At 43.0% G+C, this 144,179-nt stretch overlaps 1 protein-coding gene across 12 annotated transcripts; it reads left to right on the forward strand.

Moving 5' to 3' along the window:
• The first annotated feature begins 19,479 nt into the window (after positions 1-19,479).
• On the forward strand, positions 19,480-81,351 carry ephb3b (eph receptor B3b). Of its 12 annotated transcripts, none has more exons than XM_074634546.1 (16): positions 19,480-20,286; positions 51,122-51,186; positions 56,287-56,959; positions 61,108-61,263; positions 62,234-62,569; positions 64,936-65,072; positions 65,703-65,865; positions 66,819-66,927; positions 68,457-68,509; positions 68,753-68,971; positions 70,755-71,002; positions 71,550-71,765; positions 72,990-73,175; positions 73,618-73,817; positions 77,094-77,249; positions 79,496-81,351. In XM_074634546.1, exons 1-16 carry the CDS (start codon positions 20,223-20,225, stop codon positions 79,602-79,604), a joined length of 3,090 nt encoding a protein of 1,029 aa, XP_074490647.1. In that variant the 5' UTR covers positions 19,480-20,222; the 3' UTR covers positions 79,605-81,351. The 12 variants fall into 12 exon arrangements, with proteins under 12 accessions (XP_074490647.1, XP_074490650.1, XP_074490652.1 ...); XM_074634549.1 differs by having other exon boundaries at positions 73,026-73,175; XM_074634551.1 differs by having other exon boundaries at positions 68,753-68,887.
• Positions 81,352-144,179: the final 62,828 nt, after the last annotated feature.

Below are 144,179 nucleotides of genomic sequence, written 5' to 3' on the forward strand. Positions count from 1 at the left end.
ATCGCTGTAATTTCCAAGTTGATGTAATGTGAGGAAACACATCCTTCGATGAAAAGAGGAAGGGGATAATGGAGTCAGCTGTCATCTGAAATGCACAGCTGTCAGCGCAATATGGCTTCAAAGCAGCCGGAATACTTTACATATTGCCACCATAATAACAAAGAAATGAAAATGTAAGACAAAAGAGAACAACAGAGCTAGAGTCTCTGCTCCTCTGAGCGTGAATGACACAAAAGTTAACACAGAGAAAACTATGAAACTTAGGTCGGGAACTTTCATTAGGTTAAGAAATGACCCGTTTCCATGTTATTAGCAGGGACCTCGACCTTTATTGGACTGGGGTCGCGCCGCTCCACATCACCTCACCTCAAACTCTGTGACACATTTCTCCAATAACAGCCCATTAATTAGTTGAGCGCATTACGCCGTTCAGAGGTGGGACAGTTCTTAGCCTGGAGCTGGCCACCCCGTCTCAGGCGGATAGACACATGCAAATCTGTTTGTTTCATCAAGTGTGAATTCAATTTGCGAAGTTCTTTTTTAATCTAGAGCACCTTTGCCCCCAGCGCATAGGAGGAGGCCACAGAGCTGCAGAAGTTTTGATGAAAAAGAGTAAAAGGAAGGGCAAAAGGAGGAGAGGAAGACGAAAAGAAGGTGATGAGTAAAACTCAATATGAAATGTTGCCATGCCAGGATCTCTTTTTTTTTTCCCCATCAGCACCCGAGGGAAACTTCTGCACATTCACACAGAACAGCAGGAAAATGCCCAAGACAAAATGACAAACAATGACAGATACAGTAGTACCACCGGATGGAGACAGGGGAAAAGAGATGAAAAAAAAGAAGACTGACGTTATCAGCATTTCTGTAGCCGTGCTGGCTGTTTGTAGTCCATTTTGTCAGGGCGTTTCTCATGCTTGTCTGTGTTCTGCTTTCCCCCAGCGGACGCAGCCGGTTGAGAAAACAGGGATTCGCTACAAAGGCAGAGCACCACTTTTGTGCTGGAGTGGGTATAGAGGAGGGTATCGCGGTCCCTCGTGAAAAGTTTCCTGAAAGCATGAGAGGAGAAGTGGGCCTGATTTGTTCACCGAGTCGTGAAAGAATACTCTCACACACACACATACAGACTTAAAAACATACTTTGATCGCATACACCAAACACTTGTCCCACAAAACAGACTGTTACACACCCACTCAAGCCCAAATTCTCATTCATGCAGTCAAGTAAACACAAACTGCTCTCACCACATATGCATACACACATAAATAAGGCTCTCATATATTCCAACCTGGTGATTAAGTGCCGTGGAATGTTTTCAGGAGTCCAAAAGGGGACACCTTAACCTTCTACCCACGGTGCGTCATCCTCCAGGTCTGATTGGGTGCAGGCCAGGATGTGTCAGAGTGTGACGATGACAGACAGCCAACGTTTGGCCCTACACCGTCAGTGTCGAGGCATGCAGTGGCATGACACAGTCTGTTATCACATGCATGTGAATCAGAACCAAAAGCAACAGGCCACAAATCACAATCAGTGACAAGCAACAAGAAAACATTTTCCTTTTTAGGAAGAAGTTAAGAAGGGGGATGAGTTAAAGGCTCCCCGGGGCCAAATGGCGATGTAGTCTGCAGTTTTGTCATAAGAATGATTACGTTGTGTGAGGCATTGTGGGTGTTCAAGAATGATATCATAGCTTCCCACTTCCTTATATCATGATATGGACATTATAGTCACTCTCATTTGCAGTCTTCTGTTAGTTTTGGCAAAAAGAACAAGAATAACTTTTCAGACTTGTTTCAAAATAAAATCTGGCCAAGAGTCGGCTTGGCGAGTGTCGCCATAAACAACACAATGAGCAATTACACCTCAGAGGACTGCATTCTCCTTTATAGTCCAGGGAACGGAGCCCCCCCTCCAAAATTATAAAGCAACTTCACATATTTAATCTGCTCTCGATATAAAAAGGCAGTAGAGAAAGTAGGAGGTGTAAATATGCCTGTTAGCAAATATTAGAACAGCAGGGGGGGGGGGCTCACTGGACAGGAAATATGCTGCTTCATCAATAATGATGTGAACCATCACAAGTGAAATATGAAAAACAGATTCATCCTCAAAAATAATCCAATTTAACGAGGACAACTTTCAAGATAGTGTTGGCAAATTAATTAATTGTCAAATTTCTGTTTTTCCCTCTTTTCTCATTATAGGATTACTTTGAATTTTGTTGTGGATATAAATGTTTCCATCCAAATCCATCCAAGATTATCAACTAATCAAATGTAATTTCATCTTTAAATTTAGTCCACTGTAGTTCTGGTATCCATGGTTACAGTCCCAATGAAGCCCTGTGTGCCAAAATGTGTTTGGTAGGACTACAAGTTTTGCTGAACAATTTAGTTAGATTCTGGGGCGAATGCACAAAAGGATTGCGTGGCTTTTGCGGCCACTAAACCTGCACAAATAAGACAAAAAGAAAACGTGTAATTCTCAAAGCACCCGCAAAGAGAGTGAAATTCACCCCTGTAAGCATCTCGGTGCTCCTGCGCTATTTGCACGTATGTAAAATAGGTAATATGCATGCAGTTAGTGCAAAATTGTAACCTTGCACGGCAGCTGCATTCTTGCAATGTCATGCAAGAATCGCCAGATCAAATGTCATATGAAAATCCATCTCGTCAGGCTTCAAGTAATGAGTTTGTGTCATTGTGTCACCAATCAGCGTTCTGTGAGGAGCTACTGGCAGCTAGGGGTGTGTGGCTTCTGGTGTGTGAGACGACACGGAGCAACGGTTTGTTTTAAACAACTATACTAGAGCAAGGAATGGCACTGAAGGTTTCACTTTCGTTACTTTTGGTGCCTTCAAATGGGATCTTGTTTACTGTGTTCATGAGAAGAGTCCATATGAACGCCCCCCTCTTGTCGTATTCACGACCTCGTAAGTGGAAAGTTTCTGAAAGTTTTGAGCTCACGACTTGTGACGTGTTTGTTGACGTTGTCAGAAATGGCGGAGGCCGTGGAAGTTAATTTTTCGGTACATAATAAGTAAATATACTGTAATTTTAGTCGTATATTGTTTTTCTTTGTATAAAGAGAAATATGTCTGTGGAAAATGTTGATATTCCCAACGGCCTCATCCTTTTCCTCTGTCATTATGCCATTATGTCATTATGTCCTGCATTATGTCACCCACTTGCTAGCTTGCTAAATTAACCTCTGTGGCTTCTAGACGCCGAAAGTAACGTTAATTTTGTCGTCGCTTAGCAGCGCTGTTCTCACGACTTAACCACTTGAACACCAAGCATATTGTGCACACGACTTCCCATGTTGGAAATACGAGCACACGAGTTTCATGTGAAGGAACCATTTGATTGACAGGTTTTTAAAAAAAAAAGTATTTTTTGAAAGTGCCTGTCCTTTTCAAACAGTTTCCAATGATGTCTTCTCAGATGGTTGTGTAAAACAAACCATCTGACGGGTCAGGCCAGCAAAATTGCCCCCTTTCTATGCTAGTGAGCTTCATTGCAACAGCCACACGCAGTTACAGTGAGATATTTAGCGCCTTCAGAGAGTTGGTGGTGACTGAAGCGTATTCATAAGAGGAGTCCACTCAGACTCATTTGTTTTGGGGATGCAGTGACAGGATGCAATGTCGTGAAAAATGAATGAATAAAGCTCCACTACATGTCATTTTTGAAACTACATAAGAAAATGAATGAAAAATAAGGTTATAATAAAAAACAAATAAACAAATTATTTCTTCCCTCTCCCTCCATTCCCAAATCCTGGGCTTATACGTGTGCCTCTCGTCGATCTTAATTGCCTTCGAGAGGTTTGGATGTTAGTGGCACTCTGGCGAGCCCCTCCTGACAACACCTTTGGCTCCGGCTGACTCTCACCGCCTGTTTATACTTTGCCACATGGGTAATGGCAATCATATTTTTTTATTTTTACAATGAATATTTGGTGTGATGACCCCATTTATTTGTCTCAGATTAACAGTGAAGGTTTGGGATCTGGCTTAGCTCCGCGTGGCTAACTGTTCAGATGACAAGTTGCAGCAGCCCGCGGGGACGAGGACAGACAGTCTTGACACACTCCACACCGCCGCGCTGCAGCACCTCAGAGGCTCGCAGTAATCCTACCGTATACCATTACACTTTGTATAGACTAAACACAAGGCCAGGTGAGGGGATGACGGAGTGTGTGGAGTATGTGTGTGCGCATGTACCGTTTTTTTTTTTTTCACTTAAAGTAGTTGTGTCAAAGTGTGTACGTGTGCGTGTGTGGGCCTGCTGGCCTGTCTCACCCCGAGCCTCCACTACTACCCCGCTATACATTTGTGGCGAACAACAGCGAGTGTGCGTGCGAGCGCGCTCGTGTGTACGTCTGCGTAATGCAGAACAGCCTTGCCTCCCACCCCAAGTTGGAAAAAAAAAAAAAAAAAAGTCACACAGCCAGGAGGCCACTTTGAAATACCAGGTGCTCATTTGGCAAATCCAGGCAACTGGGGTGTTTACATTTCAGCGACTGAGAAGGGAAAAAGACCAGATGCCCCCTTGAGCTGCTCGGCAGCGTCCATACAGAGATCACTCACATCGCCATGGGTGACAGACCTGTGTGTGTGGGTGGGGGTGTTGGGTCGCGGGACGGGTGGAGGTATATTATAGACAGCACTGTGCAAAGTCACTAAACACCCCGTGATGACTTGCAGCAGGGAGACATGATATAATGCAACAATGCTGAAAATTAGCCACTTTGGTGAGGTTTGTTTGTTTGAATGGCACCCATTCTCTGTCACCACAAACCACATACACACACACACACACACACATGCTCTCCTCTCTGTTTCTCTTTCCCTCTTATTACCCCTTCTCTCTGGAGCTTTTTGAATAGCTCTATTGTCCTCCCCCATTGTCGACTCACTGTTTGCAAACAGCTCAAGTACTTCCTTATCAGTTAAGAAAACAATGAGGCATGAATGGAAGCATGTAACGTGTGTGTGTGTGTGTGTGTGTGGGGGGGGGGGGGCGGGGGGGGGGGGGGGGGGGTGAATTGCAAGGCAATGGATCTCCTCTGACACACACATACACGCACACATCATATGCACAACCACAGAGCACCTTGTCCCGGTCGGCGCTGCAGACGTTTTTATTGTTTCATTATGTCTACTATCAATTTACCGACAGTAAATCCACTCTGTCTTGATAAAACGCTGCCTGTCAATTTTCTTCACAGCACCTGCTCATAACAAATCACCGAGGCGCTCTTTCTGACTGATTGCTTCTTGGCAGAGCGTTTTGTGTTTGTGTCTGTTTGTATCAGCGGCGGGCACGAGGCAACTGACTGGCGGTTACGTTTGGGCGGAGTGTGGGAAGGTGCTGGCAGTGCGACTGTTTCCTGTGTGCGGTGGTGGAATGTAACCAAGTACATGTACTCAAGTACTGTACTTTAGTACAATTATAGGGTACTTGTACTTTATTTGAGTTTTTACATTTTATGTTACTTTATACTTTTACTCCACTACATTTTTTTAAGCAAATAATGTACTTTTTATTCCACTACATTTATTTGGCAGCTTTAGTAACTAGTTACTTTGCATATTAAGATTATTAATGGAAAATAATAATAACAAAAAATCCATCAATCACAGGTTAAGTTACCCAGTATAAAGTACTTTAAACTTAGCTCCACTTTTACCAGCAACATAAGGTGATCAATACATGCGTCACTAATTATAATTCAATAATACAATAATAATAATAATAACTTTTACTTGTAAAAAAGTTTTACATTGTAGTATTGCTACTTTTGCTTAAGTTAAAGGTCTTAATACTTCTACCACTACATTACATTCTACTTTTTTACTCCCTACATGTATTTATTAGCTTTAGTAACTTTGCATATTTAGATTATTAATGGAATCAGCTAATACATTATGATGTATTATCACAGGTGAAGTAACCCAGCAGTATATAAAGTACTTAAACTTAGCTCCACTTTTACCAACAACATTTAAGTCATGAACACGTATCACTAATTACAATTCAATAATATAATATAGATTATGCCGAAAAGGGCCAATCTGCAAAATGAGTACTTATAAATGTTGATACTTTAAGTATATTTTGATGCTAATACCTTTATACATTTAAAAAAAATGAATGCAGGACTTTTATTTGTAACAAAGTATTTTAACACTGTAATATTGCTACTTTTACTTAAGTAAAAGGTCTTAATACTTCCTCCACCACTGCCTGTGTGTATCTGTGTCATAAAGATGGGTGTGTCTGCTTAAGAGGGGGAAAACAAGTCTGCAAATCCATAACCTGTCAATGTGTCTGTGCGTACGCGAGCATGCACACTTGGCAAACGCTGAATATATCTTTAAATGAGGGACTGCACCCATGTAAATATAGCACCAAAGTTATTATGATGTTTTTTCCTTTCGTGCTTGCTAACTTCAGAAACTAAATACCATTATGATATCAGCTGCAAACGTTTCCCAACGTCGCTTTAATGTTTTCTCATTGAGTCAACCCGTGTGTCATGTAAATGTCACTGCGAATTGGAAAGTGGTTTAACTTGGCCACCTCCTGCGTGCTGCTGTCTGTCAAACGCTTGTTGTTGGGTACAGTCGTGTGTTTGTGTGCGCCTGCACAACTGCATGAATTCATCCCCTTCTGCCATGTGCAAAATACTGCACAGGCCTGTCTGTGCATGGGTGCATATTCTTGAGTTACATACCAAATAACCTTCTCTGCCAGGGATCTTGCCCTTCTCTTGGTCGCTCTGCCAGTCGGCTGTCACGACACGCATGAGTAGAGAAAGTGAGACGTCCTGTGCCATTATTCCAAACCTCATGTTTAAACCCGCACGACCAGCTGCAGTCGTCATTCAGCTTTTAGCTTAGACGGAATAGGACATTTGACAGTTATAAAAAACATATTTAAAAGTATATAAAATTACACAGTCTAAAGAATAGATCATCCCAATGTCAACGGATTTAAGTTGAGTCAACATTAGTCACAACACAAGTTTGCTGAAAGTCGGTAAAAGTGGCTGGTTCCTCCGATACCAGACGATAATAAGATAGTAAATCATGTGTCAATCATTCCTCCCGTACCTATAGCAGCATAGCTTGTTATGACTCATAAGCAGGTGAAATATTATGAGTTGCAGCCTAGCAGCACAAGTTTCTCTTGTTGCCTCAAATACCGATGATGTAATTATGTGTAAGTGCACGGACAAGTCAGAGCCCCGAGGCACAACAATAACGCTGCCCCGCTTCGTCTGCCTCGTCTGGTGGAGGCCGAGACAACTGTGAAACTGTGAGGTGATTGTGAGTGTTTTGTTTCGTCCACGGCTAGACTTTTATGTGTTTATGGGGTACTCATCTAGGTCATATTTACGTAAAAGCAGAAAAAAAAGGAAGTACAGTCATAAGAACATGGAACTGCATCTGCACAGACGTGAAAGATGAAAGTTTAACTGCTGCAGTTGTTTGCAGAAGTGAGAAAGGAGACGGGGTTTGAACTTCTGCTCTTAAGCTATGTGCTTTCATACTTGACACAACTGTGTCTGTCACTTTTCACCAGAACAAGTGAGTGCAACGCTATGCGTGTCTTCCAGTCTGAAAAGGTTTGCCGTCATTCCCATATTTAGATGATAATCAGGTATCCCACTATCTATTCGTCTTCTCCCCCCCTCCTTCAGGCGTGGCCGTTCAGGTATAAACTCTTTTGATTTCCGACGGGATTGGACGACACTTTGTACTCACTAGTACTGTGATACCACTAAAGACATCCCATACAACTACATTGTTTTGGGACAGAATTCTAAAAATCTGGTCAAATAAAACCAAAACTATCCACATTTAATTTGTACATTATTTAAGTGAACCAACCCTTTAAAGCTGCAGTTGGTAGAAATGGAGCAGATATATAATAAAAAAAAGTTATTTTTATAAAACGGTCACTATATCCTGACAGTAGTGCATGAGACAGGTAATCTGAAAAGAAAAACATGTCTCCGGTGTCCTCCGGTGCTCCTTATGGCATCTGCAAGATTTCACAGACCGGAGGAAAACAACCAATCAGAGCTGAGCTGGAGCCTTGCCGTCTCTGAGCAGCTGTCAATCACTCGTGAACTCCGATCAAACGGTCAAACTAGGCAGCGCTGATCAAATATGAATCAATATTCTGTTACTGTAATGCCTATTTCTCACCTCAAATGTTTTCAGAATCATCTTGTAGTGTACTGTTTAGCTGTAAAATGAGAAAGTTTGTGACCCGGCAGCCATGTTGAGATCAGTTGAGGAAATACAAAGCCTCCTAGATTTTTTATAGCCTGAAAACAGAGCCATGAGGAGGTACATAAGTCTAGTTATCTCTCAGAACACTTGAATTACAAAATGCTGAAAGGTTATTATGGAGTTTTTGCCCAATGATGCCAAAAACCTTCTACCTACTGCCGCTTTAATAGTAGATGTGATGTAACTTTGTTATTTAGGTAGCTGGAACTATAAGTAGGAAAAAGCAACCTGAGCAATGTGGCTTCTTACTTTTATTTAACTATTAAAGGATTAAAATTCCAATCTCTTTTGTCCATGTGGGTACCGTGACAGTTACTGACCTGTAGATGAGGTAATGTTTGTGGCATGGTGCCGCTGTGTTTTGCTGCTTTACATGCTAACTAGTGCTCAGGGAGTCTCATCTGGTACGGAGGAGGAAGCTAAAAGGGAAACACACACACACACGCAATTCCATGCCATGCCATGCCATGCCAGGGTAATAAGTACTTTGGTTACATTATGCATACGCTAAGGTAATAAAGGCATAGCACGCACACACATACACATGCACAGACCACCTCACACCCACCCACACTGAGGTAATAAGGGCTTGGCTTACACATAACCACACTCACAGACATACACGCTGAATGACTACAGTCTTGCACCATCTTGCCAGGTGTCTGTGCTCCCTCAAAACATGCCCAGTAGTCAGCGTGCCACGCAAAAGACCAGCTGACACCCTGTACTGTACCTCTACCGCCTCCGCAAAACTCTCATTAAGATGCATTTGTTTCAGATGATTCAGCAGTGCTCTCTTACAGGCAGAGTCATTAGAAATATCACAAGCATTTACCCAAATATGTGAGTGACATTTCCTATTGGGTGTCCAGATTTGAGGGTGGTGGTGATGCTGGTGGTTAAGGCTCTCTGCTTCCCATTACACAGCTTTTGGGTCATGGTGTGTCGTATACGGGTGGTGTGATCATGCAGAGAAAGAGAGAGAGAGAGAGAGACCGGATGGGAGCCATGTTGAATGGTAGCGGGTGCTAAACTGAAACCATGTGCTTTTGTGGTTAGAAACGTTGTCATGACTAACTACCTCTGGGAGAGCCGCAGTCGAGCTGGACACTGAGGGGGGAAGAAAATCCCTTTTCACCTGGCTGACAGTAACTAGACAGGGACGATTTGTTGCGATTTGATGCCCATAAAAAGTAGACGCCAAAGCTATTGACCTCCGCTTCAGACGATGGCCTCAAGTAAGTCTCCTGTATGAGATATGAGAGTAGCGGTAACGACACCATCACAGATTTTGATGCTCTTTCCAATCCCTCCAGTCCTGTTTAATAAGTTAATATCATGGCTTGTTTTTCAGGGATGTTTATAATGACCTCCAGTAACCTACAGTAAGGAGCATCTGCCACCATTTGCCACTGTTGGAACCCTCAGACTGCATGGGAGATTACATTTTGCAGCTGGACATGCTGAAAGGTCAAGGGTCAACAGAGGGTTCCTAGGTATGGAGGAAGAACGTTGCCCACGAGGGAGACACTGTGTTGACATTGTGTTTGGACACTTTGAACACTGTTATCTCAGACAGCGTGGGGCTTTGGGCCAATCAATCATTCTGTTATTGGACCAGCACCGGTGATTATTCATCCTGGACCTTTGATATTGGCTGACGTCATATGAGCCTCTTCCTTCGCTGTCCGTCTGGACTTTGTCCTTGGGAATTTGTCACGGGGTGTATTTTCTTCAAAACATTTCGTTATTAAAGTGAATTGAGTGCTCTTATCTCAGTCCAACGTGAAAGTAATCCACCGCCGCGTTGGAACCGTCCAGAATATTTATGAATCCAAAGCCATTTTGTTGGCACGAGTTAAATTTGAGATATTTCGAGCTCCACCATGGTTGTAAAGAGACAGCATATAAATCTGGAATGTGCAGGCAGGCGGACCTCGGAGAGCAGAGAGGTAGCAGGTCGCACATTTGGAAGTCCATGCATTTACAATGGCAACGATAGTAGCAACACACAGGGTTTTTCCATTGTGCTAATGGGAAAAGCTGTGAAGCGTACAGTAGTGTTTTTTTCTGCTGGCCAGTATACCTGCCCTGACCTTCCCCCCACATACTCTGCCACTCAGGCCAGACAAAATACTGTGATACAGAGAACAGAGGCATGGTGGCAAAAGAGCAGCCAGAGAAAAAACAGGTTTGAGAAATTGAGGGTTGAGAGAGAGAGAGAGAGAGAGAGAGAGGTGTATGGACTGATGTATATTTGCTTTATGACTTTTAGCAAGTGCTTTTGAAGTGAGACCATATCCATTTTGGAAACACGGTTAAATATGATGATTAACAGTCCCCTCCAGACATGTTTTAAAGGGTAAGTTCGGTATTTTTCAACCTGGACTCTATATTCCCATGTTTTGATCTATGTAAGTAATAGGGACAACAATTTCTGAAATTGATCGAGTATTGAGGGAGAACGTTGTAACAGGCAACCGCAAAACGAGCTGTGAGGGCAAGTGAGCAGCATCAATGTAACATTAAGTTCACTAAAAGTGCTTGTTTCTGCCACTGACAGGCTCAGATTGTTATTATCAGTGTCCGACAACATTATGGAAAGGAACCTACAGAGAAATAAAATGTTTTCCTTTCACTCGATCCGGTCTGTTTGTTATTGTGTCCAAGTCTCACGCAAAGGGAAGTCTCGTTGTGAAATCTGTGAAATCTCTGGCTCAAATAAATAGGGGCAGCCGTCGAATTTGAAGACTTCATCCACTTTGTCGAAATCATCTAAATATTCAACCATGACATTGAAAATCTTTTTAGATAACACTAAGCTACGCTTTCTGTACTCCAACACAACAAACTCTGCCCGGCTGGCACTCGCGTTTCCACCATGGATGTATTCCTCTATTCCACCGTTGTCTTACGGCAACACATCACCTTGCCAGATTTCAGAACGAGGCTTCTCCTTGAGGGAGACTCTTTCCATAATGTTGTCAGACACTTATAATAACAATCAGAGCATGTTAGTGACAAAAACAAGCACTTTTAGTGGACGTAAGTGCCAGCTTGCCCCATTAGCACCATGTTGCAGCCGTCTACAGCGCTCTCCCTCAATACTGAACCAATTTCAGAAATTGTTAGTCAGTTAGACATAAAAACATGGCAAAATAGGGTCTACCCTTTAAAACCCCCAAAATATGCTGCTTGGAATAATAATTTGTGTCTCATGTAGTTTTTACGCAACAGTAAAAGTTCAGTTGCTGAGTTAAAAAAATCTTGAAATGACATCTACCCCTTTGGCCTCTTTCAAGGTCAAACATTCAAGTGAAGCAACAATGGAGGGGGACTTTAAATGTCAATCTTTCTATATTTTCTTTTACAGGTTACAATTATGGTACACCCTATACCAGTCTTTGTATACGCTAGACATTGTTTGGTTTGAAACTGTCTGTCACACAAGTGATGTTTAACAGCAACAGAAAGGGTTTTGAAAGAGGAGATTATATTATGACAAAGTAGTGACACTTGTGGTTTTGGAAGAGATTTGTGAGAGAATGTGTCATCCAACACAACATATTTATTCCAGCACAATTTGCACTCTAAATGCAATTGTTGCTGTAGTCAAATTCCTTTTATGTGTACACACATAATGCTTGTTCAATTATGATTCCGATTATGAATGTGGACACAAATGTTGTGACAGCAATATGTGACAAACTGGACGTGTTAATTTCAAGTCATGACGACATATCGGCAAATTGAGTTTAAGCAAGTTGAGCAACAGTTAAAGAGTATCTATGCCCATTTTCAAAATGCAGACATGTTGTTTCGATGGGATAGTCAAAAATATGAGTAAGCATGAACAACTCTCTCAAAAATCCAAAAACTAGAGTGCTAAAACTCAAATATGTGATGTCATAGGGTATAAAGTGTGGAGCTGCTTCATAGACAGTGAATAGGGAGAGATGTTATAGATGACACTGAGAGCACCGAGGGGAATATTCTCAGTATATGGGTACATTTTCACTTTCATAAATGACAACACTACCGTAGAAAAAAGGAGGGCTAGTAGGCAAAGTTAACATGTTGGCGCAAATTTGTTTTAATCCCACCAATTTCTTAAAAGTATTAACACAACTTGCAATCAGAGGTTGTAGTGGGCTCAGTTTTAAAGCTAGAGTTAAGATACTATATCATATGAAACTAGAAAATCTAAGGAATCCATTGTCCATGTCATAGTATCTTCAAATTTTCGCTAAATTTTGGCAAGGAAAAATTGGCATTGCCATTTTCAAAGGGGTCCCTTGACCTCTGACCTCAAGATATGTGAATGTAAATGGGTTCTATGGGTACCCACGAGTCTCCCCTTTACAGACATGCCTACTTTATGATCACGAGCAGTTTGGGGCAAGTCATAGTCAAGTCAGCACACTGACACACTGACAGCTGTTGCTGCCTGTTGGGTTTCAGTTTTCCATGTTATGATTTGAGCATATTTCTTTATGCTAAATGCAGTACCTGTGAGGGTTTCTGAACAATAGCTGTCATTGTTTTGTGTTGTTAATTGATTTCTAATAATAAATATATACATATATTTGCATAAAGCAGCATATTTGCCCACTCCCATGATGATAAGAGGATTAAATACTTGACAATCTCCCTTTAAGGTTCATTTTGAATGGATACAAAATGTGTGATAAATTTGTGATTAATCGCGATTAAATGTTTTAAGCAATTGACAGCCATAGAATAAAGCTCATTTGGGTATAAAAAGAAAACAAACATCTCCCATTCATTTTCTATGGAGCAGCTCCAGACTTTATATGCAATGACATCACAAGTTTGAGACTTACTTCTCTGGTTTCTGCCTTTGACAGAGAGTAGCTCATGTTCACAAATATTGATTGAACTTTCCTCGTCCATAGAAATAACATATTGGAATTCTTAATTTGGGTGGTGTTCCCCTTTAAGGTTGTGGAATTGAAACCCTGGTTGAGGTTAGGATGAGGCTTGTCTTGTGGTTTTACAATCCTCATTTATAGTTACAAGCTTCCCCTGAAGTAAGGAACTGAACCTCAAGAGTTTGTCAGAGCTGGAGGCAAATGTGATCACTTTTACACCAAGTCAACCTCAATACCTGATTTCCCACCATGTGCGCGCCCTGTCATACTACTGTCTGTTCCTGTCCACGTTCTCTGTGTATCCTGTCATCGTGCTGAAAGGTGATTTCTCTCACTTTTTTCACCACACAGCGTGTAATTTGCTGTTTGTCAGCATGTGTGTACGCACACCGTGACACCGCGATCCTCACGTGTGTATGACTGCGTCTATCTATGACTGCCCGTCTGCCTAAATGCCTGTCTGTCTGTACTGTCGGCACAAAGACAGCAGGGTCGGGGTGATGGGAGGTTGAGTCATAAATCTGCAGTCGCCTCACAGACAGCGAGGTATATCTTTTCTGTTAAGGTGCTGAAAGGTGATAGATACTCACCAGAGACAGACAGTAGCGGGTTGTGGCAGAGTGTTGGTGGTGGTAAGGAGGGTGGGGGGGGGGGTCAGCAAGGAGGTGCTGATTTACAGCTGGAGGCGAGACAGTGGATTTGGTGTTGGGAGTGTAGACGGGGGGTGGGTGGATGATGGTGGTCTTGAGGGGGTTCAGTTGAGGCTGCGTTTGTGATCCTGTGTTAAGTGCTCGGTCAGTGGTGAAGGCCTTTAGGATTAAACCCCCCATCCCTCCCCACCCCCCAAAACTCTTGTAAACAGCCCCCCTCTCTCACACGCACACACACACACACACCAATCTCTGCCTGGATTCCAGCTTTGAGCCGTTGTGAGATTCTCCAGAGCCTCCCACCACCAACTCCTCCTCCACCAGTACTACCAGTACTCTTTGCCTGGTCACACACACACACACACACACAAAAGACACTCACCATTCCCCTAATATCGCCAGAGTAAAGCGATCCCCTCACACTCACATCACATTAGTGCTGCTATTAGACCGTACCCAGACATAAGGGCTACAGGGTGTGTGTGTGTGTGTGTGTGTGTGTGTGAGACGTCTGCCAGAGTTTTATGCATGCTAGAGGGTGTGTGTGTGTGTTTGTGTTTGCGTCCGGGCATGTGATTTGTGAGGGAGGAAGGGAAAGAGAAGTTTAGTGTGTGTCAGGAAAGGTCTCGGGCTTATGTGTGTGTGTGTGTGTGTGTGTGCGTGTGTGTGTGCGTGTGTGTGTGCGTGTGTGTGTGTGTGTGTGTGTGTACGTGTTGCGTTTTAAGAGAGAAAGTAGAGACACTGATATCCTGGCACGAGATGAGTGGGAGGAAGGATGGATGAGGTTAGCGAGGTTCTGGCGAGGGCGCAGTAGGTGTAAGCTTGAGAAATTTCCATATGGCAGTAAAATGTCTGCCACTTTACTTATTGAGTTTCTAATGTGTGCCAGGTGCTTCTCACGAACACTTAGCGGACCGTTCCTCCGTGTCTGTGTACTGTATAATGTGTGTTTGTTTTAAAGTCACATTTGGACACACAAATTGTGGACTCCGAACAAGATCCGCCGCTGCTTCGGGACAAAATTGGCATCCACAATTTCAAAGCATTGAGAAACTAAACTAAAATATCCTCTTGTCCTCATTGGGGAGATTATAGGGTAAAGGTAAGGGCAATGGTTAGGCATGTTTTGGTTATGGGTAATGGTTACGGTACGCCTCCAGGAAAAAGAAATATCAATGTATCGTCTCCAGAAATAGGCGATCTGTGTGTGTGTGTGTCGGTGGGTGTTTTCAGCACTCATCTTGACCCGCTACAGTATAACACGGCTGTATATACAGTTTTACTACTGCCATTCATAGACAAGAAAACTCTCAACCGTCAAACCGGACCCACACTATAAAACATAGAAAAATAAACCCGCTCCAAAAGTTTTGTAAAAACCAAAGCGTAGTTACGAAGCACAGAACCGTTGATTTATTAATGTGGACGTTCCAGTCATTGGAAAAAGTCCCCCACCACCCCCCAGCGTGTTGGTTTATACCAAGCCCATAGTTATGGGTTGACACACTTATCTTTTACATTGGCAAACAGTCGGGGGTTCAACAATTCTCTGAGACTTAACCCTGGTAATCTTTTGTTTATCATAGACCAAGACTTTTGCTTTCTGATCTTCTGGAAGAAACCTTTAAAGGTGAAACGGACCCCCGACAAAAATTGATGTTTTTCTTTTCTTAGCAAAGTTGCTCTAAAGTCTTTCTACCTCATTTCCTTTTAAGAGCAGCCATAAGCGTCTAGAAGTAACGGGGGTGGCAGTCGTGAACTCCGTGTGCTTCTGGTTGCCCTTTAATGGCGACCAGGCAGGAGAGCCGGGGCTTCGGTGGTTTTGGCAACAAACGGGACAGTCCTCTTTGAAGCCCCCGCAGATCCTCTTACCCACGTCGCTTCACTTATAAAATCATTTTCCTTTCAAACGGACTATGTCGCTGTGAGTTAGACAGGAATTCATGTGGGAATCTGACAAATTTGGTGTCAGCGAGACCTACCCCGAAAATACCTTGACTAAGTCTAAGGGAGCTGTTCATAACTTTTTCTCTACTGCTAGTTTCTGAATATCTCATCAAGACCAAAACGCGAAAATATTCATCATAGAAAATACAATAAAAAGCAACAAGAATTAGGATTTTATTCACATTGATTTTTTTTGGATAATTACACTATATATTAGCGTTGTCACAATATCAGATTTATTTTCTGCGTGATTATTATTGTTGCAATATCTATAGAAAATAATAATAATACAAATAATGCTATCAATCAAATTTATCTTTAAACTTTGTTAATTGTGAGTTTTGTGTCTTTTTTGGCAAATTAATTACACTCAAATCCAAGTGTAGGGAGGTGGAGAGAGAGTCTGTAACCTTAACTGCATATATAACATTATTTAAACAATATTATCATATGTGCACTATTAACATGATATCAATATTTCATTATTAATATCATGGTTATCATGCTATATTGCAACACCTCTACTATTAGACCTCTACTACATTTTATATAAATACATACACACACACACACACACACATATATATATATATACGTATATGCATCTAATATTTCATTGTAAAAATGCTAACAGTGAAAGTTACTGTAAAATGAATCCGTCATTTACCACAGAAAACAAAAACGTCCTCTGAATATTATATTTGTAGTATTTCTTAAAGTATATATTTACAGTAACAACCTGTATACAACAGCAACAGCAAAGCACTGTTAATAACACAGTACTGCTGTTGTTATTAAATTATAGTAAATAGTACAGTACAGTAAAATAAAGTACAATAATATTCTGTATGTAGCCCCAACATCTAATAATACAATAAAATTATTGTTAAGACGACATGAGTACAATTTCTATCAGTGTGTTATCCTACATGCTGGGCTGCTATGTCATCAAACAACAGCATTAATAATCACAGGAGCAAAAACAGACTGTTGAAAGGGAATGTTGCAAATGCATTGTTAATAACTATAATACAAGCAGAGGTTATTGATTCATGTATTTATTTTCATTTAGTATTTTGGTTAATTTTTGGTCTCTTAGCTGATCTCTGTTCACAATAACAACAGTTCATCTCGTAAAATGTTCTTCTTTTCATCCTAATAGTCATTCTATGGGATATAGTTCTCAGACACGAGGGAACACAACATGAAAACATCCCTTTGACAAGCTGGCCTGTAGAGAGTTATAGAGTTTCTCATTCACATTCAGGAGTCCAATCGTTTTCCTCTGTGGGCGCTCCAAAATCCAGAATAAAAAAGAAAGTTAAGTAAGGGATTGGATTTAGGGCACTTGTAAAAGTGTTGCAACATTTCAGCCAACTGAATCCATAACACTCTGAAAGCAGAATTACAACATATTAACAACTCTTTAAAAGTAACTTTTAAGTTTTAATCATGCTGCAATATTTTGACAGTCTAATCTGTATGTCTGTTTTTGATCAAAATAAAATCAAAGTACTGGAAATATTTCTTCTGAATATTAAATAGCTTAAAGGTAATAGAAAAAAAAAGTTTTAACATCATTTTAAAATATAAATCTTGAGATGGAATAGGAGTTTTGACGATGACAAACTTTGCTGATCACTCTAATACTGAAAATAATTCACACAAATCAGCCAAAATGGCACAAGGTGGTCTTTTTTAAAACTATTTATTACCAGCCAAACATCTGACACATAAAACAGAGACACACAGCAGAGCACATCTGTCTGCTTGCACCACTCAGGAAATGGCATCCAATCACCTTTTTAACTTTACACTAACACACCAGTCATTTGGCTCCACTCTGACATTTCACAGGTCCAGTTTCCTCACAACACCCAAACACATTTTATTCATATATGTGCAGAACAGGCGACAAATTCCATTTTATCAACATAATTGTTATTCCTTGCACACAGAATAAAGTGGGACCATATACTGCAAATCCCTTTACATTAACTTTAGCAATAATAACTTTATGTGAACTTCTTTCTTATCTCCAAATACACCAGTGAACACATCAATATTCAACATGATTAATAATGGAGTCCACTCCTTGCTATGTATTAGCCTGGTATTAATGCTGACTGTGCCAAGTTCAGCCTGTCAACTCTGGCTCTATTATATATATATATATATATATATATGTCTGACTTAATGAAGTGCAGCAGTTGGTTATTACTAAATTAAACTAAACAAATTGGACACAATATTAAAGTAATATTATTGAAATATTCCCAATACATCAGGGTGCCTATAAAACTTTTGTTTTATCAGCAGCCTTGTGATTCCTCCCACACATCTCAGGGTTTTATTTGAGTGACCAAATGGTTATTTCCGTCCATTTAAAGCACCATAATGAGCCCTAAAACTGAGAAAATAAGCATGAAGGAAAAAGCAAAAAGTTATATTATGAATGGTTGCCATCTGGACTGAAATGCAAAATTCTTGACAGATTTGTTTAACTTTGTTTACTGCAGTTTTAAGAAGACCGAAGTGCTACAATAAAGTAGCTGTAAAGGCAGAGATTGAGGATTCCTGCTGTAAAAGCCGGTCTGGAGTCGTGACAGACAGAAAACCCCTTCCTCAACATATTTATACTCCAAAGGAACAGGAAAAGTAAATTGCAGGTCTGTAATCCTGCAGGAAAAAAAACACTGCCTGCTCCTTTTTTTCCTCGACCAATTGAGTTAAATGTCTCAAACACAAAGGAGCGATTTAAATAACTGTAGTTCTCCAGTATGTTCCGCGTCGCGTCCAGGAAAGTTGCGCAGCTTTTGTTAGAACAGAAAACTTCACAAATCGAAATGAATGGAAACCTTTGATATTTCTCACAAGCATATCATTGAAGTTTTAATCTTAAATTGCACATTTTATTCATCCATATATTTTTTTCGAAACGAAGTTTACAATATAAACGCACTGGATGCGATGATGTCACCGTCATACTTACAGAACATCTCCAAATAACCGATGCGCATTTTTCTTTTTTTTAAATCTGGAGTCTCCATAGTGTCCACCGGAGCTTTTTGTTTTTTCCGAAATGCTTTCATATTTTTTTTAGTTTGAAGAGAAATAGTTATAATGAAAGCAGAAACTTCCTTTTCTTCTCCTCTGCATCGAAACGGAGCGACCCGCAGGGAGGCGCTGTGTGTCCATGTCTGCACACTACAGTACTACATGGAGCTGCTGGGAGGGAGTCCCAGGAAGGCACAGTGACACGCTGCATTTAAATATATAAATAATAATAATAATAGAAAAAAAAAATCACAATTAAGACATTAATTTAAAGCTTGGTTTCCAATATTCAAATGAAGATATAATTCAAAATGTTGCGTAAAAGTATTCCACATATATTCTATTTTTGGTCACAGAAATGTTATAAATCAAATGTCTTGAGAAAAAGAAGATGCTGTCTGAAACAAAGAACTGATCTGATAAAGAAATAAACATGTTGTGAATGCACCCCTTGTTTTAAACAGACAGTGATTTTTGATTTTTGATAATAAATGTGAGACTAAATGATTGTCAAGGTAGACATTTTTTCAATGCAGCTGCTCCAACAGTAACCCCTCCTCCTCCTCTTCCTCCTGGTGCCCCCCTGCCTCTCTCTCTCGCTCTCTCTCTCTCTCTCTCTCTCTCTCTCTGCCTTTATTCCTCCAACCAGCTCACGCTCTTCATTCCAGTGCACGAGCCGAGCGAAGCAGACGGTCCAATCCAGCAAAAAAGCAGCAGCCAAAGCTGATAAATTCGCTCTCAGGGAATAAATAATATCTGATCCATTAACCGCGCGGCTGTTTCTTCTTCACTGCAGGAATACCACTTCTTCTTCTTCTTGATCATCGTGGACGCATGTGAGCGCGCACATGCCCGGCTCTGGACTGTATAATAGGACACCATGGCTCTCTGACACAAGTGCGGCTCTTCTGACAGAGAAACAGAGAAAGTCTTTTGGGGATCTCCTCGCTGTTATTTCGCCTCTTATTGACTAACAACGAATATATTGCTGGGAATTATTCTCCCTGGATGGTGCCCGCGCGGACTGGACTACCTGTTTTCAGCTGAATGCGAGAGGAAGGGACTGCTGGAAGACTTGCTGCCTTTTCTCTGGTTTAATAAGAATAATAAGGTTGGAGATCACTGAAAATCGAGAAGGAGCTGCTGCTATATTCGCACGTTTCGCAGGGTGTTATTTCCTCCCAAACGCTCACCTTTACGCGTTTTGGTGAATGGGGGTAACTCTGGTCCTGGAGGCTTGACACCACTGGGACTATTGGGACTGGGTCTGGGACTGGGACTACTGGGTCTGGGTGCGTGGAGCGTCGGATCACCCTTGTGTTCCCTCTCTCTGGGTCTATTTACATGTCCGACCTGACTGCTTTATGACAATGGATTACTTTCTGCTTTTATGCAGCCTCTTGCTGCCCATGGTGTTTGCCGTTGAAGGTAAGAAATCTCATTTTTCATTTGGTGTTTTTTTGCGTTGCAGGATGCCTAAAGATGATTTTTATTCCGAGCCAGCATACCCCTCTCTCTCAGAGTTTGGGCACCGCAGCGGGTGAGGCTCCTGTATAGTAGTAGTAATAGTCCATACCCAAATTCTTCTTCTTTTTTTTCTTTTCTTTTTTTACCATCACCGAATTAAAAGTAACGTTTCATTTTCTAAGTGGCCATCTGGCTTGTTTTAAGAGATCACTAATGGCATTATTGGCTTTACGCAGCTGAGCGCTGTGTGGTGGCCGGTGCAGCTTTTTCAATACACACAATGTATTGTAATGCGCGTCAAAGGAAAGCTCATCCATTTCAATGGTATAGTTGTGGATTGTGTTTTTTTTTTTGTTAACACCATCTATTGCTGACTGCTGGTGCTTTTCTTCGTCACTTAAAGGAAATTAGCTCCTCACTGTATCTCACCAGGGAGTCAAACCCCCCCACCTCTCTCTCTCCAGACACTTTCCCTCAGGTCGCCTGCGTGTATTTTAGGGCTGTGTGTGTGAGTGTGTGGCCTTTTGACATGTGGACTGGCAGTTTGAGGTCAAAGTATACACTAAAAAAAACATTAATTGTCTATTTGGTTATATGATATATGATCTTTCAAATTAAAAAAAAAACCGCTCCGAAACGCAAAAATGCTATTTAGTAAATAAAGTCAAATTAATTTATCTCTGTATCATTTTTCGTTTCATGTTTTTTTCCTATAAAGTGGAATCGATTGTTTATTTACAGTCGTATTTTTCTAAACAGTTGCTTCCAATAACAAAGCCATCTGTTTTAAGCTGAGTGTTGATGTTTTGCCGTGCGTAAAATCGATGGGAAATTCTAGCTGTCTTGTTTTTTCCTCCCCAGCGAGGTATAGAGCTATAATAGTGCCCCACTCTTCTTCTACTATTCCTTTCTCTATTCCTACATTATGGAATGTCTCACTCTGCTCAGTTTATGGGGGGGGAAACAAGAATAAGGAAGAGTGGAAATAAGGTTGAAAGGGGCCTAAAGCTTGAACTGTGAATGCTGGAGAACAGGCAGGCTGCTGGTGCCAGTAGGAAAGTAGGACAGTGGGCCACACTGGCTCAGTGAACGTCTCTCTCTCTTTCTCTCTCTCGGCTTGTTTCTCGACCTGTCCGCACTATATGTCTTAACATTATTGTCTTCCTTAAAACAAGTCTGTCATGGCTTTAGAAGGACTAGTTATTTCTCAAGGAAACTTTTACTTTTCTTGACAATTTTCTACTTGACGTAAATGCTTAGAAATAAAACGCAGCTATACAGTGCAAAGGCTGCATATATATAAATATATATAACTATATATATATATATGTCCTCCTAAGACCCAGCCCATTGACATTGTCCTCTGTAGTGGACATTTTGTCCACATGCATATCATCTTCTTACTCTTTTGATCTATACTCTATCAACTCCTGGTGTATTGTAAAGAGGACATCATGGGCTTTCCAGTGATATGGCATGTGTGTGTGTGTGTGTTGTTTTTTTAATCAATTTGAATGTATTCTTGGTTTAATATCACTCTACAGCCATAATCTGTTCATTTGTTTAGTCTTTTCACACTGAAAGAGTCCAGTAGTCCACTATACAGTGGACAATACAAATACAGTTTAACAAGCCTAATTTGTTAAGATTTTCTTTTAAAGGAAGGAAATCACAAAAAAAAGTGTGATTAAAAAGTAATTGGAAGACACTTTTTTTAACTCGGTTCCCAGGAGGATATATATATATATATATATATATATACTCATATATATATATATATATATATATATATATATATATATATATATATATAAATAAATATATATATATATATATATACTCATATATATACATATATATATATATATATATATATATATATATAAATAAATATATATATATATAGGAGTTACATATGGAGTGAAACGACTAAAGTGTATACAGACAGCATTGCGCTGAAAGGAAACGTTAATTTATTTCACCCGAAGGTCGAGTTACTTATTCAACATCCACAAAACTAAATAATTAAAAAATTAAGATTATGTTTGCGCACTCTGTCTGCGTTTGATTCAAGTCGATTTCTCAACTTTACTTTTTGAGAACATTTGAAAAAAAACACGATGGTCTGTTACAGTTGGTGCTGAGAAAAGATTACACTTCTTACTTATTGAACTCTTTATACATGCAATGACCATTCTGGCTAAGTAGCTTTTCACGGTGCTGCTTCTTCTGTCAGGACCAGACGTAAAAAGAAAAAAACACACACATGGGTGAAAACAGTGTTAAAAGCTTATCTGATAAGGTTTGTTATTTTATTGGTAGGCTATACCACTAAATAACAGAGCTGACCTGAGGCAGCCTGTGATAAGAGTCCATAAAGATCTTCCATTTGAACCACCAATCACACTTTAATGCTAAATAAAGTACTCGATTAATTACTTTCCCAGGTGGATGTATGGCTTTCATTACAATTTTCCAAAACACCAGCTTCTCTTGAACCAAAAATTATTTTGAAATTGTAGTTCTTTATTTTGCCATGCAGGGACCCCCCCTGGACCGTCCTCTGTGACCCCTGTAGGTCACCACAGGACCTCAGTTGGGAACTTAAAACACATGGCTTGAATGGATGAGTGGATTCTTGTTGTGCACAAGTTGGAGCGATACAGAGGTAGATACAGAGAGAGAGAGAGAGAGAGAGAGAGGAGAAACTGAGAAAGAGAGAGAGAGGTAGAAGTGTTTTCCTGACAATGGTAGCGAGTTGGCTGTGCACAGGCTTGAAGTTGATGTATTTCGTTAGGACAATATATTCCCTGCGTAAGTGATTCCATAAATTGTACCCGACTGACCTGGCTGGGGGTTTACCAAAGCTTTTAATACAGCCGGCTGATTTATGGCCGCTGCTGGGACTTCTTTTTCTGGGATATCTGGCGATTTAGAGAGAAGCAAGAGTCCTGGTGGGGAAAGTTTCCCCCGGCCCAGCCGTGCGTCTCTCTGGGTCCCATCCAGAGATGCATACAGACAAACTCAGAGAAATACTCCTTATAATGAATTCATTTTCTTCTTTTTTCTCCCTCTTTTGTTTGCCCACATCTGCTCCTTAAATCGACATATAATGATTAAACCAAACGCTTTTTAATCTTGTAAATATAGTTTGCTTTTAATTATTTAATTATGAGGCCCATTAAACCCTGAGCACTCAGTGGCTGCAAACACATCAATGCTTAAAAATACAAAATCTGATAGAAATTCAAATGTATATTTAATGTGTTAATTGTCTGAGGATCACGACCTCTTCTTAATTCCACTTCAGTTATTTTCATTAGAAAGTGAAATTATTTATGTTTTGTTTTTTTTGCATGGATCGATGCGACGCTGTATGTGAGGTCAGTTTATTCAGAGGAACCTCAGTGGGTGGAAAAGGCCTTGGCTGTTGAAGTGCAGCTATCAGTGAGCTGAGGAGACAAATTGCGTCGATGACAGTCCTGTGTAGCTCACAGGCGGTGTGGTTACTCCTCGGTGTAAATGACTTGTGATGGAGGGAGGAAAAACGCATAGAAACAGGCACCATAATGATATTCAGGAGGCTACACCCACTTCGATGCTGTTTTATCTGAGTTTATTGTCTTTATACATCCCTGTTGTTGACAGAAGATATATCACTGTGTCTTATTCTATAGACTCTAGCAGCTTGGAGGGAGTTTCAGGTGAACAAACGTCCTCCGGGTCCCAGTTTAAGTGCCACAACTGAATAGGCTTGGAAAAAAAGTTTTTGCGCGTATTTATTATGACAAGAACTTCAGCCCCTTTGTGCCAAAAAACCCAAACCTCTTACGACGACTTCCAGTTGAACAACTCTCCACCTGGAATAATTTTGCAGTCTAAACTAAAGACAAATGGTCTTTTTATGGTGGCAGCTCAGGGTTCCCCCACCATGTGTGTGTGTGTGTGTGTGTTTTCTATTCATGGCGGTGCATTTCGTGGAGTGATTACGCACAAGCAGGACCTTTTGAAGCGCACATGTTTATGTTTTTATGTGGGTGAGATCACACCTCCACAGGAGCTTTCCTGTGCCTGTTTTGCAGTTGGCACATTTTCTCATCAAAACTCTCTCTCCATGATTTATTCTCTTCCTGATCTTTTTTCATTAGCAGAGGACGTCCCATCACCATATCATTATTTTATTATCAATATTATCAGACATTCATTGGCAGTGAAGCAGTGGCAAATCCTAAAAAGTGGTTGTAAAGTATTATTTCCACTTGGAGATCATCAGGAAAAAAATGCCTTTACCAAAAATATGTTAATTTAAGAATAAAAATACAAATAAAAAATAGTCTTGGACGCAGAGAGGGAATGTTTCGTCAGAAAAAATATGCGTAAATTACATTCCCACAAATATAAACGTGCGTAAAATAAAATGTAAGTGAGGTGATTTTACCTTATTTTAAAGGGAATACTAGTAAATGCTCAAATGATGTGTTTTTTCACCTCTAATGACTTTCAAAGAAATATTCTTTGTTTGATATTTGTTCTTTTATATATTTATAAAAAAGCACACAATCTAATGTGGCTCGTTTTATAGGTTTGGGACGAGCTGCGTCTCGCTGAAACTCAATGAACATGACTGATGACGGGAGTAATGGGGCCATTTTGTCCGAAGGCCTTCCTTCATTCACCATGCAGAGGCTTTATTTATAAGAGCGCAGCAGCATCAGTCATGTGTGGCCTGCCTGCACCCGAGCAGGACCCACAGTGAAGCTGCCATGTTACACTTTACTCCTCTACACAACATTCAAAAGCAAATTGACTGAACAAATGTATTTAGGGTCACAATTGAAGTGACAAAGGGAACTGTTAGTGGCTCTGTCATTCAAGGGCCGAGTGGAAACGTGCTGAAGAGGCGTGAAAGGGAATTTGCAAAATAAAAGCAAAGTCATTCTGGCAATTCTACTAATGGATCTATCTATCTATCTATCTATCTATCTATCTATCTATCTATCTATCTATCTTATTTTTTTAAAATAAAAACTGACTAAGATATTATAAGATAAGATATATTCTGGTAGAGATGTAAACAGATTCGTGCGCTTAGACGCACTCACACAACACAGCAGGAGTGTTTAAAGTAGTGTGAATTGATGCGGACTTATTGATCGAGAGGATCAGAGCTGCTCAGCCTTTTAAAACCGCAGAATCAGGTGTGAGGCGGGAGACTGACTAGCTGTCTTCCTGCTGGGAGCAATTACCAATTCATAAGGTTATTTATCAATGCGTCCTCAATCAATTGGCTGGGTGAAGGATGATCTCGCTTCTCATGCAATAGTCACTAATGCACATTGGGCACACAGGGTTTCCAACAATTTTATTATTATTTTATTTTAATAATTTAATAATAAGAATAAGAATAAGAATACTAATAATGATGATTATTATTAGTATTATTACTATTATTATTATTATTATTATTATGACTAAATGCACGTTTATATTATATTTATAATTAATAATAATACCCTATTGTATTATTATTAAAATTGCCTGTAACTAAGAATTTAGACTTAAAAAAATAAAATCAAGTAATTCAATTTATTAGTGGGGGGAATTGTAAATTATTCACACAAATAATACAAAAATAAAATTAAAATCAATATAAATAATAATAATAATAATAATAATGTAAATTATTCCACCGTATTATTATTATTATTATTATTATTGTACAACCTACTATAAAGTGTATCCACATCTATAAATAAATCCGATAAATCATTTTTTGCCTATACATTATCAAACTACCCTTCCTATTGATAGTGCATTTGAATTTCTAATACTCGCTTCAGAGCAAGAAATTGGCACAACAATGTAGATCCATCTCAACATTCACAGATAAGCACTTATTTAAATGAATACAGGAAACCGTGAAAACGTCGTCCATCACCCTCAGCGGTGTCCTGGTGTATTGACCTCGACAGGGAACGCAGCCAGTCGGTAGGTCATACGCTAGGCAGCAGCCATGTTGAACAGATGCACACTGACTTAGGTTCAGATTGGCGTAAGGCGCTCAGGAAGAAGGGGGGAGTGGATGACGACATGTTGGTGAGTCGGGGTGGGATGGTATTGGGGGGGTTAGCTGCGAGGTGGTGGTTGGGATATGGGGCGGATTTGGATCAGAGACCCAGAGAGAAGCAGAGCTGACAGACTTTACAGATGCAACAGGCCTGCGGGAGCGCTCTTGTGCACCGACTGATGGTTCACGGCTCATATGGCGGCGGGGAAAGATTCACCGAGCTGGAATTTCACATGTAGGCAAGCAAACAGCCGTGTCAGGCCTGCTGGGGCCTTCGCACGCCAGGAAGTGGACGAGGCAGGATGACCGCTTGAAAATAGGAACGTTGTGAACTCAGTACTGTGGAGTCTTTATTGAAGACGAGACAAAATCTGACACCGGGGATGTCGTCAAGTCACGTCCGTTTTACTGTATTTGTTCAGGGCTTCATAACGTACTGACAGTTCTCGCTTAGCGTTTGGAGCTCGCAAAACAGGATCGACAGGAACAGAATATAAAACCAGCAGCCAAAATGATACTGTTAGAGAAACATGAGTGCAAGCATATTATTATTACGGTAATACAATATGTTTTGTAGGTTATTAGTGTTAGTTTACAGTCTTTTTCAGCTGATATAAATGTCAACGGCTATGTATATGCAGTATGTGCATAATAGCAAACAACTCTAGGTCACTAATACTCCAAATAGTTTAACAGTCTTTCATATGACATTGTGAAGTGACACCAATTACGTGACATAACTGTGATCACAGTTAGAGAAAAATGTGTTTGAGGTGAATTTAACTTATAACTTGTCTCTGCTGATTCAAGAAGTAAATTTAAAGTACAGCAGATACTGTCGGCTTTATGACAGTTGTATATTTTCCGGATAATTTCCAAATCTGTATGTGCGAATGTATGCGGCTCGCGTGCGTCGTATGCCCGTTTTTCAATATGGAGTTTGTGTGTGCAGTCCATCCTGGCGTCCGACAGAGGGGCCTTGTGGGATCGCAGGTCTTTGACACCCACTGTCGAGAGCGAGCAAAGGAGGGCGAATGTGTCTGGGCCCACTCACTGCACAGACACACTGCTGGTGTCTGGAGTCAGCCGAGCAGAACAAGGGAGACACACACACACACACACACACACACACACACACACAGGGAGTGAAAGGGAGTGAGAGAAAGAGAGATTTTGCACTCACATGGAGAGCAAGATGGGTGGTACATGTAGGGGGTATAGGAGTGTGTGTGTTTGGCAGGTTACAGGGGGATTGTTTGTGTGTGTGTATTGCTGGGGGTTCAGTATGTCATGGTATGCCTTCTACTCTAACTAACGCCCCTGATATACTCCCAAGCAGACGCGTACACAGACAGCTGCGGACACCACGGACGCCTAGTGGTTCTGTCTGTGCTGCTTTCTGGAGTCCGATTGGAGGACGAGTTCCACACATGCGCAGTCGGTGCCCTTGTAGCGTAGTGGCCGGAGGTATGCGATTAATAAGAATTAAGGTTACTTAAAAGCTTTCGCTCAAAGGTTTCGGGCCATTTTCACGCCCCAGTACTACCGAAATGTCTTATTCAGAACCTGTTCCATTTTTTTTGCTATGGGAAAGCACGGCATATGAAAGTTTTATAGTGTGAGTGTGCATGTGCGGATGTGTGATGGGTGTTTCACATTGCTCAGCTGACTCAGACGGGGATGTTCCCCCCTCTCTTTGGTCCTTACTGAACGATATTAACGGCTTTCAAAATACTGATGAAATGTTTGACATAATATTAATGGCCGGCAGAGATGGCGTTTTATAGGTGCTGTCTGCACCGGATGTCCATAAAGTGCAGCTGAAATTACCACGTGTCAAAATGTCCAGATTATAAAGTGAGTTAGGGACCTGCTGTGCTTTCCACCCACGTCCTGTGACCCCTATCCAGAGGGCATGTGGTGGAGGGGGGGGAAGGGAGGTGGGATTTGGAGGCTTTTGAAGGCTAGTCTTGTTCCTTCTCAACAATAGCAGTTTCTAACACAATCAAGCTCCAGGGGTTATCCTTTTCCAGCGGCGAATAAAAATACTCTGAAAGAGGATGTGTATATTTAGAGGGCAACTTTCCACGGCTCGTTGACAAACATAAACATTCGCACAAACAGAGCAGGTCAACAGCACAGTTGGAGACTGGGTCAGAGGTGTTCGCTTGACTTCTTTCTGTCAGCGTGGCCAGCCTGCAGATCAGGGCAGTTATGAGAGGGTGACTTGGGAGCCTGTGACGGCACATTATGCTGCTTGCTACTTGGCGAGCACCGAAGAAGCAGGGATAATCGAAGGAACACGGGGTGGAGTTTGGGGGAGTAGACTTCAGGGCCACCTCCCACCCATTTCTTTACGAGCTACAGACTCTTGTAACAATTTTTTTTTGCCGATGGAGCAGAAAGAGATCTTTGATATTTGGAAAAAAATAGCCATCTGTGTTGAGAGTGGACGCCGCTGTAAAATCGTGTGCCTTGAGGGGGGAGAAAGGCCACATCACCTGGCTTCAGCCGTAGTCGGTCTTGTTAAATATCAGAAGAAAAGAGAGATTGCTTTGTTGAGTTTAACTGTAGCTGGGTGGTTGATGGTGGGGCTATAGCTCCAGGCCTTCAAGAGCAGGAAAACAGCTTTTGCTAATTTTCAAACATCGTAGTGAGTCTATGTGATGATAGGAGCGGCTTCAAGGGAAAAGCTGAGCTCATGAACGATGTGATGGGCTCAAATGTCCGTTGTAATTACCCATAATGCATGTGTGAGGACAAGAGTGTATATTTTACTTGGTAAGGGGTCTATATGTGTGAGTGTTCCTGCACACAGTGTTGCAGATGGCTGTTATTACACCTTATTCCACCCCACTTCTCATCCTCGGTGTCAAAAACACTCGCCACCTGCACTTCATCTACACTTCAAAAGGCCCGCAGGCAAAAGGAAGGCTCCCCCACTTCTATTAAATATTTCTCCCCTTCCTTTTTTTGTCTCCTCGAGAACAGCAGCAGGTTTAACCAGACCCCTGCTCTCTTATCAACAGCGCACCAAATTCACTCTGAACATCTTAAACCCCACTCTCTTCTTCCGCGCAGCTCACACACGGCGAATTCAACAGTGGCAGCGGCGCCAATCACACGTGACCTTTTGTCAAGACATTTACATAATCCCCCATGGTTCCATGCTGCAGCCTCCTGGAGGCACTGCCAGCTGTGAGGAGGAGCATTTATTTAACCTCAGCTCAAGTTGGAATGGCACAGTGACTTTATGTATAAGTGAGTGCAATATTTAGAGGGCAACGGAGAGGAAGGTCAAAAAGCCTATTATTAAGGCGAGCATTTCACGGGGGCAATCTGGCAAATGCGGAGGTGTTGCTTTTGGTCTTTTGTTACTCAGATGGCCTCAACACCTGTCCATTTGGTGGAGCGGTAGGTGGCAGAGGGCTATAAAGTGGTGCGTGTGTGTGAGTGTGACACAGATACACTCGCGATGTGTGTTTTCAGCAGCAGACAGAGGAGGGGAAGCGAGGCCACCCTGTGGGTTCGCCATCAGCTTCAGTCAGTTCACACAGAAAGTCTGTTCTCCAGCAGACTTTTTTTCCTTTTGATGGTAAGATGCAATCAACTGCAACTGGTTGAGCATATTCATTTTTTAAGTTCCATTTGACACATGATTCTTTTCATTATGTCCTCATATAATCTGTTCTTCCTTAATATTGTGTGTTTACGTCACGGAAATTCATTTTAACGCCGCTAATTTCTTTAATGCATTAACACAACTTGTAATTTTATATTCTATCGGGCTCAGTTTTAAAGCTAGAGTGAAGATACTGGCATCCTATAAATCTACAAAACCTAAAGAATCCATTAGTACCAACGACATACTAGGTCTCTTGACCTCTGACCTCAACATATGTGAATGTAAATGGGTTCTATGGGTACCCACGAGTATCCCCTTCACAGACATGCCTATTTTATGATAATCACATGCAATTTGGGGCAAGTCATAGTCAAGTCAGCACACTGACACACTGACAGCTGTTGTTGCCTGTTGGGCTGCAGTTTGCCATGTTATGATTTGAGCATATTGTTTTATGCTGAATGCAGTACCTGTGAGGGTTTCTGGATCAATATTTGTCATTGTTTTTTGTTGCTAATTGATGTCAAATAATAAATATATACATGCATTTGCATAAAGCAAGCATATTTGCCCACTTCCATGTTGATAAGAGGATTCAATACTTGACAAATCTCCCTTTAAGGTACATTTTGAACAAATACAAAATGTGTGATTAATTTGCGATTAATGGTGATTAATCACGGACAATCATGCGATTAATCTCAATTAAATATTTGAGTCGATTGACAGCCCTAACTCATATATATCATGCAATTTAAAATATGTTACAAATATTTAGTGTGCACACGTGACGTGGCGGTTGTTAGCTGTGATTTCAACATGGATTTGACAACGAGTGCTGTGAGAGACTAATTGCAATGAGCCAGATAAAAGCACCGGACAATATAGGCTGACCCCCTCCCTCTGTGCCAAGTCAGGCCATAAACAGCTTCCCTTTCCCCTCTCACACCCTATGGAAATCCCTTCTGACCTCCCAACTCACACACACACGCACACTTAACACACATGAATGGTGACAGTTGCTTAATCTCACAGCCGTACACACACACGCATGCACACATTACCTCCGCCCAATACACATGCACACAAGCCCCCGCCAAGTCTTCACACACGCACCCTTCTTAGGGTCATGCAGAGCCCACATGCACATCCACAGCCACTCGCTCCTCTGCTAATGAATCAATCAGCTGGTTCCATTCATTTCATTGCTGTCAGACCCCATCGATCAGCCCCCTTTCTCCCCGTCCCAACAGAGCAGCAGGGGAGCTCAGAGATCGAGAGGAGAAGAAGGGGCTTGAAACATCCAGGCAGTTCAAAGACTCCTCATTTCTTATCCTTTCTTTGCTTCCCCGAGAAATATGGCGTTTTGATGGTGTGTAGCAGCGGTGTGCACGTGTGTGTGCGAAATGAAAGAGAGAGAAGGGATTAAAGAAAGATCAAGAAGGCAAGACGTCTTCTCCTCGAGTTTAGACATGGCATCTGACCTTCCTTTTACCTTTAGCGAGGCTAGCGTGTTAGCACTGTGGATTCCAACATCACAGGAAGGCCGGATTTCAGCCAGGTGGAAGCTCATTTCGCTTCCAGGGATGCCCCCTTCTTGGCCGTGAGGTATAATAAACCGCCCCGCCTTGCGCTGGCGTTTGAACCTCTACCTTGGCTGAGGTGAGCGATGTGTACAGTGGCGTCCAACTCTCGCCACGCTCTGCTCCACCACCTACCGAGTCAAAGTCAGAAAGGTTATCAGTTATTAAAGCCCCTCAAAGTTGGAGCTATGTGTGTGTGTGTGTGTGTGTGTGTGTGTGAGAAGCCATGCAGAGTGAGAAAGAGAGAGAGGGAGGCGAGAGAGAGAGAGGGAGGGGTTTTCATTTTCAAAAGCCACTTAGTTCTGTTTATTGGCCAGCCAGTTCATTTCAAAAGGTGTTGAGAGAAGCAACTACGCAGGCCAGAGGTTGCAGGGAGCCAAGGTCAATTATGTTACGGAGTGGAGGAGGACAGGTAGGAGGCGGAAGAAGAGGAGGAAGGAGTGTGAGGAGCGGAGGAACAGAGCAGCAGTAGGTCCTGAGATGGTGAGATCCATCTGAGCAGAGAAAGTGTAATCTCCTGACTTGGACGCTTGCCCACCAACCACGTCTCCACTCTCACACCATGCAGCTTCCTCCCAGATACACGACTGTGTCTGGGAAGACTTTCCACTAGTGCCTTTCACTATCCTTTACCCTCATACGTCTCTGTATCTTGCACACACTCACATTGGTCCCAGATGAAAGGTCTCTAGGCTTTTTGATGCAGTCTGGAAGGAATCTGCCAGCGTTTTTTTTTAATGAATCTGACAAGCGAGCCAGTGCAGATCAATGGAAACACTGTGCGACGATTTCAAGATGCAATCTCCGATAGTGTCAGAGCGGTTGAGTCAATGGCAGATGTAACAAAATAATTAGAGTTGAACAAAAGGCAGAGGGTGAAACAGAAGGCGAGCGAGTAAACACAGATTTAATAATATGAGCTGTGATTGCAAGCTTACCAACAGCCGAACATTGGGCTTTTATTACCTGCTCACGGTTAAATTCAAAGCCTCGTTAAACGAGGTTATCAACGGGAACAAAGCGTGGTGTCACTTTTCAACATTTGGTTTCATTTTATAGAGTGGCAATGTTTACCTTTGGCTCACATGGGCATTGATTTATATGGACCAATATATTTTATTGCCATTGTATTAGAGGAAGTCTGGGCTTTTATAACTGCAGTGGTGGTTAATCAGGTACCACCAACTTCAAGGGGCCTGTATGTTTTGTGCCAGCCAGACAGCTTGGCGCTCCGGCCTGCCAAAGAGGAAGAACCCAAAGGTTAAAGGCTTTCGACCAAAAAAAAGGTGCATTAAGCAATACCCTCTACAGACAAAGCCTCCTTTTATGTGCTGTTTACCTTCCCTTTCTTCACCTCCCTGTCACTCTCATTGGCCTCGTCTCTTTTCCCAGCCTCGCTCTCAGTCTATGATCCTCCGCCCCGTCTCTTTAACTGTCATTCCCGCCCTTTGTTCTTCCATCCCATCCTTTTTGTCCGCCGTTCTGCCCTCTGCCCCTCTTCACTTCCCTCTTCTGTGACCGCAGCTTATCACAGTTACAGTAAGGTCCTAATTGCGGTATTATTTTCCTTTCCCTGTTATCTCACGCCCCTTTGTGATATCAAACTCCCAACACTGACAGTAAGCAGCCGGGAGACAGATGCTATTTACTGCCCAGAGACCCTTTCTTGTTGCCTCCTACTTGATAAGGTCTTGACTGTCAAGAGGACTTCCCCTATTGTGTATGGAGGGAGACAGTCTGCAGTTGAAAGGCATTGCAAATTCACGTCATCTCCTCTCGTTCCACTGACCGAAATTGTTTCCCTGACATGACAGGTCTGACAGGCACTTTTCTTTCAACATGTCGCCCTCGGCTTTTTCCCACAAAACATGCTCCTTGCCTGTCAGCTTGGACAATAAAAAAAGATTAGCGAAGCAAAGGAACGGCTACAAAAAAGACAGACAAGAGTGCCTCAGTGGGCTGTAATGCAATATGCTGCTTTAGGTGGGTGAGTAGAGGGTGTCTAAGTGGGAGTCGTGTGAGGTGTCTGGGTTTTAAATACCTCAGCCAAACAGCTTAGAGTGTGAAAACAATCGGCAGAGACATGAAAGCGAGAGCGAGAACACACACTGGGGTCAGATAACCTCTGGGCAGATGGGGATGAGTGAGATGGAGAGAAAGGTTGTGTGTGTGTGTGTGTGTGGGGGGGTTGTGATGTTTATGCCACTAGTGTCAGGAACGGGATACAAGAGCATTACCCCCTGTGCCACTTTTGGCCTCTGTAAATCCCCAGGGGTGCAGGAGCTAAAACGGTGGTGATGATTAGAGATTCAATTTGGCTCGCCATCAATCAATGCCACCAAGATCGACAGGATCGCTGCCGATAGCCCACCCTTGCAACCAGATTGGGTTGGTGCCTCTTGGGATTCACGCCCTTTTTTCACGCTTTGTTAATTAAGCGACCAAGCTGCCCCCGCACTTACTTATTTATGAATCTTGGCTTCGACCGGTGCTGGAGACCACTTGGTCTCCCCTAATTAGTCCCTCACTAATGGCCCTGCTTTCCAGACAATCCATACAATCTCAATCCAGACCACTGACTCCCCCCATTCTGTCAATGCCCACACACGGACCCATAACACCCATATATGACCTTGACGTTACACAATCCACTGGTGTTGTCTGGTGTTGTGTTTCCGTGGTACTGGATAAAGTGCCCCACATGGGATAATGAGGCAACACTTAAAAAAAAATCAATTTCCATCTCCGTCTGTCTAAGTAATTTCTCACCTGTTCATTAACCCAAGAATAGAGCAGCCCGGATGCGTTGAGCCTCGGCAGTCATTAGATGGGGAAGAGAACCAGAAGGAGCAGAACGGGAGGCTTCATGTTGGTGAAATATTAACGTTCTCCCAGAGCAGCGAGGGCTTTGCAGTTTTAACTCCGCTGTGATTTATTGATATCGTCTGTTAAACAGGGACAGGAAAAACAACAGATGCATACTGTTGACTACAACACCTTTTTGAGTGAAGTGCGCCAGTAGCATGACATCATTACTATAACTTATAATCACTGTAACTACCAATCAGTTCTGCAAACACCCTGCCCAAAAGCCTTTTTCCCTTCCTTCCAATGAAGTCACCGTTCAGGGTCAGTGAGCCCATCCGCTGTGGCCTTGTGTGGTGCGGTTTGGATCCCATAAACACTGGTCCCGACTCAGAGTCAGATTTACTGGCCAGCGGCCCTGCGTGGAGATTCATTTGTATTCTACCCGCTTTGGCTGGTTCAGGGTCAGGACGATGACTAATCAGGTCAGTGCTGATCCACACCCTGCGGTTGGAGCGTTACCAAACCCACCTAGCTAACACGGACCACCAAGAGGTCTGGCTCGTGTATATTTGTGTGTCCAAAGGTAGATGGAACACATACATGAGCTGCATGGAAACATACTGATATTTTTGGCGCATCTCATTTCCCGTGTCCCCAGTCGCCGGGGAGGAAAGCAAACTTGCACCTCGTTGTTGTGTATTCCCTTCAGATTGTATCGCCACGGGCCACAACAGAAGTGAACCCAGCTGAACACTTGTGCTAATGGGCGAGCTTAGGCATAAACATTGGGGTTGTTATTTTTTAACTAGCTAAGTTGGCCAGAGGCTGTGTTATAAGGATCACAATGAGGCAGGTGGGTAGGTGGGGAAACTTTTGGGCGAGTTGTGAAGAAAGTTAACTATTGCCTCTCTTGGCCAACCCGGCTGCCAAACACCATTAATGTAGTTTGTGTTTACCTGGATGTGCACATAGATGTGCGTTGAAAACACATGTTGAGCCCATGATTGTAGCTTTTTCAGTCTGGCATAATTTATCCCATCAGCCTCTCTGGTAATCACATTATCCAGATAATATTATTTCAAAACTGAGTGGGCTGTCAAAACAGCAAAGGTTAATGTATACACTGACTATTGACTGTCCATAGAACTTGACCTTTTTAACCAATGACCCCTGCAAATATATGGACACAATCCCTGTCCCTTTAATCTACTTACCATCTTCCCCTTCTGTTTATATAAATAGCATTTTTAATTTATTTCCTTTCTGTCTCCCGAGCCACCAGACCCCACATTTGGTTTTCTAGGATGTTTGGCACACCACAATACTTACATATGCACACACACATACACACCCACAGCCGCACACAGCTGCTGGTGTCTGCCGGTGATAATGTGGCACCTCCAGAATACTTCTGTGGTCCTGTTGCAATTCCCCGATGACCTTCTGTGTCCTTGCACAAACACACACACATGCACGCACACACGCACACACACTTACACACACTCACGCTCACACTCACAGATGCACAACCAATCAAGATGGAAATCCATGTTTTAGATCCAGGAAAATGTGTGTGTATGTATGTGCGCAAACATGTGTGTCAGCACATAAATCAATGGGTGCCTGGCGGCCTTGTGGCTACAGCTACTGTGTGTGTGTGCGTGTGTGTGTGTGTGTGTGTGTGTGTAGGTAGTGGCGGTGTGGGGGTTATTGGTGACACCCCGCTCCCTCCTAACTGCCAGCTTTAGTTACACATCAATGAAGGGTGAATAATACATTATCTAGGGTAGCCTATATTCCTCCTACGTCTCCCAAGAGAACGGCAGAGGGATGGAGAGGTAGACTGAAGGCAAAATGAGAAATATCTACGCTATATATCTTCCATAGAGGAAAAACAAGCTAGATATTTAACCCAGAGCTCCCCAATTCCTCCCAAACCTCATTTGTCATCCACATCATTCAGACATGCCATGAGACTTCAACCTTCCTCACTTCCTGTTTAGATAGCGTCCCTCTCCTCCTCCCCTGTCCTGATGTACGGCCGGCCTCTGTCTCTTAGATTTATGCTGCGGTTTAGGTGCTTTAAGGACAACAGGACACCTTCTGATGAAAGAGGAGTCCAGGCATAAACTGGACCTGCTGGAGTGTGTGAGGGTCCTTGAGCGCGGATCGGTGATGCAAGCGGTTCTGTAATCATGGCGCGATTATTTAGACATCCATCTTACTAGGACGATGACAGGACGAGTTCCTGTTTGTGTGTTAGAGAAAGTGTGAAGCCTCTGCATTTTGGGACTTGCGTCCTTGCCACTCTGTGCATGTATGTGTGTCTGCGTGTGCGTGCTGCTAACCGCTGAATGATTTATTCCTTCTTTCTCTGGCATTGCTGTCTGGGGCCCTCTGTGTGTCATGCCAATGCACAGAGGTCTTTATGTAATTGAAGTGGGCCTCTGAAAGCCCCCCGCCATATGGACCCCAGCAGCCGTGTATGTCTGTTCGTCCGTCCGTCAATTTCTTTTTAAGTGCCCAGAGCCCGGATTCTATGCCGTGGCTATCTATCGAGTGGTTTCTCCATAGGTTAAATACATTAATAAGTAATAAGGTGTGGGACCTCACCAATCCCTGACCATGATATTGACCAGATAATGCTGAGCTGGGCTGAGAACAGGTAGAGTGTGGATGCCACAGACTCTAACTTCCCCTCTCATTGTCATCCCCATTTTTATTTACATCCCAAATATTCTACATCCACTTTCTTTTTTATATAAAGGTACACTGGATTTGACTGTTATCAGGCCATTAAACAGGCGTTTTCAGTCGCTGTAAGCACCATAAATGTGGGTCATTAGGGGCCTACTGTGCCTACTACATTGTAAAAACGTAACGAAACCTAAAAGCAATAGGTTCTAACATAAAACTGAATGAAACGTCACATTTTGAACACAAACAAAAAGGCTTATTTAGGTTTAGGCAACACAAACAGTTAGGTTTGGGCAATAAAACTACAACTTCTTTAGGTTTAGAAAAAAAAAAAAAAAACAGTTCACCATGTGAATAGATGATAAAACCTACTAGTGGGTGTAGTAGGCCCCTATTGACCCACATTTATGGGACTTTCAGTGACTGATAACGCCTATTTACAGTCTAATCGGCTGAAAGGTGGTATATAAAGAGTAATAACTACCAAATACCATTACGCTCTTTAACTCCCTTGATTTGTTTTTAAGAGTAAATATGAGCATACAAACCAAAACAATCCTTCGTCACATTGAGATCATGTCGTTGAAATCCTAGAACTAGAATAACGTTTTATATTGCTATAATGAAATATAAATGTAGTTATTGTTTTGCATCATAAACTTAATCACTCTGGGTGCTTTAAAGTTATACAGCCAGGTTTCTGGAATCTGTGTGGTACAAAATGCAACGTGTATTTTGTAGGTTGGAGGTTGCCAATCTTCACAGCAGCGATTTTGTTAATTAGGGCAATTATTCCAATGCCTTAAATAAACATAGTGCTTTAATAATTTATTAATACAATACAACAACTTGTTCTCCTTCTCCTCTACTCTTATTTATTTCCTTCGAATTGCATCATGCCTCTAGAGTCCCATGAAGGTTGTGTTGCATCTGTTGTCAGAATGCTGTGGCGGATGTTTGCATTTTCTCACTTGCAAACTAGAAAGTGGAGCTTATTCCACAGTGCTGCTGCACTTACAAGACGCCACTTTGCAGGTAATTTAAATGGCTAAAATGTAAATGTAATGTATGTAAGGTCGAGCAGATATTGGCACTGACATGACCATGCTCTAAGCTTTTTATGGATCTCTTTCTCTCCTGGCTGGCTCATTACTGGTGCTTTTAGCCGCTAAAGAGGCGAAGTCCATTTGCACAGAGGAGGTCTAACGAGTCAAGTTATTACAGCAGCCAAGTGTGAGATTAATTAACTCAGTGGCGATTAAGAATGCGGGTCCGACGAGAATCTCGGCGGCGGGGGGAGGGGAGAGACGCACAGATAGCGTGAGAGAGAGCTTCCACTCCGACACAGATCAACGTGATTAATCTCCCCCCAGCCCATTTGTGGGTATGTGGCATCGAAAAAACAAAATAGCCATAAATAATAATGATCTCGGCCCTGCACCTCTTACTTTAAGTTAATGATGCCAAATAACAAACAAACTAATTAATCTGCCTCCGCCCGCTGCTGCAGAATTGAAATAAAAGCCCGGTCCCCAAAATAAATCTATAAACCCTTTTTGGTAATCAATCCGCAGCTGTTTGTCATCATAGACCATTAACCGTTGTGCGGAGAGTGAAAAAAGAAATGACGTCGTATCCAGCTATCTCATGCAAGAGAGCAACGCTGCTGCCAAGGTTTTGAGGCATGGAAACTAGTTCACTCCAAAGCTGGTTTGTTAAAACAGCCAGCACAGCCAACACACACCTGGGTATAGGAGCAAATGATAGAGAAGAATGGGAGTGGTAGTGAAGGAGAGACTCCGTCATAATAGAGACAGAACAACAGGAAGGAAGAAAGGATTAGTGAGCCAAAGAGAAATGACAAATACCAGACGACCTGCCCAGTTTACCTTGCCCAGTGTTTTATATAAACAGCATCTGGTGTGCGTGAGTGCATCCTGGCCACTGTTCCCCTTCCTGTTTGTATTTGTAATGTCGCATGCTACATTTTATTGTTTTACATAAAGCGCCGCTCCTCTTTCCAAAGAGAGATATCTGTGCTTCTATTATGTCTTTGTGTATGTGGATTTGCATGGCTCTAACAGAAAGGGTGTGTGCGTGCGACGGTGTCTCAGTCACACAGGCCCGCAGAGCCCTGACCTGGCGGGCTGCATTCCTGACTTTAACTGCCCTAACCTCCCTTTTGTTCTCTGCGTATTTGACCTGACTGGCTAATGACTGGGGCAAGCAGGTAAACTGTAACAAGCCCTCTGTCTTCTTAACAAGCTGATGTGTGAAGCATCAGTCTGCCCGCAGGGTCTGCTCGCCACCTGGTCCTCCTTATCCTTCCTTTTGAAACGATAGGACAGGGGAGTGGGGGTGCGATGATGTGCGTGTGTGACGGCGGTGGGGGTAGAGAATAATTACTCATCTGCTAAAATTCCCCATATGCCATTTCCACTCCCTTTCCTTTTTTTTCCCACCCTTTTTTTTCCTCCCTCACAGGTAAATGAGGGCATACCTGGGAAATTAACATGACTGGCGGTGATAATTGACTTGATAATTACCCTGCAACATCTTCATAAATCATGAGCGGCTGCTCGATGAGCCAAAAGACGGCTTTTAGTGCGTCTAGCCGGAATCCACGCTAATAGGGTAGTCCCTGGCTCCTATTTTGGTTCTGTTTTCTGTTTATCCAGTCTGTGCAAGTTTTCCGAGGAGAAGCAGAAAAGAAACAAGCGAACCTCAAAGGCTTTTGGTCTCTTACCACCGCAGTATTTTTTAAACTGTTTTAAAGTAATTGGAAGCCGCTGGCATGCGGAAAATGCGGACCGCATCGGGGCTTTGCCCCTCGATGCAGACGCACGGGCAGCTGTTCCGGGTGGAACAGGAAGTAGCCATCTTTAATTAGAGTCAACGCGATCATTACATGCTGCACACTGGAAGTGCATTGTAAGGTGATCTGATATGTTGGCAGATGACTGTATTAGGAGAGACTGTATTAAGAGAAACAATGGCAGAGGGAGAGAGGGAGGGAGGGAGAGAGAGTTAGAGAGAGAGAGAGGGCATGTGTTTGTGAGAGCGACTCAGTGGCTATTGAAACAGAATGGCAAAGCTGGGTGCTAAGCCCTTTTCTTGTGGTGCTCAGCCATTCAAAAAGCCACGGCTTTTATTCAATGCCCGGTTCCAGCTCTTTCTAGGCTACACCCCCAGTGTACAAACAGGATTTGTGTGTGTGTGTGTGTGTGTGTGTCTGTGTGAACCTTAATAACATGTCTCATTTTCTATTTGTACATGTGTTGATGTTATTATAGTTTAAATAATGTATTATGCGTAATGTGTGTATGCATTAGCATTATGTAAGTGTACAGTATGGGTTTGCGTTCCCATGTGATTGAGTTCTGTTTGTTGAGTCAGACGTTGCTCAAACCTGCTATTAGAGCTGTGAGGTAACTGCTCGCACACAATCCGGCGACTGCACATGCAGCACAATAGCCTGCCTCCTATTGAACAACAGTGTGTGTGTGTGTGTGTGTGTGTGTGTGTGTGTGTGTGTGTGTGTGTTTACGCCTCTGAGACACTCTGATAATTACCAGCTTCCACACAAACAAGCAAATACTCATTCATTCACACAGGTGAGTGTGTGAGTGTACACACACACACACACACACACCCACATACACCGCTGAAATGTCGCCATTGGAATTCACACATTACTCCCCGAGGACGAGTTGCTGCGATCACATTTTCATACGTTTGGTCCGAGAATCTGTGCTGTTATCTTCGACGCAGTCTGCTGCTAGCAGAGCCATCGAGCTGTTATGAATGGACACCCTGGTTGGCACAGGGGCAGCGGAGGAGAGGAGAGGAGAGAAGAGTAGAGGAGAGGAGAGGAGAGGAGAGGAGAGGAGAGGAAAGGAGAGGAGAGGAGAGGAGAGGAGAGGAGAGGAGAGGAGAAAAGGACTAGAGAGGAGAGGAGAGGAGAAAGAAAAGGACTAGACAGGAGAAGAGCAGCAGTGAAGTAGAAGATGGTTCCCTGGGCTGCGGGAAAGCAATGAGCAAAAACAGTTCCCATCAGGCTGCATGTTAAACACAGACACTTCAGGCAGACACAAACATACGCAGGACAGTGCAGACGTCTACACGCACACACACACACACACACACACGCACACACACGTATGTGCACGCGCGCGCACACACACACACGCAGACACACAGTCTCTGAAGGCCGCTGCACATGTCAGCATGCCAAAAACACAGTGGCAATGAAAGAAGCAGTGGCTGTGGGGAATACAAGAGAGCGCGTACCGGCTCTCCATCCTCTCCTCTCCCTCCTTTTCTCTCCTCTGTGTTCTCTCCTCACCCCCTCTTTTGTTACCTTACTGGCCCCCTTTGCCTTTCATTCCCATCTCTTTCTCTGCTTTGCTCCCTCTGTGAATATCTCTTCTTTTCTTTTTGCACTCCCATCTCTTGCTCCCCCTTCTTCTCCCCCTGCTTTTTCCTCTCTTTCCCTTTCTGCTTTCGCTGAAATCTACAGAGACTTACAAGCAACGCTGGTTTAAACGAGTCTGCACTGACTGACTTTTTTTTTTATCACAAGCAGCCACACCCAAAGCTGGGAATCTCTCTCCCTCTTTCCTTTTTCTCTCTTTTCCGCTCGCCTCTCCCTTACTTATCTCGACAAATAAAACCCATATTCAATAGTTCTTTCCTTTGTGCCGTGGCTCTATTAGGCTGAGAAGTAATGCATTGAAAAGGACTGTTGGCACACATCCTATTATTGTTTTCACACGGTTCATTCCTCATTCATTGCTTTTTGGATGTGGTGATCCAACATTTGAATTTTACTGCAGAATCACTGAGCAGATAGAGGTTCATTTTCTCCTTCAAGGACATTTTAACAGTCTATTAATGGACATGCACTGACCTTGGTGATCAAACTGTGATGTGCGTGGTCTCCGTAAACCACAAGGCCACTCTCCAAAGAAGTCTTTGCTAGGAAGGTAAAGTATGAGGGCAGGTTGTTGGCAGCCAAACCCCCATTGGCAGACTTGATATGCTAAATGTGACTTTGACGGGGTTAGCGAGTCCTGACACTCACCTGTCACGATGTTAGCCTGCACCACTAATACCCAAAATCCCTCAGAGAGGCAGAGGCGCCAGGTGAATTTCTGCTCACAGACAGACACACGCGCTCAGACTAACATAAAGCTGCCTTCCTTGAATGAAGACAGAAAGAAAAATAGGATACGTAGATAAGTAGTTGCTTGATTTTATATACGCAAATTCGTAAGTATGGACGCCTGCCTTTGATTCAATTGAATGCTAGCATTTAAATGAGATTGTTGAGTAAGAATGAAGCTCATTTCACGACTAATTAAATCATAATCTATCTTCCCGCTCTTCTCGTTTGACCTTTGAGGCACTTCATATTTATTAGCGTCCTCTGCACCACCTCGCGTGATCCTTATCAGGGCCGCGAGCGACGGCGTGCCGTTTGTTCATTAGCCGTATCCACTGAGGAGTCATCAGAGCGGTCCGCAGGTTCGGCCAGACAAAGCAGCCAATCAAAGAATATCGGCAGCGCTTTATCTCGTCGAGTAAATTACTCCACCGCCCCCCCTTTTATGTCTCTCGCTTTGTACATGAACATATAATGAGGGAGTTGTTGAACATCAGTAACACGCTTTAAGTAAATGCCAAAGTACACGGAACATGAGATGGATGGATAAAGAGGCATGTTTTAGGGAGATGTGAAAGAATATTTTCCGTCATGCTGGCTGTGTTGTTGCCGGTTGCATTAAAATAAGGATAGGAAATTCAGGTGATGGTCTTTGCATAAACAGTCTGCGAGATAACAGAGAATTCAGTATTTTTGCTCTCTGAACCCCCGCTAACAAATAGCGCATAGTATATTTTATACATAGGTGTGGTTGAAAGCGAGGTCATGGCGGCGCAGATGTAAGGAGGTAAGGCGTGTTGTCGGCTTGTTATCTCGGTATGTGTCCAATAAGTCTTTTTATAGAAGTTTGAAATGTGCACCTACGTGCGTTCATGTGTATGTGTGTGATGTATTTGCCTTTCATCTGTGTGGCAGACTAGTAAATCAATCAGAGCTGGTTGAGGTTGCAGTTATTGTGTTTTAAATATGAATTGTATTCCTGGTATTGCACCCCCTCCCCACCCAACCACAGGGAGCGTGAGGTGAGACGGAATGAAATCAACAGCCGTAGTGACACACGCACACTCTATCAAACACACACTGATAGGCAGCCAAATGACTCTTGTCTCGCTTCTCTTCTCGCTCTGACTAATGCAAACATGCACACGCGCACAGATACCCACAAAACTTGACTGGGAGATCCGAATTTCCATATGCAGATCACTCGAGGCAAAAGAGAACCTGCTCTTCGCTCGCTTGTTTGCATTTTTTCAGACGCGCTTGGCTGAGTCATTCGCCAAGAAATCAGATCATGGCATCTAGGCGTCTCACGCACTGCACGAGTCACCCTGCGCCTGGATTCAGTAATGTAATTCATGACTGGAGTGTTATATTTAAACACTGTTCACTGTCAGCATTCGATGAAAGTTATTGGAGGAAAAAAAAAAAGCCAGACTGAATTATGAAATGTTGTAAAACATAGAGAGAGAGAGAGAGAGAGAGAGAGAGAGAGGGGGGTGGAGAATTTCCAGGAAGGGTTGTGAATGACAAATCGCTTCATTTATAGTAAAGGTTGAGGCAATAGTTTCCCTGTTAGGTGATGTAAACATCCCGTGTCCCTACAGAAATCTGGTTCTGTGCCCGTTTCCTGCTGGTGGTTAAACACAGGCAGACCTGATGCCCTTAACATAAGCATTCGCAAATTAGGAACATGCCTTTCCAACATGAAACGTAAGCGGTGAATGTGACATCAAACCTTTTAAAAGCAATGCTACAACGAAGCGATACTTGGTCGATTATTACTCACGTCTTACGGAAAAACACAAAAGGGAAGAGGTGCTTGTTTACTGTAATTGTAGGAGTTATGTTTCCATTTCACATGATGTCAGCATCAAATATGCGGCCCCATGCTTGGTTCCCAGTGAGAGGTGACTTTAAGCACCGGCAGCCCTAATTATCTTCATGTGACAAGGCCAAACATCTCAGCAGGGTCTGGGATGACTCCTTCAGAGGAGGAATGAATCCCAGTAAACTTGACGTCACGCAGGGAAGTACGGTGGTTAGGTCTTCTCAGACAAAAGGCCAAGAACTCTGTTATTAAGTCACCATAGTCTGCATCAGCAGTTTTGCAGAAGCAGCACACACACATATGTGAAGACTGCTGCCGAGTACGTGTTGAGTAAAGGAGCAGGCAGAGACACAAAGATAAATGTGGAATGCTATGGAACGGTGAACAAAAGGCTTTCGCAATTCCCTTCTGAGAGCAAAATGTTAAGTGCAGCTCTCACAGTATGGGAAATGAAGCGGTAACTGAAAGGTTGCAGGTTCAAAGCTATCGCTCAAGGATTCGGCTGAGAACGCCACGTCAGTCAGCTGGATCTTGGGCAATCTGTCGTGCCGTTCCGACATCGCCGCTTTCATCTAAAAGCAAACAACGACAAAAAAATGTGCTGATTAGATCCAGGTACACTAAAAAGGAGCAAAGATGGCACTCCTGATGAAATGCAGACACTCACACTATCGAGGTTTCCCATTGAACCTTTCCAGAATTGGATTTTTGGAGGTAATCTAAAGTGCTTGTGTCAGAGAGCAAGTAGCCAATAAAACAAGTGCTAATGCTCCCCCCCCACCCCGACCGTGAATGTGTGTGTTTGTGTTATGTTGTCAGTACTGTTGAGGAAGGGGCTGTGACTTGTTCAATAGCAACAGAACACAGAGCCATTCAATGAAACCCACGGGACAATGCACACAGCTGTGAACGCCGGGTCTCGGCAGGGTGAGAGGTTGGGTGGTTAACTAGGAAGTTGGGGAATAGAAGGGAGAGAATGTGCACGTTCACACCAAGTCCCCAAGAAGAGCGACGGTCGTTGATCCCAATTTCCCTAGAGACCAAACGGCGGTAAATTTCCGAAGATCTAGGGTACTTCTCCAGTCGGAAGTCAAGCCATTTTGGCATCATGCGCTGAGCAACTATCTAACGTATCCAGTTCTCTTAATACATCCATGGTCCACACGCACAAAAAGGAGTTTGGGGGGAGCTGTAGTTTGTGAGACTTCACCTTTTAGACACTAAGTGAAAAATAAGTTGAATTCCGAAGTGGCAAACATTAGAGCGACTAATCCTGAGAGGAACAAAGGGTAAAAGCCACAGCGACAAAGCGGAAGCTCCAGTTTCAACCACCATCGATGACTCAAAGCAGGCACACGTATGATCGCTCATAGCGTCTTCGAAAAGGCCGAACATGTGCACACGTGTGCACGCAGAGCATTCACACACACACACACGTGGAGGCACACCTGGTTTTGTAGACAGCTGCCCTTAGGGCTACCTGTTCGTCAGATCCTCTGTGCTTTGTAATCAGGGGAGTTAGTGAGAGAAGAGGATAGGGAGGGGTAGATGAGAGAAAGACGGGGAATGAGCGAGAGAAAGAAGAAGAAAAAAAGGGAGGGGGTGAAGACAAAGAGGCCCGGTCCATCGACGGCAGTACAGGAACTAGACTAGACTTCAGGAGCCCTTGAAAAAAGGCAATGCGCTCCTCAGTTATTGCATATATAAACATATATGAACTTTCAAAAAGCAGCTGGCTCACAATGTCCTTGCTGCGATCAAAGCTTTTTTCCAACCGCTCTGCTCCCTCAGAGCCTTCCGACAGAAGAAGAACATTGTTGTGTTTATTTATCACAAGTCCCAGAGTCACCGGGCAAAAGCTGCTTGTCAGAAAATGCCTCTGCAGACACGATGAGCCAAGAAGACGGACAGAAAAAAAAACAGAAATGGCGTGCTGTTGCAACCCAAATAGCATTCAGCCCCAAGGTATCTTTTGATGAGGGGGAATAATTGAGGGGGCAGGGGCCGCGGAGGGCAAAGACTCTCGTTCATTAGACGGGGAGAGACGATACGAGAGTTAGTGAGAGGGGAAAAGAGTCCAGAGAGAAAAAATAAGGAGAGAGAAAGAGAGGTGGAAAGAGAGCTTATGTCTGAGGTATCGACGGCGTAACCCTGTTAGCGTGCACACTCGGGACAAACCTATTGTGTGACAGCCATTGTGGGATGACTGACAGTGAGTGCTAGCGGGGTGAAGTATTTGTGTGTGTGTCGATGGGGAGGAGGGGGATGAGGGGGAGGAGAGGCGAGTCCGTTCAGGAATTCCACAGAGGAATCACCTCCTTGGCCTGTCCATGTCGTGGCAACCAATTACCGTGACTCTGTGTGTGTGTGTGTGCTGAAGGGGAGGTCTCGCCATAAAATGGAGGGGGACTTCTCCTAATCATCGCACTCTGGCCCCGCACAAAGGCAAAAAGGCTGCCTGGACTATTTGAATTTGAATAGCATCTCTCCTCTCCTGCTCGCTTTTTTTTTTTTTTTTTCTCCTGTGTCTCTCTTCCTCTTTTCTCTGGATGACAAAAGCAGAGGCAACAAAAGATAGCGCAGAAAGCAATCAGGCTAATAGCGCTAATAAGTCGAGCGTGGGGTCCTCGCTCTCGGTGTTGACACATTTCACTGTTTCTGTGGCTAAACAGAGGCTCAAGTGTTTGGCAACCAGGCGGCATAGTATTTTAATGGAGTGGCTACCCCATGCCAGGTTGCCATGTGCTTGGGTCTGTTTGACTGTAGGAGAAAACAACAAAAGCGACTCGGAGGAGAGGTGGGGAGCAGATAATTAACTAGTGGAGTAGCCTGAAGGGAAGGATTTCGGGGAAGGAGTCATTAGGGGGGGGTTTGAAGTTTTTTTTTTCATTACTTTTTCTGGCTGAAAACAAAATCCCGCTGTCATCATGTTTCATTAATACGGCAGTTAACGCCAGAATGAGAAGAAGACATTTTGTTTTGGTGCTAACAGGAAGCAGCTTTTTAACATGTCAGACATCGCTCTGCGGCTCTCCAAAGTTGTCGAGACACATCCTTTAGCTCCCCTCAGTGTTTGGTTATCTTTCAGTTGTCATCTGACGGGGTCACGCTAACAAAGACGCGCATGCTAAAAAGCTCAGAGCAGTCGCGGCGAGATCCAAGCTAAATCCCTCACCTGTCTGCTCCTCGCCACCCGAGGACTTAGCCCTGAGAAAAACGACTAAACATTCCTCCCTCTCTCAATAATAGCCTTTCTTCCCCTTTTTCCTCTTTCTGCCTTTTTTTTCCTTTCTTTAAGAAGTCTGCTTGTTTGAACAAAGAAATATTTTAAGAGGCTTGTAACTATGCGTGTGTGTGTGTGTGTGTGTGTGTGTGTGTGTGTGTGTGTGTGTTGGATGTGGCCATAGGGACGAATGCTTCAGTGCCCTCCCCTGTTATTAGGCCTGCCCTGTCATTACGGGATTAGAGTGTAGGGGTTGGCTTTGCGTGTGCGTGTACGTGCCTGCATGATCTCTCTGAGCCTGTTTGTATTTCTGCATCTCTTTCTCACACGATCAGAGTTCGCAGAGAAAACAAAACCCCGACATATCCCCCCCCCCCAATGTTTGTCACGCTAATCCCAGGTGCATTTGACCTCGATCATAAATCACACTTTACTAAAAGCGATCCTCAGGTTACTCAAACAGAGACTCTCTAATTGAATAGTCTTCACGAGTCGGCGGGAGGTTGAAAAACATTCCCCCGTACCCCCGCGCGTCACATCCATCACGGCACAGCGTGAAAACACAAACGCGGATGTAGACATCGGGTAGAAAAGGAAGAGGGAAGAGGATGAAGACAAACGAAAAGAGGTCAAAGCTTTCACTTCCGAGAGAAAGAGGAAGTCGTTAGAGAAAGTGAGAGATAAGATGAAGAGAAGGAGATGGAGAAAGTGAAGCGACGGGGAATTATCCGTAGTTTCACAGGGATGATGAGAAAGAGATTGGAAAACAAATGAGGAAAAAGTGAGAGTGCGTGCGAGGAAGATGGATTAAACAGCCTTAGTGGGTTTGTGTATCCTGATCCAGTGCTATACCTCCCACATCTGCACGCTTCACTCTCACTCTGTGTGTTTGTTTTTTACGGCGGCAAATTTGCATGTTCATTTGCCTGATTTACTCTTTTTACTCTTTCTCCCCTCCAGCCTACAATCTCTCATTTACTTTATACTTCCAAGAGTTGAAAGGGTGAAGCGCTAAAAGGCAAATGAGAGCGCTCGCTGTGTGTACAGGGGAGGATCTTATAGTCGCACAATGACTGTTTCTCCCTCAACTCGTCCTTCCGGTTTTCTTTCTGTCTATTTTTCTTTTCTCTCTCTGTCGACCGGGCCCATTAGGCAAGCCGCCAGCATGGTCTTAGAAGCTTTCAAAGGTTGTTTGCTTTAAAAAAAAAATACCTCTCTCTCTTTAATCTGTCTCTCTCATCCTTTATCATCCATATAGCACGGGGTTTTGTCGGTTTAGCACACAGAAACGGTTGCTTTGTGCGTGGGCATATAGCACTTTATTCCGCTTTGTTACGTTTCCTTTATTGTGTGTGTGTGAGACTGTGCAGGTGTCTGGATTTGCTGCACGGTCATGAATATTGCAGTGCGCTACTATTGGCCCGATGTGGTATTTACACACATAAACATGCAGAGACAAATGAGCAAAACAGCTACCCGCATGCACACACAGACAGAGAGGGAGCGGCCGGGTGAGGTCGGGGTCACTCAGTGCTTTCGCTCTGGCCCATTGACTCTGGATTGGTGTTCCACTTTGGGCACAATACAGAGCTTTGCACCGAGTACACACATGCACACAATTACGCTCCCCCATACACACACGCAGAGCCGGTGAGGTTCAACAATGCAGATGCATCGAGAATGGAAGGGTTACTGCTGCACACGCACTCCCGAATGATCCACTGTCTAAACCACTGAGTCAGACTGCACATCTGTGTGTGTTTTGCATATCTATCTTTCTGCTCTCCGCCTCTCGTTCTTTCCTCTCCCCTCTTTGACCCCCCCACTGTCTGTCATTGTGTTTTACCGCGTTGTCATTTTCAGCAAGGTCAGCTCTAATGACAAGCCAACGCGACCGTACACACACGACCCAGTCATAATAATAAACAGCAGGGTGGCGGAGGTGTATAATTTCCACCACACCGGCTTATACCTGCCCGCGTAGCCGTCGGTAACAGCTCCCAAATCACACACTGTCATGGTGTGAGTCAGGGGAAGTCCCGCAGCTAATATGCGCTGACACAGTTTCGGAGATGAAAAACACTAGTAGGCCCTTGTTTGCTCAGGAGACAAACGTGGCGCGTTGCATCTGGTTACAAAGAGAGAGCTCTCTCTCTCTCTCTCGCAAAAGCAGACTGAATTTGTGATTTGTTTGAAAGCGTTTCCACTATCAGCACAGAGAGGAAAATGGGAGACAGACAGGCGAGAAAGGGAAAGGATTGTGTGCGACAAAGGTCGCAGGACTACATGATACTCACTTCACCTCCCAGAGCCACTCCCAGAGAGACACTTCTCACGGTGAAGCTTCCAGACCATTTCACCTGAGGGCAACAAGCCACAGCTACATTTGAAATGTGATTGTATGTTGGTTTTTTTTGCACAGGAAGATATTTCCCTTTGTCAGGAAGTCTCTTGCAAGTCATGTTTTCTCACAGGTGTAATAGGCGCACACGCATGTCAGGGACGTCACTCAGAGCACGAGGGGGTGGAATTCAATGGGAATTCCCAGCTGTAGGAGCATGTCGCCTCAACAGAGCGACACATAACTCACAAGGGGTCTCTGAGTTCGAGGGTTTTTGTCACCGCCGGTGCTCCTGAATGCAGCGGCGGTGGCAGCAGGTATTTGGATAAGGGAGAGGGGTGAAATCGTAGGGTTTTACTTTGCTCCCAAGTCCCGTTTCCTGTCAGCTTACCAGGAGAAAGAACAAAGAGTGAGACAGAAAACCTCAGAGATGGTGGTGGAGTAGCAAAGGGGGCGGAAGCAGGAACAATAGAACATCTCGCACTTGTTCCTCCTCATGACCAGGGACAGCTCAAGCTCACTATCTGGCAGCGGCGTTTCATCATCTTTTACTATCTTGTAGAACAGCACAGCGGTTGAGATAATAACGGTGGCTGCACAGTGCGCCTTGAGCGCCAGGTAGTAAAAGACTCAACGTTTTATAGTGTTCCTTCCCTGCTCTCACAAAGCCCGTCGTCTTTGCCAGGAGAAGCGAGACAGTGAAGAGTGGAGAGGAGAAAAGAAGGGATTTGCAGGAGAGATCCCTGTCCGCCATTTTGTGTGTATTGGTTACACGCATGTGTTTTTATGTGTGTGCCAAGAGACAGGCGTAAAAGTGTTCAAGTATTGACACAGACTGAATCCAATTGAAGTGTTTTGACCTCCGTTCTGCTCAAGAGCTCCTCTTTTGTGACACCTAAACTTTATAACCCCCCCTCTTCATTCAAGCCTTCTGTTGGGTTATATATCTTGTGGAGTTTTACAACCTGTTGCTCGCTGTATGTGTGTGGGTGTTATATCAAGTGTGTGTGTGTCGCGGTGCCCTGTGGGAAGCGGAACCGTTTCTCAGCGAGACTCGCTGTTGTTTCCTTTCCCCCCTGTATAAAAAGCAAACGTCTAATTGAGACTAATTAGCCAGACGAGGAGCTGCAGTAAAATGTCACACAATACCTCACAGATCACCCACCTAGATCTCTGCAGCCTCGCCGTCTCCCGGCCCTTCCTGTCGCACACAGACACACAGCGCTTCTTTGTCTAATTGAATCTAATATCGCTCTAAAGCCCGCGCTTTCTGCCATTCAGTTATTCACCCAGTTATCTGAGAACAAGGTTTGGTCAAAGCCTCTTATCTCTTCCGCGCGGTTCATTTTACAAGTTTTATGACACTGTTGTAAAACTATTGAAAGTTCTATTGATCTCCCCTGTCGCCCTGTTCCTCTTTGTCTGACCTGGTTGTCTTCTTTCTTTGCTTCCGTTCACAGAGACGCTGATGGACACGAAGTGGGCCACGACAGAATTAGCCTGGACTGCGCACCCTGAGACCGGGGTGAGCTCACTGTGCAGTGTGTGTGTGTGTGTGTGTGTGTGTGTGTTGTGTGTGTGTGTGTGTTTGTACTTGCATGCCTTGTAAGACTGATTTATTAATGGCGACACAGATGGTAGAAGAGAACAGAGAAGTGTGTACACAACATAACTGGATTTGTATTTATAATTTAAATTCACATATATGTTCATTTGAGACAGTAACTCTGAGTCTGTGCTTGTATTCAAGGGGTCCATTCAGTGTTGAGTGTGCATGTCTTGGAAGTCAAATAGTCCGGTAACACTTCTTTTTACAGGTCTGCAAATTTCATGGTAATTAGTTAATAATTGGCAATTAACCTATTTGAAATTTCTTTGGAATTACAGCCAAATTACCCCAATATGTACCCCAAAATGTATCTAAAATTACTTTATTATAAACACAATTTAATAATTATATGCTAAAATAGCATATAATCGTTAAAATAGGGCCCTTAGGCTTGAGAAGTGGCTGTGCGCTGCTCTTCATTGGAGGTGGAAAACTAATAGAAGACACTTCTGATCAGGCACAAATCTCCCCATTGTGTGACTTATTGTCTACACAAATGTAACCTGGTATTTAATGTCATGATTCAGGGAGTTATTTTAAGAAATTTCAAAGAAGATATTTGCTATTTATTATCTATTTACCAGCAGACATGGAAATAAATCATATCAGTTAACTTTGTATTCTTGTCCTGGAAATGTATTCAATAAATTACCAGCTATGTATTACTGCTTATTGGGAAATAGCGGAATATAATTCTTGTATCATGTTTTAATAGATATATATTAATAATAATAAAAGTCCAGAGCTAAGTCCCAAGACAAGACAGCCAAACAAAGTATTTTTTTAATACATTTTGATGTAAATATTGGGTTAATTTGGCAGTAATTCCAAAGAATATACTTACAAATACTTTCTAATTATCACCAAATTACCATGAAATTTGCATTACCAATAGTCCTGCACACCCTCATTTGCAAATCCCTCAATAGGAAATGTTTTGGGATTCAACATGTTGCGCTTTTTAGCAAGCGGAAAAAGATACACTGCAATCCAATTTCACTGTCCCGCCCAGTCACAGATGTTCCCAGTGCACTTAAAAACGCCAGTTTCCTCATGAACTAACCCTTTAAACACTAAAATATCTCTTGCCATTGACCCATTGAACGCCCCGGCATCCAAATCTACCACACACAAAGTGCCAGTGACAGCCCCGTCTTGCTTTCCCATGTGGTCCCCCACAATGGCCAAAAGAGGAGCAGAAAGAGTCTTGACCCCTCCTCAGCTACACTTCAAAGACCCCCAGCGCTCCTCCCCTCGCCTTTTGTGCGCCCTCTGACTTGGCCCTTGTGTTTTCGAAGTTGGGCCCCGCATTTTTTTATATTTTGTTTTTACCCCGCGCTTTGCAGGGACATTCCACCCCAGCTGTTGGAAGTCGGCCCACCCTCCTCACTCTCCCTTTCCTTTACTTCCGAGTAACTAAGCACTAATGAAGCCAGACACACTAGCCACCTCAGCTGCAACAATCAGCAGGACAAACGCCCTCACAGCCCTTCGTGCCCTCCTTCCCCTTCGCCCCCTTCCCTCTTCCCATCCGTCCATCTTCCTCCGCCCCCCTCCTCCTCCTCCTCCTCCTCCTCGTTAAGATACAATGCAACGGCGATGGTCCCACCGGTCCCATGCAGAACGCCTCCCTGTTTCTTTTCCAAGCAAACCCGCAACAGATGCTCCTTTTCAATAGATATACATACAGTGGAGAGCCTTTAGCACTCCAGATTTCCCACATTACCCACCAAAAGACTGGAGATGAGTTTCCAGGTTTTTGTCTTTTTTGTTTTGTAGCAGAATACGCCACAGACGGTGGTTGTCCCTGAGTTATCTTTCGACCGATCCTCCCTGTTGTCTCGTCTCTGTCTTTATGCACAAACATATTGTGCGTGCGTTCATTAGTATGCTTTTGAGGTCTTGCAACGGGAGCGTCGCAGCCTGTTTTTTGTTACGGGTGACGAGTGTTAAAGAGGAGACGATACAGCGGTTGAGAGGACAAACAAAACAACGTACAGCGAGAGCTGGAAGGCAGGGGAAGAGCAGCGAGACTAAATAAAATCAACAGAAATGTCCATGCAAAGACAGGTAGAAGGGAGACGACACATAAGAGAGAGAAAAAAAATACATTTCTAAGAAAAAATGTGAGAAAAAGAGCCACTCACAAACTCTACACACTCTCCCAGGGATGCTGTCCAGTCAAGTCTGAGTCACAGTGTTTTTTCACACAGTTGCACAACACATACAGATAAAGCATCAGACATAAAGCTACAAACATAGTGAAATCCAGAGACAACCAGTGTATAAGTGCTACTATTAATGCCACCACTCTTGGTGTAAAAGAGAGGTGTGAGAGCCATTTGTGATGGTGTATCTGTGAGAGCACTCAATTATTGATATGTGCAAGCCTTCACATACTATGTGAGTGCATGTGTGTACATGTATTCTTTCACCTCTGTGTCTTCACTTTGGTATGTGGATCTCTTTGTCTCACTGTCTGTATTAATAGCCTGTAGCATCTGTGCATCATGCATGTCTCTGTATAGGTGTGTGTCAGTGTGTGTGCATGTAGACACCTATCTCTAGTTGCACTGGTGTTGTTGCTTGGATTTTCACAATGTCTCCCTGTATTGTGTGTGTGTGTGTGTGTGTGTGTGTGTGTTTGTCCAGATACCATATCATTTATCTTCCAAAACAGATGGGTCATGGAAGGGGAATTCCACTTCATAGCAAGGCTTCAGACCTGGAACGACACCCAAAGGGGTTTCCATAACCATGCACTAACAATATGCCCAGCTAGTTAGCTTGTGGAGATAATAACTGTTGTTAGAGCATCGCCGTCTGCTTCACAGACCCCCAGCACGATAAAACATGTTGTGAACAAGCTAAAATGTCTTCAAAATTAGCCTCGGAGAGCTTATTCATACTGACAACAAACAGAAAAATGAAAGCACACAAAAGCTTGTGTGGGCTACAGCCTTTCAGCTAATGCCTAAAGCTACTAATACTAGTTTACCTTAGTTGCCGTCATGGTTGCTAACCGTTCACCTTGAATTCATTTAAGCTTGATGAATGAAAGTTGTCCATAAAGACGTCTTAAACTACTGCAACACAGCATGCGTCACCTTAGTTTGGACCTTCAAGGAGTGCGTCACAGAAGCAACACTTTTAATAGGCTATAGGCCTATAAGCCAAGTATACTTAGACTTTTCTGTATACTTGTCAGTATGAGCCAAGTATACTTAGACTTTTCTGAATACTTGTCAGTATGAGCCAAGTGTACTTATATATATATATATATATAATTTTTTGTTAAGTATATCTTTGATAAGTACTGTGCATAAAAAGTAAACTGAAAGTATAGTCCTGGTAAGGGTGTTCATTGTCATCTGAGAGTAAAATCTTAAGCTTTGGAAAGGACAAAGAGAAAACGGAGTGGATCGCAAATCTTGCATAACGATTCATCTTGTTGGAAATCGATGCCAAGAAACTTGACCCTTTTTTCACATGACCTATTTAATTCATTCGGGCTTGGTAAGCAGGCGCTCAGAGTGTTTGGCCACTGGTGCGTGTCCCGTGGGGGGGATGACCTCTCTCAGAACACACACACACACACAAACACACCTACACATACATACTATATCAAACAGAGCGAGTAAACACCCGGACAGACAGACTCACACAAGCGTATTTAAACAAACATGCACAACCTCACACACCCACAAACACTTGGCTCCTTTGCAGCGGGTGATTTATTACACTGAACTAAATAGCCATTGACACTCCATGCTTTTAGCCATCCCATTGACCTGGCCGGTGATTATCGATTCCCTCTGGTCGCTTCCTCCTTCGCAACTCGCTCTCGCCGGACCATCATTTTAATGCAGCGGTCAGAGCTACGCCCATTCTCCCTCTTTCTCCATCCTGGCCTCCAGGGTCTTGGATGAATAGACTTGTCTCCACCACATCCATATCACAGCCTCAATTCAGATGCTCAGATGGAAACAACTGGCTCTGGAGAACAAATTGGTGCCTTTATGCCAGAGTTTTAAAACGTTCCGGGGAATTTTCGGTCCCCAGAATGCAACCATAGACATTTAATTTGTCATAGATGTGTCTTGGCATTTAACCATTCTAGTCTCAGGGTGGCTGAGTGATGAAGACCATCCTGTAAATAGAAGGTCACAGGTTCAATCTCATTGATTTAGGTAGCAAGTCTAATGATAGCCATGTAAAGTAGAACAACTGCACTCCAGCTTGTATTCCTTTGTCTAGTTTTATTTTGTTCCTTCTCATGTCTCCTTTTAAATGCTTTAATGCATTGCCATGCAGTATGCAAATCACTTATTTGAAAGGTGCCATGCAAATAACATCGCCAGGCCTTGGCTTAGGCTAAAAAAATAAATGTTTGTCTGATAGGAAAAGGGGAGCAGATCCCTCAGCACACGCTCACAAAGATATATTATACACACAGGAATCGCTATTTGAAGTGAAATGATTTAATCGTGGTGTCCTCATTCTAGATTGAAGAACGCATTAGATTACAGCGTCTCACAGCAAAGCTTTTGCAGTCTAGTTTGCTCGCGCTCATTTAATGAAGCTGGTAATCAAAGTTTAGAAAATTTAATCCCATTTTATCCCGTGTAATTCACCCCCTGGGTACTGTAGTAGCATTGAAAGATGTAGAGGAGCGTAAAAAAAACGAAAATCATGAAGGTTAACCGGCGTCTTCATTAGAGGACGTTGCGATCATTGCTCTGTAATTGAAGCGTAATTGGTTGTGAAGCAATGTGTGGCTGCTGCTTCCAAACAGATATGAGGTAAACATGCTGTGGTGGCTCGGTGGCGAGGAGGTGACAGGTTGCCGTAATTGAGATGAATTTGCAGTCCTCGTCCCTGGCTTTTTGCTCCACTAAACAGAAGTGAAAAGGGAATATCATTGAAAATGCCCAAAAAGCACAAAAATGTCTGAGTTTCTGTCAAAGATATCAATACACATTTACAGCCTCTGATCTTTTTTTTCCTCTGTTTCAGTGGGAAGAGGTGAGTGGCTACGACGACGCCATGAACCCCATCCGGACGTACCAAGTCTGCAATGTACGAGAGCTCAACCAGAATAACTGGCTACGCAGTGACTTCATCCCACGGAAGGATGTGCTGCGTGTATACGTGGAGATGAAATTCACGGTGCGCGACTGCAACAGCATTCCCAACATCCCAGGTTCCTGCAAGGAGACCTTCAACCTCTTCTACTACGAGTCGGACTCAGACTCGGCCACAGCCACCAGCCCTTTCTGGATGGAGAACCCTTATGTGAAGGTGGACACTATTGCCCCAGATGAGAGCTTTTCCATGCTCGAGACCGGGCGGGTAAACACAAAAGTTCGAAGTTTCGGGCCGCTGTCCAAAGCAGGGTTCTACTTGGCCTTCCAGGATCTCGGCGCTTGCATGTCGCTCATCTCGGTGAGGGTCTTTTACAAGAAGTGCTCCACCACCATCGCCAACTTTGCTGTTTTCCCAGAGACGGCGACTGGGGCCGAGGCAACCTCCTTGGTCATTGCGCCGGGGACTTGCGTCCCCAACGCACTGGAGGTGTCCGTGCCGTTGAAGCTCTATTGCAACGGAGATGGCGAGTGGATGGTTCCCGTAGGAGCCTGCACCTGTTCGTCTGGCTTTGAACCAGCCATGAAGGAGACCCAGTGTCAAGGTGAGTGTTTTCACAACAGGTATTTTAGGTCTGCCCAAGATTTTATTATTCAGCGTTTGCTTTGGTGGATTAATCTAGAGGTTAGAGAGACATACTACAGCAGGGTACAGAAGGTTCAAACCCAAACTGACCCACAGAAAGTCAATGAATCTTTACAAATCTACAGAACAGTGTTACATTTGCATTAGGGCTGTCAAAGTTAATGCGATAATAACGCATCAACGCAAATTTGTTTTGATGCCACTAATTTCTTTAACGCATTAACACAATCAATCTTTCGGAGGCTGTAGCGGGCTCACTTTTAAAGCTAGAGTGAAGATACCGGTATCATATGAAACTAGAAACTAGACTAGCTCCAAACTTGCGCTACATTTTGGTGAGGAAAAACTGTCATGACCATTTTCAAAGGGGTAGCTTGACCTCTGACTTCAAGATATGTGAATGCAAATGGGTTCTAGGGGTACCCACGAGTCTCCCCTTTACAGACATACAACTATATCATTGTTTTGTGTTGTTAATTGATTTCCCATAATAAATATGTACATATATTTGCATAAAGCATAAAGCACATTTGCCCACTCCCATGTTGATAAGAGTATTAAATACTTGACAAATCTCCCTTTAAGGTACATTTTGAACAGATACAAAATGTGCGATTAATTTGCAATTCAATATTTTAATCGATTGCCAGCCCTAATTTGCATTTTAGGCACATAGCATCTGATGGTTCTATGCATGGTGAATTACAATGAGTGAGTAGCAAGGGGTCAAAGTCTCGCTGAAGGACGCTTCATGCTGGACAAATGGCTGTTGTGAACACACACTGATTGTTGGAGAGATTGAGCCGCTATTGTTTTGGCTACAGGTTACAGCCTCTATCACCAGATTGTCCAGCTGCCATATTATTATGAGGCCATTTATATGCCTTGTATTCTTTGACACATTAATCCAATGACTACAAGGCAGAATAATACACACTAGATGACACCGTCAGCATGCAGCCGTTCACCCCTCCGACCTCGGTTTTTGCTTGGCAGCTGGTCGCTAAATAAATGGAAAAGCTGTCTGTTTCTGAGAGGCCCTATGATGGTTTCAGGTCTGATGGAAAACATGACGGGTTCACGGAGGTTGAGAGCAAGGTGAATTTAAACAGCGAGGTCCCGACGGAAATGGAGTGCAGGTGACAGCGCAGGAGGAGAGCGAGCGATAAATGGAAAATGTGTGTGTGTGTTGAAGGGTATGGGGGCGTAAAATTAGGGTTAGGGTGTGCAGGTCAAACGGAGACAGCAGAGAGAGAGAGGAGCTGGCAGGGTTATTTATCAGCGGGGTTGAACGTTAGGTGTCTGTGCATGTACAGTCTGTGTGTGGTTTGCCCGCCTGGGTTCAGAGGGCTCATTCTTCTCCTGATAGCAGTGAGAGATGAGACTGAGAAGACCTTTAAGTTAAGCACCCATGCTGGTGATCAGCCAGAGAGCAGGTGGATACTTTACACCGGCAGCTTCTAGCAGATCCTAAATATGTGCACTCACCTTTAGAAAGGAGTAGGTGTGAGAGAGAGCGTAGTAAATCTAAAGCATGGTGTATGTGGTTAAAAACTCATTTGTTTGCTCCTTGGCAGCTCAAGGTTAAAGCCCTGGCGACTGGGTCCTGATAAAACGTACTCTAATCAAGCCTCACTGGAAACCACAAGGGATAAATCTCCCTCTCTTCTCAGGTCCACTCCTCTCCATACTCATTTCCCATCATCCTTTCGCCGTGACTCTTCTTTTTTTTTCTGCTGTTCTGTCCTCATTCAAACATGCACCTCACCACCTTTCTCAGAACTAGTCTTTACCTCTCCTTCTTCCGTTCCTTCTTGATCTCTCTCATTAAAACACCACCAGAGTTACAGTAAGGATGTCAGCCACAATCGATGAGCCTTTTTGCCTTTCCACTCATTTGCTGCACATTTTTCACCCCCAATATTCTTTACTTTCCTCTTCATGCTCCACACTTTCCAATTTCAGCAGCATACATTCTAATCAGTTCCTTAAGCTCTGTGTTCTGCATGAACATAGAGCTTAGGATAAGACACAGGGGAGTGGGAAAGGAGGGGTGGGGGAAAAAGCGCCTGCAGGATTAGCATTTTCTATGCCTCCACCTCTTCCACCTCTCCCTCCCTCTTTCCCTAGCCCCTTGTCTCTCTTTCTTCCTCATTCTTTAGCGGTTCCTCTAAGGGGGGAATTGATGAAAGGAAGAGGATGACCCCTTTACTCACTGGAAGTGATTGATCAGCACTTTCAGCCCTTCCCCTGGAAAAAGAGCTCCTTTTAATGGGAATGCTCCATCAACACCTTTCGTTAGGCCAACATGTTCAAAAACTAACACTGTCATCCCCGGGGGGGTTGAGAAATTGCTTGTAGTTTACTTTGTGTGAACTCAAATGAACTTGGTCACGATACCAAATCGAAGAAGTTGTTCTCCCACCTGGTAAATCTCGAGGTCGTTTCTTATCTGTTTACCGAACAGTACTTCCTGTTAGCCAGTGGTGTGGATGACTCTGATTAATGGTGGAAGAACAAATACACTCAGCGCTAATGTACACGGTGCAGTCGACTGGTGGTTTTGTGCTAATATTGAGCTTTCAAGAAAAACACTGGGAAACAGCAGGGGCAGGAAGTGGTCTGCTGGAGATCTGACCTCCAACCTTGGTTGTTGTTTTTTAACTGGGAGCGAAAAAAACAAACCCGGGAGCTATGGCGATGATTATCATTCAGAGGGACAAACATAGCGGTGTGTCCTTGACGTTGACGAGCTAACGCACTACTGGGTCAGCTAATCAACTGGCCCCTGTAAACTTCTCCTGTCTCACCTGCTCTCGTCTTGTTTTTATTAAGCACTGCGGCAAACTCATTCATCTTTTAACGAGACAGTTTATCAAAGATATGGAGCCTTCCAAAGTCTTCTGGATCACAGCGCCGCCGTCAGTGTTTCCCCTGCACGTCTGCAACTTATCACCTGAGTTGTAAACTTCCAAACAGCGGCTATAAATGGAGATAGGGCATTCACAAAGGGCAGCAGTGTTTTCATCTGATTAACTAGGTCTTCACCAATCGACACCAGTGCTGAAGGGAGTTTTTTGTAGGTTTGTAAAAGGGAGTGATCTCAAAGACAGAAGGATGCAGACAAAAGTCTCATAACACTAAATATATGGAAGTGACTTGCAGCCAGGACAGTGTGTGTGTGTGTGTGTGTGCATGTATTACTGATGTTGTGGGGACATACATCTGTTCACACAGCCACATTGTGGAGACTCTCCTTTCTTTTGGGGAAAAAATGCAAGTCCCCATAATGTAAATCATTACATTTTAGGATGAAGACTTGGTGTAAGGTTAAGTTTAGGTTACGGTTAGGGTTAGGCAAGTAGTGGTTATGGTTTGGTTAAGTCTCCAGGTCAATGTAATGTCCTCTAAAGTGATAGAAACATGACTGTGTGTGTGTGTAGACATGTATCTTTGCACAGTCGTGCCCAGACTCATGTTTGTGTATACACCTCAGTATGTGTTATGTGTGCCTCTCTGATTCTCTGTGTGCTTGTTGTTCATATGCATTTCATAAAAGCCTGAATTCAGATGAAAGCACCATGCCGGCGTTTTGGCTCTGAGGGTCGTGTATGTAATTTGGGTTGACAGTCTCATCGTGTGAGCATGGGTTTATGCAAACAGCTACATGCTGCTCAAAAAGCCCCTTTTCCCACTACAGTTTGCCAGAGATGAACCCTCCATAAGGGGAAAAAGGGAACATGTGGGCTTGAGGGGACGAAAACAAATCATGTCCATGTGCACACATGGACATAAACAAACACACGCTAAACACATCAAATACACTTTTTTAGTCATTTTTGCCAGTGAGCTGTTACTATACAAATGTTCCACTATAGTTAAGACGTTACATGTTGTAGTAAATGCTTGCATACTAAAGATAAGGATTAGTGAAAGCAAAATGTAGCATTTTTATTTTTAGTGGCCTACTGCCCATTTAGAAAATGTGACCAACACAAATGTAATATAAGTGGAGCAAAAGTAGTTTTACCTCAAATTGTTATATGCAATCGTCACTATTACTCATTCACACTTTCCTTTCTCCATTTTTCTCTCTTTTGCCATCAGCTTGCAGCCCTGGCACCTTCAAGTCCAAACAGGGAGACGACTTCTGCTTGCCCTGTCCAGCCAACAGCCGTGCCACCTCAGGAGCAGCCAGCGTTTGTGCCTGTCGAAACGGTTACTACCGCTCAGACACCGATTCTCCCGATGCCCCCTGTACCAGTAAGTAAAGACTGCTTTCAATCGACTGGATAGCATCAGCATGTTTTAAAGTCATACTGATCATGTGAAATGTTGTTTTTAAAACCAGACAAAAATAGATTTATACCTCATATTCAGACCTTATTCAAATGTATTGTTTATTGACTGTGTGGTAAATGTTCTCCCGAACTTCCCCCTTTGAATTGTGCCCTCGATGGCTGATAAAAGCCCTCACGAGTATGTTCCCACCACGCCACACGGATGGCAAACAAGCCTGCTTGCTTTCCCAACGTTATCCGAAATGCTATCATCCACCCCCTCCACCGCCCGCTTCTCTGAAGTCTATCTGTTCTCGATGCTGCCACCCTTTTGCAGACAGACAGACAGTGAAGGAATTTTACTAGCAGCAGTGCCTTCGTTAAGAGCAAACGCTCACACGTAGGAGCTAATTCATTCGCTGGTGTAGAGAGAAGAAGATCCTTTTTTTCTGTTGCTGGGGTGGGGGGCTGATTCTCCCACAGTGCAGTGAAAGATAAGGCTCCGGTAATTGGATAAGAATTGCCAAGGCTCTGCCAATAGTTTGTCTCGCTCGTCCCCCCCAGCACTTCACACACACACAGACACACAGTGGAAATGAGCATGCAATTCAAATTTGAACTCCTGTCCTCTTTGAAGAACTGCTGGAACAGACTCTTGTTATGTGGAAGGAAAAAAAATGTTCTAGTTAATGCATGAAAAATGTCCTAATACCACAGCACAAGGCAAATTCTTGGGTCGTGAATTGTGTTGATAGCAGCTATGGAATAATGAATGTACTGTATGTGTGTATAATGATATGTAAAGTGTGTTTTGCAATCTGTCTATTGTCAGTATGTCTCTGCGCTGTCACCAAGACAAATTTCTTAACACCTATTGTGCATGGAGATTAAATTCACCCTCGTTCCAAACCTATTTTCCTCATCTCATCCACGCTTTACTTTCCATTTTGCAGCTGTCCCTTCTTCACCGCGCAGTGTCATCTCCAGTGTGAACGAAACCTCGCTGGTGCTGGAGTGGAGCGACCCGCGTGACTTGGGCGGCCGTGAAGACATCTTCTACAACGTCATCTGTAAGAAGTGCCTACCCGAGCGGGGAATGTGCTCGCGGTGTGACGACAACGTCGACATCTCGCCGCGCCACCTGGGCCTGACCCAGCGCCGCGTTGCCGTCCGTAACCTACAAGCCCACACGCAGTACAGCTTCGAGATCCAGGCAGTCAACGGCGTTTCTAACAAGAGCCCCTACACGCCTCAGTTCTCTTCAGTGAATATCACCACAAATCAGGCCGGTAGGTTCAGCTGCAGCCTTACCTGTCAAAGATCAATATTCAACTTGTAGGCACTGCTGACTTTTCAAAGGCTGAAAAAAGACACAAAAGGATGCCAGAGAATATGTTCTGTGCTTAAGAAGTAGAGATCAATTTCTTGTGTGCATGTAGGAGTGTGTTACATGTTTTCCCTTTGAACAGGGATTGAGAAGGAAGACATTCTTCTGAATGAGCTTAGAAAAGGGACCTTTTTCACACGCCCACAGCATGCTCTGTACTAACACCGCTGCAAATAGCAATAGCGAGGCAGTGTGCATTCAAAGTGTTGAACCCTCAGTATTCGAGCTGCCCACTGCTTCCAACCCACCACTCCTCCAGCCCACAGCAACAACAGAAACTAGGCCAATGTAGCAATCAGTGCTTAGATCAGAAGATTGAAACCCAGCTGATATATACACATTATATATACATACTATACATATACATACAATACATTATTGATGAGCTATTGGATGTCTTATTCATAACACAGAGATGTACAATGTCAGGGTTAATGATTTGGGATTAAATAGGTATGTAGGTTGGTGAGAGGGTAGGTAGGTAGATTGATCAGTTTTGCAATTATTTACTGAAATCTGGCAATTTCAGTCGGTTCAGTTGACCTTAAATGGCCTCAGTACTGTTGAGCTTACCCAACACTTTAGTTCTTGTGGGTTGGTCTCTTTATTGAGATTCTCCCAGGGCTCTTAAGTTGTGCCTTGGGTGTGTTTAGTCGCTATGTTAAATTGACTATTTCTGCAGGCTTAAACAACACCAAGGATTATCCCTTGCTCCTTCCCCCATCATCTCTGTCCTCTCTCCGTGGCCTTGTCCTCCTCACCTCTAACCTTGTGTTCCTGCTCCTAAAAGATGCTTTAGGAATGCCTTCAGTTTGTGGGTCTAGGACCCAAAGGCCCTACAGGGCCCCACGTGAGGGACTCATTGTTTTACAAGGGGTACGGAACTGGGCTGACAGGGACCACTGTCCATCCTTGGGTGCTTGGGGTCAGTTGGGTGCAAAAAAAAAAAAAGAGTTGAAGAGAAAGGAGGGGGGGCAAGAGAGTGATCAGATTATCCCCTGGTGTAGTGCCCAAGACCATCCCTGCATGTGCATTCACCTTTTAAGAACCAAAATAAATACTAGGGCGGTGATAAGCCCCAGGGGCCACCTCCATGGTTACTTTAACGTCTTCTCCCGGAGGAGGGCCCCTAATCCCCTGGCTGGAGTAACCAGGGGATCTGCCTAGGAAGCATTGTCTTCTGGGGGAGAAAGAGAGACGTGGTGGGCCTGGGTGGATGGCATGGGGGGGGGGAGCAAAGAGAGAGAGAAACAGAAGGATGTCTGGCCGCAAATGCAGGCAGCAGAGGGAGAAAGGAAATGCAAGGGGGAGGATGAAAGAAACTAAAAACTGGGGATTAAAAAGCTTGAAGGAAGGGAGAGAGACTGAGAGAGCGGAGATGGAGGTCTGCGGTGGTGAAAAGGAAGATGAAAAGTGAAGAGCTTGAAGAGGACAGGGGAAATTAAAAAGGTGATTGTGTGAGTGTACGAAAAAGTGAGGAACTTTATTTTTTGAAGAGAAGGTACAAGTGGAGATTGACAGTTATGAAACAAAAGCTGAGTAGACCGTAGACTGAGAGGAGGGAGTGAGTGAGTCAGAGGTACAGAACAAGCCTGAACTTAGAAAAGAGGAAAGAGAGACAGGGAGGCAGACAGAACTTGGCCATTAATAGGCACATGTGAACAAAGCACTAAAAGCTCAGGTGGGTGGAGGGCCAGTGTGTTGTTTGCTCCTCTGTGTCCATGGACCAATGCATACCTGTCTATTTGTGTGCACATTATATAAATTATGTCTACATTGTGAGTGTGTGTATGCACAGTACATAATGCATAGGATTTGGAAAACTGAGGAAAACTATTCCCAAAAACTTCTTCAAGAGTCTGGAGCCAAAGTGCAGCAGTAGTTCAGCATGAATGCAGTTAAATGACAAGTGAAAAGTCTACATCTGTATGTGGGTGCTTGCCCCTAAGCTTGCCTGCAGTGTGTGTATGGCAGAGGGAACTGCATGTACCAGAGACTTATCCATCAGTTTTGCAGTTTGATTCTCTTGTCACAGGAGAATTAGACATCCCCTCTCCCTCCCCGCAGACTCCGGGAGGGAGAATTTGAGCGGTAGTGAGGAATGGTTCTGCATACTAACTATTGGCCAAAGCTTTTCACAAAGCCCACAGCCTAAGACTTTGTATGTGGGCTTCTGTGGACATACAAAGGGCACAGAACTTGAAAAGACATAACATAGAAAACGATAAATTAAGCGGATTTTGCTTTGTTTTGTTTTGCCCTGTGTAGCTCCGTCTGCAGTGCCCACAGTTCACCTGATGGCGGCCACAGCGAGCACCATGAGCCTGTCCTGGCTGCCTCCAGAGAAACCCAACGGAATCATTCTGGATTATGAGATTAAGTACCATGAGAAGGTAAGCGGCAATGTAAGTCAACGCCTCTAATTCAATCCAATTTCATTGACTTGCATGGTCCATGTTTCATCTGTGTTTCTGTAAATGTGGAAAACAATGCCTCTGCTGATAAACACATGGTTGCAGTGAGGCAAGTCACCAGTTCCAATCTTAGCTTGTGTGATCATCCTCCCGTACTTATTCCCCTCTTCCCGTCCCTCTATCCCTCCTTCTTTTTTCTCTCTTTCTCTCCTCCCAATCCTTTCCCATATTTCTATTATGCTCTGCCCTTTTCTGTACCCCTAATTCCATCTCTCCCTCTTGCCCTCCCTCTTATCCTCCGTCCTCTCTCAATCCATGCATTAGAAAGTTTCTGTATTTTCCCGGGGCCCAGAGAGTTGTGACTGGATCTGCCTCGGGGAGAGAACAAAGGCTCTCAGTGTATATCAGCTCTGCTTGTTGTCATGTCCTCCTCCCATTGAATTAACACACCGGCTACAATCTGTCTCTCTCGCACTTGTCTCCATATTTTTTTCACAGGCCTGCATGATTAGATTGGTGTGTAAGCGAGGGTAGAAAACCAGAGAGGGGATGTTGATGAATGACACAACACAGGGGGCTATTTAGTATTGTTTTCATCGTTGACTGTCTTTGTCTCTGCAGGATCAGGGTGAGGCCATCGCCCATACCATGACCGCCCAACGAAGCAACGCCCGCATTGAAGGTCTCAAGCCTGGTACGCCTTACGTGGTGCAGGTCCGCGCCAGAACAGTGGCCGGTTACGGCCGTTACAGCAGCCCAGCCGACTTCAGCACCAACCTGCAATGTATGTTCCTCCCTACTTCATTACCCAGGGATATATTGGGATATTTGTGGCTTAGCAGCAATACCTCTAGAATAGTGCTGTGCTTAGGTTTATGAACATAATGGAGGCTCAAAAGCTTATAGAGCTAGAAGCTACTGTGCCTAATCATGCAAGAAGACTGAAATCCTTGCAGAGACATTGACTTCTGATTTGGTGAAAATCTACCATTTCCTTGCAATCAGTCAGGGTATCAGCATCAAGCCGAAGTTATACGAGTATGCGAGGGTTCTCTGTGCGGACGTCCGTGTAACGCCAATTTGTTGAGACCACACAGCCACTACGCACTACTGCGCCAAGCGGGCAGTATAAACAGAACTACTACGCGTCCATTTGAGAGTATAAACGAGGCTTCACTCTTACTTGTACCCATTATTAAACATCCATCCATCCACTATCTGTAACCGCTTATCCCATTCGGGGTCGCGGGGGCGGGGGGGATGGAGCCCGATCCCAGCTGACATTGGGCGAAGGCGGGGTACACCCTGGACAGGTCGCCAGACTATCAAAGGGCTGACACATAGAGACAGACAACCATTCACACTCACATTCACACCTACGTGCAAATTAGGAGTCAACATTAACCAAACCTACATGTCTTTGGACTGTGGGAGGAAGCCGGAGAACCCGGAGAGAACATGTAAACTCCACACAGAACCTGCGACCCTCTTGCTGAATAGTCTATCTTGCAGTCTTCATAAATGCATGTATTAGTCTCGGGATCATGAGGGTATGGTTAACTATGTAAGATTAAGATTCTGAAGTGGGCGTGAGAGGCATATAAGCCTACAGCAAGACTTGTGGCAGAGCACACAGTGTCACAGTCTTCAGCTATACAAATGGATTGCGGCTAGTGTGGGCGTATGTTTGTGACAAGTTCTCCAAGTAACTACTTTTTTTCTCTTTGACCCCTAAAGCCGACCCTCCAAAGTCATGGCAGGAGCAGCTGCCACTCATCGTGGGATCAGCCACCGCCACCTTGGTCTTCATCATTGCAGTTGTGGTCATCGCTATCGTCTGCCTCAGGTCAGAATATAAATTCTCTTTTAGCCTCTCAAAAAGTCTGAACACGTGAAAGATGAGCATGTGTGCACTGACTCATTTACGACAGAGTATGTTCAAACAGCGAGGACTTACAGAAACATTTGTGACATTTTTTTTTTCCTTCGAAGTTGAAAAAAAAAAGAGATAGCTTCAAATGTCAACTTTGTTTGCATGTCCTCCAAACCACCCCGGAACAGTCTCAGCGGATTGCTGCGCCACCTGTGAGGCCACTGAATGCCAGATTAGCCTTCTGAATCTGTGAATAGTAAACAGCTTTGGCCAAAATGCTACTTTGCTCACTGGACACAGCATGGCGGAGCAGCTGTTGGGCCTGATAGGCCTGTCCTCGTGGCCCGGCACTCAGAATCAACTGTGCGCTTGCCCGACCACAAAGAACCCAGATGCGGCCCTGTCTGCTGGGCCCAATCGACTGGGAAGACGAGAGCGGCTGGTTGCACCTTTCAAAAAGCCTGACGCTGCATCAGCTGGGTCTAACCGCACTCGTTTATCCTTCTACCACTCATTTGTCAAGCAGCAAATGCAGTGCATGTGTGTATGTACTTGTGAAAGGCTGGCACCGACCGCCGACTAGCGCCCACTGGGTTCCCTCCACAAGCCAGTTCAGGCAGCGGCTGACAAGCGTGGGCATCGGTCACGCTAGACTGAATAATAATCTCCCTTGCTCCCCCACCTCTCCCTCTCGCTTCTTCGCTCTCTTCTATTTTCACACCGCTACATTGTGTCTCTCTCAGGGTCTCGGCTTAGCCGCTGCTCCGACTGCCACAGAAGAAAAAGAAGGAGAAAATAGTAATAAAACAAAACACAGAGCTTCGGCATATTCCGGATCCGAATTAGAATTTGAAATGAGATGCAAATCACCATCGGGTATTATTGCTCTGGTTACTGGTTAGACAACAAAGGAAGCACATTAACATGTAATTTCAACAACCCAGCCCCCACGCTCTGTCATCATCTTTGCCCCCCCCACCTCCGTGTAGGAAGATGAGGATACAGAAACTGATACGAAAAAAAGACAGAAGGGAAATGGTGAAAAAGGAAGGAGAGAATGACAGCAAGAGAGAGAGAGAGAGAGAGAGAGAGTCCACGAGGAGAAAACAAGAGGCAGAAACGAGCAGTGTGATGTCTGTAGGGCGAGAGAGGCGAGACAGCTGAGCTTGCTGTTTGAGTCTGCTTTTGTCTCGCCTGCTCATTTCGTGCGTGTACCGACAGTGAATGGCTTTCACTTGCTGCTTCACACAATGTTGTGATATCTTTTTGTTTAGGCCCGTGCTGCAGTCCCCAAGTATGAATCATTTTACCACCAGGCATTGATCCAATCTTTATCTACAGCGCATCCCTCGCTTCCCAATGTAACATCGTAGCGTGGCTACATCTCTGCAGACATTATTAGGGATCTGTTTTCTCCTCCCGCCTTTGTTCCTTTCCGGCGTTTGCACCCTGCTGTGTGGAGCACCACGTGACTCAGTTTGTGTTTTCATCTCTCTCCACAGAAAGCAGAGAAACGGTTCAGAGTCGGAGTACACAGAGAAACTGCAGCAGTACAGTAAGTCTCTTTGCTGAGATGCCCCCTCCTCTCTGCATTATTCCTATACTTCTGCTCAGTCATTAATGACTCAGCATCCCACTAAAGAATGGCTCATGCAACATGAATTGGTTTGATCATCTAGTGCATTAATAAAGTATTATAAAGGATCTATACTTGGTGGATAAAGGATATGTTTTCAGAACTTCATGGTGTTCAAATTTAGTTTGACGTCATAGATTCACTTTCCTGTTCTTGCCACTGAATCCCCTATAGTAACGCCGGGAATGAAAGTCTACATCGACCCCTTCACCTACGAGGACCCCAACGAGGCCGTGCGCGAGTTCGCCAAGGAGATCGACGTCTCCTGCGTGAAGATCGAGGAGGTCATCGGCGCAGGTAACCCACCAAAGCTCCTGAGCTACAGGGGGAAGACTGCTAGTCACCTCCAGGCCATACCGTTAGAGGACTTCACACCAAGCGGTACTTTCACTCAATTCATCGCTAGCCCTCCTCCTTGCTCCCTCCCCTCCCACACTCGCCATCTGTTAGGAACCCCTTTTCAGTCTTATAGATGTCTCCAGCACTCTGTGTTTAAAGCATTACTAGCTTTAAGTTAGCGTCACTCACAGTCCTAGCACCCTTACGTTGTTCACCATGCCATTTAGAGCAGCTGTATTACCTATTGTATGATGGATTATCATTTCACCAGTGTCCTTAAAACGGAGCCCAATCCTGGATTGAGAGAGTTAATTACAGCCCTCTTTTGTAACTTTCTATACAGAGAGACACTTTGTGTTAAGATAGAACTTTGAATATTTGCACATGAAATTCCCTTTTTTTAAATTTCACCCACATTTGAGTTCTGTGAGGTGTAATGAAAGAATTTTACACAAACCCATTACTGTACGGTTGTTACTGAAAGCCCATGTGGAGGATCTGACCCTACAGGCTTATCAAATGGGTTACATTAAATAGTTTTATGTGTAGTAGCCTTGGGATGTGTTGGGTTGTACAAAGCAATTCCTGTTACCAAGGAGCATGGCTAATATTTATCTCCTGCATCCCACTGAAATATTGATCCCCTATGGATGGGGTTGTAAGATATTAAAATGTTTCTTGTCCAGGATTGGCCGTCTCTGACCCTGCCCACTTGTTAGTGTCTTGAGAACCTCTTCAATAAAGAGTGCTTCTGCTGGATCACTATGTTTAACCCCTGTTCCTGGTATTATGTGGTTGTGTCCCCTCCTTTAGAAAACCCCCTCCTCCAACGTGATGATGTTGTAGATAGTAAAATATATGATGTATTTGATATAATTGGATAGTAATATATCTGCTCAAAAGCTGCAGGGCTGTGCCAATTGAGTTTTCTTAGCATTGTATCTGAGCCAAAATGGAGGACGTTGTGATGGCAGTGATGGGAGTCCCCTACTACTGCTTCTGCTACTACCATTACTACTGCTGCTGCTACTACTACGACAGCTCTTCTACTTCTGAGGCTACTACTTGAAACCCGTCGCTTCCCAGCATTCGCCTTTTAAAGTGACGAACCCTCAACCCCTGTCTTCCCTGTCCCCCCTCCTCTCCTCTCCCCCCTTCCTCAATCAATCCATCCCATCATCCCTCTCTCCCCTGACTTCCCCCCACATCGCTCTCATCGCCTAATTCCTCTTGCACCCTTGCACACGCTTGGTGTAGACTCTAAACGTAAAGCGTCCGCGACCCCGAGAACCCCCAAGCTTCTATCTCCACCTATGTCTTCTTCCTGTGCCCGCTTCGCCAGCAACTCTGAAGCATAGCACCCCCCCCTCCTCCACCCTGATCCTTACCCCACCTCTCCTTCTTTCTCCGCCCCCCCTCAGCTCCTCACAACCCTGCTTTACCCTTTCTTTTACGTTTGAACGTGCGTTTCTTTCAACTCTATATCATCTCACATTTTGTCATCATGCCTCACACTCACCATGCCGTTTCTTTTAATCCGTAGTTTAACAGCACAAAGTCATTGTATGCTCCCCCATCGCCACCATCCCCTGACACTGGCCTAGAGTCCTGGCTTCTCTTGCAGTTCCCCCTGTCCCACCCCTCCTGCTACCCTTCCCTGGCTCCTTGGTTCTAACCAGTTAACTGTCCCCTCTCCCCTCTTTTCCCCCACTCTCCTCCACTCTTCCGTCATGCCTCTCTCCCCTCCCTCTTTCTCTCTCTCTCTCTCTCTCCTTCTACTCCTCTTTTGCCGATTTTTCCGACTGGCTCACGTGGGCTCTTGCAGGAGAGTTTGGCGAGGTGTGCCGCGGTCGCCTCAAGCTGCCTGGGCGCCGGGAGATCATCGTAGCCATCAAGACTCTCAAGGTGGGCTACACTGACCGCCAGAGGCGAGACTTCCTGTCTGAGGCTTCCATCATGGGCCAGTTCGACCACCCCAACATTATCCGACTGGAAGGTGTGGTCACCAAGAGTCGGCCGGTGATGATCGTGACCGAGTTCATGGAGAACGGAGCGCTGGACTCATTCTTAAGGGTGAGAAAACACAACCGGCACCACAAACACATTACGCAGCTCTAATAATAGTGACTCCCTATAAAACATGAATCTGTGATTTTATCAATAATGCAACACTATCCAGCAAATAAGCCCGTCCAAATCTGCTTGATCTCGCTTTTAATTATTCACTTTCTTCGGAGCCATAAAAGGTCTTCTTAAGCTCTGCCGCAGAGCCCACAATGGTTATCTGACAAATGCCGCATTCAGGCGATAGGTGACATTTACAAAGAGCTCAGTCTCCAATGAATCACTGCCTCAAAGTCACATCATACATTGTCTGGCAGAGAAATGGGGAAGGGGGGGATGGATAGAAAAGAGAAAGACGTTACAGTGTGAAGTGATAGGAGATGAAAGATGCAGGTACGAGGACATATGCAATGAAAGTACTGTAAGAGACATTGAAAAAAAGAAAGACCGGGAGGGCAAATAAAGGTAAAAGGGAGTCTAGCATATATTCCTTTGAACATGCAACCTTGATCTACAATCCAATCTATCATTGCCATTCTCTCTCTTCCCATGCCAGCTCAATGACGGGCAGTTCACAGTGATCCAGCTGGTTGGCATGCTGCGTGGTATCGCAGCAGGCATGAAGTACCTGTCAGACATGAACTACGTGCACAGGGACCTGGCCGCCCGTAACATCCTGGTCAACAGTAATCTGGTGTGTAAGGTGTCTGACTTCGGTCTATCTCGTTTCCTCGAGGACGACCCTACGGACCCCACCTACACCAGCTCCCTGGTGAGTCACAGTGTATTAGTGTGTGTATGTGTTTGTGTATTCATGTTTGGAATCAATGTTTAAAGGTGCTACATGTAACGTTTTAACATCGATACATCACCAATTGTGTTAATTTTAGCCATTTTTTACAAATGAATCAACAGCATTGCCAAGTATATTGAAAAATGCATCTGCGTCAAGTCTGTTCCTACATGACACGACCATTATGGGTAGAAAGACAGTAGGTTTGTTTTCACTGTGGAGGGCAGGGGAAGATGGGAAAAATAAGAATATTGAAACAATGGATTTAAAAAAAAAAAGTAATGCGGCTGAATGAATGTTTATCGCTGAATTTGTGAGATTTTGGAGTCACAAAAGTAGGCCTACCTCCAAAGGGCAGAATGATGGATACTTTGATGGCTATATAGTTGTTTTGCCTGGACATGCTACTACATGTTTCCACTGAAGCTGACATTTTGCAAGATCCTTATCGTCACTTTAGGTTTAGGCAACGAAACCATTGAGTTAGGTTTAGGAAAGAACTACATAGTAAAGCTTTAACCATGCACTAAAGGGTCCCTTGCGCGGTGGTACACACGCCGACGGCCGTGACAAAGCGTCAGTATTTGACACCCTGGGAATGAAAACAGGCTGCCTATTCTCGCATGACACAACATGTAAAATTGTCAAAGCAGGTTAAGGCACATAGGATAGGGTCCTTTGAGATTGAGTATAATTGTCATAGATAAGCCTGAGCTCTGGTGTAAAGATAGGCAACCTCCTTTGGCGGACAGAAGTTTAGTTTGTGTGCTTCTAAGGGGCTCTCTTCTTCCAGTGCAACTCAGCTAAAGCCTTCTCAATATGTTACAATGTCATGGTGACAGGAAGCAATGGTGTTAATTGGGACGTGCGTTCTTGACTTTGAGAGACTTTGAGAGACAGTGCTCTAACCTCAGCAACAGTTCAGTTTGTCTGGTAGTTATATGAAAGGATTCTCTCTGTGATGGTGATGCATTGATGTTAAAAAATACAGTTTGTAGCACATTAAATATTCTTCTAGCTTCACGTCTTTGTGCGTATCATTTTCTGTAACCGTGTTACTAACCTCGTATGTACGTGGCGTTTGGGGATTCTGCAGCATGCACCCATGTGTTGTGCATCGACATTTCCCTTAGACTGTGTTTTTCTCACCCTCTCTCTCCCTCTTGTATGTGTGTGATCTGTGTTTGTGATCCATCCCTCCAGTATTTCATGCTCACCTACTCATTCGCATATCCACAGGGGGGCAAGATCCCCATTCGCTGGACGGCTCCCGAGGCGATTGCCTACAGGAAGTTCACCTCGGCCAGCGATGTGTGGAGCTACGGCATCGTCATGTGGGAAGTGATGTCGTACGGCGAGCGGCCGTACTGGGACATGAGCAATCAAGATGTAAGCTGATATGAGGATTTTTTTTCCCCATAATGTAATGTATCCAAAATGAATGTGACATATACCATATATTAATAATTTGTAAGAAAAGGCATTGTGTTTAAATATTCAACATTAAAATAGCATTTTGCATTAGAATATAGAAATGTAGATATTTAAACCACTTCTGCCATGACTGTCCAAACGCCGTTCTCTCTCTGCATACCCACCCACCACTACCACTCAAAGCTGATCTTCCTCTGGCCCTTATTTCTATTCATCCCTTAAAGCATTTTTCCTGTTTATCTCCGACTCTCCCATCATTTCCCTCATTCATCCTCTTCTGTCCTCCCTCACTTGCTGTTTCCATCGACCCATCTCTCTCCTTGTGTTCCCGTCCTCCCTCCACAACCGCACTCGGTGATTAGAAGTGATTGTGATTTCTCTGTCATCCTTTCCTCAGGTGATAAATGCCGTGGAGCAGGACTATCGACTGCCCCCACCCATGGACTGCCCCACAGCGCTGCACCAGCTCATGTTGGACTGCTGGGTGAAAGAGAGGAACCTGCGACCCAAATTCACCCAGATTGTGGCCACGCTAGATAAGCTTATCCGCAACGCCGCCAGTCTCAAGGTGGTCACCAACAGCGCACAGTCCTCTGGGTGAGTTGTAATATTCTGATATAAAAAGCACATCGGTCACATTAAGTTCAGCATCTTGTGTATGCTCGGCGGAGCTGGTGATAATAGAAATCGACTTTAACTGTGATGCTGTTTCTCTTTGGAGTTTTTATTAAGTGGATTAGGGATCTTCATAAAGGGCAATAATGTCACATTATGGTCATTGCATAATGATACTAGTGCTGATTGCTTTCTAAAAATCTTCTATGGTTTTCTGAGGTCATATGTTGAGGAGATCTGCTGGACTCTTGTGATAGATTACAGTAATAGGTCATTAGATTATTGAATGAAGTCACTAGCCGTGAGAGTACTGGCTGAGCCATTTCATTTCTACCTGAGCTATAGCAACCGCGATAATGATTTCCACTATGCAAATATTCCTTATCCAAGTTGATACAGTGTACGTGAGTAACTGTGACTCAGCTGTAACAATATCTTAACTCCTATAAAGTGCAGATTTCTTCCCATACAACTCTTTAGTTCTCACAAATGCAGCCCGGGCCATTATGCAAAAATCTAAATTACCATCAGCTCAATACGGCCCTTAAAGCGACTCCTCCGCCAACTGGGAGCTCAATCAATGATGTCACATCTACATTTAGCTGCACCACCTTCCTCCGCAACCTGTTTCTTGGAAAGAATTTGGAGGATGAGAAGGTGGCGGAGTTGGTGTGATAGGGAGGGGGGGGTGACCTACCTATCTGTCCCCGCATCAGGGTCTTTCTGTCCTGAGGGAGGGCCGCAGACAATCCTGGTTCGGGCTCATGGGGGAAGCCAGGGTCTCGGTTGGCCACCGGAGTGACGTTCTTAGAAGATTAAGCTTGCGGTTAATTAGCTCGATTAGGGCGATGCAAAAAAAAGAGAGCGGCAGCGCCTTTTAATTAGCCACTAACGAGATTTTAAACGGGCCAGCGGAGAGGTGGCCTCCTGCCGACGAACCTAACAAGGGAGGAGTGAGAGATGATGCCGCCGTCCTGGTCGGCGGTGAAGGGTGGCTGGAGGTTAGCTAACACTGTCTGGGATGAAAGTCCGTTTGGTTGTGTGTGTACTTATCGCATTGTAGGCGGAAAGTGGAATGAGCAGCTGAGGTTTGGTGATGTTCGGCTTCTTGCTCCAGTGTCCTGAGTCATATCTGTGTTTATTTTTCGACTGTTGAGTCGCAGAAACTTCTTGACAATGCAGAATAGTCTAACCCTTTGGAAAAACATTGACAGTCCCAACCACTGACCTTGAATTTAGGCTAAACGACAATATTACCCAGCTTCCCTGCTGGGATTTTCTGCTTGTGGCACACATGTGGCCAGCACCCTTTTAAAGCCAACTTTAGAGAAGGACGACTAACAATACTCCATTAAGAGAAGCCAGAGTCTGGTGTTAACGACGGCCCGAGGCCTTGGGGCTCCGAAGCACAGGCCTTATTAAAAATCACTCCATCTACACCACTCAATGGAGCCTCTGTATCACTGTTATTAACTCCCCCTCCATGCCTTTTTCTCTTTTCTTCTTCCTTTCTCTCTCCATTCCTCTTTTAATTGTTAATGAATCTAATGCCATCAAAAAGGATGACAGGGATCAACAGAGCAGAGAGGAGGGGAGACAGTGGCGCTCTTTCTCTTCGCCAGCTCCCTCATCTGTTTCTCCTCCGTCAGCTCCCCGTCTCCCCCTCCGCCTCCTCTCTTGTTCATCCGCTCCACTTCTCTCTGAGTTGTAACACAGTTTTATTAAAACTCCCAAGGTGGCCTCTCTATCTACAGCATTGATCAGCACAGGGGGGTTCTTTAAAAAGGCTCTTTTGGGCTGTCAACAGGTGTGCAGGAACATGCAAAACACACTCAAAACACATTTTCGGGAATACACACACACACACACACACACACTTGCAGGTTTGTGAGTCACTCCTTCCATGTGTTGCCAGTGTCCGAAAGGTTCATGACTCAGCCCTGCCCTGCAACCACGCACACATGTGAACGGCATCTGTGTTTACATTCCAAAGATAATTCTCCATTGTCATGAAGCGTTTCCCCGAAATGTCTTTCCACTTCTGTGGGATTGTGTTACCTTTTTGTCTTGCCAACCTCGGATGACGTTCCAGAAAGAACATATACATTCAAACACACCCTGAGACAATGTACTGCAAAAGCATAAGGTTACTAGTTAAGCTCAGTTAAGCACCAAATCTGATTTGAGCATTTGATTGAGCAAAAACCGCATGGTATCCAATCTTCCCAGATCAGATTTAAACCACATTTGTATGTGGTTTGAAAGTGCAACTCAGTACAACCACTCAGATTGGATTTCAGTGACATCTCACTGAAACAAGAAGAACAGGGGCCAACAAACAGGAAGAGAGCTCTCCAGATATTTCCAGGGTTTCACATGGCAAACATAGCCCATTCCACATTCTTAAGCTGCCTTCACATGATATGAAATCTGCTCTTCGCTCACCCCGAGTTAAGGCACAGAGCCATGTAGAGGCAAAGTGCAGCGCAGGTATAATATGCCATAAAACAGTGCACAAGGAACGCCATTCACTGTTTCTAGGCAACAACAACAGTTGCAGCTGTTTTCTTATTGGTTGCACTTTGAAAGGTCAGCGGCAACCGAGGTCAAAGTTGAAATAATTTGAACTTTGAGCGCAGCGCACGGTGGAAATTTCGAGCGGTGCGCCACGCCAAGGGTAGCGCTTCCGCCAAGTGGGGTGACACCGCTCTCCCCGAAGGAAAACAATGGCACAGCCAGTGCAGAGCTGGTCATGTGTGGGCGTCTTTACATCCTCCCTGATGCTGCCGATAAATGCATTCTTGAATAAAAAACATACTCACTTGGTTACTATGACACCTGTTGTTGTAATGAAAGCAAACAATCATAGTTTCTTAACATGAATCTGATCTGGTTCCTTGTTGATTTCAATGTGTGTCGTCATCATTCAAGACCAGATTCGACATCTGCTCTATGAACACATCCCACCTTGCCTCACCAGCTGCAGCATCCTCCACCCACCACCCACGCCTCCAGCCAGTCTCTCCACAGTCATTAAAGTGACCCCCCTCACCTCACTCACCCCCCCTGCACACAACTCCCCACATGTGGAGGAGAGGAGAGGAGAGGAGAGAGGAGGAGAGGTGGAGAGATGGAGAGGTGGCGCTCAGCGGGGGCCGTTCTTGGGTGAGGTTGGCCGGTAAAGGCATCAGAGTGACGACCTTAACCCTCTCTCTCTCTCTCTGTTTCTCTTTCTCCCTCCTCCCCTCCCCAATGTAGGATATCCCAGCCCTTGCTTGACCGCTGTGTGCCAGACTATACCACTTTCACCACTGTGGGGGACTGGCTGGACGCCATCAAGATGAGCCGCTACCGTGACAACTTCGTCAACGCCGGATTTGCTTCCTTTGACCTGGTGGCCCAGATGACAGCAGAGTGAGTGGAGAGGGAGCGGATTCAGCTAATCAGGCCTAAAGTGATTGACCGGGCTTGAGTTTGAGAGTCAAATTAGAGTCGCACGGATTGACCTTGAGGGAATAAAAATAGTCCCATGGCTAAATTAAACATGATAAGACGTGGGAAAAGTGGCTCCGATTATGCTCCGACATCAAATGAATAACAGATGGGAAGGATAAAATAATAAAAGCACATTTTATTTTGGTACATTAAGCAGACATTTCAGAAATATATCTGCTGTGCTATGAAGATAAATCACGCTTTGAAGACGTACAGTATCATGCCTTTTACTGTTATGTGTTCCAGTATTTATGAACACATAATGTAGTGTATAAAGGAGGAAATAAAAGAATGGGGGAGATTTACTGGCAACACAACTTGCCAAGAGACATGAGCGAGAGATAGATTATTAAGTACAAAATGGGAAATGAATGAATGAATGAATGAATGAAAGACTTTATTTCGAACATATAATAAATAAAAACAGATACAAAATAATAACAAACAAAACAAGAGTTATAGTGTCCGAAAAGGAGTAGGTAGAAGAAAAACTTATATTAATCACAAGATCCTGCATGCTTTTCCTGTAATTTGGGATGTAATTGACCAATCAGGATAGGTTTGCTGTAGAACGGGGAGGATTATGTAATCAGGAGGGGACTAATAACAATCACCTGCCTCAGAAGCCAACAAATCAGATACACAATTCACCAGCGTACTACAATTTTTCAGCGAGCAATCGTCCCACTTCCTCAACTACGATCTCCAGTTGACCTTGACGATCGTCCGCCTCCTGCTGTGTTTACAAACAGGAAATGATGTAATGGGAGTCCTGGAAATTGGAGGGCCAGAGACGATCAAATAAATGAATTAGGATTATAATGATAAATAAATTATCCTCATTAGCTGCATAATAGGCAATGGAGGTGGGGGTAATTTGTTTCAATTTGGCCAGGCTGACAGGTGTGGTGTACTGTGGCTCTCTGTTGCCCTTAATGGCCAGTAATTCCTCTAATGGCACCCATTTATTATCATTTCATCCTCCATCGCTGCCCTGATGGCGATGGCGAAATATGAAAAAAACAAAACACCATTTATTTGTGTGAAATTGCAGAGATGCACCCTTATTTAGCTTTGGAGAGGACGGGTGTGCAGTGCGTTTTTGTGTGCGTTTGTGTGAGTTTAGGTGCACACTTTTTGTTCTAAAATGGATGGGGCCACAAAGTCATTGAGACAAGCAGAGTGTATGGTGTCTGCGTGTAATATTAGATTATCCAGTATCTGTGTTTGTGTGTGAGTGAACGGAGAGGACGCAGACTATGGCAGAGCCCCAACAGTCAGCTAATCGCCGCCCCATGCAGACGCCGTCCGCTCTCTCCTCAGCTATCGACTGGGGAAATCAAACAAGCGAGCGGAAAAGAGAGGTTCTCGTGATATAATTGTACGGCGTTAAACCAACATGGCCATGATGATTAGATTACGCCGTCTGACTAATGACGGCCAAAGCAGGTGCGCTCTCCCAGGCCTTTTTAATGTCAACTGTATAGTACAGTATGTCAACATTTTCACATTTTCCCACTGCACGCTCAACCCGAGGTTAAGGCCCTCCACTTACTCTAAAGATTACACCGTAGCTGCCATGAGCCCTCGGCTAAAACACTCATTTACACTTTCCACTCTCATTTCCTATAGTTTTTCTTGGATTTTGAGGAATATTGTGCAACAGCGGCCGAGTTAAAGCTGATTTACTGACACACAGACCCATTCTATGTATGAATGATACTCCTAACTGAGTAATCAGTCAAGTATCTTACAAAATAAAGATCTTCTGCTTCCCTGTTTCTCTAGCTAAGTGGTGTGTGAAGTTTACCAGCTGCCGAACAGTAGCTAAGTTTGCTCTTTAATCATTAACTCTCACGTTATGGTGCTTTGACTCTCCTGCTCTTACCAACCTGCCGGGCAACACCAGTATGTTGCATTAAGACCAGCATTCACTGGATGAGTGTCCCCATTTTGTTGACATACCCTCTGGAAGCCGTTTTATGGGTGATTGCCAAGGTGCTGTCGCTGTTCCCACCTGGTAGAGTGTGTGTTTACTCGCGGGCGAAAAGTGAAATATGCACTTCAACTTGGAACATGTGATGTTTGTCTACTTTTGGACTACCTTTTTTTTACGACTGAGCCACCTGTTCTTATTTCCTTCTCCTTTCTTCTTTCTCCCGCAGGGACTTGCTGCGGATAGGGGTAACGTTGGCCGGCCATCAGAAGAAGATCCTCGGTAGCATTCAGGACATGAGACTACAGATGAACCAAACACTTCCTGTCCAGGTGTGAGCGACGGGACACACAGACCGATGCAGTCGAAGGACAGCCAGACAGGAAAAAGGGGGGAGGAACTGTGCCAGAGAGAGCCATTGGAAAACCCTAGCTGCCTGACCCATCTCTGCCAATTAGACGCTATGAAACTGGCTTGCAGTGCCTCTGACTATTTTATTTTCCTTTATTTCACTACCACTTCCATTTCCTGTTCCTGCTTTTTTTTGTTATTCGTCATTGTTGCTTTTTCCATCCAATCAGAATTAGTGTGTTTTTGAAAGAGGAAGAAGAGTTAACCCTCCCCCCACCTTATATCCCATGCGTGCCTCACCAGCTCTGGTGTGGGTTGACGTTTGCATGCATGTGTGTTTTAGTGAGGTTGGCCTTAGCCCTGTAACTGAAATGTCACGCAAGAGCCCCTCCCCGTGACCTCTCAACCCAGCTTTGATGGACGTAATAAGTAGTAAAGAACGAACGCCCCCTGGTTTTGTATAAAAAAGTGAAAAAGGAGACAAAAAAACAGGAGGTGTTTGGGAACCCACAGGAGATAGAGAGAGGACAATCCTTCCCCTGATAGAAGTTGTTTTACTGTGCACGTGTGTGTCGTTCTCCATCTTCATATTGAAGGTGTGTTATCTAAAAGGGCACTTGCTGGAGAAGGGCGAGGTGGCGGAGGAGTATTTACGATGGGCTGAGGTCAAAGGTCAAGAGGATGACAGAGGTCAAAAAGGTCAAAGGAGGGCAGCCACATTTTTCTTGGACACTTGTTTTGGCTGAATCCTCAGAAAGGTCACCAGAGGACCTCTTCACCCCGACCTGCAGTGACTCAGGATAGCTCCACAGCTTGGGATCACCTGCTCATCAACTGTGTTTTTTACACATAAAACAAATGTTTTATTTTTGTTTGTCCACACACCTTTTTTTTTTTTTTGGGCTTTCTTACACATTTTTTTGGGAGAGTTTCAAAACGGCCGGTCGAACCCAAGTACCCCCCACTGGACGCTTTACGTGATTAAGGGGAGACAAGGACTGTGGCAACACTATAGAAAGACCACTTGGCCTTTTGTGTGTGTTTTTTGTATGTGTGCGTGCGCATGTGTGCGTGTATGTGTGATTAAGTGTGCTTGGACGTGCGGGTGTGTCGAGTTGCACACAAGTATACTGTACAATACAGCTTCCGCTATTTGCCACCGTGGAGAATTAACGCATGAACTGAACAGTGACAAGGAGCAAATATATCTGAAACAATTTACGCTATATTCTGTGGACAACTGTTAAACATTCTTTTTTACTGAATCCAAAAGAAATGAACTTAGGACATGCATATATATATATGTATATACATATATATACATATATACATATATACATACAGTACATGCACCATGCAGAAACTGAGAGAAACCATGATGGACACCTTACTTTCTACTTACTATTATCTGGATTTAGAAATAATCAAAATTATTGTTTTAATTTCTTGACATCCCGCCCAATGTATTTATTTGTACCTTGCCCTCCAACCCCACCCGAACCCCACCCCACCCCCCCAACCAACACCCAGATGGACTGTATTTGGGACATTGGAACAATCAGAAGGAAGAGAAACTCCAAGAGGATTCGCCTAATGAATTGCTCATTATTAAACAAAAAGAAATTGCATATAAATTGGATATTGTATTTTTGTTGTTGTTCTAAACAGCCTGTACATGTTTTGTAACAAAAATACGATAAAATAACAAAAGAAAAAATGGTGTTTTGACAAAAATGGAAGTGTTGTTGTGAAATGTTTGATTCGGAGTGAAATTAACAGAAAGCAAAGTAAGGAGAGAGAAAGAGAGAGAGAGAGAGAGAGAGAGAGAGAGAGAGAGAGAGAGAGCGAATGGAGGTAGAAAGAAAGAGATGAACAACACCCGTGGTTAGACTTCAGTACATTTCGCCTTTTTGCGCTCCGTCCATTGTTGTGTGTGAGTGTCTGTGTTCAAGTTTGTGTGTGTCACCTGAACTGGATATTACGCTTCCCCAATCCATTCTCATTCTCAACATAAAGAGCATCTGTGAAGCACTGAGCTGTTACTAATTGTCTTCTAGGCACATTTTTCCAACTGAAAACCTCCTTCAAAACCGCTCACATGCATCTCTGTGGCTTCACTAGGTTTTATTTTGACTTATTTACCATCACCTCCAACAATGGGATGCTCCCAAACCATTTTTATGTTGGACAGTTAAAGAGTCATCTCCTGCCTACCTGCCAATCATCTCAATCGCCCCAGAGGCGGAGCTCCATCACTAGACCTATGCTTTGCCTCCCTGCAACAGGATCCTCATCGGAGGATCCAGAGCTGTCAAAGAGAGAAACCTATTGGTCTTTGTCTGTCAGGTCGATTAATGCGGCAGCCAATCTGGCACTGCGACGATACGAGCATGAAGCGAGCGCAGACATACGGCGCGCTGACCTATCATTATCTCTCTTCATTTCCTGTCTGGCCTGCAATCATCCTGTCTCAGCTCGGGCTGCTGCGTGATTAGTACAGTGCAGGATCAACAGCCCTGGCACGCAGACAGCCAAAATCTGCAGACCCCCTCGTCCTAAATGATAGCAGCTGCATCACGGAGACCGTACTATTTGCACTTCTCACGGAGGGGTGTTTGAAGGTAGTGGATTATCAAAGGGATGGGGCTGGCTGCACCACTGGGTGTGATCTTCCATGACAGTCTCCATATTGTTTGGGTTGGAGCTGATCAATGCAATATGTGAATATTATTAGTTAGGTGTGTAATGATAGCCATGCAGTGTGTCTTCCCATATTACTTTTGTCAGCCTCTCCTTTGAGTCCCTTCAAAAGCCATGGAGGATATTATGCAAATGTGTTTCCCGTTTGATATCCCGTTTCATCTTATACCACATACAGACGTTTTCACTACTAGTACACTCTGCAAAGGGCTTACTAACCTGTAACAGTGGTAGTACACAATCAAGTAGTAATTTAACTGTCGTGTACTCAAACTATACAGGAAATAAGTCTCGTATCCCAAAAATTGCGATGAAAAAGTGTTGAAAGAGCCTGTTAGATGAGCAAACATTTTGTCTTGATCTCATTCTGCGGGATTATTTTGTTTCTCCCCAAAGCAAAACAGCATTTTGATTGAAAAAGGACTGACAGAGTCTACGTTTGGAGACGAGAGACGAGCCGAATTAATGCAATCAGATGCTCACTTTTACCTAAAAGTCTCCCAGGAATATACAACATTTCTCCCTCCTGCACTCAGCTCAATCATTCAATCAGCTAAGCCCCACTGTTGCAAAGTCGCACCAAAAACAGACAGTTGATGAGCATAAAAATAGAGCAGGGGGGGCTAAACACAATCAGATGGCAGACGTGCCCACTCTTGAAAAATGGCAGCGCTTTGGCACTCGCATGAACTATTGATGAGGTGCACGTGGCGCTCCGGAGTCCGGGGGTGCGTTCACAAAAGTCAACTGTCCGTGAGTGATGAGCTCGACTGGCACTGTAGCGCATCTTAAAATGATTAAACCGCCGCCACATCAACTGCAAACCATTTATTCTTTAACTGGATTTTTCACACATTCATGGTTAATATTTAACATTCGCAGAGAGGAAACTTCTGACTGCACACGTTGCTGAAATTAAGATGGACTGTTATGTTTGTGTGTGTGTGTGTGTGTGTGTGTGTGTGTGTGTGTGAGAGAGTGTGAAATATAAGGATTGCCATTTTTATACAGAAACACTTTGATCAGCAGAGTTTAGGCTTTGTCAGATGTGGTTATCTCTTTGTGTGCCAACAGGATTCCCCAACATTCCTTCCACCTTTGGTTCCCTATTTTTACATCCTCCGCAGGTCGTCCAACACGCCAACCCTTCACTTATAACCAACTTTATTTCTTCAGTTGTCTGTTTTAAATAAATATATACAGTACTGTCTTTTTCCTCTGTCTTCTAACAATCTCCCTCCACATCTGTCTTTTGGTCACTTTTTAAAAACCCCCCTCTTCATATACAAGGAAGTGAGATGTTTCAGAGAGTACTGTACATGTATAGTGAACTGCGAGGAGGGGGACGGAGTAAAGCGCTGAGAAATGCAATTGTTAATTCCTCTTTGAAAAGCATTAAGATGTATTTAATGGTGCAGACATACACAACAAATTACTAAAAAAAAATGATGATGCATTCTTGTAGAAATATTTTTAAAAGACCCTTTTGCAATTAAATTATTTAAGAAATGTGACCCGATCTCCTGAGTCTTTATGTTGTGTTTGAATGAATCGATAAATCAAAGTAAATTGTTCTTCCATGCCAACACATAACCACACACATGTTCTCCAGTCAAGACAAACACTGCTTATCATTTATGGCCGTCTCTCGATCTTATAATCATTGCCAGAACTTCATGTCAGCAGTTATCACAATAACACTTCTTGTTGATAAAGTGGCACCAAAACCTCTGTTCAGATAACTATCTGCTTCAGATAAACATACCACACACACCAGATTTAACTCTGCATATCACTATGAACTGTGCTCGGTGTACCTGTGAGCAGGAGTTGTTCAGTTTCCATCCAAAAAGCTTTCTGATTTGATGTTTATGTTCCAGACAGCTTTAGCCTGCATCGTTCCCCTCGCCTTGGAAAAGCCTGAGGACATTTAGAGTAACACTGTCTGTAAAAATATCTTGTCTTTCATCATTTATAGCTACAGGCACCTGATGAATGGATATTGATCGTTGGGAGAAGTTACCCAGAGTTCATCTATTTCTAATGCTCCTTTAGCTGCTGAGTTCGTTGCCATTAGTGAAGTTAAAAGACCACTATTCGTAAGTATTTTGTCAAATTTAGCCGAGTTAAATTGCACATCTGACCAAGAGGAATACCAAAATGTTAATTCCAAATCTGATACAATTTTGTGAAACCATCACAACGATCGATTTGCTCTCAGCCTCACAAGTTTGCAAGGCATGTTGTCACAATCAAATCAAAAAAGTTTGCAACCCACAGAGCCATGCCAACGCCATGCAACGCTGAAGCTCCCCATATTGTCTTTCAAGCCCACTAATTTATACGAGCTCCTCTCATCTCTGCAGGCACTGAGCCAACAGTCTTGCTTTCCAGCAAAAAAGGGGGAAAGATGCTCAGATCATAGATTCTACCTCATCCGCCCCTCACCTTGTCCCCTGGCTCCCTCTCTTCTCCCTCTCCCCGTCCAATTAAAGACAGAGTCTTAGAACGGGTGGTCTCGCTGTCTGGGTAGAGCAGATATTTTTGAAACGCTCCCCCCCCCCTAGATGCGCTCGGAGAAGTTTCAACAGAGGATTATGTGGGTTCTTTTTGTGTTGCAGAATAAATTTCATCTCGGATCTCCCCGACTTCTTCTCCACCGTTGTTGTCAGATGATGGACACACTGTATTGAAGCATTTCACGGACAAATAATCTGCATTTTCTTGGCACCACTTTGGCAGAAGCCTCTTTCCCACTGGACACAAAAAAAAACAAGAACACCCACAAACATCTGGCTTTTGCCTTCAGTGGGAAAGATTACAATCGGCATTCATTCCCGGGACAAATGACTCTGCGGTGCAGTAGTCACGGGTATTTATCGGCTCCGGCTCCGATCAGCAGTGACGGAAACATGACACCCGGGCAGACACGCTAATTTTCGGCCCCCTTTTTTGGAGCGATGCGTTAAAGTGAATATATATAATAAATAAATACTACATTTGGACAATTATTATAATCTATTGACATACAAAACTTACAATTAATATGCTCTCCTCAAAGCCACCAGACTCCAGTCAGAAAACAGTTAATTCTACCTCGCTGATCGTTGTAAAACTCACTTCATGCAGACAGACAGAAACAGAATAACACATCTTTGTTAGTCTTTCCACTGTTCCAACAATCACAACTCTGGTTTGACAATTTGAAAGAGAGGCTAAGTCCAAGTAAGATCAAGTAATCAGCGTAACATTTGCACTGTTTGCTAACCCTGCTTCCGGTGCCGGCAGGCTTCCGTGACGTTGAACATGATGCAGGAAAAAAACAACCAGAAAGGCCAGTTCAACGGCACAGCATACTTGCAATGGGAAAGGAGTCTATCGCCTCTTTTTAGCAGGTTTTCCCATGTTTAAAAAACCTGCACTGTTAAGAATTTCCCAGTAAAATAACAGTAAAGAACTGGCAGCAGGGTTGCCTTTATGTTACTGTAAAATTAACATTATTATACTGTCGCTGAAATTTACAGCTTTGTACTGTTAATGAAAAATACTGTTTTGTTTTATTAATTTCACAGTATTTTACAGTTAATTTACTGTTTAAAGATACATTATATAGCTGTTTTTCACCTTTCTTTTACATTATCTTACTGATTTGTTTTAATGCACTATTTAGATTGTATTTTTTACATACATTTTAATAAACATAATTTGTTGCCGAGATGAATAGACATAGGAATAGTCACACTAAATACAATTAAAGGCACTTGTTAGGAAAAAGGCTATAATAGACTTGTTGACACTTTTCCCAAAATGTCTGTCTATAGCTGGCTACAAGCACAGAATGCAAACCAGAACAACATGTGAGTGAAGAACAATAAAGCTAATTCACAGATTTTACAATCATGTACAATGTACAAGCCTCACATGAGCAGATCAGGTCCCAGAATTAAAACAATACTGCATGAAACTGTTCCTGATGATACTTTAGACAGTTGATCAGTAAAGTGCTGTTTTTTAAGAATGCATTAAAGTTCAGTTAAAAAACGGCCTATGAGCGTAATTTAACAGGTTTTCTTTTGTGTTAACAGTAAAGCACTGTTTTTAGCAATAACAAGTTAATACTGTTGAAATCCTGCTGTAAATTAACAGCTATTGTTTACAGTGTGGATATGTGCACTAATTTTGGTGGAAAAAGGGTATTAACCCCTAAAAAAAAAACAGAGTGAACTATGCCCACTGCATGTATCCTGAGACAGATTGGAGACCATATCATCGGTTCTGAGTTGTTTTGACTAGCCCAGATCGAGGGTGCTCCATCAGTGCTCGATACGTGGCATAATTTATCAGTAAATATGGACCAATGCCAAGATGAACTAGAGCGCTGTATACTTTCATAGAGCCATTGACAGAGTGTCACATTACTCCGAGCTGGAGGATATTGATTGTATGCAGGCCTGTTTCATCAAAATATGCCATATAATGCGAGTGGGGAATTATTGAGACGTCAATTAAGATCAATTTCTTATCCCTGCTCGGTCAGTGAGGCGGCATTAGCATAAATATCGCAAAGCATTAGCATGTCTTTGCCACATGTCGGTCAGGACGAGGATCAATGCGGAACATGATCACACAGCCATAGAAAAGAAAAAAGCAATCCGCTCCCTTAAACCCTCCTCACCCACTCCTTCCCCTCGTTTCCAAAGCCAAACCCTGTCTCCCTTTATTCCCTACGGACGATCCCTCACTCCCCCCCTCTTACGAGCTCCCCTCCTAACACCCCCACACCCGTCCTCCGTCTACTTTTTCATCCTCTCCCATCTCTTCTGCCATAATCCCTCTCTTTCACTTTAGCTTGGCACAGCTAATTGGTCACGTCTGTACTGTGACATGGGGACCTGACATAATTGCTGGACAAATAGCGAGGCATTTAGCTTCGGACCTGTCTCGGCTAAGCTGTGCACAGACACCAGCGGACTGGAAAGCCTAATTACCACTCCGACCTCGCAACTTGCTAATTGGCAAATACTTCCAACAAAGAAGTATGTGTGTGCCTGCGTGCATGTGTGCATCTTTGTTTCATTCCTTTAGTTATTGGTCCTGTGAAACAAACAACAACAACAAATACTGCCAAGAAATAAGCAATCTATACGATATGAGTCATCAGAGAGCTTTGCGTTACAAAATGTGTCATTAATTTCCAATGGTCATCTGTGAAGTGTCAGTTTCCGTGTCATACATCCCATTTATTGTTGTTGTTGTTGTATATTTTTGCTGTTTGTCATGACGATGCTAATTAAATGTCCTGTTTGATTAGTTTAGCTCATTCCAGACTTTCTCCACACACAATGCTTTTTTTTTTTTTTTATACAACACCCCCACACCATCTTTCCAACACATGCACTCTCATGCAGACCTGATTGAAACGATTATCACTTCCCAGGGTTTTGGGCAATATGGCATGACTTTAACAATACGTTCATTATGTTGCACCAGTTTGGGCATGTTTCTCCCTTTATGTGTCTTGGCCTTCTAGCCAGTCATGACTGGAAACAAATTAACTAAAAAGTAGTTCTTGGTTAGCGTTATTATTCAACGTATACTATGATATCTTACGGAAAGTTATCTCTTATTTTTCATGTGTTTTGTCCAGCAACACGTGTCAATTTCAGCTTCTTACATGCATATAGTCTTTTCAAAATAAACTTCCATCTTCATAGAAAACTTAGTTAGGTTTAGGAAAAATATTGTGGTTTGGGTTAAGATGAAAATGGAAGTGGCGTTACTTAAATACGGAAATTATGTGACAAATGAATCAATGTTGACTTCTGGTTTCACACGGGATACGAACACCGACCTCCTGGGCAAAATTCCGATGTTTTTGAACCCAAACCAATCCACCCCGACCTCCTTCATATGCAGCATTTGTCACTCTTTATACATACGTTGATTAAATATGAAATGATTTTGTGGGATAGATAGGAATTACAGTGCATTACTTTTAGTAGGTATAGCTACAAACGGTGTATGAGAGGCATGTTTAGAAATAGTCAAGTGTTTTGTGCAGAACATTGAAATGCTCAATCTTTAATAGCTACATATAGTAAATAGATATTTTTTTATAGTGGAAGAACACGTTTTTCACTTTGTCCAATACTCCCATCTAAAGATCAAAGGATTATCTGATTGCAAAACCTCGAAAATATTTGACCACCCGCTCACATCGCCCCCTTCCCCAAAAAAAGGGGACCCGACCTTTTCTGCCCCAGAACAAGAATCCTATTGTTGGGTGTTTGGGTGCAGCTGCATGGTCTTTCTGTCTGACGGGTTGAGCATGTCTGCCAGGGAAACAATATTCGACAGGACTGCGCCCGGGGACCGCGGGGTGACCTGGAGTTCACGGTCAAAGCCGAACAGTTGGTGGGAATCTGTCACATGTGAGAGAGGTATGGCAGCCTTCAGGTGCAGCGAGGCCACTGAACAAGCACATCAAAATGCCGCGGTGGGAAAGATAAGATGTCCCCGTGGCTGCAGTTATCAAGATAGAGCCTTAATTTACTGTAAACAGAGCGTAATAGCAGCGCCGCCATGCATGAATCACATGGCGTGGCGTGAAACCGCACTGACGTCGTGGGCCTGCTGCTCAGGGGAGCGGAGCTCACACATACGGCCATGCATACGTGATGCTCGCTGAGATAATGATCCTACTTTCTTGCAGGACCCCTGCTGGGCTTGTGTCCTCATCATAGTTCAGCAGACGTCTAGCTGGCTTGTGTTTGTGTGTCTTTCGGGGAGTTTTATGCACTGCAGTGTTTGCAAAAGGCTTCGGGCATGTTTACTCTACAGAAAAGAAACAGTATCATTACGCTAACCAAAAACATAAATGATCTCAATATGGAAATCTGTACTTACTTAAATTTTATTGATAGGGTTTAGACGTTAAGCTCAAGGACGGGCGTCGACTTGTATGAGCGGAATAGTAAATAGGAGACAAACATAATCTTTTAATCAGCTAATTGACCTGCCTGCAGGAGCCTTTTGTGTCTGTCTCAACCTGTAACCGGGAAAAAGATCATTGTACTGAATGGAAATTAACAATAATCATTCTTAGTTTAGCTGACGTAATTAGGAAGAATAATATCCCAACAAACATCTGCTGGCCACTATTTCTTTGATGGGAATAATCCAGCTGCACCATCGATAATCTCGCTCAGCAGCTAAGGATAATTAATAGCTTGCACTTTGCACACATGAAAGACGGTGGTGACATTGCCAAGTCGAGGTCATTTTTCCTCTCCGTTGGTGCCATCGGTAGGCATGAAGGGAAAGGGCCTTGTTCCTGCCTGACATCTCATTAACTGCTTGTCGATATTTATCAGTCTTAATCAGAACTGTGGCAGGTCTGGTGTGATTACTTCCTGGGTGTGAAAGCAATCACACCTCGTCCTCCCCACCGTCCTTGATTTACGGGGTGAAGAAACGGTCTGGCACGTTTGAGGAAGTTCGAGAGGAGAAAAAAAACCCCGATGGAATTGAAAAGAGCACATTCCCAGCTTCTGCCTTATCTCCCCTTATTGCAAACATACGGCAAAAAGATAAAATGCATCAGCATCCAAGCTTGGCAACAATGACAAGACTATTTGTTTTCTCTCTTGAAAATTCAGTAAAGGATTGTATTATTGTGTGTTCACAACAAAGGAGGGGGGGTTGGAAAACTGTCAAGACATTTCAGAAATGCTACACATTACCCAATTTCTCGATTACATTCAGAATGGAAAGAATCTTTTTTCCTCATCAAAACACTATTTATTTTGTCTTTGAAATAAACATATTGTATACTTCGAAAGTGATAACCAAAATGATTATGTGCATTAATTCCATATGGATATACTATCATTATCAAATGAGAAGAAGATATCACAGAGACGGACGATATTATTAGAACATTTTTGACACATTGCATCACGTTGGTTCTGTGTTCACACAAGGGTTAACTAACAATAATAATAATATCAATAATAGATAAAAAACACAAAAAACAAACAACTCCCTTGTGAATTAAAAATGCGAGGAAATAGTTGCACCTCATAATTACTATATTTCCTGTTTTAATTTTGTGAAGTATTCATCCTGCGGGCCACCCAAGAAGATGTGTTGAAGCCGATTTTTTTCCGTGCCTTCTACGAGCAAAATATTGAACCGTTTTGATCACAGAACACCCGAACAGCCTAAAGCAGTAGAAAATAATGAGGGGACGATAATCACCCCATACAAACCGTAGCACCAACAAAACAGACAAAATAGTATTAAAATGAAGGGAAACCATTAAGAGGTGGAAGATAGACGGAAAACTGAACCATCTTTGTTAAAACCATAACCAGTTTCCGACATCTGAAAATACCCTGTTTCATATGTGTACTCTGGTTTTATTCAAACAAACTGGTACAAATTGAGATTTTATTACCTGAAAGAAGGTTGATAAATGTTGGATCAAATCAACCCCATAAAAATGAAATTAAGGGGGTAAATACATTTTTTGTTCACACACAAACTATAGTGGTCTACATTCCCCATCCGGTGTCCAGTCTTACCCCTTGACCTCACTAAGGACCTCTAACAAGGCCAAAGTGAAGCAGCCTAATGTCAGGTGGCAGCCGGACAAAGGTGAGGCGGTGGGGGGTGTTGGCTAATGCGCCAACATTCTTGTGGGCTGTGCAGCTGTGTGGGTTCGAAGGCCAGCGAGGTGTTTTTATGTGGAACCAAGTGTCAACTCATTACGAATCCGGCTTCACCTCTTTGCACTGCCGATGACCTGTAAACAGTACGAGTCGCCCGGAGTTGTCACGAAACAAAGGCGGAGGGTATAAAGAAAAAAAAAGTGCAGCTTGAATGTAAGGCGAACGCAGCGGGAAAGCAAAAATTTCCATCCAATAAAATAAGATGAATCATGAAAAGTGGGACATTGTCCAATCTCGCAGATTAACAGGCTGACCATGTTATGTCTGATTTTTTTTTTTTTGACGTTATGTTTGCTGCATTCGCTCTGCGGCGACGCCACATCGACCGCGTCATCCGGTTCTGCACCAATCACAGCCGCTCAGTCCCAGCAGAGGATTCTGATTGGACAAAAGTGACCGAAATGTGACCCCGCCCGCGGCCCGACTCTCGCATCATGGCGGACGGGGGTCATACAAAGGCCAGATCGTGATGCACCTTGGGTAAAATGTGTCCTCTTTTTTCCCGAGGAGGAGGAGGGCGGTTGTGAAAGCAGAAATGTAGGACAGCTGGCGAACAGAGAAGCCATCATTCTGTTAAACTAGACACAGATTTGAATAAACTACTCAGACATTCACGCTTTAAGGATAGTTGTTGCCCTCGCGCTACACCAGCGAGCGTCTTGTTTAATAGCTGTATTGAGACGAGCCTAAACACACAGCGCTCACATATCGCTCATTAACAAAGATTTGCATCAAGCCTAATTTAGCAGAGTGCGCTATCAGGGTGTAAATGGTGTCCAATGAAGAACAATAAAGGCTCTCAATAGAGGCATAGTTAGCACAGGCAATTGCCTCTCATTACATTCTAGATCGTTAGAGCCGCGTCATATTAAACACATGGAAAATGTGAAATAAAAGCCATGCTGCACACATCAAAGGCTGCCTATAAACTCCGCTTCTATAATAAGATCAGAATGTGCTAATTTGTGAGGCAGTACTGTCTCGTACTATGTTGCATGTATTAATAGAAGAGGAAGAGAATGTTAAAGGAAATTGGTTGTAGGAGCATTTCAACAGCAGCGATGCCCTGTTTGCTGTTCTCGTCTATACCCTTAATCCTTCTCCCCTTAATCCTACACTTAGTAGTATATTGGTGTGCAATTACAGAGGAAGCTTTGATTAAAAGCTTCAGCTATTGTTGTTTTTACAACAATCAGTGTAGCGTGATCGTCAAAATGAGTTCCGTAACTAAATTCACATTTTAGTTACTTTAGAAATTTCTAGACAATCTGCTCTCAACTCAAATATTTTTGTTGACACAGGTTGTGATTTTTGCATCCTTCAGATGGTTGCACCTGCATCAGTGCGAATGTGACTGTGTGTGGTCATACCTCTGGCTCTTCGTGTTTACTTTCATGTCTTCATGCTCAGCTGCAAACGTGTGCGTGTCTTCAGAGGAGACGATTTTGCTGTGTTGACATACGGGCACCATCCCTCCCTGACAGGAGCAGAAAAAAGGATTAGCGGCAGGTTTAAAGAGAAATCTAGACATGCTTGACAACAACAATACAAGCACACCTTCTACCAACATATGCTCCAGTGGGCCCGTGTGATGTGATAAAAACCATCACATGAGAGGCTGGGAGGCATGGCAGACAGTTGGAAGACATGCACAGACACACAGCTCAATCCAAACGCTATCACTTCTCCTGGCACACTGTGTACCGCTGAGTTGAAAAGAAGCAGCACCTGCACCTTACAAAATGCTTTCAATAGCACAAAATGTAAATTTAATATGGCGCATTATTCAATTCACTTTATTTCCACAGACAGTAGGTGGGAAAGTGTGACATTTTATATTTTACTTTGATTTGATTTTCTACCGTGTTCCAACCTTGACTATGAATACATCATTTATACAGATTTGCCTTTGCAGTAGCTGCATGGCAATTAAAGGAGTCATCCAACTTTGGGCTCTCTCACAATGTTTAATGCAGCAACTGATCAAGTTAATGTTTAATTTAAATGGATTTTTCCTTTATTGGTGTACTCATTTATACTCAACCTGCTGCTTCAGGTAGCGATTCAGTCCACAGGTCATGAACATTTTGCGATAAAGTTACACATGTCCTCACTAAAGTCTGTCTCCTATTCATTAATTTCAGTTCAAGGTGCGTAAATGCCAGAATTGCAAACATTTGTTTTTAAAGAAGACCTATTATGCTAATTTCCAGGTGCATACTTGTATTTTAGGTTTCTACTAGAACATGTTTACATGCTTTAATGTTCAAAAAAACACTTTATTTTTTCTCGGTAACACTTCATTTTACAGGTCCGCAAATTTCATGGTAATTAGCAAGTAACCTATTTGAAATTTCATTGGAATTACTGCTAAGTTACCCCAATATTTACCTCAAAATGTATCGAAAATTACTTTATTTTAATTATTATTTAATAATTATTTCCCAATAGCTGGTTATTTATTTAATACATTTCTAGGAAAAGAATACAAAGTTAATTGATATGCTTTATTTACATGTCTGCTGATAAATAAATAATAATTAGCAAATACATTTTTTGAAATTTCTAAAAAAAATATATATATATATACATTATTAAATCATGTTTATAATAAAGTAATTTTCAATAAATTTCGAGGTAAATATTGGGGTAATTTGGCAGTAATTCCAAAGAAATTTCGAATAGGTTACTTGCTAATTATCACCTTATTACCATTCTGTTGTGATCGGTCAACCGAACCAAACTTTTCAGACTCCGCTCCAGCTCCGCTCTAACTAGCTTTGTTTGAGGGCATGCCAAACTAGCCTCTAGGCAGGTATTATGCAAGGGTGTTACTTGGTGACATCACCACGTTACGGAGGAAAAGGTGGGACTTCAAGCAAAGCATTTCAGGCAGTTCAGGAGCAGTGTTTCTGTGGGGAACAGTAACCCCATTTGGTGTGGATGTTGCACTTTGTAACTTTGCAAACCTTTTACATGCACAGAAAACTATATAAAGAAAAGGGAAAAAGCACAAAAGCATAATAGGTCCTCTTTAATTGTGCCAAACAGTGATTGGATATATTTTTCCTGTTGACACTGAATCTCTCACACACACACATTTCCTATAAGAGCTGACCCACGTGCATTATTTTTGTGCCACTGGTGGCCAAATCGCTCCGCTTACAGCACTTAGAGGGTCACGTCTCCTTGCTCAAGGGCAGAAAAACAGTAATGACAGGGTGAGTTTGAGGCAAACAGACATCTCCTACACCTTCCTGTTTAGACGTTCCAAATCGGTTTGAACTGCCGACCCTCTGGTCAAAAGTGCACTTCTCTCACTGTTAACTTGCCGCTGTGCGTAGTTGAGATAATGTGACCGTGGCTTTTCTCCTCAGGACACACACCCTTTCACTGGATTGGTGATTATTGCCAGACTTTATTGCCTCTGCTCGGTAACATTCTCTACATGCTCACACAAACAGTGCTCACAGAGGTGCAACCTTCACACACACACACACAAAACATGCATTCCTGTACACAAGAGCGCACACGGTTCACCTTGAACACAAAGATACTGATGTTTCTCCCAGAGGACTTTGAGAACAGTGGAGGGAAATTGAATCGATTTGATGATAGTGGAGAAGCGGCGATTATGGTAATATATCTTTGTTATGGCATATATAAGAAAAGAGAAAAAAAAAAAAAACACAGCTCTAGAAGGGACGTTAATTTCTCACTACTCTACTCTTTTGTTGCCTCCTCTTCGATCCCCCGCGTCCTTTGCCCCCCTCCCTCTCCTCTCGCCTTCGTTTTTAATCCTCAACACCATCTGCACCCTGCTCCGAGGGTCAAAGAGCGGTCATGTTTACTAAAATCATCTCCGGGTGAAAAATCATGACATATACTGTAGGTTTATTGAAAAGCTGTCCCTTCCCTCCTTCATGTTTTTCTTCCTCCGCTCACTCTCTCCTCCTGCGTCCTCCCTGCAGACTCATATTCATGACTGGGGAAATCAAGTGTGCGTGCTTTCAATGTAGCCTACAGGAAACACACTGCACATGCTGCATATCTCTAATACTGTATCCCACCCACCATTTCAAACCGATGTGACAGCGTGCTCACCTGAATGCTTCCTACATGTTCTGTCATATTGCTGCTTATTTACACATAATGTAATTGCATATAGAGTATTTGTTGTTCTTCTATTTAGCAGGCTCGCAGTACAAAATAACTTCCGGGTGTTTTACTTGAACATACCAGAGGCACTTCAACCACGCCGCATTACCTCAGGCTGCAACTTGATGTCGAGTGACCAAAGAGAGAGATACAAAAGAATATTTCCAATGTCACCATCAACACACCTACTATAAATTAAATTTGTATTTATTCCCTGAGTGCTGATTGTTTACCACATGAAAGTCTTTAACTTGCCTTGAGCTGTAAATACAGGAATCGACCATTATGCTCTGTTCTCCAAAGTAAGAGGCTTATTGCGGACGGAGACGTGGCACATGAACGCATGACGCGGAAGCGAGGAGGCTGCCAACGGTGATGAATAGCTTTCAATCAGGCCACGAAATGGGTTCACACACCTCTCGGAAGGGGTTTAGTCGTATAATTGCTGCTGAGAAGAAAGGCTATTCGGATTACTTTGTAGGAAATTCATTACAACCTGATGGGGTTCATCAGTGGTAAGCATAAAAAAAACATTTAACCTTGCGGGAGATGGAATGACTTTTTAAACACATTTTTAAGATAATTTGTATTCACCTAAGATCAGTGAAAGTTAAACTTCATTTGTTTGAGGTTTGAAAGTTGTCGAGGTTAGGGAGCGCTTTGCTGACTGAGGGTCTGGCAATAAGAGCGCGCGTCATCAATCTGTAGGATTTAATCAAGCTGAAGGCAAGTTATAGTTTCATCAATTTTATTACACCATTGTGTAAAGTTGTGTCATCCTTTATTAAAAATGATTTAACCTGCTAACTGTGATTAAAGATATGAAACCAATGAGCAGGGAGTTGTGAGAAAGTTGGCAAAATATGCAAGTCAATATTGTATACTTAATCTTTCTTAATGACACATACTATAGCTGGTTTAGTTTACCTGTGCCTTGTGCATCTTTCATCATCAGATGATTGCACCTTTTAATGCCTGAGGACATAAACTCATATCAACAGAATACTGAAAAGGTTGATTACACCCATATATCCAAAGATTACTGAAGAGTGATTTTCTGGATTTCTAGAAAGTGCAATCCAACAAGACTGCAGAAATAACTACCTAATACTTGACTTGAGAGAATCAAAAACACATTGACACCATAGACTGTATATGAGAAGTGGACGTAGTCACCCAGACGTCGCCCATTGGTTTGTGGACTGACGTTTTGAAGCCTCAAGTTCGGCATTTTGGCCGTTGCCATCTTGTTTTTTTGCAACCAGAAGTGACACGAGAGGGTGGAGCTAAGTACAACCGACTGCTGAATAACACATTTTCAGGCGACCAAAATGTTACAATTAACTTTCATGAACTGAAAACACACTGTGAAAGGGTTAAAGTTGTAAGATGAAAACACAGACAACTCCCAGACGGGACAACGCCGGTAACGACCTGTAAATCACAAGGTAGCCATGCCCTAAAGCATCCCCTGCTTTATGGTCTATTTGACTCTAAAAGGTACCATCATTTACTTAATGAACATCATGCTGTATTGAAGAAGACTTGAAACTAGATATTGAGACCATAAACTCATGTTTACAATGTTTACTGATGTAATAAATCAAGTGAGAAGTAGGCTCATTTTCTCATAGACTTCTATACAATCAGACTTCTTTTTGCAACCAGAGGAGTCGCCCCCTGCTGGCTGTTAGGAAGAATGCAAGTTTAAGGCACTTCAGTATTGGCTTCACTTCTCAGACCCATAGTTGCCCACTGATTGACACATGTTGTACCACACTTCTTCTAGCAATGCTGTCCAGGAGTGGAAATGGCCATAAACTGTTAATGCTAGAATGCTTTGTGTTTCCCTGGTCTTGGTTGCTATTGTCATGTGTTTCATTTGCTAATATTAAAGACATGTGTGAGAAAATGCCCACGCTACTGACATTTAAACAAGGCTATGTGGCAAAGACACACACGAAAGGAACCAAAAAAACAAAACCATAAAAAAGAGCAGCTGCACTCCAGAAGCGACTGTCACTTCACCGTTAGTCTCCCCCGTGTCTCGGTGAGTGAGCACAATTTAACCTGTCCCGAGCCAGTTAACCTGATAACGTCAGGTGCGCCAGCTGGCATGATGGGAGGGAGAGCAATCCCACTCCATCTCCAGTTAGCACTTTAAAGCTTGCCCAGCCATGCCACATAGCGTGAGTGTGCAGGCATGCTTGGCCCTGTCCCGAGGCAACCAGACGGTTTTGGAACAGGAGGATAGAGCCACATCCTCTCTGTGCCTCCAGCCAGTAATCAAAACACACCCAACCTCACCACAAAGCTACTAAATCTAATAAATGTGACAGGCATCATGTAATAGTTCTGTTGATTAAAGATTAGATACACTGCAAGATATCAAAAACATTTGTCTAGTGGTTTTCAGTTTGTGGTTAACCCGGCATCTAGGAAGTCACAGACTTGTTTATCAAGGTAGGATTACATTAGGCTCGTTCGAGATGAGCCAGGCCTGCGCAGAATCCATCACCGGCGATCACCGAGCACTGCATGCCGGTTAGATTTGTGTCCGACTTGATGCCGACTTGCTCTGACGTCACGCACAAGTGGGCAACGATAACCTCACGAGATCGAGGTGGCCGCAGTTTTAGAGCCAGGCGCCACAGTTGCTCTCCACTGACTGTAAGACCCAGGGCATGATGGGAAACGCCTGGCTGTCGCCTGATCAAAGAGCTGATCGGCTCTTAGTTTTGACAGCAAACACCACGTGTTGTAGAAAGTCCTGTCTGTGTAATTGTAATATTTAACACTATCATGTAGGTGATTAGTCTCAAGTTGTGCAATGAAAGTTTCATCTGTTAACAAACACATCTTGTGTGGTTGATTGAATCATAATAATTATAATAATGAAGGTTATTTATATAGCACTTATCAAAACGAGTGCTCATTACAAAGTGCTTTACAAGGAGGACATAAAGATAATGAAGGATAGAATTTAATGCCAGATACACACACATTTCCACATATACTTACAAACAAATATAAATAAATCCCAACGTGGTCTGAAAACTACAAGTAGCCTACAGATCGGATCTAACAGGATGTTACTTTTCCTTTGACTTCCTGTAAATTCTTTGAAGGCTGCTGTTAAAACGGCTGGAAACTGTCCGACTTGACCGCAGCTTTTTGTCACCGACCCCCGCTGCTGCTGCTGCCTGATCTCGTCTACTATCTAGGCGAGGCGCAGTCCATCTCGAAACGAGCCTACTATGTAACTTTAACAACAGGCTTTGCCCGGTAACAGGCTCTATAAGATAAGGTAATGTAAGATATTCCTTTATTAGTCCCGCAGTGGGGAAATGTGCAGTGTACAGCAGCAAAGGGGATAGTGCAAAAAACAAGATGCATCAGCTAACACAGTAAAAAAAAAAAAAAGAGCTAAACAAAGTATAACAAGTGGAAAATGATATTGCACAGTGAGAATGAATGAATGAATGAATGAAATTCCACCTGAAAATATCAGGTTATTGTCAGTTTTTTGGTGTGTAAGTGGTCTACCCGGAGCAGTGCTATAAGGTTTAGGGTCAAAAGCCAGTCCTGAAGGCAGACAAAACAAGTGGAAAAGAGACATCATGTCACCTGAATGACTCCTGAGCTGGTGCTGGTGCTGAGTTCAGTGCCCAACACCTCGGGGAGTCCCAGAAACGCCGATGCCAGAATCTCACAACACCTGGCCAGGAAGAGGTTGAGGGACATCAGCCAGTCAGGATAGCAGAGTGCCTGACTGCAGCAAAGGAGGCCGATGACATCTTCCAGGTCACTGGAGAGGGCAGCAAACCAGAAATGACAGAGCCAGACGTGGGAGCAGTCACTGTGCTAACCCGTGCCCTCTAAGAGAGTGGGCTGCACACTGCCTAGATACACACGAGTATACCGGCTATTCTATAAATCATTTCATCCAACAGGCAATATAAGGATGTTGCAGTTGTAGTTGTGTAATTAGGCTCACCATCATTGCACCACTCATCTTTGCATTATGTAGCTTAAGACCTGAGGCTATTCATTTGTCATATGCACACACAACCTAATATATTCAAGCCATATTTATGTATTGGTTATATTCAATTTCAATCACCTACATGTTTGTTTGCATGAGCATATTACCTGCTGGTCATGGGGTCCAAACTGTCAAACAGGAAGTGAGAGCATCCAATGGGTTTCAGGGGGAACCAGGACTGCGCTATGTCGGTTAGTACAGACGGGGGTTTGACGATTTCAAGGAATAGTCTTTTTATTTTTTTGTATACTTTATTTTTTATTTTTTTCAAAGTTGTTTTCATATATGCAATCCACTGTTTGTAATTACAACAGTCTATAAACCAACTTTTAAGTAGATGAGCTTACAGACAAACCCATCAAGTGCACTAGAGAAAACAACTTCAACATTCAAAACCAAAACCAATAAAAGAAATAACAATAATAATAATGACAGAAAGAAAGAGTAGAGTTAAAAAAAACAACAACAACAACAAAGCAAACAAAAAAAAATCAATAATCATACAAAAATACGAGAGTAATATTAAATGAAATCAATAAATAAGTTAATAGAAAATAAAAAAGGGGGGGAGGAGGAATAGTCTTTTTAAAGTACCCTCAACAACTTAAATTGTTAATATTTCTCTGTTAATAATTAAATGTGTTTTTATTGTATACACTTATATTATTATATAATATTATTAATAATTTAATGATTTAGTTTTTTTCTGGTAAGAAAGGCCAGGCAAGGACAGAGAAAGATGACAATGAGTATGTGCTGTGGGTCGGGGACAGAGCAAACTTTTTAGTGCACGGTGAGCAGCTTTCGTGGGACCGAAGGGGCCACCATATTTAGAGTCCTCATCCTCAGTGTGTCTATCGATGTTGAAACCGGAGCAGGGCGAGGTGGAGACAGGTCAGACACAAGCTGACATTGTTGGCCCGTCTGAACCAGTGGGGGGGGACATCACGAGGTCATAGCCAAACTGGGAGCATGGCGCCGGAGGTCAGCATGCCGTTCCAGCTCCCATGGGGGTACAGGACATGTTGTGCCCTTGCACCCCAGGGTGTCTGTTCTATGGACATGCAATCAGCTAGACAATCACCTTTGAACTTAAGCAGTGTCTGGTCCAGACACATATGATAGTAGTTACCGCAGTGGCCTCTGGGAAGTGACACAAGGTTAAATGTGAATAGATTAACCAACAAGAAAAAAAAAAAACATTTAGTAATGTGAGAGAATTACGGTTTCTGTGTTTTACTTTGTTGCTTGTATTGATTTCTGCACAAAGGTGTAGATGTTGATTGGGGTGTCAATCTTTGTCAGCTCTCCAGGAAAACAATTCAGTTTTGGTTCATGGAGACAACTTTGTCAAACAATGATGCAGTTTGAGGTGGATCAATCGAGTTCAGCCTGACTGCTGTGGTTCACCGAGGGAGCGGGTAATGTTCCAAGAAAAAAATCTGAATTTCCCCCAAAAAAATTGCATATTCTCTGGAATTAAAGCGGCACATTTAGGAGAAAAACTCACAAATTTGCGAGATTATGAGGTCATACATTTCTGAGAAAAAGATAGGAAAAATAGTGGATTGCAAATTTACAACTTTAATCTCAGAGAATACATTTTTTATCTCGTAAATTCATGACTTCATAAACTCGCAATTTTGTGAGTTTTTCTCGTAAATATGCAACTTTAATCTCAGAGAAAATCCAATATTTTTTATTCGTAAAGTTACGACTTTAATCTCGGAAATTCCGAATTTTTTCTCAGAATATTACCCCGTCCCTTTTTTACCTACAATGGTACTTTGTATTATGACATATCCTTCACTTGTCATTGTAAGTACACATTTCAGTTCCACAATCAATTCAACGTTTTTTTTCTTAACAGTTTTACTTTGATACCAAGGTGTGTGTGAGAGGTTGCGTGTGTTCTTCTGTCTTTTTATGTCTATGCGGCTTCAATTTAATGCAATAAATCAATACACTGTGTGATTAATTCCAAAAGATAAATCAATGATTTTATTATGACAGCGTAATAGTACATGATCTACAACTCAACCACCTTTGAAACTCAATAGTCTATACAACTCAATATTGTTTCATTCGCTTCCCTCAAAGGCTGGTACATTATCCAAAGCCATTACCTACCTCTTTCCAATTCGAGCTTACTTTGCCCCAAAGTGGAATAAAACACGATTAATGATTTCAATTACTCTGACCCTGCTTGCCGTTTACAGTGCCTGAAGTCTGGGCGCGGGAGCTGTGCTGCATAAAAGCCGATGGTGAAGGACATTTACTAGGGGAATGATTCAGTGAGGGGACTGGCAGTTTGTGCTGGCTCATCAGTGGGGGAACAGAGCTTCTCTTTGTGCCGGAGCCGTCCTATTGCTCTGCTTGGAAACCACAATGTAGATTCATGCTGCTGATGCTGCTGGCCTGCCATTCTCTTTTACACGTCTCGGGATGGGATACCTGTGTAATTGGTCTCATGAAATTTCAGAATGAGCAGAATGTATTAAAATGTAAATAATGTGCCCCGGGCTTAAAAAAAATGAGAAAAATACATTTTACGTCTACATGAAAAAAACACCGCAGGATGTGAAGCAAAATAAATGTGGATATTTATCCTCAACTTTGACTACATCAATTTATGCTTATTCCATTACAGAGTTTATCAAAACCTTACCATTAATACAATTATTTCATCTTGTGTCATCAAAATGTGACGCCAAGTGAATGCTTCAACTAGATGGGAGAAAACCCACTGATAAAACAATTAGGAGCATTTGTTTTATCCATTGGCACCCATTCTTCCATATTATGCATGCCAGCATGTAGAGCACTGCTCCTCTTCTCATAAAATGTATTAGAATAATTTTATACTACATATGTAGAAATGCGTAAAAGGGAAATATGAAAATGTTGTGCAGAGTCAGCATTGTACAGTTCTGTAATGGAATCTCATTGAGCCAACACAGTTGGTGTTTTTTATGCCTCCACGCCCCGAAAGTCTTGGCCGGAGGCGATATGTTTCGGGTTGCCCGTCCGTCTGGATGTATATCCGTCCGTTCGTCTGCTCCATTCTCGTGATATCTCAAGAATGCCAGAAGGAAATTTCTTCCAATTTGACACAAACGTCCTCTTGGAATCAAGGATGAACTGATTTGATTTTGGTGGTCAAAGGTCAAGGTCACTTTGACCTTACGTCTGTCCCATTCTTGTGATATCTCAGGAACACCTTCAGCAAATTTCTTCATATTTGTCACAAACGTCCACATGGACATTTTGGTGGTCAAAGGTCAAGGTCACTGTGACCTCATAAAACACATTTTTGGCCATAACTCAAGAATTCAAATTTCACACAAATGTCTAACAGGATGAAATGATGAAGTGATGGCATTTTGGACAGATGTAAAATGCAACTTGACTGGTTGGCTAGTTTGTTCTGCAACAGTAGCGTGTTATCTGAGAGCAGCAACAGAAGGCAAAACTTGTTTTCTGATTAAATACAGGTTTTGCAATGCATTAAAATGTAGAAAGAATATTAGCTCAAGTTGGTTTAAGTTACTTTACACTCCAATGTTACCAAATTGTAATAATTAGTCAGCATTAATCAATATGATGTCATATAAAAGTTTAAAAAAATTATTCACCCAAGTTCATTACTTCTGTTTAAGAGCCCACATATTAACTGTATGGTTGAGTCTCAGTAGCAAAATTAATTTACACTTACATGTATCAGGTGACCATGATGCCAATTGAATGCTAATATTGCTTTGCGTCTGCTGGATGTGAAAGCAGAAAACTGTCTGCTTGCGTATTTGCCATGACAAATTTATAAATACTGTTAACACAATGTACTAATATAGGGTTAATGTAACCCCAACACAAACAGTATCCAAAGTTGATTTAGTAGACTAAAGCCTTCTATGAGGCTGTGTTGCAGGGAAAGGTCTCTCTGATTTAGGGTTGAATGGTTTAGCAAAAAAAAAAAGAAGAGAGATGGAAAGATGAGAAGAAGATGTTTTATTCCTGCAGGGTTTCAATTTGAACATGTGCCACCCATACTAAAAATGCATGCACTCTTAGTGCAGTAAGGTCCTTTGGATAAAAGCATACAGCATATGAAAAGAAGATGAGGCGAGGTGATAGAATGTGAGAATGCTTTGAGAGTTTTCAATCAGAGGAGGTGGCTTGGCTTGAGGTCAGAAAATAATACCTTTTTATTTTCATCTTCACAGGCGAGGCTGAGGAGTCACAGGCATGGCTACAGATTAACGGAGGCAGACCAGCTCTACTGGGTCCTCCCCATAGTCAAGACCTCCCCCGTCATCTTCACATAGAAATCCCTTTAACGACAAAGTTGCCTCAGGACGTCTTGAATATTTAAAAGTGAAAAAAAAAACAGTATATGCACAGACAGCAGCCATGTGGACTGATAGTGGGTTTTCTTAATTACCTGAACTCACAAGGCTTTTCAAAGGGAAATGATACTGTAGCTCTTCATAGCAGAAGGTGACTAATGACACTGCATTAGCACATTAAATAACTGAAACAACTAGGTACTAAATCTATTTAAATATTAGACAAACACAAGTTTCACTTTCACGTTACAATCAGCTGTTCGTTCGTGTGCTGTGTCCAGTTTCATTTTTACTTTACAAACGTAGTAGTGGTGGTGAGGTGACAGTGTTAACCACTGCATCACTGTACCTCTGAGCAGGAAGGTCGCAGGTTCGAATCCGGCTTGGAGCCCTTCTGTGTGGAGTTTGCATGTTCTCCCCCTGGTTAGCGTGGGTTTTCTCCGGGTTCTCCGGTTTCCTCCCGCAGTCCAAAGACATGCAGGTTAGGTTCATTGTTGACTCTAAATTGCCCGTATGTGTGAATGTGAGCATGAATGGTTGTCTGTCTCTATGTTTCAGCCCTGTGATAGTCTGGCGACCTGTCCAGGGTGTACCCCGCCTTTGCCCAATGTCAGCTGGGATCAGCTCCAGCCCCCCCTCGCGTCCCTGAATATGATAAGCGGTTACAAATAATGGATGGATGGATGGATGGATGGAAACGTAGTTGTTTTAAGCCCAACCATGTAGTTTTTTTTCTCAGTGGTTTTGTTGACTAAACCTAAAGTGACGCCAAGGGGCGTGACAAAGTGGGAGTATGTGACAAGTTGGGATGAGAATGTGTTGGTGTCCTGGACGAAAGTCTGGTGCTTTTTGACCCACCCATCCGCCCCGACCTCGTCCCTACACAGCGTTTGACGCTTTTTAGACTTCCTGGCTCACGATTTTGTGGATTACATAGTGTGTGAATTGATTTTGTCGATAGGAATTACAGTGCATTACTTTTCATAGGTAAAGCTCCAGACAGTGTTTGAGAACAGCTTGCGGCCAGTGTTTGGGGAGCTGCCGTTTAAAGTCGCCTCTGTAAGGTATCATTTAGTGTTCCTGGTGTTCTTCCCTCCGTCACATCGTCGGATGTGAGGATTTTGTGACCCAGACCGATTGTCATGTTCACCGAATCCAAGCCTGTCATTCGGCGAGGGTGTTAAGTATCAGTGTGTTGAACAATTATTTCAGCAAGAAAAAGAAACAGGTGTCTCTTCTCTTCGAGCTACACTTCAAAGCTCTCTGGTGGCCTTTGAAGTCGCAGTGTGCCAATACCTGCGTGCAACAGATAGACAGCAATCCCATTTGAGTATAATTCCTCCTTTTCACAAGTCCACCGCTGAACAAATAGGAGGAGAGGAAAAGATAGAAATACAAAACAAAACGTGTTAAGTGGATTCTTTCGTCGCCTGTAATCTCCCCGCGCCGCTGAAACGCCTCTGGAGCTCGGCGGTGAGGTCGGACAGTAACAATGTCCTTTTCAGCGGGCGATGAAAGAGTTTCAAGTCATTCCCTATTCTGTGTGGGCCTTTGTGCCTCTTATCCACTTATTCAAATCAGTATAAATGGCAATGTGTCATATTAGCAGGCTAAGCAAAAGAACAGAAAAATGCTTTGATATGTATGGAAACAAAAGTGAAAAGACGAGCGGAGAGGGCGACGTGAACACACAGGCCTGATCCACTGATCCTCTCTAGGCTGCTTTGTGACATTCCCACTTTGGTAGAGGTTACAGACAGCCAGTGTGTGTGTAGTTGTCTGGTTATGCATATGTGCGCTTAAAACTGAGGCCTTTTTATATGCCACATACAATGCCGTCCTCACACAGACACCTCCCTCCAGATAGAGGGAAAGGAATTCTGGGAGTATCAGTCAACCAGGCTGGGGCCTCAGATTGACACAGCCGACTTAGACTGACAGGGTAAGCGAGAAAAGAGAGAGGGAGGCTCCGGGAGCAGCAGCGTCAGGGGGCTGAAGATGTCATCACCATATCCATCATCTCCGCATATTAGTGAATGCAAGAACTATGAAGCATAATCGTTAATTAGCCGGGGCATGAACTTGCCTTGAAAGAAACCCTGAACATTCCCAAGGTCTTCCCACCCTCCCTGGTGCTTTCATTCTGCCGCCCCCATCCCCAGTGGCCCTATCTCTCCTTTTTAGCGGAGGATAACCGTGGCCCTTCTTCACCCAGCCGTGCCGTTTCATCATTTGAAAAAACAAAAGGAGAGGGGAGAGAGAAAGGAGAGGGGAGAGGGTTCGAAAGGGGGGTGGGAAAGGCCATTCAGAGTTCTGAGAATGTTGCTAAACAGGATTAGAATAGGGGTAAACAGTAGCACGCTGCATGGGGGGCCAATGGGATGGGAGTTCGCTCCCAAAAGGGGCTGGGTGGGGAAGACAATGGTTAGATTAGCCATCTGTGGGGCTTCTGGTGCCCGGCGTCATTAACCGGCTTAGGGCCCCACAGTAACACCAGACACCCTCCTTCCCCCCATGCATTAAGTATCAAGCCTTGTGAGACTTGTGTTTGCGGGGACGGTTGGGTGACAGGCGGAGATAGTTGTGACAAGGTACTGCCTGATGAAGCTGATAATTGCATATACAAACACACTCACATGCATAACGTGTGTTTGCGCACATCTGCTTGCGCACTTAAGCCCTTGCCAGCACGCAGACACACACACACACATAAATTTAGCATAACCTCCCAATGACACCAACATGCCCCCACCCCTGCACCCCTCAGTCTCAGTCCCAGCTCAGGGGAACACAGTTTGACATTCGCTTTGTCTCCTTTTTTTGTCTCCCGAGTTGATCGGTGGCATTTTGCATATCATTGGTTGGAGGGGGACACATGACTAACACTGGGACCTTATTCAAGTATTTACCACAGAGCAGAGAGGAGGGAGAGCGGTGCGGAAAATCTAGTCTGTTCACAATGGGCATTGATGCTGTTTTAATTCCCAAGTGGGGAAATTTGATGAGTACCCATTGCCTGCCATGTCCTCTTTATCCGCACTGTCTGTTTTGTTTTTAGTGATCGTTTTATATTGGTTGACACTGATCTTAGTTTTCGTTTTGAATATATTCACTTATTTACGGTCTATAGGTTTACTGTAACCCCCTGACACCCACAATAGATCTGGTTTTGTTTTTTTAGGGGGGTACAGGGGGCCTTTAGGGGAAGATAGCAGTTCAACAGTATATACCATTTTAGAATAGGCGAAAATAACACATTTATACTGCATGGTTTTTGCCCAAAACTGCATGTGATTATCATAAAGTGGGCATGTCTGTAAACGGGAGACTCGTGGGTACCCATAGAACCGATTGTCATCCACATATCTTGAGGTCAGAGGTCAAGGGACCCCTTTGAAAATGGCCATGCCAGTTTTTCTTTGCTAAAATTTAGCCCAACATTGGAACGTTATTTAGCCTCTTTCCTGACATAGTAGCATGATATTGTTTGTACCAACGACTCCTTAGGTTTTATAGTGTCATATGATATCTGTAGTTTCACTCTAGCCCTAAAACTGAACCTACTAGAACCTCTGAAAGACAGTAAAGTCAGTCAGGATCGCGGGCTGGTCTCAGAGGGGTAATGATGTACACAAGTCATGACAATAGGAACATGCAGGGAAGATATAGATGAGACAAAAAGACATAACAGGACAAACCAACCAAATGATGAGCTGAGATGAACTACTAGCCGTCTTGAGTAATATATTCTAACTTAACTGGTCTTCAGCACAGCTATAAATCATTCAGCACAGCACAGTTAACAGCTCTCCATGTTGACTCATTAAGGCGTACCCCCTGTCAAGTGTTTATATTATGGCCCTGACATAAATGTATGGTTCACTGTGTGAGGTGGAAATGCATGCGGTGCACAATGGCTGTGGTGCAATTACAGTGATAACCTGGCATTGTCAACCTAATTAGTGAAGCTTAATGGCTTCTTGTGTCATTCTGTAATCCTTGCTGAATATGGTGGATCATCTTCAATGGTAATTGTGAGTGGCTTCGCTTAAATGGTTGCAACATGTGTTAATGTTGTCATGGAGATGAGGCATGAGGCAGCTGATGTGTTACCATGGTAAAAGCATAATTTGAGTGAACCTACCATACCTACAAACCCTGGGTTATGGTGCCTTCAAATGGGGTCGTGTTTACCGTGTTTACGAGATGAGTCCATATGAACGCCCCCTTCATGTCGTATTCACAACCTCGTAAGTGGAAAGCTGGAACGTGCCTTAAACTTGCATTTTTTCTAACAGCCAGCAGGGGGCGACTCCTCTGGTTGCAAAAATAAGTCAGATTGTATAGAAGTCTATGAGAAAATGATCCTGTGTCTCATTTGATTTATTACCTCAGTAAACATTGTAAACATGAGTTTATGGTCTCAATCGCTAGTTTCAAGTCTTCTTCAATACAGCATGATGTTCATTTAGTAAATGATGGTCCCATTTAGAGTCAAATAGACCATAAAGCAGGGTGTGCTTTAGGGCGGGGCTACCTTGTGATTGACAGCTCGCTACCACGGCGTTGTCGGGTCTGAGAGTTGTCCGTGTTTTCGTCCTACACCTTTAACCCTTTCACAGTGTCAGTTCATGAAAGTTAATTGTAACGTTTTGGTCGCCCAAAAATATCTTATTCAGCTTTCGTATCATTGCTGGTTGCAAAAAAACAAGATGCCAAAATGTCAAACTCGAGGCTTTAAAACGGAAGTCCACAAACCAATGGGTGACGTCACGGTGACTACGTCCTCCTCTTATATACAGTCTATAGTTAAACATTAAAATATTATTCATGTATATGTACACTCTGCACAGATGGAACTTCCCCCAACGCCACTTTTATTTAGATTACATGGAAGCTATACAGGAAAATGTCATTTCCACCCATTTAATTGGCCACAAAGCAAAGAGCTTCCAAACACTTCCTTTTGTTACACATCACTAGTCACCCTCTTCTTTTACCAGTCGCCTTCTTTTTCACCTCTCGTCATCTGGCTCTTGATTAGCGGTTAACTTATAAGGTCAAGGCTGGGCCAGCATGTCTGCACCACTCTCCCTTTATGTTTAGCAACAAGACACCTCTAGGTGTGTGTCTCCTGCTTTGTATGTGCCATTGTCAGCTCACCTTGTAATCCTCCCTGACATCTCAATGCTCAATGCTGGTTAAAAGGTGGCCTACATAGCAGGCAGAGAATAGACATTGTTCGGTTTAATTGTCAACGGCGCGGAGAGGAGAGGGGAAAGGAGGACTCTTGGTGCTGAGGAGCTGGTGGATTATGTAAGATAGGGCGAACAATGCAATATGCAGTGAGATTTGACAGTATGTTGTGACCATGTAAACACAAATCTTTGGTAGGAGCTGGCTTGTTTCAGTAAAATAAAGACCAAAAATAATATGAAATTTAATTTTGTGTGCAGAATTCTCAGGTGGTTTGGATGTTATCCCTGAAAAAAAAACATAATCACAGCATTATCTCATAGTAGGATTATCAAACTGCCTTATCTTTCATATGTTATTAGCATTTGTCCTGTATACCAGACCATGGTACACTTTTAGTCCTCTTGTGCATGCTAAGCATGAACAGCACCTGAGGCCATTCTGATGACATTGATGCACAATGATACATTTAAACTAGGGCCCCCTAATAGGCCATTACCTTCCTGATTGGCTGCTGGTGAATTTCAACTGGAGGAGAGCTGTTTGCTTTGGACTGATTGGTACCATTGTCTCCATTAACCCTTCTGATGGAGCCACGCAAACTCAGGTGCCACTTCGCGATGACGGCCGTGTACAAACGAGATCCCGATTAATGGATCATAGAATTGTTCATTAGCACTCCACCTGCCAGAGCGGTGCTTGAAAAATGCAAATTGGTTGTTGTTTTTTCTCCCCTCTCCCAATCACCTTTCGAGTGATATTTGAAGTGCAGCCGCACTGCTAGTAACGTTTGGGTGTGAGTCACTGGATCGGGGCAGTGGTTCAGCTCAGACCCACTTCCACAGGAAAGTGCTTGTTCCAGTATAAAACCAGAGCTCTCCACTCCGTGTGTCATTTCAACAAAACACCCAAACCAGACGCATGTGTTTGAATGTCCTTCAGTAGCAGCCAGTTGAATTATTAAACGTCCGTCCTTGCAGATCATATCTGATTCTAAGTGTTGGAGGTGTGACTGTACAAGGATCAGATTCAGAGGAATGTATTATTTATTGTCTCTAGCTCCGACTGGTTCTCCAACAGAGACCCTTACTGAACACATGGACATGGAGTCAAGGACGTAATTTCCATTTTTGGGGAGAAATGGAAAGCCTATTCACCAATGACAGCAGTGTATTCTTAATGGGAAACTCTTCAATTGCATTATTTAAAACATATAATATACATAACCCCATTCTGACCTTCTGAACTTCTACTGAGAAAAGTTGGATTTAAAAAGCATCTGGCATTAAAATAGAAAGTGCTGTCATTAATTCATTTAACTGAGTAAAATCCATAAATAAATGAATTGTTGAGATACAAATATGAAACCGAATGCTGTCCTGAGCTTCAGGAAGCTGCTTGTCAGGGTCACATGAGAACATGAAAGTTCCTTGTTTCTTGAGGAGTTAAAGATATTTTTGTAAGATAGACAAAATGTATTTTAAAAACAGGATTTGAGCCGCCCACACAGAAATGGAGTTCAGATATGAACATCAGATGGATCGTGAACACCACAAAAGTCTCTGAGGACTCCTGAAGACTCCTTCTACAACTACTGTTCTTGGTACATTTGAACTCTGCTTCATCAATGAAAATAATAAATAAATAAATAAATAAATAATGCCATTGAGAGAAGTGACCATTAGAGATCCTTAAAGTATGTGTGGTCTGATGCACATGTTCTGATAAAAGAAGTGCCCACACACTATCTCCCTTTTGAAACTAATGAAATGTTTGTGTTGAAAATAAGATCTTGCATGAACGCTGCAGTGGGAGAAGTACTCAGATCTTTTACTTCACTAAAAGTAGTAATACTACAGTGTAAAAAAACTCTGTTACAAGAAAAAGTCCTGCATTCTAAATCGTACTTAAGTAAAAATACAAAAGTATCATCATCAAAATATACTTAAAATACCAAAAGCAAAAGTACTCATTATGCAGTATAATGTATATTATATTACTGTATTATAACTATAGATGCAACACTTTAATGTTGCAGCTGGTAAAGGTGCAGCTCATTTTAATTGCTTCATATACTGCTGGGTAATCTAATCTATAATAATACATCATCATTTATTAGTTGACTGTATTTTGTATTGATATAAGATAAGTTGTCAGATAAATGTGTTGGAGTAAAAAGTACAATATTTACCTCTGGTATATAGTAGAGTAGCAGTATAGAGTAGCAGAAAATGGAAATACTCAAGTAATGTATCTCAAAATTGTACTTAAGTACAGTATTTGAGCAAGTTACATTAGTTGCATTACACCACCATGAATGAGTCATATATTATATATCATATATATTATATATATTAGAGGATGAGATTCTTGCAACAAATTCATTCTGTGAAACTAAAGGGTATGCCATGTCTCTCTTATAGAATAGCACCCTCAAGGTAACCATGATAAAGCATTTACAGTACAAGCTGGAGGATAAACTCTGTCATCATATCAAAATGACTACAGAGCACTTCTAATGGAAATAGTGGAGTATTCTATGATTACAATAGAATATCTTCTTTCATCTCAGTACAGCCAGTGAAAATGGTAATTTAGTAAAACGTATGAAGTGCTTGATCTCAGTCACCACAATGTGATTAAGATAAAAATGTGATGATGGTTGATTTGCTTAAACAGACACAAGAAAAGATCTTTCTCTGCAGCCAAATATATAGACCTTCAGCATAACTGATTGATGTTGCTCTTCAAAAGACTCATCGCACCTCGTGTAATCCAAAGAATACACACTGACGGTAATTCATCTTCAGATCTGGTCTTTTGTGGCCCAGACTATTTTCTGGAATTCTTAACAGTGATACTGTCTGGGCGTTCCTTCAGGAACTATTCCGATCCATCTGGGAGTGATGGAGAAGGCTCCGCAGGGGATTGTGGAGATTAGGTGTCTTCCTAGATTAGGGCTGACAGGGCGCCACGGCTCATCCCCTCTCTCCCCTGGGTATTTACACAGCACTTGGCTCGCCCACAGGTGGCTAATATGCCGTTAGCTCGGCCTCCGTCACCCCCTATATGGCTTGTGTACATATGTGTATGTGTGTAAAGAGAAAAAAGAGTGATAGATAGGAAAGTATAGAAGTGCTGAGAGGCTGCTGGATAATCAATCAAACAAACAGATAAAGAAGTGTGCACACACAGATGTGTTCACAGTGGAATGTCCACACACAAATAAACTTCTATATACTCTTTCACATCAGCAGCCAGTGCTCCTTTACTGGCTGTACGCAGCGTGACTAAAGGCTTCATGTGCTTCTCTTTCGTGAATGGTTGCAGGTGTTATGAAAGGCAACTGAGTCCAACAGCTGCTATGCAAAAGTCTGCAGAGACGTTTTGGCCAGGTATTGCCTGTCAAATTGTTTTGATAAGCTAGCATTACTAATAAGGAGACACTTATGTTTGATCACAGGTGAAGTACTGTAGCAAACGGGGAATGAAAATCTACTTCCAGGCAATAATTGACCACTTCTGGTCTTCAGTTCGAGGCAATTTGAAAGATACCAAAATACCAAAAGACATTCACTCACAGAAGAGTCCCCGCTGAGCAATTTGATGTTGAAAATATAGAAGTATATTATACGTCTATTTGTCAGTAGAGGTTTGGATCAGGTTAGCGTTATTCAAGGTTGAAAAATGAAAGTTTAGAAAACGTCTAGTCTTAGCCTAGGCGTTGTTCCAATCTATGAATCTGTGTATATGACTGTGTAAATGTGGGGGTGTGCAGTGCTATGTTAACAGGTCTTATGCGTTTTTAAAATATGTAATGATGTTTTTAAAATATGGTGTAAAACCGGGCTTTATGTAGCCAACAAATCCTGCAGCACATCACAACAGGTGACGCTGAAAAGACGTCTTTTACCGTGTTAAAAATGCAAGTTCATTTCATTGTTTACACTCTGTTCTGTAGCTATACACAGTGTGATCAGTGACTGAAGCCAGGACTGACAGAATGCTGCTTGCTTTTAGATTCTACTGCCCAAAGAGGTGGAAATAGTATTTATTGAAAAAGAGCTTTCAAAGGCCCGTTTGCAGAATATGATGGATAGACGTAACAGTGTGCAGTGAGAGGTGGTTTGTAGAGGTCGCCAGAAAGGCACTCTTTGGCCTATCAAGGTTCCAGGCTTGTCACACTTCTGTTTTACTTACAGCAGGTCGGTCGAAATAGTTGAGGACTTTGGTTGAAAGACGCAGAAACCAGGAGAGTGACCACTCCCATTATATCTGGTGTATTTTCTGTTATTTCTGTTTTAAACATAATTGTTTTTTGGTGAGAAGAGTGAGTCTGTCTAGTTTTTACGACCTGAGCTGGCAGGAGGAGGGTGAACATGTACTTTCAGTCGACCTCCCTAATGCAACAGAGAGAGTGTTGGTTAATCCCACAGATGGTTCTTATCATGGCTTTTAGTGTTTATGACTTTTTTGGTATGAATGTAGAAAACATGTAACCTGACGCGCCACATGGTTTGTTACACAGAACCATCCGAGAAGCCGTTATTGGAAACTGTTTGGAAAAGAGCAGGCACTTCAAACAATACTTGGCAGGTGATTGGTTTAACCGTCTGTCAATCAAACTCTTGCCGAAGCCAGTCGTGAGAACATTGAAAACATCTTTTCCATCGAGAAAAGCCTTCAGTGCCAACACATTCTCATCCCAACTCCTCACATACTGAGGCTTTCTCAGACCCCTTGGCATCACTTTACGGTCGCAGTAAACGCGCGCTTAACGTTGTGAATTCAAACAAAACCACTTACTTAGGTTCAAGAGCCGCAATTGTTGTTTTGAACAAACAGCCGCTTCTCTGGGTCGTCCCAAACACACCTAAACCACGGCCCTTTAGCTGCCAGTAACTCCTCACAGGACACTGATTGGTCCGGACACATTACTTGACACGAGTGTGATCTCATGGTATTGCAAAGAATCCAGCTGCTGTGCAACAGTTGAAAACATATGGAGCATTTTATAAATTCAGGTAGAGCAGTGAAGTTGCATCAGCCTAGAATCATCAGTGGCTCATATACGGCTGATCCTGCTACCAGCTGACTAACTTTGTAACATATTCATACAGGTGTAAAGGCCGTTTTTAACCTAGCCGTTTTTACGACTCTACTGATACCCTCATGCCAGAGCTCCACCACCCCAACAGCCTCCTTATGGGTTGAAGCTAAGGTTAAATATTCATGTTATGCAGTGAATTAGTTACATTAGAACATTAACAAATTCAAACTGTAAGTATCCTTTTGTGCATCATCGTGCATATATCTTTAGTAATTATGTGCGCATGTACATGACATGCATACATCTCTCAGTACACTAAGCAGAAACCAACCAGCCACATGTTCCATGTTGCCACTGTGGTCCAGTAATGGGTTTTTGGTGTTTCTCTGCCTCTTGGGGACTTCTTCATACAAGCAATTAATTTTATCTTGTGTATTTATGTCAAGTAGAAAGTATTGTTATTCATCATCTTGAGGAAGTGTAGCTTCTGGTTCACTTGCTGGTTTAATCCATTACAAAGTGAGCTTGCTATGACTGTCGAGAGGATGAAAGCAAAGAGAAGGGAATGTCGTGTGTACATACAGTTCAGTAGTAGCACAAAGGGAAAAAGTGCAGGTGGGAATTTCATCAGGTGTTTCAAGCTTGGATATCACTAAACCATGTCTGAAAGGGGAGAGTAGGGGTTAGTTGGCTGGTGAATGGAGCATGGTGTACAACTTAAAGGTAGCTTTTCACTGGTGAGTAAAACGAACCCCAGCAATAACACTCACAGTTGTTGAGTTGCTCTCAGCTCTCAACTGAAACCACTGTAGGGGAATAAAATCTAAGGGTCTTCTTCGGCAAGATTCAGCTTCGTGAAGAAAGGTAAAAGTCTCAGAGCAGCAAGACCTCATCCTTTATTCAACACACAGTATCAGTTCAACAAATGTAGGCTAAAACTGTTCGACAGTTTGGTACAAAGGTAGAAACGTGGTTTAGATGTGGAAAGATGGACACAGTATAAAAGTGTAAGAACAAAAATGTCAATGGGTAACACTTCATTTTACAGGTCCGCAAATTCATGGTAATTAGGTGATAATTAACCTATTTCTTTGGAAGTACTGCCAAATTACCCCAATATTTACCAACAAAATGTATCGAAAATTACTTTATTATAAACATTATTAAATAATTATATGCTAAAATAGTGTATAATTGTTAAAATAGGGCCCTTAGGCTTGAGAAGCGTCTGTGCACTACTCTTCATCGGAGCTGGAAAACCAAAACTAATAGAAGACTCTTCTGATCAGACACAAATCTCACCATTGTGTGATTATTGAAATGTAACCTGGTAGCTAATGTCATGATTCAGGGAGTTTTTTAAGAAATTTCAAATTAGTTATTTGCTAATTATCATCTATTTACCAGCAGATATGGAAATAAAGCATATTAATTAACTTTGTATTCTTAATAATGTTTATAATAAAGTAATTTTCGATACATTTTGAGGTAAATATTGGAGTAATTTGGCAGTAATTCCAAAGAAATTTCAAATAGGTTACTTGCTAATTATCACCTAATTACCATGACCTGTAAAATTAAGTGTTACCCTTCAATGCATTGAAAAGCCGTGATTATTGAATATTAAATATGCTTTGGCCTTCATCATGTTTACTCTGTGGGAGGAAGTTTCTGAAGCATAATCAACTGAAGTGTCCAGTGAAATATACATGACTTTTTAATGATTTCATTTTAATGGTAATCATTTTGTGGCAAAAAAAGGCAGAGTGGTTCAGTGAGTAGGAGTTATTGGCGTGGGTTTGTCTTCATGGGATGAAGTCCAGTTTATAGCCGTTGTTGTGTTTCCATGAGCTCTACCATTGCCGCTAGCAGAACCACATTAAAGCCCAAAGTTTCCAGGCATTGGCTCCGCTGAAGTGTCCAGCGAGAGGCACAATAACTTCTCTGTATAGCTGACCCCCACATCTCTGCACAAGCAAAATGTTCTCCTCAGATCAACAAAAAAGTATCAAATAAACTATAAGAAAACAAATGCATATGGATTATATAAAGGCCTTTGCTTTGTTTTGAAGCTTTGTTTGTCTCATTGGATCATTACATTTCACACTGATATATGCAGCATTAGCATACTATATACGCACTATTATGTATGCATGCCGCAATTTCCATAATTCCCTCTAACTGTCTACTGTTGTGTTTGTTAATTAATTTACAGTGAATGAGTTTATTATCTGGGCCTGCGTGACTAAGGGCCATTAATTTCCTGATTAAAGCAGGAAAATATGGTCCCAAGCTGCAACAGAGAGGACTGGGTTCCAGCTAAACTTGAACGCAGGCCAGTCATGGTTGTTACACCTGTCGTAGGACAAACCATGGAGACAGCTTCAGGCTTCGTATTGACTATTCATGGGAAAAAAAGTGTCTGACTACTTGTGGCTCCATTATAGATGACCTTAAAGAGCAAACTGTAGACTGCAGACTGCGTTGTCTCTATATTTCAATGAACAGCCAATATCAAAGTGGCCCGATGAGGATTTGAGTCTCCTGTTTACGCCCACTGTGTGTGCTCTGTTTTTAACTGTTAGACTTTTATTGAAAACATAACTCTTTAAGCATTTATCCATCCAGAGAGAGAGAGAGAGAGAGAGAGAGAGAGAGAGAGAGAGAGAGAGAGAGAGAGAGAGAGAGAGAGAGAGAGAGAGAGAGAGAGAGAGAGAGAGAGAGAGAGAGAGAGAGAGAGAGAGAGAGAGAGAGAGAGAGAGAGAGAGAGAGAGAGAGAGAGAGAGAGAGAGAGAGAGAGAGATTGTTGACTAACTCTGCCTTTACATTACCAACCCTGTCTCCCACAAAATTACGTTTCCATACAACTAAACTGCGTTCGTAATATTACGAGAATAAAGTCATACCTTTACGAGAAAAAAAGAAAATAACAGGTACAATTAGTACTTTATAATATTATGACTTTATATTCATAATATAACGACTTTATTCTCGTTATATTGTGACTTTATTCTGGAAATCTCTGATTTTTTTTTTTTCCTCAATGTGGCCCTAATACTCCGTCTTACCGTCGTACCATAGACCTACAACAATGATAAATACAAATGAAAATGTTAACAAAAAACAGTTATTCATTTCCATTTTTAAAAATCCACAGGGAGCCACTGGAGAGGGGCTGAAGAGCCGCATCTGGCTCCGGAGCTGCAGGTTGCAGACCCCTGTCCTGGGGGAAAGTCCTGTGTTTGTTTGACCCATATACCACCTAACCCTAACCCTGACCCTAACCCTAACCCTAACCCTAACCACTTTCACCCACCCAAAGTGGACTTTTTCACTTGTTATACTCGTTATTATACCTTGTAACTTTCAATAAAGTTTTTTTCGCTAGCAAGGACCACGCCATCAAGGAGGTTTACAATTTAACAATTTTATTGAAGGAAAACACAGATGATGCTTGTGGTTTATCCACTTAGTCAGATGCGGTTTGGGGAGCTTCAATTGTTGTCCTGCTCCCGAAATTCTGCTGATAGCTTCAATCATTAACGGTCGCTCGATATACATCACCTGCTCTGCACGTCGATCGTTGTACTACGTCACTGCCTTTGGCTGTCCACAGACTTACAAGCATATTCGTGATACGTCGAAGACAAACGTAATCTGTGACAAAATGTGTTTCCTTCCAAACGTAATTGAGAATGCAGTTTAGTTGTATGTGAACGCACACACATTAGTAAACCGATAATGGATGGATGGATGGATGGGCTGACATACACAAACATTGAGGCAACTTAAATTTGAAGAAACAAACTCTGGGACTGGGTGAAATACACATATAAAACATACAATATATACCTCAAGCATGCACGACAAAAAACATTATTGGTAAGATGTAATTTAAGCTTTTTAATTCTTAAAAATAAACAAGGATCCCCCTTGTCAGAGTCGTCAAGTGTGTCAATAACTCCACTAGTATAGTGATAAAACTGTGGCTTGTACAACATCGCAGTGATAAACCAACACAAGTGCCAATATAACTGTAAAGTGGACACCTCATCTGATCATTCCTGTTAGCACCCATGTAAACAGTGTAATGGCGGTCATCAATCAGATTGATCGCATTTAGAAACAAACAAGCGCCTCATATAATTGCAGCGCGTCCTGCACATCACAACCCTCTTTCTGCCTGTGTTCTAATGATGAATTTAGAAATTGTGAGCGAGTTTGACAGCATAATGAGTATGGTAAGAAACTTGATCACTTGTGCACTCAAACACCTTCCTCTTATAGCACATCATCAAACAGCATGAGTATTGATCAGGGCAGGTTGTGGAGGAGAATTACAGCACTGAGTATTAAAGGGAATAAAGTACACCATCCGAGTCCAAGGACGAACTAAACTGAAAAGAAGCTCTGATAGAATGTCTCTGATTGACAGGACGGCATATTTAGAGAAAAAAAAAGTGAGAGGAAAAAAGGATGAATCCTGTTTTCCTCCTCCCTCTAACCTACAGCTGTCCGAGTTTGAAGGAGTGTAAAGTGAAAAGCCGCTGACGCATCTTTTGAAGACCTAAAAAAGATTGTTTCTACATTGGCGGATGAAGACGTGTAACACTTAAAAGGAGCTATAATCTCAAATGTGCACCCAGACCCAAATACACACAAACACCAGCCAAACACGGATTGCGCCTCTTCCTCATCAGAAGATGTTCAAATCTCGAAATGAGACACATCAGGCTGCATGCAGGGTTTCACAGTTGCTTTTTGTTTTGTTGGTATACACACTTCTCTGGCATTTACGAGCCCCCTTGCTCCCTATGTGGTTATTGTACACTCAGCTTGCACAGTTTGCCACCGCCGTGCGCTACAACACATCAACAGATGGGAGCATTCCAGTCTTGTCGAGTAAGTTGCTGCTTGTTACAGATACATCAAACCAAGCATTATTCTTTTTTTTTGTGTTTGACAGAAGATCAGCTTGAAACCTTTAATGCAGCGCCGGTGACACCTTGCGAGCAGATGTGCTTGGGATGTAAATGAGCGAAATGGAGAGGGGGTCTGTTATATTTCTGCAATGCCAGTGGTACATTTGGCTGGGAACGATGTTCTATAGCTAACGACGGGCCTAGATAATCATAGGAAGAGTGATGATGGTAATAACCATTACTGGGCTGCGTGATAGGCCCCATGGTGACACTTGTTTACAGTTATTAGTCAGCGCACTACCCCGTGCTGCATGACGCACATTAATAATATGTGTGTGCGTATTGGAGAAGGAGAGAGATGAAGCGTTATGGGTTAAATGCCTGCACCTGAATGCCACCTTTGGATTCTGACTGTTTATGTGCCAGTGTGATCGTTTGCACATATGCATGTACGCACCAATCAGTCTTTCCATAACCCTAATGTGTGTGTGTGTGTGTGTGTGTGTGTGTATGTGTGAATGCATTTAGGTGTGTCTGCATATGTGTGTGTGTGTGTGTGTGTGTGTGTGTGAATGCATTTAGGTGTGTCTGCATATGTGTGTGTGTGTGTGTGCTAAAGTGTGTTTTTGCAGCTCTGTTTCTGCTCAGTATCCATCTGCAGCGAAGCCATCCATCAATCTGTCGACTCCCCAGCCCACCATATCACCTTTCCTCTTCCCTCTTGCATTCCTCCCATCCTACCCTTTTATCTCACACCTCACTCCCCCCCACCACCCCCACCCTTATCCTACTCTATCCCTGTCACCTACTCACAGTCCCATTTTAGGCACCGTGTTGCCGCCGTTGGACAAAAAAACATGCGTGTGCGCTAAGTACGTTAGTCAGGAATTAATCAGGTCCAAGACTTATGATTCTTGTTCTGCGCATCAAAATCAATGAAAATGTATAATTCAAGCAGGGGAAAGAAAAAATACAAAGTTACAGTTATAAGATTTCTCCCCGCTTAACACACACACACACACACACGCACATCAAGACCTTTTCATCCGTCTAAGGCCATTTCCTCCGCTCCTGGGGGCACCCACTGGAGGAACTAGCTGAGGTCGGTGTAATTGTAGCGCCCTTGATCAATGCTCATTTGCTTCTTTGGCTGCTGTCTCTCACTCCCTCTCTTTCCCCCTCACACCGTACCGAACTGCAGCAAGCCATGCATCATTCATAAGGAGTGTAAAGAGGAGCTCAGCAGCTCTGGGGCCATCTAACCTCCAGGCCAAGGCTGGCCCCCCAGTGCCCTTTGTGAGTTATGTTCTCTCCTGCCTGTCTGCAAACGTGACAAGGTGTTGTTGCCGGGTAGAGCTGTCATCTGGGTGAACAGGATTTGGAGTGACTCGGGTTGGACCGGGGTTTGGATCGTCTCATATGACATAGATAATGTGAATTACTGTGTCTAGTTGCTCTATTTATACCCACTGAGATGTCCCTTCTTAACTCAGTTACTCAAGTAACCTGGAGCGTTGTGTGTACTGTAAATGTCATTACTTAACCTGGTAAAGTCCAGGGTGTAATCATTAGAAACATTGTAAAGGGTCAGGTCAAACTAAATGTAATAAAACTACACACGCCAGCTAAATTTGTAATTGCAGAAGAAAATAGTACTCATGGATAACAGTGGGGCTGTTGTCAACACGGATGTGGTTGTAAAAAGTATAAAGATATCCCGCAGTGGTGAACTACTGTAGCAGTATTGTTTAGCTACCGTATATACAAATCTCCACAAATGTCTCGTAGCACAGTGTATATGCTACTGAGCTATTTGTACCAGCTTCTATTTATAATGTTTCCTGTTAACCTTTATAATGTCTGTCTCTTTAAAAAAAATAGATAAATAATTCATCACTTCAACTTCTTCTTCTGTATGCCATCAGGTCAACCTCTGACTCACAGTGTTATGCATACATTTATATACAAGACACACACACTTGCCAATGCCAACCAGAGATGCCAGCGCAGCAAATTCAGAAAATATTCTATGAAATGGAAGTCGACTGTACACTTGTAACCTGTATGCAAAGAATACATGATTTGTATTTAGAGCAAAGCTTTGAAAGCCGTGTCTTCCTCAGGGAGAGCGCCGTACATTTTGATGTTGGGCGGGAGAAAAAGTACAAAGACTGTAAGAAGTGTGTTTCCATTTGGATAAGCAGTTATTTCTCCTGCATTAGAGGGAGCTGGCTTTTTTAGTCAAATGGTGAAATATCTCATCTTTACTAGTTTAGTGTGTTGACAGGACATACTGTAGGACTGTTATGATAACTGCTTTATTCATTGAAGTGCGGAGATGCAATTGTGGGATATCAAAGTCAACAGCTTAAACCTGCAGTAGGCAGAATATGTTTGGCATCATTGGGCAAAACTTCCATAATAACCTTTCAGCATATTGTAATTCAAGTGTTCTGAGAAAAAACTAGACTTCTGCACCTCCTCATGGCTCTGTTTTCAGGCTTTAAGAAATCTAGCCCGTGACGGGACTTTGGCCAATCACAGGTCATTTCAGAGAGAGAGCGTTCCTATTGGCTGTGCTCCGGCTGGTGGGTGGTGCTTGGTATTTCCTGAACTGATCTCAACATGGCTGCCTGGTCACAAATGTTCTCATTTTACAGCTAAACAGTACACTACAAGATTATTCTGAAAACATTTGAGGCGAGAAATAGGCATTATGGTAACAGGATATTGATTCATATCTGATCAGCGCTGCCTAGTTTGACCGTTTGATCGGAGTTGGCGAGTGATTGACAGCTGCTCAGAGACGGCAAGGCTCCAGCTCGGCTCTGATTGGTTGTTTTCCTCCGGTCTGTGAAATCTCACAGATGCTATTAGGACACCAGAGGACAAAGAGGCACATTATTTTCCTCAGATTACCTGTCTCATGCACTACTGTCAGGATATAGTGACTGTTTTATAAAAAATACTTTTTTTTAATGATATTTCCTCCATTTCTACCCACTGCAGCTTAAACAGTGCTGATCTGAGCATGTTCTGTAATTAATGTCAAGAAAAATGTGTGGGCTGTACTCTTTATTGCTGCGATTCACGCATCCCAAGACCTCTGATCTGCATACACATTTACACAATATGAAGCAGTGAATTTAGATTAAAAAAACTGTGCAACCTCCCGCATCAAGGAAACAAATCCTCTCCCTTTGATCCGTGCACACCGAGGCCATGAAAGTCAAGGTTGCAAATGAATATCTCATTAGCCATCGCCCCACTACACAGGAAACCCCAATCGAGCCCACGCTACTTCTTTTTTTCTTTCTTTCCTTCTCACCTCACCCACAAGACCAACACATAAAAGTGCAAGCAGGCAGTAGATGGATAATCAGAGAGGCATTATGTAAATAACTTCCTCTGCTGCTGCGCGGAAGCCGCGTGTATTTAAACCTTCCTGCTGTTCCCCCGTTTCGGCCTCCGCCAGCCCCCGTTCATTAGCTAGGCAACGAGGTCATGCAGGAAGGCGGTGCGACATCCGCAACATCAGTTGGCGTTTTTTTTTATAATGTGGTTGTTCTACGGTCAGAATAACAAGGCGAACCTGTGATGCGCAGTGTGGCTACGTCTTTTATGGCCGCGGTGGAGCTTCCCTAAGCTTGTATGAAAGGTGGCGACAGTTTGTTTGTGTGTGGGTGGGTGCGTGCATCTGCCGGGAGAAAAGCGGGAAGAGATCATGAAAGAAAAACATTCCCATAAAACAATAAAGTGTGCACACTGCAGACCTTGTGGCTGCGACTGTATACCTCCCACTCTTCCCCTTACCTCCTCCATTGCTTCATCTCTTCTTTGATCACTGCCCTTTCTTTTCACAAGCCTCACTCCTTCTGTGCCTGTACACACACACACAAACACACACACACACACACACACAGACAAACACACACACACACAAACACTGTCCATGCGTGTGTGTTTTCTCCTCCTTTCTTTCTTTCTGTTCTTCGCTCCCTGGGTATCACCTCGACTTTGATCTGCATCACAGACTTGCACATCCCTTTCACCTTTCTTGTTCCTCCTTTGCTGTTCATATGTCATCCTCTCCCATGCATCTTGTGCTTTTGTTCCTCTACGTTTCCTCATACTAACACATCCTCTCACACCCACATTAGCCAATCAAGATCGCCTATTATGTTGCTCATTATATCCTTGAAACCAAATTTGAAAATAGTCCTCAAATGCTCCCTGAAAGCCGTGTTGAATTAACACCAGTGACTTTTTTCTAGTCTTTGAGGATGTGAGTTAAACAATTATTGGACAAAACAGAACAACAAGGAAAGCGTGGATGTAGCTGGCACTCGTTCAGCATGACTTTCCTCTGGCGGCGGTTAATTGAAGACTTGAAAGAGATAAAGATTTAAGAGGAGAGTGAGAGAGCAGGACAATGATGAATGGCAAGAGTATCATAGGCCTCTGTATCTTCCATCGGTCCTCTCGCCTCCCCACATCATTCGAAGAAGGCAGTAGCCATGGTAACAAGGACAAAGAAGGGCAGAGTGAAAAGTAAGTATAAAAGAGGAGTGAGAGAAGCGGGAGGGGAAAGGCAGAGTATTAGACGAATATGAGATGGAGAAAGAGGACAAAGACGGAGAGACACAGTCGAGAGGCAGGACACAGACAGGTCATCTCCTCCGAGGTGTGACCCCGAGCCAACGTCAGGTCCTTCCTGCTGCGTGAAGACGTGCGCCCTGCGAGGACAGCGACATATACAGTCGTCACGTCTCAAGGGAAGCAATTTCACAGACACCGTGCGCTGCTGCAAGAACTTCCATTTAGCAAATTTGGCCCTCCGGGATCATAAAAAGCTCAAGGCCATTTACTACCTCCCCGGCCTTTGTTTATCCTTCCATTTCGATCCGTGCTCATCACCACGACCCGGCCCTGTTATGATAGGTCAGTTCTTTTTCTCTCTCTCTCTCTCACTAAGTCGCTTATATCAAGTGCTGTGATTGTGGATCCTTTGGCATCTTCCTCCTCTTGCTCTACCATTCCTGAGAGCAAGGCAGTTGTATCACTGCCAAGTGTTTGTCTGCATGGCAGTCTCAGTGGGATTGTCTTCTCCTAGTGTTTTCCCCATAGGCACAACCTTGGGAGGTACAATCTGTTAGAAAGCCTACAACACACACAAACACACTCCAGCTGGTTCTGACAGTGGCAGCCCACAGCCAAACACTACAGTGTACTAAACTAGACAATGCAGCAACGTTGACAAAAGAGAAAGCAATCCAAGCCATGTGGCAGCTTGCTGGAGCTGGAAGTGTCAGAAGCAACTTGTAGTAGTCGAATAGCAACTACTGAGGGGTCAAAATAGGTGTTTGTACAGTTGCAAATATTACATTTTACCCAGAAGAGCATTGAGTTTATGAATAAACACTCAAATGTTGTTAACAAAATGCATCGACAATGAATTTGATTAGTTAGCAGCTGTCAAACTTTGCGGCTTCGACCTTTAATTATATGCTGATATTGTGTATGCACACACGCAATGTCATTTTTTATTCATTTCTCACTCTGAATCACTGTCTGGCTCTCTTACAGTTAGTATTGATTTCAGTCTTTGTCCGCAAACTAAATGAGATTTCTTTTACTGCTGCTTTTGGTAAAAGCATAAAACTGTGTGGACGGAGATCTGTATTCATTATTGCTTCCATATAAATATAACTATGATAAATGCTATTGATGTCATTTGCAGTCAAGTTTTTATAATGGTGCTTATGTACGTACTTTGTTGAATGGTTATCGTCTTGTCTAAATGACTTTGGCCGACATAATACGACATATTTAGTGGTAGAACGCTACAACTTCCAAAAAGTCCACACAGCAGTAACATTTCATATTTTCCTGTGTGGAAAGATTCAGATGGCAAAATGGTTGTCACACTAATTGGTCAACAAATGTATGCTGTAAGAGGCAATTATCCCTAACTGACTTAGTAATTAGGTAATTAAAACATAGTGTATCCTCGTGTGACTGTCTAGTTCAACATAGTGTGCTGAAATACTGAAAACTGGTCTGTGTCAAGATTGGGGAACAGCTCCTTACCAAACAGATGTCCTGAGACAATGAAACAATGTAAACAGTCTCAACAAATCTGGTTGAGACACACTGAGATCCCCATTTATTTTGTTACTGATTTGTGATTCAGGTGTAAACTATCTGAGTGCAGACCTTAAAGGGTAACTTTGGTATTATTCAACCTGGACCCTATTTTCTCATGTTTTTGTGTCTAAATGACTAATAGTGACAACAACTTTTTTAAATTGGTCCAGTATTGAGGGAGATTGCATTATGGTGCTATTGGGGCAAGCTGGGACGGTAATTTACGTCCAGTGAAAGTGCTTGTTTTTGCCATGACAGGCTCTGATTGTTATTATAAGTGTCTGACATCATGGAAAGAGTCTCGCTCAGTGAGATGTCTCGTTCTGAAATCTGGCAAAGTGATGTGTTGCCGGATGACAGTGGTGGAACAGTGGACTACTCCACTGTGTACTCCAAAAGATTTTCAATGCCATGGCTGAATATTTAGACAATTTTGACAATGTGGATGAAAGTCTTTGAATTCGATGGCCGCCCGTATTTATTTGAGCCAGAGTATACGGATATTCAGATTTCAATACGACACTTCTTCTTGAACGGGACTTGGACACAATAACAAACGGACCGGATCAAGCGAAAGGTAAGGAAAACATTTTATATCTCTGTAGGGTGTTTTCCATAATGTTGTCAGACACTCACTTGTCCTTGCAGCTTGTTTCGCGGCTGCCGGTTACAACATTCTCCCTCAATTCTGGACCCATTTCAGAAAATGGCACCATTAATTAATCACTTAGACCCAAACACATGGGAAAATAGGGTCCAGGTTGAAAAATAACGGAGTTACCCTTTAAGTTTAGGAAAGAGAGAATGCAAATTTGTTCATCATTAATAACTGACATTAAATGATCGATTAGATATTCTTTATCATGTCATCTCTGCTAATACATTATTAACCCACACCCAGTTTAAAACAAGACTTGTGCCCCAATACTGTAATTACGCTTCCTGTTTCTAGGTAGTTTTAAAAGTTTCAAAGTATAGGGAAAGCTCATGCGGGGTGAAGTGTGCCGGGTTATCTTTAACAAGCTACTGTCTCTCAGATCAGAGAGGCCACATTTAAGGTGAACTCTCATTAGTGAGAGAGAGAACCACGCCGGGCTGTCATTACCTGCCGTACAGCAAGTCTCCCCGCATGTTGGAATACGCTGCTGGATCCCCGCCTGAGGTTTTACTCTAATCTAAACTGTCTCTTTGACTGCCAGAACAAACTGTATGAAGCCTTTCCTAACCCCCCACACACAGTCTTTTCCTCCTGATTGTGCACCTTTGAGCTCTTTTCACTTCAATTCAGCGAGCTTACTTCAAAATGCTGTTTTATCAACATTTGTAGCAAATCTCTCCAGAAACCAGAAAGGAAACTAAAAGTGACAGTCAAGGTGCACTGCAATAAAAAGAGGAAACATATTTTATGACGTGTCTTGTTTGTTTTCTTTACAGAGTTGCCCGTTAACACTTTAGTTAGGTGTCATTCTCACCTGAAGTTTCCAGATTACATTTTTATTATCATATTGTAAAACCAAAAACTCTCCTTTCACCCAGTAACCTTGGCCACAGAGTGTTTGAGCAAAGCTCATTTCCTCTAACAGTTAGAGCAGAAATGCTACTTAGCTAACAGAAGAGGAATGGCTACTGAACTGCTTTCAATTATGAATGTGTGGAAATGAAGCCTGGGAGCTAGTTCAGCGAGTCAACTCGAGTCTGCCTCTACTCTCACATGACCTAGTCTTCTCACGGCAGTATATATCCAACGTACTGTATGCCTTTGATTGTAGTGCACTTAAAGGTCCAGTATGTAGAATCTGCCGGTATCTACCAATGAGGTGAGGAGATTGCAACAAACTGAACTCCCGTGTGCCAAGCGTGTTGGAGAGCTATGGTGGCCAAAGCAAAAACGTGAATGGCCATCTCTCTCTCGAGCCATATCAGCAGAGCCAGTGCGTAGAGTGTGTGTGTACATGGGACGTGAGTGGTGAAACAAGAGCGAGAGAGCAGCGTCGACGGAAACGAGTAACGTTATCATCTCCGGCCCAAGCAGGAAAAGTTAACAGAGTTTGGTTTGTTCGTTATGGGTTACTGTAGAAATATGGCAGTGCAACATGGCGGACTCCGTGAAGAGGACCTGCTCCCTATGTTGATATGAACAGCTAATTCTAAGGTAACAAAAACACAACGATTCTTATTTTGAAGTGATTATAAACTAAAGAAAACATACTTATTAATATCTAATAAAATATTATATTCCATTTCTCCCAATAGATCCCCCTTATTGTTACACACTGTTCCTTTAAGCTGTGAGTGTTGCTGATAAAACGTCTGATTGTGGTCACAGTAAAACACCTCCCCGCATAAGAAAATGTAAAGTTAGCCTTGTTTTTAGATTTAGATTAGAAATCGTTCATTTAGAGCAGGGCTGCCAAAAGTGGGGCCTGCAGGCCAAAGATCGCTTGCAATCCTGACCGACTTTACTGTCTTTCGGAAGCTGTAGCAGGCTCAGTTTTAAAGTTAGAGTGAAGGGTATCATGTGAAAGTAGAACAACCTAAGGAATCCATTGGTACCAACCATGTCATGTTGGCCTGTCGGGAAGGAGGCTAAATAACCATGCAAATTTAGGCAAAATTTTGGAGAGGAAAAACTGGCATGGCCATTTTCACAGGGGTCCCTTGACCTCTAACCTCAAGATATGTGAATAAAAATGGGTTCAATGTGTAGCCACGAGTCTCCCCTTTACAGACATGCCCACTTTATGATAATCCCATGCAGATTTTTAAATGCAGTATAAATGTGAAATGGTATATTTGGTTATTTCTGCATGCTGGGTTCCTAAACAGTCTTGGAAAGGCATAAATTGGGTATGACAGGAAATGAGCCCAATTGAATTCAACAGGTGGTCTTTAAGGGGCTAAAATAATATTCAATTAGGGGAACTTGGGATCCTAGTACCATTTTGCTTCTTAACAATACAATACATCAGTGTTCACTTTTGGCCCAAGGCCCACCACTGAGTTCCAGTTTTGGCCCTCCAAGAGAAAAAGTTTGGGCACCCCTGATTTAGAGACTACACTGTAGGAGCTGCGTGCACAGCAGAGCAACACAATCTGATACGCGTGTGTTTTGTCCTCTACCTTTATGTGTTTCCTCCCTCTCACTTTGTCCCTCCACCTCTCCCTCCTTTCCTTTGTCCCATAAAACGGTTTGATTGACCCAACCCAGGAGTTCACAAACATGCCCGTGAAACTGGCCATCTGTTCCAGGCACAGCTTGTGAGAAAAATAAATAAATACACTGAGTGTGTGTGTGTGTGCTTGCTTGTGATGGTGAGTGTGTGACTGAGGAAGTGGGGGGAAAAAGCGATAGCCTTTTACACCTCGCACCTCATGCATGCATGTGAGCGCGTTTAAAATGCAGCAGACGTAATGCCGTTTGCTCTCTAAGAAATTGGTTTGGTTGAACTCAGACATCGAGGCGGGGACCCATATTCAATCAAGATTACTTGTGTCTAGAACTTCAGACACTATAAATCAATTTGCATAAATAAACTCTGTCAAATAAATGTGTATTGTATAAATAGCACACATTAAAACAATCCAGATCAGTCCAGTCTCACCTACGAGGCTCGATGTTTGACGTCCATTCTGGTTCACACTGGCTGACATAGTGACAGGCTCCATCTAGTTGACACTTCTTAAACCTTTGTGACCCAGAAAGCCCCAAATACATGTACTATAGGCCTGGCAGCAGAGTACTGGAAGCAGATTATGACAAGTGGAGTCCATGATGAGGTGCCCGCAACTACACACACACGCACGCACACACACACACACACACACACACACACACACACGCACACACACACACACACACACACACAGACAGGTTGCGCCAGTACATGCCCAGGCAGACATTGCAGGATGAAGCTTGAAGGGCCTGTCAGCCACTTGCATGCCAGTTCACTCCTGCCCTCCCTCTTTCCCCAACAGGTCTTAATCCTTTCCTCATTTTGATGTAGCAGGACTTTGGGCTCTTCCTATAATTGGACCGCGCTGGCTGTGGGCAAGGTGTGCGTATCCATGCATGACCGTGTGTGTGTATTCAAGTATTATCATGTGCGTGTGTGTGTGCGGGCACATTCACAGAAGACCTTGCAAGATTTCAAGCCACTGCAAAAAACATTAAAACATTGTATTCAACAAGATTTTGCACTGTTTTTTTTTTTCGATGTTCAATATTTTTCATTATTTTAAAGGTGCTCTATGCGATATCCAGAGCATTCATATAATATAATAATAGCAAACAACTATTTTCTATGTAAAGATATAGTGGAGTGATGTCTACCTGAGCAGGGAATGAAGTCGTTCTCCCTCTGTGTGTGTTGTATTAAAGACATAGCTGGGCCGGCCGCATGTGAGCGTGCCCCATTGGCTAGCTCACGGGCGCTGTTAGCTGTTCTCATACGGCGGTTACAGCTGATAATGCTGCCCTTTTTAATTTGATTTCATATTCATTTTACAAATTAAGGCCACTAAAAACACATTTTGGAACATTTTGAAACCTGCATTGTTTTCATCCAACAGTCTTCTTCTTCATTGTTTGTGAATAGTGGATGCACATAAGTGTCTCCCGATGCACATGCAGGAAACAGAAAATACAAAATCCATTATAAAAACAAAACAAAAAACTGCTCCATAGTTCTACAGGAGGTCAAAAACTTTAAACTTTTAGCACAGGTGTAGGCCTACTGGGTGGCCATTATAACCTGACAAGCCTCACATTAGATAAGCTTATGCCAACGCTGTTTGCTGATGCAGCTCCCTCCGCCACCCTCACCATTGTATTTATGCACTAAGCTTTTGGTTTTGTTGATTTTTACTAAGATTTAACATTCACGTGTTTGTTTAGGGAGGATTAGTTGTCCCGGAAGAATCCTCATCGCTCCTCTGAGAGCTTTTCCCGGCAATTCTAACTCTATAACCACTTGCTATAAATGGTCAATTCCCTCACATACCGTAAGTGTCTCTTGCTGAAATATATTCAGCATATTCAAACCACAATTCCAAAGTCTTTTTAAGTTGGCTGATAAACAAACTTGTTCTTTTGTTGTCTGAGTTGATGAGTTTACTCGCGCGGCTCTGCTTTTGATACGCATCTCCGTCGCCGTATTGTCTTGTGTGTGTGTCTTTAAGATCAGTGTCTGCGTCGTTCAAGGTCTGTTTATGTCTGTGTGCGATCGCATAGTTATTTGAGTGATTTGGCTGGGGAACAAAGCGTTGCTCGCTGCGGTCTCTTGTGGGGACAAACATGTCAAGGTGCGAGCATTTTTTTAATCACAGCTCAAACCACATAAAAGACACGGGCGTCTCTCAGCAATCTGAAATGTTTTTACTTGTCTGTTGAGCCATTTAAAGCAACAATACTAAATCCAAGTTGACACAGGCCTCGGCTAAGCGCAACAAAATCTAAATAAGACTTATATAAGAAATACAACATTGAGCAGTGCTCTACTAGAAATGCAAAACAAAAGGTAATCACTCTCATAATTAGTTATAATCATGTATATACTGCATATGTGTCAAAATATGAATTTTGAAAGGCTTTAAGAGATAGCTAACCAACCACCTTGATGGACAACAATGATCTGTCAATCTGTGCTGTTGTCACCACAGAGATGCAAGCTCAGACAGATACAGTCACACCAACACTCACTGGTTCACACCCTTTGGTAGTCTCCCAGAGGCACAGTCAGTGTCAATCTGCAAGTGTCACTCACGACTTCCCAAGAAGACCAAGTCAGCTGCTCACATTCCTCAGATGCCGTTGCTCTCTCAAAGCCCGTAACGACACATTTAAGAGCAGAGCCCCGCTGTGAAGCCTCATCGAATTTTTCATAAATGTAGATGACGTGTAAAGAGCTTGGTTTGACATATTAAACAGCTGAAACATTTTGAGCAATGCGCACCTACTTAAACAGATAGCCTCTAGTGAAAGACAAGTCTTAAAGGATAAATGTGATTTATGACAATTTGGATCTTACTTTTGTAGATTTAGACATCATTCCAATTAGTAGTAATGAGCTTGTAACTCTAAGTGCTGAGATCTGGCGACACTGTGGCATCGCTAAAAAGAAGTCAGACAGGACAAGCAGCATTAGCAGACAGGCAAACCCTTGCGGTTAGCCAAACTAGTCTGGCAAACTGTAATGTGCAATGAGGAATTTTGCAACATCTTGGATGTGCCAACTTTTGGGCTTCCAACTAATGTGTTAGATAATTTGTCCTTACACTATTGTCTTGTGTACAACCTGTCCGATCATCTTGGCACCATCTTTTCACGTAACAAGTCAGCATTATGGCACTACAATTTGGATGGGGTTGAAATCCGAACCATATCGATTGTAAATACAAATGACACCAAGACATACTTATATGGATAGAAGAAGACAGATGCTTGTATCTGATAGCCATGAGTTCCCAATGCTTTGAAATCCTGGCACAGCAACAAGAAGTGCGATCTAATCTGGAGTTTGCACTAATGGTTACACTGAACTTCACAAGAAACAGAGAAGATAAAACAAAGCAGAAAAAACAAACACGTTCTTAATGTTAACTAAAGGTACAGCGAGTGAAAATCTATGTTTTTTGTTTGGTCTTCTGTGTGAGCATGTGACTTTATTTTATCCATCCATCCATCCATCCATCCATCCATCCATCCATCCAGCATTAGCTTAGCAGCCCTTCGGATGTCTGAGCTCCTCACCCTATCTCTAAGGCTGAGCCCTGCCACCCTACGAAGGAAACTTCGGTCACTTGTATCCGCAATCTCATTCTTTTGGTCACTACCCAAAGCTCATGACTATATGTGAGGGTTGGAGTGTAGATGCACTGGTAGATCGAGAGCTTTGCCCTCTGGCTTATCACAATGGTTCGGTACAGCACAACAGCATTTTTCCCTCACTCGTGAGCAAGACCCCGACATACTTAAACCAGAATCAGAATCAGAATCAGAATCAGAATCAGAAAGGTGTTTATTGCCAGGTGTAAGGGGTATACACGAGGAATTTTCTTTGGCTTTGTTGGTGCGAGACAAATAGTATAATAACAAGAATTAAATAAAACGTTAGAATAAAATAAGAATAAAAATGTACAATTTACAAATAAGCTATAAAAACAAACATGATATAAACAGATAGTGCAAATATTGCCGGTGTGCAAACAAAACAATCAGGTAACAGAGGGAGAGAGAGGGAGAGAGAGGGATACTGTAGGGGGTGGTATTGAGAGTGTATGAGAGAGGGGGAGAGTCAGTGTCGGGGTAGGGGGGTGGGGAGGGAGTAGTGTGTGTGTGAGGGGGAGACAGTCACAGGGGGGCAGAGGGGCTGTTGGAGAGCCCCACTGCCATGGGGAAAAAACTGTTTTTGTGGCGTGAGGTTTTGGTCCTGATGGACCTTAACCTCCTGCCAGATGGTAAAGTCTGAAATAGATGGTGTCCAGGATGGGAGGGGTCGGCCACAATCTTCCCTGCCCTCCTTAAGGTCCTGGAGGTGTACAGCTCCTGGTGGAAGGGAAGGTTGTAGCCGATCGCCCTCTCTGCAGCACGGATGACCCGCTGCAGCCTGGCCTTGTCCTTGGCGGTGGCTGCGGCGAACCAGACGGTGATGGAGGAGGTGAGGATGGACTCGATGATGGCCGAGTAAAAGTGCACCATCATGGTCTGTGGCAGGTTGAATTTCTTCAACTGCCTCAGGAAGTACATCCTCTGCTGGGCCTTACTGGTGAGGGAGCTGATGTTTAGCTCCCACTTGAGGTCCTGGGCGATGGTTGTGCCCAGGAAACGGAACGACTCCACCGTGTTAACTGGGGAGCCGCGCAGGATGAGGGGGGGGAGCGGGGCTGAGTTCCTCCTGAAGTCCGCTGCCATCTCCACTGTCTTCAGGGCGTTCAGCTCCATGTGGTTCTGGCTGCACCAGGATGCCAGATGGTCAACCTCCCATCTGTAGGCAGACTCATCACCCTCGGAGATGAGGCCGATGAGGGTGGTGTCGTCTGCAAACTTAAGGAGCCTGACAGATTGGTGTCTGGAGGTGCAGCCGTTGGTGTACGGGGAGAGAACGCAGCCTTGGGGGGCACCGGTGCTGATAGTCTGGGTGTCGGAGACTTGCTTCCCCAGCCTTACGTGCTGACTCCTATCTGTTAGAAAGTCAGTGATCCACCTGCAGGTGGAGTCAGGCACGCTCAGCAGGGAAAGCTTGTCCTGTAGCAGAGCTGGGCTGATGGTGTTGAATGCGGAGCTGAAGTCCACAAACAGGATCCTGGCATAGGAGCCAGGGGAGTCCAGGTGCTGGAGAATGTAATGAAGGGCTAAATTTACTGCGTCGTCTACAGACCTGTTGGCTCTGTAGGCGAACTGCAGTGGGTCCAGCAGGGGGTTGGTGATAGTCTTTAGGTGGTGGAGCACAAGGCGTTCAAAGGTCTTCATTATAACGGAGGTCAGGGCGACGGGTCTGTAGTCCTGAAGACCTGTGATCCTTGGCTTCTTGGGGACCGGGATGATGGTGGAGGCTTTGAAGCAGGCAAACTCCCTCATTTAGGGCAAAGACTCACTCCCAATCCACTGTTTCCCGGCATGTTGTTATACATTAGGCCATATAAACAGAAAGAAACCAACTGCCCAAAGAAAGTAAACTTTGTCACTACCCAAACCCCAAAATGTAGATGCAACCTATTTCTCTGGAAACCTAAAATCGAACAGCAGCTGCCTCTAACAGATGTGAAGACAACATTTTCCCCACTGTGAAATTCAAAAAGTTTGCATTCATTTTCCCATCGAGGGCTCTTTATGAATAACCATGAGTGACCGCCTGGTACAAGGTGTTACCCTCAGTCATTCTGTATGCTGCCGATGTTTTGATGATTTTGCATTTATGTGAAGATGACCATTTGAATGATATGGAAGTATTGCGTGCTCTCATCTCCGTACCTCTCGTGCCTTTAGCAGGTGATTACCTTTCTCACTCCTGCCTCTCTCTTTGTCTCTTGCTCTGTCTCTCTCTTTCTATCTTTATGTCTTGTTGTCAGTGGTAACCTCTCCAGGGAGATGTATTGCTTTAGGCGGTACAAGAGACTATGTATCATACGTTTTCTCTTTCTTACTCTCCCTCCCCATCCTATTATTTTCTACTCTGTGACTGATACCAGACAGACAGATGAATCTTAAAGGAAACTCAGGTTTCATACAATTAACTTGGGCTTTATCTATCTTATCTTAGTGTTGTCCATAACCATAGTAACAACAACATTGTGTTTAACTGTGCTTAACTGCTAAGATTTTTGAACACAGTGACATTGCTACAACAAAGTCTGACGGGGGAAGAAGCAAGTGGTCAAACAATGTGACAGGTTGTAAACAAGCCAGTTCAGACAGATTATCATTATAGACGCCTACTACGTTGTAAAGGTGAAAGTGAAGCGCAACACGTTCTAACATGTTGTAAAACTGAATGCAGAAAACACAAACAAAAAGGTTTCTTTAGGGTTAGGGAACAAAACCACAACTTATTTATATTAAGGCAACAAAACTACAACTTCTGTAGGTTTAGGCAACAAAAAAGATACTTGGTTACGTTTCAGGAAAAACATTGTGTTTGGGGTTAAAATAACTACCAACACACATTGTTGGTCTCACACAGGATGCAAATTCTGGTCTCCTGGGTCAAAGTCCTGTGTTTTGTGTCCCATCCGTTGTCCCCAACCTCCAGCCCTTATGGAGTCTCACACTGTCTATACTACAGCGCCTGACCTTCCACTTCTGCTCCTCTCATAACTATTACAGTTGCTAGATGTCGCTGTCATGTTCTTTTGTGCCTTCTTTTGGTGATCTAACATGGAATAGATGATAAAAACCTACTAGTGGGTGTAGTAGGCCCCTTTTGACCCACATCTATGGGGCTTATAGTGACTGATAACGCCTATTTAATAGCCTGACAACAGTCTAATTGGCCGCTTAAGGAGCCAGCATTGTTGTTTAGAACGATCAGTTGCCGCTCCGTGTCATTACACCATATGTTACACCACGCCCAAACCAGCTCCTCACAAGATGCTGATTTGTCCCAGCCCTGACTTGCTGGACACAAACGTATTACTTGCAGCCTGCCAAGATGGATTTTCTTGTGATATGTGATCCCCTGATTCTCGCATAATCTCACTAGATTGCGAGAATCCAGCTGCCATGCAAAGTAAGAAAAATACTGCAAGTACTCTAGCTCAAAGTTGAAACAAGAAGTCTGCGTGTAAATTGGGACACTGTAGGTAATAATAAAAAAAAAAAGTAAAGTTTCTCTTCCAAACCTTTGGGTTTGTTTAAAATCTGTTTCCATGGCTGACTGCTTGTTTGCAGCCCCATCATGTTTTTTTTAAGCAATGTTCAGTTCTCAGTGATTACCTTTGTGAGTACAATGTAATTCATAATATGAATGATGTCCAAAACCATGAAAATAAGATCGATGTTGTAAAAAATCTGAATTACCCTTCAAAACATACAGCACAGAACTTTACCATAACAGCAGGTTTGGTACAGAGCAGGTTAGATTTTATAGATTAGGAATTTAGTTGACACCTGTTTCAGTGACATTCGCCCTCAGATAGGCGAACATTTGTCCTATAGGAATGCATCAATGTATTCCTGTAGAACCAGCTAACATTATTTTACACAGTGTAGTCAGTGCCCCTCCACTTGTGAGCCTGCTGAGTTAATAATAATAATCATAACGACACACTCATAATTTGCAATGCAACCCTTCAATCGCTGTTCACTGAGCTCCACTCAAGCCTTTTGAATGAAACGGCAAATCAGAAGCATCTAGCATCTTTAAATCCTCACTCGAAACAGCAACTGTTGCCCGCAGATAAAGACAAATTAACCTCCCAACAGTCAGAGCAGTGCTCTCAGCTGCACTAGACAAGAAGATGACATTCATCTCACATTTTTATCTCGCACTTTAGACATTTAGCTGATGCTCTTATCCACACATGAAGTGAGAGCCGCAGCGAAATAAATCATCAGTTTATATGACATTGCTACAAATTACACGCTGAGGAGTGTAACTGTGACAAATACAGTGTTCTAAATAACAATAGAAGACGGATGAGTTTAGGGGGGAAGTTAAATAAGAGCTGAAGGGAAAGAAAGTCAATGTATGAAGGAGCAATCAACAACATTATCAAAGATTTTCATGCTTAATTAATTGAATTAAATTGGATTGTATATTAATATCAATATTTCCGCTCATGCAAAGGTTGTTATCAGAGGTAAAATGAAGTCACATCCAATGTCACCAAGAAAGAGATGTTGCTGTTTTAGAGTGCTGAGTACTTTAAGTGAAAGAAATGTGACACCTCGGTCTGTTTCATTTGTTTTATTGTAAAACGTCAATCTGTTTGTTTATATTATATTGAAAAGAATAAGTAACCAGTCTATACTTTAAATGTGGCAGCGAGGAAACATTCAAAAGTAGGTTGTATTGTCATCAATATGTGTTGGTTTCACTGCACATAGCACACTAAAAACAGGATTTATTGGTCTATTGATCACAGACTAAAAAAAAAGCTCCACGATTGTTGACCTTCATTTTTTGTTGGTTTGCCAAGTGCCTTTCGCCTTGTTTTTCTGCTCATGCTTCTTACTCTTCCAGACTCTCTCATTGTTACTGCTAACACTGCACCGAACACACAAGGGACTTTATTGAAAAGTGCTGCAGTTTTAGCTAATTAGTGTAAAGCGCCTCTTCTTCTACAGCAAGTTAAGGCCTTCTGGATACACCTTCTAAACATGTTGGCCTTCATAAGAGGTGAACCCATGTGCTGTTGAATGTTTTTCGTTTGTTTTTTTGTAAGCATACGAAAAAAAATGTCCAGTTTTAATGTATTGGGAATGTGTAGTCTTCAACACATTTATTAAATTACTATATATTTTATTAGTTTTTGGCCAAACAAATCGCATTGATGGTCCTTTGTTAGAACATGTAGGACAGTGTGTTTTGGCGAGGACAGGGTGGTGTTGATTTAGTTTGACATTTCTTTGTTTTGTTTGCTTGGATGATTGATGGACAGAAATACCAGAATGAGACAACCTAAAAACAAGAAGCTATGAGAAATCAGGCCTATTCGGACTGTTAAGAAGAAGTGTTTGTGAGCAACAAGTTTGAACAGCAAGTCCAACTGGTTTCCTGTAAACATGACGGTTGTTGTCCCAGATAGGTGTGGACAGCCGTCATCACTCCGGTAGACCTCTGAGCTCTCGCTCCATCCATCCTTCCGGCTCCCTTCACCCTCACCCTCCCTTGTTCTTTCACGTGGCTACTGTATCGCACGGTGATGAGAGATTTACAGACTGATGCGGGTCATGGAAAAAATGCATCTGGGAAAGAGAATCGGAGGATGAGACATGACCAAACTGTTGGTTGATAAGGATCTGAAACTGGGAAACATGCAGGTGTGCATTGTTGCATTTCTGCTCTGATAAAACAGTTTCAAAATCTAAAACATGGCAGAGTAAGGATGTGAATAGGATAGTTTTATGACTTCAGTACCTGTATGGTAGCATTCAAATAACGACCAATAAAGCTTCAACTTACTTGGTGCACTCTTGATGAAGAATGTAGCATACTTGTTGCCTGGCACACCTTGATTTTCTCAGGGCTCATGGGAAAATACAAAGTCAGTGAAGGTATCAGCAAGAGGAGAACATAAGGGAATGCGGAGGGCATGGATGTCAGTACCAAATCCCATGGTAATCCATCTGGTAGAAGTTGAGATAAATGAAAAGTTTGGTGGTGCTACTAGATGAAAAGTCAGGGGATCACCAAAGTCAATACGATTCATTCTCAGGGTACTATGTGTGTACCAAATTTCAAGGTAATCCATCAAATAGTTGTCAAGTCACTAAAAACAAAATCAACCTTTTGGTGGTGCTAGAGGAGAAGTCAGGGGATCATGGAGGCTGTATTGTCTGGGAACCACGAATGTGCACAATATTGTGCCAATCCATTCAATAGGTTTTTGAAATATTTCACTGAATAAGTGAAGACTTTGACCTGCTGGTGGCACTAGAAGAAAAGTCAGGGCATCACACAGGTGAGATATTTTAGTCTGGACCAAAGTAGTGGACTGACCAACCGACATCGCCTCGCCATACAATACCATACCATGGCTAAAAATCATGAAGTAGGAATTCTGACTCAATATTTGACTTAGTATCTGATCCCAATGTCCCCCCTAAGGCCTTAAACCCTGAACCCTCAGGGACTCGTGTGAGAAGCTGCCAGGGCTTGGAATGGTATAAATATGAATGGGACAGCACTTTGCGACGACATATCACGTTACCTTGACAATGCAAATTGTGGGTTTTAATTTTACGTTTTTTACTGCCTATTGGAACGTCTACCAGGCACTTGCCTTTACGAGATTAGAGGTAACTGTCAAATTATCAAGTTACTTGTTTTTGTCAAAATGCATTAAGCAAATTCAAAGAAATGGTTGATGAATAAACCAGGTTGTGTAATAAAGTCTAATGGTCTGATTTCATGTGTTTTTTCATCTTAAATCCTTAATGTTAATGTTTCTGTGTAAATTTAAATAAGCCCGCTGAACATCCATGTGCTGTTCTCTTTGTTTACGTATTTTTACCCCTGTAACCGTGGTAACCCTGTGTTTAATGTCACAACGCTATGAACTGTGGGTAATTCCCTCAGGCAAAGTCTGCAGAAATGTGCGACAGCCCTAAACCCTTATGGACTTTGTGGGAACGCGCAGTCTGTGAGTGTGGACATTAGGATTGGGCCTTAGAATTATGACTTACTAAGAGTATTTTTAGTCATACATAATCTATTTCTATTTCTTTTCCTGGTATAAATGGCTTCCATAGTAGAGGGTGGATATTTTTAAGAAAACAACTTTAAAACCAAGGAGTCATGTGACATTGTGCTGTGTACAGTTTACTATCATTGTCATACTAATGGTCTGTGACTGCTTTATACCTGGAGGCAAAACAGCTGACATTCCATCCATCCATCCATCTTCAACCGCTTATCCGGGATCGGGTCGCGGGGGCAACAGCTCCAGCAGGGGACCCCAAACTTCCCTTTCCCGGGCCACATTAACCAGCTCTGACTGGGGGATCCCGAGGCGTTCCCAGGCCAGAGTAGAGATATAATCTCTCCATCTAGTCCTGGGTCTTCCCCGTGGTCTCCTCCCAGCTGGTCGTGCCTGGAACACCTCCCAAGGGAGGCGCCCAGGAGGCATCCTTGCTAGATGCCCGAACCACCTCAACTGGCTCCTTTCAGCTGACATTACTGAATCTAATTATTTCTCTGGTTTTGTTGGTGCAAACATAGTGAACATATTCATATTGTAGCCCCATTTTGTAACTGATCCCTCTTCTCATTGCATGTTATGTGATAATGACCCATCCATAAATGATTTATCATACCATTTCTATAACCGTAGTTAGGCTTAGGTAAGTCCATCGACCATCATATTCTATTGTTTTCGTAAACAATTTGCGTCAGCTGCTCATTGCCAGAACCTGTGCTCACACACAAGCTGATAATGGCCCACTGTAGTTTCTTTATCTTGGCCACGAGTTGAGTCACAGTGCGTTTTTGTGGCGAGGTGTCCTTTGTTGTTGTGTTTACCTCCTCTCTGCCTGTTGTTGTTCCTGCTGTTCCATCCCCCTGGCACGTACACAAAGTGCTGTGTTCTGGTTTTATCTGATACTGCTGAGGCCCGACTTCTTACCGCCTTTACTCTACCGTCCTCTCATGGTGTGTATCCATTAACATCAGGGGCTCTGAGGTTCAAGGTGAGGATATGCTGGGTGAAGTCCACCTCTGCTAGCTTCTGTAATGCATTGCATGGGTAGTTCAAATACACATGTTGACTGGTAAAGGACTGGAGTTACTAGTGTTTGTGGAGGATGTGACAACTGCTGCTGTGCTTACTTTTAATTTACCCCAAATAGTGAGACATAAATCTTTTAATCACAGCTAGGATTTGCCTCAGAACAACACAATCTGTATGCACACAAAGTCTCATTCTGAAAAAAATGCTTAACGGATCAGTGTGTAACATTTCGGGATATATGAGCAGAAATGGAACATAATATTCAGAACTATGTTTTCATCAGTGTATAATCACCAGAAACTAAGAATCGTTGTGTTTTTGCTAGCTTAGCATGAGCCCTTCATATCTACATACAGTAGGGAGCGGATCCTCTTCACGGAGTCCACCATGTTGCACTGCCATGTTTCTACAGTAGCCCAGAATGGAAAAACCAAACACTGGCTCTAGAGAAAGCCTTTAGCGTTTGTACGTTACCTGAAGCTCACCGTAGTTTTTCCGACAGGCTTTGAAATAGTAACGTGAGCTGCAGAGTGCAAAACCGTGGTATCGCCAGCCACCGTCTGACCTCCGTTGCTCCTAAAGTAGTGTGATTATGATAAGGATGGCCTCTGAGCGAGGCACTCGGCGGCTCATGTTAACACAGTCTTCGAAAGGAGGAGTGAACGGAGGGGTACTCAATTGGTTGCAATCTGCAACCAAACCACTAGATGCCACCAAATCCTACACACTGTACCTTTAACCTTGAAACTAAGCTCACCCATCCACATTCCTTCATGTCTCCTCATCCTATCAGTATGTTACAGACTGTCAGGAGATGTGGCCATGCACTGATAGAATCAAGCCTGTTTAGACATGCAGTCTGGCAACGTAAGTAGTCCCCTACTTCTGCGAAAGCATCTTAACAATGCCTCAGTGTTTGATCCTCTCTAGCTCCCTCATTGTTGTTATCTCAGATGTTGGTTTGATCACATCCTGCTGGATCAGCCTTTGTATCTGCCCTTTAACTGTGTCTTGTGATCATTGCCCTATTCACTCCCACGCTGTTTTCAACCTAGATATCTTACAGGGGCAGGAAATGCTGGGGTTTGATAATGATGTGAAATTAGACATACTGAAGAAATTATTTGCTCCACATGTTTAGTTAAAGTATTTATTTAATTATTTGCATTATTGAGTTTTGTTAAATATGAAGATTTAGCTGTCTGTTCAGTCTCTGTCAGTAATGTAGCTCTGTCTGTTAAAACCAGAGCCATAAAGTGACATAGAAGTTACTTGGTGTGACATTACTTTCATATTGAAAAAAGGTTGCATAATCCCATGATTGGTGTGCAAGATATCAAATATGTCATCTGGTTGGTAGATGACTTTTCCCCTCGGCTAGTTAAAGACATTTCCATTACCATTCTGTTGCTAGGGCAACAGCTTTGGTCCAAGTTTACTTCCTGTCAGCTACTACTGAAAATGTAAAAATGCGAATGACCCTATCTAGAGTCAGTGTTTGGTTTGTCTGTTCTGGGCTACTGTAGAAACATGGCAGCCGGCTCCATGAAGAGGACCCGCTCCCTATGTAGATATAAATCATTCTAAGGTAACAAAAACACATCAAGTCTTATTGATTATACACTAAAGAAAACATACTTATTAACATTATATTCCATATCTGCCAATAGATCCCCTGAAATGCTATACACTGTTCCTTTAATGTCCTACCTCTGCACTCACATAACATATCAGATTTGTTTTCTGAATGAATGTATTCTGCTGGTATTGAATAAAAGCCTATTATATCACATTTATTGCTGCAGTGGCATTCAAAGGGGAAAAGGAATCCTTAAGTGACTAACATGCCTTTGTTTGTATCTATCCACAAACCAAAGACAGAAAAGAGAAAGTTCTTTCTATTGAGACATGTAAAAAAAGTGATTTTCATTACCTCTGTTTAAGGCTTTTGTTAAGGCTCTCAGGTCAACTCAGGTAAGGGATATTAAAACTCTTTTCCTTCACTGACCTGAATGTATTTCCACCCAGTTTTCTTTCCCACTGCTACCTTTCTCAACCATGACTCAGGATGGAAAAACCCTCCCCTTACACACAGGGGTATTTTCTTTAGCGAGAGTATGAGTTAGTGTGCATAATTACTCTTAAAATTGAGAGTAATCGCTGCATTCACGGTGTAAATACACACGGGACTAACCTGAGAAATCTAAATCTCTTTTCCTTGTTCTTTAATATACGTTTTCAAATGTCAGCTAGTGTGTTAACTGTTGTGGCCAGATTAAACTGTTTTCTCTTTTTGTTCATTTACGTTTTCTATTTTAAACCCTTTGTGTATAATGCCCTAGGGAGGTTTGGGGCAAATTCAAGTGCTCCTGTACCTGACCGTGTAATTATTTGGGTCTTATATAAGTAATGAATCTGCTTGGTATTTAAATTGGCCCTGTGGCAGCATTCCAGAATGACTGTCGCCAAACAAAACAAGCAAATTGTTCCTGGGAGTAACGCTTTAATCTATGAGACGCTGTGCAAGATCTCTATCTGTGCTTCTCATAGGAAAGGAGGCAGTCGGTCTAAGTTGTCCATACAGCTCATTGAGTAAGGAATCACAGGAAAGCACATGGAGGCTGTCTGACTGTGTAGTAATCAAGTATAAGTAATCGTTTTGAAGCCTCGAGTTCGGCATTTTGGCTGTCGCCATCTTAGTTTTTTGCAACCAGAAGTGACACGAGAGGGTGGCGCTAAGCATAAGTGAATGCTGAATAAAACATTTTTAGGAGACCAAAATTTTACAGTTAACTTCCATGAATTGAAAACGGACTGTGAAAAGTTTAAAGTTTATAGGACGAAAACACGGACAACTCCCAGATCGGACAACGCCTTGGTAGCAACCGGACAATCACGAGGTAGCCTTAAAGCATCCCCTGCTTTATGGTCTATTTTCTTCTAAATGGGACCATAATTTACTAAATGAACATCATGCTGTATTGAAGAAGACTTGAAAGTAGCGACTGAAACATTGGCTTCACTTTTTAGACAGAGGGATAGATTGATATACAGATCAGATATTGGCTAGGGCGACTTTCAAGGCTGATCTATTGACTGGTGTTTGATATATTTTACATGAATAAATAATACTTATTAGGTTTGAAACATATCACGCTCTGTGCTACAGGAAAAACAAACAAAGCAATGATTTGGGGTCATGAACAGCACACATTTGAGAAATACTGCATTATAAAATATTATTATTATATAGAATTGTATTTTTCATTCCTTTCTTCCTGTCACCACTTAACAAAACCAGCAAAAGGCAGAAACACAGTGCCCCATGTGCACAATACGGGCTTCTCTAACAAACAAGGTGAACTACCTGTGTTGTGCTGTATTCGGTTGACATTTTTCACTTTTTCAGCATGTCTACAGTTACAGAACATGATGCAAACACTGCCATGCACAAATTGCATTTCCTAGAGCCTATCAGCACCAGTAAGCTGATGTCAGCCAAAGAGAACGCATCATCACACATTGTGTGACTAAAGACATCTGATAATAAGACAGCTCCGACTGCACCCCCACAATTAATGACTAGAGTGCATTGCTATTTGTCCTGATGCTACTCTGACTCAGATATTAGTACATAACTCTGAAATTGGTTAAATTGCTGAAATTAGTTTAAGGCGGTAATGCGCCGAAAGGAGATGCCTGACTCTCAAACAGGCATATCTTACCAGATCCATTAACTGTATTTCCCCACAGGAGGGTTGCACAGCCATTAACACACCAACTTGTTTTGCACTGAATAAAAAAGAGGATCACAAACTAGCTCAAAGAAAATAGTGCATGCACTGTAAGTGGGCTGAACTGAGTTTTCCTTCCTGGAATACAGCTGGATGACCCGGTGATAAGCAACCTCGACATAAAGGCCTTGTTCAGTAAACCCTCCTGTGTATCATTGCATGTGACAGAGACTGTCTTTACATTTCTAAAGACACGTTAGGAAAGTGCTTAAGCTGCACCCCATTCGGCCCACACTTCTGTCAGGATCAGGGACAGGTTTTTAAACGCAAAACACTTTTTCAGCGCTCCGCAAACAATGCTGCTTTCAGCGAGAGTGAGGACACACCAGCTGATGGTGTTGCCGTTTCAAAAGGGAGCAGGGCTTAAGCTGCCAGCGGGGACACATAAATTAGCATCCTGAAAGATACCACCTAGATTTACTTTCCAACTGGGGGAGTAAAACTCGACAGGGGTCACTGTTCTCTAAATGAGCAACCCTAAATATAGACCCCATCTTGTGATATACACACCACAGGGGCGGCCTCCTTGGCAGGGAATGATCGCTTCATTTGAATGCCCCCCCTCGTAGGCCAGTTTAGAGTTTTC

This window comes from Sebastes fasciatus, chromosome 5 (assembly GCF_043250625.1).
Source record: "Sebastes fasciatus isolate fSebFas1 chromosome 5, fSebFas1.pri, whole genome shotgun sequence".
In the NCBI taxonomy this organism is placed as follows: Eukaryota; Metazoa; Chordata; class Actinopteri; order Perciformes; family Sebastidae; genus Sebastes; species Sebastes fasciatus.

What these genes read in the sequence shown, in the direction of transcription:
- ephb3b (XM_074634546.1), top strand. Translation starts at nt 20,223, where the DNA reads ATGACAATGGATTACTTTCTGCTTTTATGCAGCCTCTTGCTGCCCATG. An exon ending in CGCTGGACTCATTCTTAAGG is followed by an intron (nt 71,003 to 71,549) that starts GTGAGAAAACAC and finishes TTCCCATGCCAG; the next exon opens with CTCAATGACGGGCAGTTCAC. An exon ending in GGGACATGAGCAATCAAGAT is followed by an intron (nt 73,176 to 73,617) that starts GTAAGCTGATAT and finishes TCCTTTCCTCAG; the next exon opens with GTGATAAATGCCGTGGAGCA.